Source organism: Anomaloglossus baeobatrachus, chromosome 4 (genome assembly GCF_048569485.1).
Source record: "Anomaloglossus baeobatrachus isolate aAnoBae1 chromosome 4, aAnoBae1.hap1, whole genome shotgun sequence".
Lineage (NCBI taxonomy): Eukaryota > Metazoa > Chordata > Amphibia > Anura > Aromobatidae > Anomaloglossus > Anomaloglossus baeobatrachus.
Window position 1 is genome coordinate 627656927 of NC_134356.1, and position 127449 is coordinate 627784375.

General features: G+C 47.5%; 2 protein-coding genes across 2 annotated transcripts; both read left to right on the plus strand.

Moving 5' to 3' along the window:
* Positions 1 to 9260: 9260 nt before the first annotated feature.
* Positions 9261 to 60056, plus strand: LOC142301946 (C-type lectin lectoxin-Phi2-like). The gene is made up of 8 exons (XM_075343007.1): positions 9261 to 9291; positions 9387 to 9464; positions 25411 to 25515; positions 43533 to 43574; positions 43756 to 43827; positions 44190 to 44341; positions 57743 to 57855; positions 59816 to 60056. Exons 1-8 carry the CDS (start codon positions 9267 to 9269, stop codon positions 59946 to 59948), a joined length of 720 nt encoding a protein of 239 aa, XP_075199122.1. The 5' UTR covers positions 9261 to 9266; the 3' UTR covers positions 59949 to 60056.
* A 20314-nt stretch (positions 60057 to 80370) lies between these two features.
* On the plus strand, positions 80371 to 114109 carry LOC142302710 (CD209 antigen-like protein 2). Its single transcript, XM_075343827.1, has 8 exons — positions 80371 to 80489; positions 81909 to 82009; positions 86133 to 86237; positions 88255 to 88296; positions 88481 to 88552; positions 89407 to 89558; positions 107044 to 107156; positions 113741 to 114109. The coding sequence occupies exons 1-8, from the start codon at positions 80371 to 80373 to the stop codon at positions 113874 to 113876; spliced, it is 840 nt and encodes a 279-aa protein (XP_075199942.1). The 3' UTR covers positions 113877 to 114109.
* Positions 114110 to 127449: the final 13340 nt, after the last annotated feature.

Genomic DNA, 127449 nt, shown 5'->3' on the forward strand with positions numbered 1-127449 from the left:
CCTCCTCCCAGCCTCCCTTAGCATCAGCCTCCCTCTCCCAGCCTCCCCAAGCATCAGCCTCCACCAGCATCAGCCTCTCTCCTTCCAGCCTTCCCCAGCATCAGCCTCCGCCAGCATCAGCCTCTCTCCTTCCAGCCTCCTCCAGCATCAGCCTCCCTCTCCCAGCCTTCCCCAGGATCAGCCTCTCTCCTCCCAGCCTCCGTCCTCCCAGCCTTCCCCAGCATCAGCTTTCCCCTCCCAGCCTCCCTCAGCATCAGCCTTCCCCAGCATCAGCCTCTCTCCTCCCAGCCTCAGCCTCTCTCCTTCCAGCCTCCCCCAGCATCAGTCTCTCTCCTTCCAGCCTCCCTCAGCATCAGCCTCCCCTTCCCAGCCTTCCCCAGGATCAGCCTCTCTCCTCCCAGCCTCCTTCCTCCCAGCCTCCCGCTCCCAGCCTCCCTCAGCATCAGCCTCCCCAAGCATCAGCCTCCACCAGCATCAGCCTCTCTCCTTCCAGCCTCCCCCAGCATCAGCCTCTCTCCTTCCAGCCTCCCCCAGCATCAGCCTCTCTCCTCCCAGCCTCCCCCTCCCAGCCTCCCTCAGCATCAGCCTTCCCCTCCCAGTCTCCCCCAGCATCAGCCTCCCCAAGCATCAGCCTCCACCAGCATCAGCCTCCACCAGCATCAGCCTCTCTCCTTCCAGCCTCCCCCAGCATCAGCCTCCCCAAGCATCAGCCTCCCCAAGCATCAGCCTCCATCAGCATCAGCCTCCCTCGTCCCAGCCTCCCCCAGCATCAGCCTCCCCCTCCCAGCCTCCCCCAGCATCAGCCTCTCTCCTCGCAGCATCAGCCTCTCTCATCCCAGCATCAGCCTCTCTCATCCCAGCATCAGCCTCTCTCATCCCAGCATCAGCCTCTCCTCTCTGTCCCCAGCATCAGCCTCTCTCATGCCAGCCTTCCCCAGCATCAGCCTCTCTCCTCCCAGCCTCCCCCAGCATCAGCCTCTCTTCTTCCAGCCTCCCCCAGCATCAGCCTCTCTCCTTCCAGCCTCCCCCAGCATCAGCCTCTCTCCTTCCAGCCTCCCCCAGCATCAGCCTCTCTCCTTCCAGCCTCCCCCAGCATCAGCCTCCCTCTCCCAGCCTTCCCCAGGATCAGCCTCTCTCCTCCCAGCCTCCGTCCTCCCAGCCTTCCCCAGCATCAGCTTTCCCCTCCCAGCCTCCCTTAGCATCAGCCTTCCCCAGCATCAGCCTCTCTCCTCCCAGCCTCAGCCTCTCTCCTTTCAGCCTCCCCCAGCATCAGCCTCTCTCCTTCCAGCCTCCCTCAGCATCAGCCTCCCGTTCCCAGCCTTCCCCAGGATCAGCCTCTCTCCTCCCAGCCTCCTTCCTCCCAGCCTCCCGCTCCCAGCCTCCCTCAGCATCAGCCTTCCGCTCCCAGTCTCCCCCAGCATCAGCCTCCCCAAGCATCAGACTCCACCAGCATCAGCCTCTCTCCTTCCAGCCTCCCCCAGCATCAGCCTCCCCAAGCATCAGCCTCCACCAGCATCAGCCTCCCTCGTCCCAGCCTCCCCCAGCATCAGCCTCCCCCTCCCAGCCTCCCCCAGCATCAGCCTCTCTCCTCCCAGCATCAGCCTCTCTCATCCCAGCATCAGCCTCTCTCCTCCCAGCATCAGCCTCTCTCCTCCCAGCATCAGCCTCTCCTCTCTGTCCCCAGCATCAGCCTCTCTCCTCCCAGCCTTCCCCAGCATCAGCCTCTCTCCTCCCAGCCTCCCCCAGCATCAGCCTCTCTCCTCCCAGCCTCCCCCAGCATCAGCCTCCCCCAGCATCAGCCTCTCTTCTTCCAGCCTCCCCCAGCATCAGCCTCTCTCCTTCCAGCCTCCTCCAGCATCAGCCTCCCTCTCCCAGCCTTCCCCAGGATCAGCCTCTCTCCTCCCAGCCTCCGTCCTCCCAGCCTTCCCCAGCATCAGCTTTCCCCTCCCAGCCTCAGCCTCTCTCCTTTCAGCCTCCCCCAGCATCAGCCTCTCTCCTTCCAGCCTCCCTCAGCATCAGCCTCCCCTTCCCAGCCTTCCCCAGGATCAGCCTCTCTCCTCCCAGCCTCCTTCCTCCCAGCCTCCCCCTCCCAGCCTCCTTCAGCATCAGCCTTCCCCTCCCAGTCTCCCCCAGCATCAGCCTCCCTCTCCCAGCCTTCCCCATGATCAGCCTCTCTGCTCCCAGCCTCCTCCAGCACGCCGTGCTCCTCTGCCGACACTCACACACCCGATCGCATCCACTCACACACACCCGATCGCATCCACTCACACACACTCGATCGCATCCACTCACACACACCCGATCGCATCCACTCACACACACCCGATCGCATCCACTCACACACACCCGATCGCATACACTCACACACACAGACACTGACGATATCGCACATACGCGCTCACACTCGCAACATCCGGAGATACCACATGCCTCTGGCCATGTGATCCTCCGTCAGGTCCTGGAAGGTCACAACAGCACAGTATCGAGGCCGAGAAGCAAGCGATATCGCCGGATGCTGTGAGTGTGTGGATGCGATGTGAGGTGTGTGTGAGGTGTGTGTGAGAGTGAGTGTGAGAGTGAGTGTGATCTGATGTGTGTGTATGTTTGTGTGTGTGCTGTTATGTGTGTGCGTGTGGATCTTCCGCCGCAGCAGGACCTTGATGCGCTTGTAACCATGCGAGCATGGTTACCAACGTATCCACACCACTCCCGTGCGAGCGGGGGCCGGAGTACAGTACTCACCTCCGTGACAGTCGTGTCAGTTCGGGGAATGCGCGGGGGGGAGGGAGTACAGTACTTACCTCCGTGACAGCCGTGTCAGTTCGGGGAGGGGGCGGGGCCAGAGCTAGCGTGCATTGCGTGAGGGGGGCGGGGCGTGGCGTGGCCGAATTGCCAATGCCTGCAGGGTGCCGGGGCGAGAGGCCAATCTGTGGGGGGGCGGAGCCTCGGCGAGCGGCTGGCCAATCCGTGTGGGGGCGCAGCCTGGGCGAGCGGCCAATCCGTGTGGGGGGGCGGGGCCATGGCGAGCCCAGCGGCCAATCAGCTTTGTGTCACCGTAAGGACACAATTTTGGAGCATGACAGACAGACAGACAGACAGACAGAATAAGGCAATTATATATATATATATATATATATATATGCCACTCTATGAATTTAAGCTCCACTGAGCTGAGAGCAATGAAAGATCTACAAAATAATGATACACTAATCACTAAGGGGTCAGACAAAGGAAGAAATATTGTGATGATGGATATGTGTCACACAGTGACTACCGGGGTTTCGCAAGGTACACGGGAACCCCTGGTGTGCGCTGCAACACACAGGGTACAAATTACAATGGTGGGTTCTTGCGCTAGGAAAAGGGTCACCTCCTAAACTCACCTGAGGCTGAACCCTGCACTCCCTATCATCCCTTTATGGGTTCTTTCACCCCATTGCCGATCACAATCCTATCCCTGTCTTTCCCTGGACTCAGCCATGTATAGTGTGCAAGGCAGTGGGAACACTAGTCCCACTCTAGGTTAAAGACACAGAGAGGATTAGAGAGACAGGGATAAAATTAAACAGCAATCATACAAAGAAAGCCAAACATCAAGAGGTAATAATGAGGAATAGACAAGAGGGAAAACCAAAAACAAAAAAAACTAAGGAAGGGAAAAACTCAACACAACCTTCACACAGCAAATGTTCTCTGAATGGCTTCCTAATCTGCAGCTCACAGGTTCCCTCTAGAGGCAAGTATAGCACAAACTATCACTAGCCTGTTACCTGGACTAGGAGGGAAGTCTTTATAGCAGAGCTAATTAGCAACAGATAACAGCTGGCTATTGCTTACATTCAGAGTTTCAGGAGACCAGAGAATCTACTTAACTCTTGCAGCGCTGGACAAAGGAGAATTTGCACAGCCAGCAGTATTAACCACAGCAAGTGTGTATTAGGTCCTGTGCTGTAGTCTCCTGACACCAGAAAAAGGAGGGATCACTCTCAGTCATGGTACCCTCATGACAATATGAAGGACTATCTAAGGATTTTGATGGATCTACTAGGAGAAAAAAAACATACAAAGTGTTACTATGTGACCTAACTGAAAAACATCTTTCTGAACTACAAGGACAAATATAAAGCTCTTAAATCCTCACCCTACCTTGACTACATTTGTCGCGGGCGGAGGGGACGCCGTGCTCGCTAACGCTCAGGTCCGGCGCTGCTGCTGCTCGGTGGCTCGAGCGGTGGGCCGGATCCGGGGACTCGAGCGGCGCTCCTCGTCTGTGAGTGAAAAGAGTGGTTGGGTTAGGGGATTTAGTCCGTGACGCCACCCACGGGTCGTGGTGAAGATGGGCACCACCGCTGCTGGTGACGGGGATCCCGGGAGCGATGGTAGGGAGCAGCTGGGATATTGTTTTCCCCCTCTGTGGGTAGGGGTCAGTGGTCCCGGGGCCCGGTGATGAGTCGGGGAGACAGGGTAGGTGAGGTGAGGTGCAGGGACAGCGCTGCGCGGTGCCGGATGGCACGGGTGTACTCACTCAGCAAGAGATGCACAAAGTCTCCGGTAAACCAAACGGCTGGATGGACAGGTCCCGCAGCCGGCTGCTGTGTCTCTCCCCGGACAGGTGATGGCGGCTGTCTTTCCCTGCACCTTCGTGTACTGTTCTGACTACGATGGGTCCCCAACGGTAGTCCGCTCCCCGGTGTATGGATGCCGGAGGCGGTAGCTGTATACCCTCACGGTGCGGACGGTTGCCTTCTAAGGGGTCTTTGGCTGTTAGGAAACCCCTGGGGTTCCTGTCACACTCGGATTTGACAGTTGACGACGACTCCAAGCCTACTCGGGGTCCAATGGCCCTGCCTGTGTGTGCTGGCTTCACTTCGCTCCCCGGTCGGTACCGGCGGGCCACCGCCCGACCCCGGTCCTACGGTTCAGCGTCGATTCGCCACTCCTGCAGACGGCCACCACCGTCTGCCAACCTTGTTGTCAGTGCCTGGGCCACCAACCCAGACACTTTCCACTTCACTCCTCTCCCTTCAACCTCCAAGACTGAACTCTAACTTCGAACTGACACTTTTCCCACCTCCAGGCCTGTGAACTCCTCGGTGGGTGGAGCCAACCGCTTGGCTCCGCCCCACCTGGTGTGGACATCAGACCCTGGAGGGAGGTATCAAGGGTTTTGTGTTTGGCTAATGTTACTGTCTAGTGGGGGTGTGTGTGTGTGTGTGTTGCCTGTGATGACCTGGCTAGTCCAGGGCGCCACACATTCTATGCTCTAGCCAAGGTGCATAACAATGTCACGACAATCCCTGGAAGATCGATTGCCTCAGCCAATGATTCCCTGAAAGAGTATGCCAGCAAATACAGTATGTAGATGAGTTACTCTTCCCCTTCGTTCAAGCACTACCATCATTTACAAGAGACACTAAAGCAGGCTTTACACGCAACGACATCGCTAACGAGATGTCATTGGGGTCACGGAATTCGTGACACACATCCGGCCTCGTTAGCAACGTCGTTGCGCGTGAAATGCACGAACGACCGTTAACGATCAAAATTACTCACCTAATCGTTGATCGTTGACCAGTCGTTGTAATCCCGATTATCGTTGCTGTTTCAGGAAGCAGGTTGTTTGTCGTTCCTGTGGCAGCACACATCGCTATGTGTGACACCGCAGGAACAAGAAAAATCACCGTACCTGCGGCCGCCCGCAATGATGAGGGAAGGAGGTGAGCGGGATGTTCCGCCCGCTCATCTCCACCCCTCCGCTTCTATTGGGCGGCCGCTTAGTTACGCCGCTGTGACGCTGAACGAACCATATATATACAGTTAGGTCCAGAAATATTTGGACAGTGACACAAGTTTTGTTATTTTAGCTGTTTACAAAAACATGTTCAGAAATACAATTATATATATAATATGGGCTGAAAGTGCACACTCCCAGCTGCAATATGAGAGTTTTCACATCCAAATCGGAGAAAGGGTTTAGGAATCATAGCTCTGTAATGCATAGCCTCCTCTTTTTCAAGGGACCAAAAGTAATTGGACAAAGGACTCTAAGGGCTGCAATTAACTCTGAAGGCGTCTCCCTCGTTAACCTGTAATCAATGAAGTAGTTAAAAGGTCTGGGGTTGATTACAGGTGTGTGGTTTTGCATTTGGAAGCTGTTGCTGTGACCAGACAACATGCGGTCTAAGGAACTCTCAATTGAGGTGAAGCAGAACATCCTGAGGCTGAAAAAAAAAGAAAAAATCCATCAGAGAGATAGCAGACATGCTTGGAGTAGCAAAATCAACAGTTGGGTACACTCTGAGAAAAAAGGAATTGACTGGTGAGCTTGGGAACTCAAAAAGGCCTGGGCGTCCACGGATGACAACAGTGGTGGATGATCGCCGCATACTTTCTTTGGTGAAGAAGAACCCGTTCACAACATCAACTGAAGTCCAGAACACTCAGTGAAGTAGGTGTATCTGTCTCTAAGTCAACAGTAAAGAGAAGACTCCATGAAAGTAAATACAAAGGGTTCACATCTAGATGCAAACCATTCATCAATTCCAAAAATAGACAGGCCAGAGTTAAATTTGCTGAAAAACACCTCATGAAGCCAGCTCAGTTCTGGAAACGTATTCTATGGACAGATGAGACAAAGATCAACCTGTACCAGAATGATGGGAAGAAAAAAGTTTGGAGAAGAAAGGGAACGGCACATGATCCAAGGCACACCACATCCTCTGTAAAACATGGTGGAGGCAACGTGATGGCATGGGCATGCATGGCTTTCAATGGCACTGGGTCACTTGTGTTTATTGATGACATAACAGCAGACAAGAGTAGTCGGATGAATTCTGAAGTGTACCGGGATATACTTTCAGCCCAGAGTCAGCCAAATGCCGCAAAGTTGATCGGACGGCGCTTCATAGTACAGATGGACAATGACCCCAAGCATACAGCCAAAGCTACCCAGGAGTTCATGAGGGCAAAAAATGGAACATTCTGCAATGGCCAAGTCAATCACCAGATCTTAACCCAATTGAGCATGCATTTCACTTGCTCAAATCCAGACTTAAGACGGAAAGACCCACAAACAAGCAAGACCTGAAGGCTGCGGCTGTAAAGGCCTGGCAAAGCATTAAGAAAGAGGAAACCCAGCGTTTGGTGATGTCCATGGGTTCCAGACTTAAGGCAGTGATTGCCTCCAAAGGATTCGCAACAAAATATTGAAAATAAAAATATTTTGTTTGGGTTTGGTTTATTTGTCCAATTACTTTTGACCTCCTAAAATGTGGAGTGTTTGTAAAGAAATGTGTACAATTCCTACAATTTCTATCAGATATTTTTGTTCAAACCTTCAAATTAAACGTTACAATCTGCACTTGAATTCTGTTGTAGAGGTTTCATTTCAAATCCAATGTGGTGGCATGCAGAGCCCAACTCGCGAAAATTGTGTCACTGTCCAAATATTTCTGGACCTAACTGTAAGTACGTGTGACGGGTGTAAGCGATGTTGTGCATCACGGGCAGCGATTTGCCCATGACGCACAATCGAGGGGGGCGGGTGCTTTCACCAGTGACATCGCTAGCGATGTCGCTGTGTGTAAAGCCTGCTTAAGACTCTTGTCCTTATGTAATTGTGGCATCCCTGAGGCTTCAGTCACCACAGGGTACAGCACCTCACCAGAGGTGCAGTATTCATTTCGGATACGGAGGAGGTCATCGCCGGAAAACCACCACAATTCACCAAAACATACAGTTAGTTACCCTCTCACTGGGACTGGGCTAGGGTAGGCACTTGGAAGGTGGCCATCACTAATTTAGTGGACCTTCTGCTCACTAGTTTAGGAACCTTGGGGGAGGGGCGAGCAGCACAGAGAGAGAGGGAAGTGGTGAGTCAGCAGACTTACACACAGACAGTCTGAGGAGGCAGAAGGAAGCAGAGCAGCAGGAGAGAGGTCCTGGGGACGGGAGGCTGGAGGAATTTGTTCCAGGACCCGGAGTAAGTACAGACTGGGGAGCAAGGCAACACACACTCACACAGCATTCAGTTAACTCCGGGCGCAGCAAGCGCCAGTCAGAAGTGACAAGGACAGACAGGGGCCCATGGTCCAGAGCTGGAGTCTCGACCCGGGTTATTAGGAAGAAGGGGGATCCCAGGGTTCACGGGGAGTGCTGCAGGTACCCTGTGACCCATTCCATGGCCCAGGAGCTGGGGTGGAGGGAAGACCATTGGAAAGGACACACAGAAGGAAACATTGGCCTTAACCTCTGAACTGTCCGGGATTGGCTGGAGCCCATCACAGCAGAACACGGCACTCCAAAGGCGTGTGTGACTTCAGTGAGTAAAGAACTTGAACTGCACCCTCTGTGTCGTCACATCACTGCCGGCACTCCCATCCTCGCGCCCCTGTACCATCGGCGACTACTACCACCAACATCCTCCCTGGGGCCTAGCTCTACCTGTGGAGAGCTGTAACACCTGAGCTGCGTCACCATCTGCCCCAGAAGAGAGAGACTTCCGCAGCGGCGGCTAATAACTGGCCGCATACCACAGGTGGCGTCACGTATAACTACTCCCCTCATCCCCATCCCTATCTTTATTGACACCGCCGGGGTCACGGAACCGGACCAGGCCGCTGTAACATCCCAAACCGACACCGGCCCGGTGACGAGTAACCCCCAAGACCCCGTGGGCACGTCATAATGTCACTATATCTAAACCCACAATTCTCACCAGTCTGGGTGCGGAAGCTCTCTACAGTAACATCGACCACGAGGTGGATTTAAGTGCGGTTTCACACTTTTAGACAACCAAAGGTTGACTCTAGACAAGACGGTGAACAATCTATTCAAAGTGTAGCGGCCACTGCTTGATTTTACAAAACAGACCTTATTCCTGGGAACCATGCGATGTCAAAAAAACGCCCAGAGTAAAGGAACCACATTTACACAGTTTATTTCTGTTGTCAATAATATTTCAATTGCACCTTTTTATTTGGTATTTTCTGAAATGTCCTTTGAATTTTACAAAACGATACAAGCAAAATCAAGAGCAAAAGATGAATGAAAAACCGCACCAAAACTCGTTGTGTTAGAATATTTTTAGAGTTCATTTATATAAACAATCCTACTTAATGATAGACCAGGATAGGTGTGGAGTGTACATTCCCAAATAAAAAAAAAATCCCCTTCTTTACAGTCACCTTCCTCCTCCCTGTCTGGAGGATTAAGAGAGATATAAACTCATACAGATCATTATTACAGAAACTTCATCAGAGAAGAGAATGGACGGGAAAAGTGATGGTGCTGGTAAGAAGGAACAATATCATTAAGATGGAACTGGTAAGACAATAAGAATAGAATGAAGGAAATAAGAAACTAAACTCCTGCGATTTGTTCGACAGGACAGTGGGAAAAGGACACTGGAGTCATTACTGATGATGTATTTCGGACAGTAGAAAACAACACAATAAGGGGAAAATGTAAAGTATAAAAATATCTGTCTATCTATCTACCTCGATCAACATTTCCAGATCTTGTAAAGTATTTGAGGTGTTGCTTTATATTTAAAATATTAATTCACAAGAACAATGTATAATCTGCCTATTGTGCCTGGTGGGACAGTGGTATAGTTATTATTCTGCACATTATCCAGTGTCTCATGATCATACTATAGACTCTGGTATTCACAGTGATGCAGTCCTGGTGGCTAGTGGTACAACCAATGGTCAAACCTCTAGTGGACCTGAAGCCTAGTAATTGTGGTTGTCTAGGGGAATAAAAATCCAAGAAAATCAGATTTCGGACCTGTCTTGCCCTAGGTTTTATTATAGGCTTGTTATCCACTGGTGCACACAGACAGAAAAGAAGCCCTTTGCACAGGGCTATCATCAGGGCAATACAACTTTGCCGTCCCCACGTCAGCAGCCGGCCTGCTCGGAGATCCAGATTCGCAGTGGCTCGAGGGGCGTTCGGACCCGGGGGTCGTGCGACCACTCAAATAAAGGGGGTATTTACAGGGGATTTTGTATTTAAAGTTCGTGACGCCACCCATGGTGTGTGGTAAGGTGGAGTACCACTGCTGCAGCTGCGAGTACCCGGTGGCGATGGAGTGGGTAGCCAGGTGTTTAACCCCTCCACGGGTAGGGGGTATGCCCCGGGACTCGGTGATGGTGGCGGGACGTGCCATTGGGGAGGTAAGGATTACTTGCATACTCACTCACTCCATAAAGCTGACACCGACAACTTAGTAAACCAAAGTTCTAGACACCGCTGCCGCTGAGGGTGAGCATGTCTGGGTCCCATTTCTGCTGGTGTTGCCTGATGATCTGTGACCTTTCCCTTGGCACCTTGTTCTCTTCTAGTTGGCCCCTATGGCTTGAAACTAATCGGGTCCCGCTCCCCAGTGTGGCTAACTGAGGGAGCTTGCTCTCAGAGTTCATGCTTGGGATTTCCTGGACCATTTTAGTGGAAAGTCCTACCCCCCTCGATGCGCTAGTACCCCGATTTTGGAGCGGGTGGAGAGCGGATCTTGAAGGCTCCGTTCTCATCGGGTGAATTGTCAGGTTGCCTGAAGCTACTCCTTGACCTAGGATCCACGTACCCCGTTGTGCCCTGATCCCAGCCCGGTGATGGTACAAGGCCGCCGGCTGTCCTCCACGACAATACCGTGTCCCTTGTCGCGATCCCCTGTGACCGGGAGTCCAGCTCCTACCAGTCCCAGACCACCGTCTGCTACCTAGTCACACAACCATGACTAGTGTATGGGGCCCGGTGAAGAGGGGAGCCCGGGGTAATTCCTTAGCTTTATTAAGCCTCGGTCAGGCCGGGCCTCCTCTTTACCGGGCCCCAGTCACAGCCACAGCTTTGGCTAATATACATGGCTAATTTGCATGCAAAGGGACGGAGCATGAAAATTAGCCATGTGCTGGAGTGGAGGCAGGGTCAATGGAGCAGAGCAGGGCGTCGGCACGTCATCGCTGGGCCATGCAGCAGTGTGGTGAGGTCATCACTCTACGACCTCATTACACTCCTGCAAGTAACAGCAGCTGAGGTGGCGACAATGCGGCAGCCAGTGGGACAGGTGAGTTGAAGACGATTGCCTGGGATGGTGGTGTGGCCCACCCGCCAACCCCAGAATGCCCCCCCGCCCGCTGACCCCAGCCCCTGCCTTGCTTCATCTAGATGCACTGCTCAGAGAGGATGCCGTGCGACATGGGATCTGGGGAGGGTGAGGAAAATGTTTGTTTGGTTTTTTTTTGCAGCACACAAATACGCAAGGGGGCCAGCAGAATGGGACATATATACCAGGAGGAGGACATATACACCAGGAAGGGGACAGAAACCAGGATGGGGACATATATACCAGAATGTGCCCAGGAGGGAGATATATATATATACCAGGAGGCCTCCACTATGAGGACATATACACCAGGAAGGGGCAGAAACAAGGCTGGGAACATATATACCAGAATGTTCCCAGGAGGGGGATATATATATATATATATATATATATATATATATATATATATATATATATATATATATATATATATATATCAGCAGTAGAAGAGAGCAACTGTTTATTTAGGATAACCTAGAAAATGGACATATATACCAGAAAAGGGACAAATAAACATGAATGGGGACATATATACCAGGAATGGCCAAGGAAGGAGACATATTTACCAGGAGGATGGCATATATACCAAGAAGGGAACAGAAACCAAAATGGGGACATATGTACTGTTAGGGCCAGGTGGACGGGCGGACCCAGGAGGTGGATCCACTGGGCCGAACACCTTACTGAAGGCAAGGGGTCCGGTAGCCAGAGCACTACAGGTAGCAGGACAGTCCGTTAGAAAGAGTGGAATGTAGAAGTCCCTGGGACCACGGAGTCACTGATGGTAGTCCGGGTGACGGAGCTCAGGTTCGGAGGCCGAGATGTTGTCAGGCGGAGTCCGGAACCGATGGAGCGGGAGGACGGGTCACCACAGGGATCAGAGATGGTACGGACTGACGGGATGGCAGACAGTCAGCGTTCGGGGTTCGGGAATCGGCAGGACCGGATGGCGAGGCAGGAGCAGCTCTAGAAGAGAGATAGGTAAGTATACCAGCAGAGACAAGGTGACCTGACTCCTAGCTTAGGAAACACGAAGAACAGGCCCCGCCCACTTGGACATTAAACCCCTTTATACCCTGTACCTGTGTGTTCAATATCCTGTCCGTGGACGCTGGCCCTTTAAGAAAGGGTCAATGACCGCGCGCGCGCCCTAATGCGCATGCGCGCGGCCCTGGTGCCAGAAGCCAGGGCAGGGAGCGGCGAACAGGAGGCAGGGGAGCCGGGCTGGAGCGAAGCTGTCGGCGGACGCTGGGAGCGGGGACCGGGACGCCTGGGGATCATAGGTGAGGAGGCCTGGAGGCTGTGGAGCGGGGGACGCCGGACACAGGAGCCGGGAGGCGAGCCAGGGAAGCCGGGGAGCGTGGCAGGGGAGCCGGGGAGCTGGGCAGGGGACCCGGAGAGCGTGACAGTACCCCCCCACGCCTCCCCCCCCGCAAGCGGGACAGGAAGGCACGAATCAGAGGAGTACCCACATTTTCCCGAGGTTCCCAGGACCTATCCTCAGGACCATACCCCGCCCAGTCCACCAAGAAGAACTGTCGGCCTCGTACAGTTTTCATGGCCACGATATCCCTTACCGCATAGATGTCATCATCAGCAATAGGAGGAGGAGCAGAACTGGCAGCAGCGGAGAAGGGACCAAGGACAACCGGCTTGAGCAGGGAGACGTGGAAGGAGTTGGGTATCCTCATCGTGGCCGGGAGCTGCAGCTTGTAGGAGACCTCATTGATCTTGCTAAGGACTTTAAACGGCCCGATGTAGCGAGGACCCAGCTTGTATGACGGTAGCTTCAATCGGACGTACTTGGAAGCAAGCCAGACGAGATCTCCTGGAGAGAAACACGGGGGATCCAGACGCCTCTTGTCTGCGTGTCTCTTCATCCGCAGGGAAGCACGTCCAAGGGACATCTTGACAGAGTCCCAAATTGTTGCAAAGTCACGGGCTACAGCATCAGCAGCAGGGACATCCGAGGAAGAGGATACAGGTAATGGGACGGAAGGCTGAAGTCCGTAAACGACATGGAAGGGAGAGCTGGAGGAGGACTCACTGACGTGGTGGTTATGGGAGAATTCAGCCCAAGGAAGAAGCGTGGACCAGTCGTCATGATGGGCGTTGACGTAGTGACGTAAGAAGGAGGTCAAGATCTGATTGACTCGTTCCACTTGGCCATTCGACTGAGGATGGTAGGCTGAAGAAAAGTCCAGAGTCACTCCCAGATGTCTGCAGAGAGCCCTCCAGAAGCGGGAGGTGAACTGAGTTCCTCTGTCGGACACAATGTGTGATGGAAAGCCATGCAACCGGAAGATGTGCTGTATGTAGGCGTCAGCGAGTTCCTGGGCAGAGGGCAGTCCAGCCATAGGGACGAAATGAGCCATTTTGGAGAACCGATCCACCACGACCCATATGACTGTGTGTCCGGAGGACAGGGGCAAGTCCGTAATAAAGTCCATTGCAATGTGTTGCCACGGAACGGAGGGTATAGGCAGAGGCAGAAGACGACCATATGGCAGGTGTTTGGGCGTCTTGTTCCTGGCACAAGAGGAGCAGGCTGAGACAAAAGAAGCGACGTCCGTGCGGAGGGATGGCCACCAGTAGTGACGTATAATTGTACTCCATGTTCTCTTCTGACGAGCATGGCCGGCTGTTTTCGAGGCATGGCCCCAGTGCAGCACTTTTTGCCTGTCGGTCTCAGAGACATAGGTCTTCCCAGGCGGTATCTGGGCCAGGGTGACAGGGGCCACCGGAATGATTTTACTAGGACAGATGATGGGTTGGGATGTCTCCTCCTCCTGTTCCATGGGCAGGAACGACCTGGACAAGGCATCTGCTCGCACATTCTTGTCCGCGGGTCGGAAATGGAGCTGGAAATCGAACCTGGCAAAGAACAAGGACCACCTGGCTTGCTGTGGGTTCAGTCGCTGAGCGGACCGCAGGTATTCCAGGTTCTTGTGGTCCGTATAAATGATCACGGGGTACACTGCTCCCTCCAGAAGGTAGCGCCATTCCTCCAGAGCCAGTTTGACTGCCAATAGCTCTCGGTCACCGATGGTGTAGTTGCGTTCAGGCGCTGAGAAGCTCTTGGAGAAGAAACCGCAAGTCACCATCTTCCCGGAGGAGGACTTCTGCATGAGCACTGCTCCGGCTCCTGAGGAGGAGGCATCCACCTCCAAGGTGAACTGTCGGTTTAACTCCGGACGGTGGAGCACAGGGGAGGAAGCAAATGCCCGCTTCAGGGAGCCAAACGCGGCGTCGGCCGCAGGTGACCAGTCCTTTGGATTAGCCCCCTTCTTGGTCAAGGCGGAGAGAGGTGCAGTCAGAGCAGAGAAGTGAGGGATGAACTGACGGTAATAGTTTGCGAATCCCAGAAAGCGTTGGATTGCCTTCAGTCCAGAAGGAGGGGGCCAGTTGATAATGGAAGAGACCTTCTCCGGATCCATCTGCAGGCCGGTATCGGAGATCACGTAACCCAGGAAGGGAAGAGAAGACTGCTCGAAGACACACTTCTCGTACTTGGCGTACAGACGATTCTCCCTCAGTCTTTGTAGAACCAGCTGCACGTTCTCTCTGTGGGTCTGGAGGTCCGGAGAAAAGACCAGGATGTCATCAAGATACACCACCACACAGACGTAGAGAAGATCCCGGAACACGTCGTTCACCAATTCCTGAAAGACTGCTGGTGCGTTACACAGGCCGAAGGGCATCACACAGTATTCATAGTGCCCATCGCGAGTATTGAACGCGGTGTTCCATTCGTCCCCAGAGCGGATGCGGACCAGGTTGTAGGCACCCCGGAGATCCAACTTGGTAAACACACGAGCTCCTCTTAGCCGATCAAACAATTCGGGGATGAGCGGCAGGGGGTATTTATTTTTCACGGTGATTTGGTTCAATCCCCGGTAGTCAATGCATGGGCGTAAGTCGCCCTCTTTCTTCTTAACGAAGAAGAAACCTGCTCCAGCAGGAGAGGAGGATCTCCGAATGAATCCCCTTGCCAGGTTCTCTGTGATGTAGGTAGACATGGCCCTTGTTTCGGCAGGAGACAGCGGATATATCCGTCCTCGAGGTGGTGTAGTTCCCGGGAGCAGGTCGATGGCACAATCGTAAGGACGATGTGGCGGCAGTACCTCTGACTCCTTTTTATCAAAGACGTCCACGAAGGACCAATAGGCCGAGGGCAGTCCCGGTAGGGACTCAGGAACCGGAGGTCGTCGGATGGGCTGTATAGTCTTCAGACAGTTCTCGTCGCAAGAGGAGCCCCATCGGGTGATTTCACCAGTACCCCAGCTGACTGACGGTTCGTGTGTCCGTAACCAGGGAAGTCCCAGCAGGATTTGGTGAGACATGTGTGGGAGGACATAGAGAGCGATGTTCTCGGTGTGCAGGGCCCCGATACGCAGTTCCACCGGCTTGGTGATCCACGAGATGGTGTCAGAGAGGGGTCTCCCATCCACAGAGGCAATCACGAGGGGTTTGTCGAGTGGAGCAACAGGCACCTGGTACTTATCCACCGTGGCCTGCTGGATGAAATTGCCTGCTGCCCCGGAATCGAGGTACGCCTCGGCCGTGAACCGCGTCTCTCCCGTTGTCACTTGAACAGTCCACGTAACCGGGTCAGAGAGAGTCCCAGCACCTAGGGTGGCCTCTCCTACCAACCCTAGGCTTTGGAGTTTCCCGGCCTCTCTGGACAGGAGCGTAGCAGGTGTGTGCCCTCTCCGCAGTAGAAGCAGAGACCCTTGGCGAGCCGTTCTGCTCGGCGTTGTTCGGACTGCCGCAAACGGTCGATCTTCATGGGCTCGTGGACGGAGACACCAGATGACGTTGACTGAAGTACGGCGGGCTTCTGCGGAGGAGATGAATGCCGTATCGGACGTCTCTCACGGGACACCTCTTTGGATCGTTCCTGAAAGCGAAGATCTACTCGAGTCGCTAGGGCAATCAGGGCATCCAGGGTGGTCGGCACGTCACGACCAGCCAGCTCATCTTTAATTTGACCCGAGAGACCTTCCCAGAAGGCGGCGGTTAGAGCCTCATTGTTCCATCCGAGTTCCGAAGCCAAGGTGCGAAAACGGATGGCATATTGGCCCACCGTCAGAGTCCCCTGACGTAGCCGGAGGAGAGACGAGGCAGACGCGGAGGCGCGTCCGGGCTCGTCAAAGGTGCCACGAAATGCCTGCAGGAAGTCCTGGATATTAGTGGTCACAGGGTCCTCCTTCTCCCACAAGGGGTTCATCCAGGCCAGTGCCTCACCCTCTAGATGGGACATCATGAACGCGACCTTGGCTTGGTCGGAGGCAAACAAGTGCGTCAGTAGCTTGAAATGGAGAGAGCACTGATTGATGAAACCCCTGCAGGTCTTGGGATCTCCGGCGTACCGGGGTGGTGAGGCCAAACGAAGTCTGGAGGCATCCGAGGAGGCTGCCACGGGAGCTGTGGCCGTGGATTGTACAGTGGAAGCTCGAGATGTGACCGACGCTTGTAGCGTGTTCAGGCGGGCGTCCACAGAAGACATGAAGTTCAGCATGCGGGTCTGGGTCTCATGCTGGCGTGTGAGTTCCTCCTGCAAGGCTGCTAGTGCTTCGGCGGGATCCATGGCCTGTTCTTACTGTTAGGGCCAGGTGGACGGGCGGACCCAGGAGGTGGATCCACTGGGCCGAACACCTTACTGAAGGCAAGGGGTCCGGTAGCCGGAGCACTACAGGTAGCAGGACAGTCCGTTAGAAAGAGTGGAATGTAGAAGTCCCTGGGACCACGGAGTCACTGATGGTAGTCCGGGTGACGGAGCTCAGGTTCGGAGGCCGAGATGTTGTCAGGCGGAGTCCAGAACCGATGGAGCGGGAGGACGGGTCACCACAGGGATCAGAGATGGTACGGACTGACGGGATGGCAAACAGTCAGCGTTCGGGGTTCGGGAATCGGCAGGACCGGATGGCGAGGCAGGAGCGTCTCTAGAAGAGAGATAGGTAAGTATACCAGCAGAGACAAGGAGACCTGACTCCTAGCTTAGGAAACACGAAGAACAGGCCCCGCCCACTTGGACATTAAACCCCTTTATACCCTGTACCTGTGTGTTCAATATCCTGTCCGTGGACCCTGGCCCTTTAAGAAAGGGTCAATGACCGCGCGCGCGCCCTAATGCGCATGCGCGCGGCCCGGGTGCCAGAAGCCAGGTCAGGGAGCGGCGAACAGGAGGCAGGGGAGCCGGGCTGGAGCGAAGCTGCCGGCGGACGCTGGGAGCGGGGACCGGGACGCCTGGGGATCATAGGTGAGGAGGCCTGGAGGCTGTGGAGCGGGGGACGCCGGACAGAGGAGCCGGGAGGCGAGCCAGGGAAGCCGGGGAGCGTGGCAGGGGAGCCGGGGAGCTGGGCAGGGGACCCGGAGAGCGTGACATGTACCAGAATGTGCCAGGAGAGGCCCAGGAGGAGACATATATACCTGAATGGGGACCTATATACAAAGAACATGTATATGTATATGCACACCGGCTCCATATCAATGGTGGATATCATACCTTTAAAGAGGCCTGAGAACTAACAACTGATCACTCCTGGACGAAGCACGTTAAGGTGCGAAACGCGCGTCAGTGTGTCTGTGGGAGGCCGTGGCACCATCACGTACTTGGATTATTGGTAATATTATTTATAGATGATGATATTGTAGATGCAATCCCTTTATAATTACGTGTATACAACTCTTATTTATTACAGATAGGGATTGTTGATACATTTGACCTGAGGTTGGTTTTCCAGATGAGAATAATATAACTTATTACCAATACATATAAGTTTAGATATACTAATTACAAGTGCCAGGTATTCCCCATTTATTTCATCCGTCAATTGGGTTGACCCATTCAATTTTATGTATTTTTATGTATAATAAAGATGTTGGTAATTGAATTATATAAATTGGCTTGCATATATTTTTTGGTGTGCATCAGTACATATGTTAATTATTGGGTTGTTCTTTTCATTGCCATATATAATACCCCATTTGGATTAAGCTGTTATATAATCATAATTAATTTTTTTTGTACCAATTGGTGTATTGATTATTGCACAGTTTCAGGAGCAATTAATTATAAAATCATAGAGGTCGTTGTTAGAATTATTGTCTTTTAAATGATTTTATTAATGTCTGTGTGTGTTTTCTATGGATCTAATAAAATTTTCAAAACTTTTTGAAATATATTTTTGATGTGTGCCTTGGTTATGTGTGATCTCTTCTCTTGTTCCTATATACAAAGAAAAAAAAAAAAAATATATATATATATATATGTCTCCCTCCCAGGAGGGAGACATATATATACCGTACTTGGCTTTTATTGATACAAAATATGTAAGGCTGACAAAAACAAAAGTTGAAAACCTACCCTCTATTGATTTACTGCCACATTACCTTTTAAGGTGAGGCTCTACAGCCAAGTATAAGTGCCATGTTTATATACTTATTGTGCATTCTATTATCCGCGCCCTGATACTTCATTGGGGATAAGTACAGGATTATTATGTCCATCCCCTTATTTCATCCATTCTTTTTCTCTTGTCAATCATGTTTTTAACCTTTTGTTTTTGTCAGCCTTATATGTTTTGTATCAATAAAAGCTATGTTTATATATAAATAGTTGGGTGTGCAAATTTTTACTGTGCAGTTTTTTACCTCTCATGTTACAATCCATTTTTTTTTATAGTTTTTGTTAGCACCCCACTCTTTATTAATATTTATTACATTGTGGTGCCCATTACTTCTTTCTTAACAAAGTGTTGCAAGTAGCAGTGTGTGTGAGGGGGAGAGGGGTATTATACAGAGGTGCAGTGTGTGTTTGGGGATATTATACATAGAGGCAGTGTGGGAGAGATATTATGAAGAGGGATGGTGTAAAGGGTGTATTATTAATTTTCTGAGAGAAAGACTTCATTTTCTGGAACAACTTCAAGGGTGCTAACGTTTTTGGTTGTGTATATACAGTATATGTATATATATATATATATATATATATATATATATATTGTGAGGTAGCACGGTCGGCTGCGCTGCAGAAGACACGGGATCCAGGCATTAAGGTTCACAGCACACGGTTTTAATGTCCAAACAAAAAAATGTCCACAACAATATATACATGTGCCTCTCCAGCAGAGAACTCAGGGAGTTGTGTTCACTCCCTCACACCCGGCACACCTGCCCTCGTTCCTGTTTCCATTTAACCCTTCCTTCAGCCTGTAGGGAAACAGGATTAACCCTAGAGTGGATTTACTTTCTATCATGGAGTGAGCACAACCGGGGCGAGACATACCGGCCGTCATAGATAACCCCGGTCACAGTCTCACATACCCCCCCCCCTCAGTTCAAGCGTGCGGGGTTGAACTCCCGCCATCAAACACGGGCCGCGGGACAAGGCATCGGCGTTGCCCTGCAACCTACCGGCCCTATGTTCAACCGTAAACCGGAAGTTCTGCAGAGAAAGGAACCACCGGGTAACCCGGGCATTCCGTTCCTTGGCGGACCTCATCCAGACCAGTGGAGAGTGATCCGTCACCAAGCGAAACTGCCGTCCCAGCAGGTAATAGCGTAGGGACTCCAAGGCCCACTTGATCGCCAGGCACTCCTTCTCCACTACGCTATAATTCCGCTCGGGAGGGGTGAGCTTCCTACTTAAGAAGGTGACGGGGTGTTCCTCCCCCTGAACCACCTGAGACAGCACTGCCCCCAGGCCGACCTCTGAGGCGTCAGTCTGTACTATGAACTCCTTCCGGAAATCAGGGTGTACAAGAACGGGCTGTCCGCACAGGACCCCCTTCAGGGCCCGGAAGGAGTCCTCGGCCTGCGGAGTCCAGCGCACCATGACGGACTTCTTGCCTTTGAGAAGGTCCGTCAAAGGGGCTGATAGTCCCGCAAAATCCTTTACAAACCTCCTGTAGTATCCCACGATACCCAGGAAGGCCCTAACCTGCTTCGTGGTCAGGGGTCTAGGCCACTTCTGGATCGCCTCAACCTTGTTAATTTGGGGCTTAATCACTCCTTGGCCTATCACGTAGCCCAAGTAGCGGGCTTCCGTGAGACCCAACGCACATTTCTTGGGATTGGCTGTCAATCCGGCTGTTCGAAGCGCGTCCACCACCGCTTGTACCTGTTCCAAGTGGGTCTGCCAATCGGAGCTGTAAATAATGATGTCATCAAGGTACGCTGATGCATACGCCTGGTGGGGTTCCAGCACTAAGTCCATCAACCTCTGGAACGTGGCCGGAGCGCCATGTAACCCAAAAGGCAAGACAACATAGTGGAAGAGACCCTCCGGTGTAACAAAAGCGGTTTTCTCCTTGGCGGACTCCGTCAGTGGCACCTGCCAGTACCCCTTGGTCAGGTCGAGCGTGGTAAAATACCGCGCCTGTCCCAGCCTATCAATCAGCTCATCCACTCTGGGCATGGGGTAGAGATCGAACTTGGATATTTCGTTCAATCTCCTAAAGTCATTGCAGAACCTTAAGGAGCCATCGGGTTTTGGTATTAGGACAATCGGACTAGCCCATTCACTCCGGGATTTTTCGATGACCCCCAGGCGTAACATTGTCTTTACTTCCTCCGATATGCCTTGTCGTCGAGCCTCCGGTACCCGGTATGACTTCAGGCGTACCTTCAGGTGGGGCTCGGTGACAATATCATGTCGTATCAGACTGGTCCTACCGGGCAGCTCGGAGAAGACATCGGGGTTCTGCTGAACCAACCGTCTGGCCTCTCGCCTCTGAGTCTTGGTGAGGGCTTCTCCAATCCTTACTTCCGGTTCGTCCTCTCCGGAGGTCGCTGGAGCCGGAGGTGAACAACCCGAAGAGGAGGGAGATGGGGAAAAAACAGCCATCAGGCTTTCCCGTTCCTGCCAGGGTTTTAATAGGTTGACATGGTATATTTGTTCAGGTTTCCGCCTACCGGGCTGCAATACTTTATAGTTAACCACCCCGACTCTTTCCTTTATCTCGTAGGGGCCTTGCCACTGAGCCAGGAATTTACTCTCCGCCGTGGGGATTAATACCAACACCCGATCCCCGGGTTTAAAAGTCCGCACGGTGGCTTGTCTATTGTAGCGGCCGCTTTGCGCGGCCTGAGCCTCCTGTAAATGCTCCTTCACAATTGGCATGACCGCGCTTATGCGGTTCTGCATACCCAAAATGTGTTCAATCACACTTTTATGGGGGGTGGGCTCTTGCTCCCATGTTTCCTTTGCCAGGTCCAACAATCCCCGGGGATGTCGCCCGTATAACAACTCAAAAGGCGAAAACCCCGTGGATGCCTGTGGCACCTCACGGATGGCAAACATCAAATAGGGAAGCATCATATCCCAGTCTTTCCCGTCTTTTGAAATCACCCTTTTTAGCATGGTTTTCAGGGTTTTATTGAAACGCTCGACTAAACCGTCCGTTTGAGGATGATACACAGACGTACGCAACTGCTTGATCTGGAGTAGCCGGCATAGCTCTTTGGTCACTTTAGACATGAATGGGGTCCCCTGATCCGTAAGGATCTCCTTGGGCAACCCCACCCGGCAGAACACAGCAAACAACTCCCGAGCTATAAGCTTTGCTGCAGTATGTCTGAGAGGTATCGCCTCGGGATACCGGGTGGCATAGTCAACGATCACTAGGATGTGTTGGTGCCCTCGAGCGGACTTTACGAGGGGCCCCACCAGATCCATCCCTATCCGTTCAAAAGGGACTTCTATAATGGGTAACGGTACCAACGGACTGCGAAAATGGGTCAGGGGTGCGGTAAGCTGACACTCCGGGCAGGTTTCGCAGAACCGTTTTACCTCCCCAAAGACTCCGGGCCAATAGAACCTTTGCAATATTCACTCCTGCGTTTTCTTGACCCCTAGGTGGCCACTCATCAGGTGTTTATGAGCCAAGTCGAGGACCCGCCGACGATGCGGCTGGGGCACCACCAACTGCTCTACCCCCACGCCCCGTATTTCATCTACCCGGTAGAGTAAATCCTGCTTAAGAGCGAAATGGGGGTACCTTACCTGGGCACCGGGCAGCTGTGCCACCCCGTCAATTACTGTCACCCGACTCCGGGCATGTATTAATGTAGGGTCCTGGAGTTGGGCAGTCCCAAACGTATCCGGGGACGCCTCCAACTCCGGGATGGGTTCGACCGTCTCAGCCTCTCCTGCCAATACCTCTAGGGGCGACCTATCAGGTTCACATTCTGTCCCTATCATGGGGACCCCTACGGCAGGTGTCCCGGATTCAGGATTGTAGGGCTCAGGTCCCGGACTGACCAATATCTGAGGAGACTTAGGGGGTCCCTTCCATAAAGTCCAAAAATAGGGCAGATCCCTTCCTAGGATCACGTCATAAGGAAGAGTGTTAAGAAGTCCCACCTCATGTTGCACCTGACCGCAAGGTGCTGTGATGGTGACAATCCCCGTGGGATAGTCTCGGCGGTCCCCATGTATGCAAACCACCCCCACGGTACGTCCTGTGGCCTTTACTTTAGCCCTCAAGGTGGATCGCACAAGGGTCACTAAGCTTCCGGAATCCAACAATCCTGTAACCGGACATCCATTCACCTGTATTTGGCACAAGTGGGGCTCCGTCTCTGGGGAGAGCAGGTCAGCGGTACACACCACCTGAGCATACATTGAACCCCGCCGGGTAATCCCACAATCCATGGGCTCCGTGGTGAGTGGACACTGGGCTTCCATATGTCCCACCCGCTGGCACCGCCAACATCTAATGGGGACGGAAACCCCCTTGACGGGTTGTCGTTTAGGGTACAGAACCTTCCGGACCTCAGGATTGGCGGCCGCGGCCTCAGGCGGGACGGTAGGGGACTCCTGCACCGTTGTCGGCAGTGGGTCCTTGGCCCTAGGCTTGGAGGGGCCGGACCGACGGGCGGTACGCAAAGTCTCAGTGTCCCGTATCAAGTCCTGCGTAGCCACATGCCGCTCTACCAGGGACACTAACTGGTCCAGGGTACTCTTATCACCCTGTCCTACCCACCGTTGAACGGTGACGGGTAAAGTGCGCACAAAACGATCCACTACTACCCTTTCCACCATCTGCGCCGGGCTCAGAGTGTCAGGCTGCAACCATTTTTTTACAAGATGCAACAAGTCATAGGCCTGGGAGCGTACGGGTTTGGCTTCCTCATAGAACCACTGATTTACCCGCTGAGCCCGTACATAGGTATTCACCCCCAACCGTGCCAGTATTTCGGCTTTTAGGGTCACATAGTCAATGGCGTCCTCGGTACAGAGGTCCAGGTACGCTTTTTGGGGTTCCCCCGTCAGATAGGGCGACAATACCTCAGCCCACTGGGGGGTCGGCAGCTTTTCCCGCTCGGCCACTCGCTCAAACACCGCCAGGAACGCTTCCACCTCATCCCCCGGGGTCATCTTTTGCAACGCTTGTCTCACCGCTGTCCGGACGCTGCCGTCATCACCCGGTCCCGGGGTTGTTGCTGCCGGTCCGGCACGGATCGACTTGGCCAGGAGAACCATCTGTTCTTGGTGCCTTTTTTCCTGCGCTTGCAAGGATTGCTGCTGACGTTCCAACGCCCGGAGCAGGTGTGCATTGGTCTGTTGCTGCTGTGCATTAGCCTCTTGTAGCTGTGCATTAGTCTGTTGCTGCTGCCTTAGTATGTCCTCCATGGTGTCGCCGGGTTTGGGCTGTAGTATAGCCGCTCGGATCCAGGACATGTGCTGCTGGGTCACCAGGGATGATGCTACACCTCACCGGCTGTCATGCCCGCCGATTCTCCACCATATGTGAGGTAGCACGGTCGGCTGCGCTGCAGAAGACACGGGATCCAGGCATTAAGGTTCACAGCACACGGTTTTAATGTCCAAACAAAAAAAAAGTCCACAACAATATATACATGTGCCTCTCCAGCAGAGAACTCAGGGAGTTGTGTTCACTCCCTCACACCTGGCACACCTGCCCTCGTTCCTGTTTCCATTTAACCCTTCCTTCAGCCTGTAGGGAAACAGGATTAACCCTAGAGTGGATTTACTTTCTATCATGGAGTGAGCACAACCGGGGCGAGACATACCGGCCGTCATAGATAACCCCGGTCACAGTCTCACAATATATATATATATATATATTGTGAGATGCCGAGGGGAGAAGTACTAGAGAACAGCTATGTTTCCCCTCGGTTCATTTCATTTGTCTCCATGTACTGACTGTGGAGCAGTCAGCCCATGCAAATGGGCTGGGAAAGGCTGGGAAAGTTATATCTGGCTCAGCAATAACTTAGTCACTGAAGCCTGTTTATTTCAGTGTAATTTTGGGCTCTGTTTTTCCTGGAGCAATCAGTAGGAATGGCAGTGGGACTGGTTGCTCCCTTCTCCACATTCAATCCAGGTTTTGATTCCTTACTGGATCAGCTGAAATAATCAGAAGGCATTCAGAACAAAGAGCCTGCTGAGGAGAGCAGTGCAGGCTCATGGCTGCTGGTGCTGAGACTCCATACCTCCGCTTGCTGTGCTGAGGAACCGACACAGTAAGAGAGTACTGTTTTGTTTGTTACATAGGTTTATTTTGTAGTTAGCATTCTGTTGTTAGTTAGTGGCCAGACGGCCTTAGACATTTATTTTCCTGTTTTTGAATGTGTAACACTGAGCGATAAGTGTACACAATAAACACGGCAGTGGCCGCATCTGTGTGGAACCTGCCAGTCTGCCGCTGTCATCTGTGAATCCATAGCCACTCGCTTGGACCAAAGCAAAGATCCCAGCTGAGCTACATCCCCTGTCTCGCAATAAATATATATATACATATATATATTCATATATATATGAATCCAAAAAGCTGTATCCTATGGGCCAATAAAGGCTACTTTTTTTCAATTTGTTGCTGAGTGCTGCCTTCATTTTTGCTCTACATATATATATATATATGTATATATATATATATATATATATATATATATATATATATGTGGAGCCTGAGCAAAGTTTCAAAGGGCCTGAAAATGTTGCCAGTACGGGGCTCTGAAATTCCTAGCAGTGGCCCCGCCCGTGCAAGAACAATATATGGGTTCTTTGCTGCCCAAGCATTAAAAATGCAAAATTGCACCTGCTCTGGAGGTAGACATGGGCCCCTTTACTTATTGGGCCCCTGTGCAATCGCATAAGTTGCACAAATGATATGTCCACCCCTGTTGTGATCCCTGGCGGAAATGTGTAAACCTTGTTAGTTTAGTGTGCATATTTGTAATCCATGTCGCCATCATTAAAGGCTTTATATTATTAGTACATATTGGAGTAACTTGTCTTAAATGTTATTAATAAAACAAGCATATTTCTTTTCTAGTTCAATCTTGTTTTGGGAGGAAGAGGTCTCTAGTATTCAGAATAACTCTCCTTGCCATAATCTTTCTGATCAGTATACTCCTGATAATCGTTGTATACGTATTCAGTAAGTATAAGAAGTGTTGGGAGAGTGCTCTTGCTTTTCTCCTTAGTCTCTTACTTTTTATTCCTGTGAGCAGTTGTGATGTTAACCCTTGTTGTCTTTTTGTTGCTGCCTTCCTGCTATTGCTTTTCTCCTTAATCTCTTACTGTTTATTCTTGTGAGTTTGCAGTGTGTCTGAGTCTGAGTTTTCGTTTTCCCCTGTCTGTCTTAATCTGTGTTTCCATCACACTCCTGCCCCTTCCTTTCCTATGAGGGGGTAATAGATTAAATCTGGTCAGGATACTAATAAGGCATGGTACTAAAGGTTCTCCAAATAATAACCAGATGATCAAAATTGTTTATTAAAAAAATTGTCCAGGATTAAAAAAACATGGCTGCTTTCGTCTGAAAACAGCATCTTGTGTCTACAAACAGTTCTAAAATGGATAGGTGATAAGTGGATGATCTTTGGTAGTTTCACCTCTGGAGCATCCAACAATCAAGAGAATTGAGTTCTAGTGTGCCCAATTAAAAAGGAATGATGATTACGTAACTACACTCCATGGAAAGTCAATAGGACTGACATTGAAAGTGTCACAAAGAGTTTTTTGCAGGTATCGACAATTATCATGGTGGTGTCAGGATTTGTGGAAACTACAGATTCTGATGTGTCGCCAGGGGTTAAGGGGATACCCAGAACCGGGCCAAGGGGTTGCTTCTGGAAAGGGGATCACGGTGTCGTGGCCCGGTCCGTGCTCCCTGGTTCCACAATAAAAAGGGGGGTTATGTTCGTGACGCCACCCGTGGAATGTGATCAGAGATGACCACCGCTGCTGCAGAACCTCCGGGGTGATGGAAGGCAGCTTGAGATGGGACGGCTCCCCACGGGTAGAGCCTTTTCCCCGGGGCAGTGTGTTAGTCTATGGGGGGAGTGCAGGACACGAGCACAATAAACAGGCAGACTCACGGTTTTGCAGTTTCTTTGTCCTTTACTGTAGATGGCATTCAGCAGAGTACTGTCCACGGAGTCTGTGAGGGGTTCAGGGCTTCTCCCACCCAGCCGGGCCGTTTTGGCTTCCTTGCCTGCACTGTGTGTCTGTGGCCCCGCTGCTGAGTGAACTATGCAGCTGGCTCTGCTCTGCTCTGCTCCTAGGTACCGACCTGACAGGCAACTCGAGTCCTTACTAGTATGTTCCTGAACTCTGCGTTTGTTGCTTGTGTCTGTGGTACAGGTGAAAGATCTGGAATCTTCACTTCTCTGGTGGTAACTGTGCAGCATGTAACCTGCAGTCTCGGATCCAGCATCCGTTCTGTGTGCTCCACTGGGGATGAGCTCAGCAATGCTCTGCCTCCCAGGAATGTTCTCTGTGTAATCTGTCTCCTTTCCTCAGACCCTCAGCTAGGCCTGGAATTGGTCAGTGGATCCTGAGGTGAGCTAAAGCCAGCTTCCAACCTGCAGAGATCTTGTCTCCTCAGTGCTCTGCACTGAACTTCCAAACTGAAACTACTCCTGACCATTTCCTCCCTCCCAGCAGAATGTACAGGGAAGCAGCTTGGTCTCCCCCTTCTGGCCAGGAGGTCTTGGTGTTGTGTGTGGGGAGTTAACCCTTTGTGTTGTTACTGTGGCAACCCTGGGGTGCCACATTCCCCCTTAGTGAAGAACAGTACTCCGGGACTGTGAAACAAACAAACAAGTTATCACAACAATTATATATATACAGAGTCTCAAAAGGAAAAAATACAAAAACCTTAAAGTTCAAAAAGAGTCCAAAATGTTCAAAAATATATAAGTGTTCATACAGTATAGTCTCTGTAGGTACTGGGCTTTTGGTCTTAACGTTGCAATTAAATAAACATTTCAATCAACAAACACTTATTAAAGGTGTCTCTACTCTGGTCATAAGTGCAGTAGGCCTCACGGCCCTCGGGCCACCAACAATGTGATCAAGTTGTAACTCTCCGTGCTGCCACCTTACACCACTCTTCTCTCACCTTTTCTGTACAATAAACTGTTACGGTTTTTCATATAAACATTATAACATATGTACATTTTATATGCAATTCCACATTAGTCTTTATATCTTGCTGGTATCTGACCCTGAGTACTACGCTGTGACCTGCGTACTGCTGGTGTACTGGGTGTACTTAGCATAATGGTGTGGGTGGAAGTGTACCTATTTGGTGTTTCTGGTACTTGTGAGGATGGGGGGCTGACTGTAGGACTGGCAAGCTCACTGGGACCAGGAATCTGTTCTTCCTCTACGGTTTCAACTTCCAGTTCTTCATGTATTGGGACTTCTTGTGGTATGGATTCTGATGTTGGTTCCGCCACTTGAGGGAAGGCGATCATTGGGACTACTACTGCTCCATAGTAATTTGGCCATGTTTTTGGGAAATCTCCTAAGACTGTATGGAATACGTCTTCTTCCTCCTTGACAGGTTGTACCTGTATGGGTAAGGTGACTTCTGGTGTCTTCAGGGTTTCAGGACACGGTTTGAGTTGATCTCTTGACACGACAGCTGATGTCCTTCCTTCATCCTTACTGATGAGACACACTTTGGGATTATCCATACTGGATGGTAAGACTGTATATGGGGTGGTTTCCCACTGATTATCCAATTTGTTTGTGCGCCGTTTCCTCTTGAGAACTTGGTCACCAGGTTGCAATGGGGTTGCTAGAGCATGCTGGTTGAAGGTTCTCTCCTGTCTTCCCCTAGCTTGTTGGAGACTTTTCTCTACGCACTCTTGTACTTGGCGATACTGCTGCTGACGTAGGGTATCCCAATTGGATTCTTGAAGTTCCGCATCTGGCTTCAGAATTCCCATATCTAAATCAATTGGCAGTTTACCGGGCCTTGCACGCATAAGGTAAGCGGGGGTGCAGTTTGTAGAACTCACCGGGACATGATTGTACAAGTCCACTAGGTCTGGCAACTTCTCTGGCCATTGATTTCTTTCTGACTCTGGTAAGGTCTTCAACAGGTCAATCACAATATGGTTCATCTTCTCACATAAGCCATTTGTTTGGGGATGGTATGCTGTTGTGCGGATCTTTTTACAGCCATACATGTTGCAGAATTCTTGGAAAATCTGTGATTCAAAAGCTGGACCTTGATCTGCAAGGACTTGTTCTGGGTAACCATGGGGTCTGCAAAAGTATGTCTGGAATGCTTTAGCTGCTGTTCTAGCTGTAAGGTCTTTCACGGGTACCACCACTAAGAAGCGTGAGTAATGGTCCACGATGGTTAAGGCATAGACATAGCCGGACCGGCTTGGTGACAACTTGACGTGGTCTAATGCGACTAGCTCGAGTGGTTGCTTGGTTACTATGGACTGGAGTGGAGCTCTCTGGTTCTGTTGATCCTTTCTTCTGAGGTTGCATGGTCCGCATTTTCTACACCAATCTTCAATTGATTTTCTCATGCCAACCCAGTAGAATCTTTCTCTTAAGAGCACTTCCAACTTTTTCCAACCAAAATGACCAGCACCGTTGTGGTAAGCTTCCAGAACCATCTTGACGTCTCTCTTGGGCACAATGATCTGCCAGACCAACTCATGTGTTTTTGGATTGGTGTGCCTTCTACAGAGCTTCCCTTGGTACAGGAACAATTTACCTCTCTCCTTCCAGAGATGTTGCGTCTCAGCTGGGGCATTCTGATTAGGGTAAGCACCTTGTTGTGTAAGCAGTTCTTTCACTAGCTTCACAGCTGGATCGCTGTCTTGTGTGTCAGCCCATCCGTGGTGTGCTAATGGGTTGAGAGTTGCCTGCTGTTGTTTTTGGTAGACACTCGGTTGATACTGCCCAATCTTAGGACGGTGAAAGGCCGGCAGCTCAATTTCTTCCAGTCCCTCCGGTTCCTCTTCCACGTTCCCCGAGTGTGGCATCCGGGATAAGGCATCTGCATTCCCATTCTTGTGGCCTGCCCTGTACTTGATGACAAAGTTGTAGTTTGACAGTCGGGCTATCCATCGCTGTTCCAGCGCACCTAATTTTGCAGAGTCCAGGTGGGTCAACGGATTGTTGTCAGTAAAGATGGTAAATTCTGCAGCTGCCAAGTAGTGTTTGAAACGCTCTGTTACAGCCCAAACTACTGCCAGTAGTTCTAACTTGAAGGAGCTGTAATTCTCAGGGTTTCTTTCTGTAGGCCGGAGCTTCCTGCTTGCAAAGGCAATAACTTTCTCCTTGCCTTCCTGCTTTTGAGACAATACTGCTCCCAGTCCTACGTTGCTGGCATCCGTGTACAAAATGAAGGGTTGATGGTAATCTGGATATGCCAGGATCTCTTCTCCTGTCAGTGCCCACTTCAACTTCTTAAAGGACTCTTCCCTCTCATCACTCCACTGGAAAGGAGGATTTCGGGCTGCAGACTTCTTTGACTGTCCTACCAGGATGTCTTGTAGGGGAGCTGCTAGCTTCGTGAACCCTTTTATAAATCTTCTATAGTAGCCTACCAGTCCCAGGAATTGCCTCACCTCTTTCACGCTGGTGGGTCTCGGCCAATCTCTGATCACGGTAACTTTTTCAGGATCTGGTGCTACCCCTTCTGAGCTCACGACATGTCCCAGGTACTGTACCCTTGGCTTTAGAAGGTGACACTTGGATGGCTTGATTTTCATGCCGTATCCGGATAAGGCTTCAAACACTTCCGCCAGGTCTTGTAGATGCTGTTCATAGGTCTTGGAGTAGACTATGACGTCATCCAGGTACAGGAGGACAGTTTCAAAGTTCTTATGTCCTAGGCAGCACTCCATCATTCGCTGGAAGGTACCAGGCGCGTTGCAGAGTCCAAACGGCATACAATTGAACTCACAGAGGCCCATCGGCGTGGTGAACGCTGTCTTCTCCTTATCAGCCTCTGCCACAGGAACTTGCCAATACCCACTAGTCAGATCTAGGGTGGAAAAGTAAGTAGCGGATTTTAATGCAGCCAATGACTCTTCTATCCTAGGTAATGGGTATGCATCCTTGTGTGTAATGCGGTTGATCCGTCTGTAGTCTACACACATCCTCATGGTCCCATCTTTTTTCTTAACTAGCACTAGTGGGGCTGCCCAGGGGCTACAACTGTCTCTTATTACCCCTGCCTCTTTCATTTCTTTGAGCATGTCTTTGGCGCATTGGTAGTGAGCCGGTGGTACTGGTCTATACCTCTCCTTTATTGGTGGATGGTTACCAGTGGGTATAGTGTGCTCTACCCCTTTGATCTGCCCAAAGTCTAAGGGGTGTTTGCTGAATATTTGTTCATATTCTTTCACTACCCTGTATACTCCATGCTTTTGATGGGAGGGTGTAGAATTGGTACCTACATGTAGCTTTTGGCACCAATCCTCCAGCTTTCCCTCTGAGCCATTGTCCTCCGCCTGATTTGACGGCTTCAAGGGCTCAACGGTGGTGATGGCGTTGTTATCAACCGTATATAGCTTAGCCATGGTAGCATACTTTGGTAGGGTGACCTCATCTTCCCCACAATTTAGAAGGCGTATTGGCACTCTTCCCCGATGTACCTCAACTATTCCTCTGGCCGTCAGTACAGTGGGCCTACTGTCTGAGTACACGGGTTCTACCAGGGCCTGATAGTCTCGCCCTCTGATGCCTATTGCGGCTCTACACCAGACCAGCATTTCAGTTTTGGGAGGAATTACAATAGGTATTGGGTCACTTACCCTTGCACTGCCAATTTCACCTCCTGACATTTCTACCTGCTGCTTCAGCATCAAGGCTTTAATTTCCTTCTGCAGGAGTCTCTGTTGCCCAGGTTTGGCAGTCTCGACGATCTGCTGCAAGACAGTAATTACCTCTGCAAAACAATTTTCAATTACATTCATTCCTAGCAGCATAGTTGGTTCACGTTCTCGTCGGTCAACATCAACAATGATAATACCCTGATTCTGCAATTCTACTCTCCCAATCTTAATGGTCATTTCTCTGAAACCAACCTGTGGTACTAATTCACCATTGCTAGCCCATATATTCAATGCAACATTAGATGGACCACTGCTAACGTCTGAATCAGCCCAATACCTCTTATAAAGGACATGCGGAATTGATGATATTTGGGAACCAGTGTCCAGCAAGGCGTTGAGCGGAATGCCATCCAGCACGATGGGGATGACTGGACGTCCTCCCACATACTTGTCGTGCCAGGGTGAAGGGCCTTGAGAGTTCATTCCTGAGGAGCGGCCCGCCTCCCCAGGGGATCCCCATTTAAAGCACATTCACGGGCAAAGTGACCTGGCTCATTGCAACGGCGGCAAATGGGCTGTCCATCCGGCTGGTAGCGGTCGCTGGGTCGTCCTCTCGTCACTTGGTATCTCCTAGGCCTCATCCATGGGACATCCTCCTTGCTGGTCGCCAGCTCAATCTTGGGTGCAGACTTGGATCCACGCAGCTCCTGGACGATTCTAGCCATGGAAGCAACAGTGTCTGTAAGGGCTTCAAGCTTTTGATGTAGAGCCTCATTAGTGATCGGCTCCAGGTGGTTAGCAGCAGCCGCTGACATGGCCGATGTCACCGGCACTACTGGCTGCTGGGGTGCCACTGTAAGGTGTTGAACAGAGTCTATATCCTGCGGCTCCTCCACCTGCTGGAGGCGGATGGCTCTATCCTTTAGCTGGGCAAATGTTAGTCCTGGATCCTGGATCACCATCATGCTCAGTTGTCCCCGGTGGGAAGGGGATGAGAGTCCATCCAGGAATTGGTCTATCAGCAGCTTATCTGCTCCAGGGGCTAAGGCAGGTTCTGCTAATTTAAGTGCTCTGAGCGCCTCCTGCAAGTTTAAGGCAAAGTCTCTTGCGCTCTCTCTAGGTTTTTGCTTGCATCCAAAGAACCTCATTTTAGCCCGGCTGCCAGCAGTGGATTCAAAAGCTGCTTTTAGTCCAGCTATTATATGCTCTACAGTGTCCTTTGCATCATCCGGCCAGGATGTAGCCTCCCGCTGGGCATTGCCAGTTAACTGTCCCATAAGCATACCAACACGCTGAGCTTCTGTCAGGGGGTACATGCTGTAGTAGATTTTTAGCTTTCCGATAAAGTCATTAAATGTGTTGGGCTCACCTGAGTACTGCGGCAGCCACACTGCACCCGGGGTGTACGGCATCAGGAACGGCATGATAGGTGCCGCTGCACCGCCGGGTACAACAGCATCTCCCTGCTGCGACATCTTTGCGCCCCCTTAGTTAATTTCACCAGTCTTCTTGACAGCAAGCCTGGGACACTTTTCTGCGTTTTCGTTCGGGTCGCAGCACCGAGCGCACCTCCTCCGCAAGCAGTGGGCGGAGTCTTAGTTTAGGCGCGCTGTTCTCCCGCGCGTAGCAGCTAATGGCGTGATTAAAGATGGCGCCTGGAAAATTTTACCAATGATGTTTTTGGATTTTTCCAGGTATCTTTGCAAAGTTTAAAGTCCGTTCTTTGTTGCAACAATTCACAGTGCAAGTCTTTTATGCGATGCAATAAGTCTTTACAGGCGCACGTCACCCGGGTTGCAGCCGGGTCCAGTCCGCATCCTGTTCGTGACGCCAAAGTTGTGTCGCCAGGGGTTAAGGGGATACCCAGAACCGGGCCAAGGGGTTGCTTCTGGAAAGGGGATCACGGTGTCGTGGCCCGGTCCGTGCTCCCTGGTTCCACAATAAAAAGGGGGGTTATGTTCGTGACGCCACCCGTGGAATGTGATCAGAGATGACCACCGCTGCTGCAGAACCTCCGGGGTGATGGAAGGCAGCTTGAGATGGGACGGCTCCCCACGGGTAGAGCCTTTTCCCCGGGGCAGTGTGTTAGTCTATGGGGGGAGTGCAGGACACGAGCACAATAAACAGGCAGACTCACGGTTTTGCAGTTTCTTTGTCCTTTACTGTAGATGGCATTCAGCAGAGTACTGTCCACGGAGTCTGTGAGGGGTTCAGGGCTTCTCCCACCCAGCCGGGCCGTTTTGGCTTCCTTGCCTGCACTGTGTGTCTGTGGCCCCGCTGCTGAGTGAACTATGCAGCTGGCTCTGCTCTGCTCTGCTCCTAGGTACCGACCTGACAGGCAACTCGAGTCCTTCCTAGTATGTTCCTGAACTCTCCTATGTTGCTTGTGTCTGTGGTACAGGTGAAAGATCTGGAATCTTCACTTCTCTGGTGGTAACTATGCAGTATGTAACCTGCAGTCTCGGATCCAGCATCCGTTCTGTGTGCTCCACTGGGGATGAGCTCTGCAATGCTCTGTCTCCCAGGAATGTTCCTCTGTGTACGCTTTCTCCTTTCCTCAGACCCTCAGCTAGGCCTGGAATTGGTCAGTGGATCCTGAGGTGAGCTAAAGCCAGCTTCCAACCTGCAGATCCTTTCTCCTCAGTGCTCTGCACTGAACTTCCAAACTGAAACTACTGACCATTTCCTCCCCCCCAGCAGAATGTACAGGGAAGCAGCTTGGTCTCCCCCTTCTGGCCAGGAGGTCTTGGTGTTGTATGTGGGGAGTTAACCCTTTGTGTTGTTACTGTGGCAACCCTGGGGTGCCACACTGACACTTGCCTGCTAACTTCTCTGATATCTGTGATCAGCGCAGGGAGCAGTGGTATCAACTCATAGACTTAGGCAGGCTATAAAGAATTAATCTCTTCTGTACTGCTTGTTACTCTCTTTGATCACATCCTGTGGGGAAGCTAGTCACATTTGCTCCCCTCATATATATATATTGGCTGTACTATTTCATTAATGCCAGCTATAGCTTAGCTATACTGGTCTGGTGCGGTGTTGTGATCCAGACTTACTAGTGGTTGTTCTGCATTATTGCTGTGAGCAGTTGTGGTGTTAACCCTTTTTGTCACTGCCTTCTTGTTTTTTTCCTTACTCTATACTGTTTATTCCTATGAGTTTTGTTTTCTACTGTCTGTCTTAGTCTGTGTTTCCATCGCACTCCTGCCCCTTTCTTTCCCAGGGGGAATGATAACAGATTAGGTCTGATCAGGGCAATAGTAAGGCACTTGACTCTGGCATCTCTACCTTCAGGGGTATCCAGAGGTCAGGGGTAGCCTAGGGTACCCTAGCTGGTGAGTTCACTTCCTCTTGATTGTTCATTTGGTCTCAAGGCAGGGAAAATGAAGCCAACACTGATTAGAAGCGGGGCCCACATGACGTCACAACTAGTGATAGGCAGACCTGGACTCTAAAAGTAGAAATATGCATGGTTTCAAAGGTGATCGGGAGCCAAACACGGGCTCGGGATTCCAGGTATTGATCCGGATCCGACACTCAGGAAATTAAAAAAAAAAAAGACAAAATAGAGAAAATAATAATGAAGCGAGCGCTTTATACATACCAAGGCTCCGTCACGGCTGTACGTTGCTCCTGCAGCCTCTCCATCACTTCCTGGGCTGCTTATCATTGCTCATCCATATGCATTGCTTTTCCCACCCACCAGCCTGGTGTCTGTGATTGGTTGCAGTCATACGCGTCCCTAGCCTGTGTGACATCATCTGACTGCAACCAATCAAAGGCTCCAGGACGGCTGATGGGCAGAGAAAGCAGTGCCATTGTCTGCGGGTCAGTATCGTGGTATAAAAGTAAATAAGTAAAACAATTTTTGTAAGGTCCCCCATACTATGATACCCAGCACAGATAAAGCATATGGCTACAGGCTGCAGCCCCCAGCCCTGCGCCTCTTGGTAGTGTATAATACAGTCAGGGCCAGAAATATTTGGACAGTGACACAAGTTTTGTTATTTTAGCTGTTTACAAAAACATGATCATAAATACAATTATATATATAATATGGGCTGAAAGTGCACACTCCCAGCTGCAATATGAGAGTTTTCACATCCAAATCGGAGAAAGGGTTTAGGAATCATAGCTCTGTAATGCATAGCCTCCTCTTTTTCAAGGGACCAAAAGTAATTGGACAAGGGACTCTAAGGGCTGCAATTAACTCTGAAGGCGTCTCCCTCGTTAACCTGTAATCAATGAAGTAGTTAAAAGGTCTGGGGTTGATTACAGGTGTGTGGTTTTGCATTTGGAAGCTGTTGCTGTGACCAGACAACATGCAGTCTAAGGAACTCTCAATTGAGGTGAAGCAGAACATCCTGAGGCTGAAAAAAAAGAAAAAATCCATCAGAGAGATAGCAGACATGCTTGGAGTAGCAAAATCAACAGTCGGGTACATTCTGAGAAAAAAGGAATTGACTGGTGAGCTTGGGAACTCAAAAAGGCCTGGGCGTCCACGGATGACAACAGTGGTGGATGATCGCCGCATACTTTATTTGGTGAAGAAGAACCCGTTCACAACATCAACTGAAGTCCAGAACACTCTCAGTGAAGTAGGTGTATCTGTCTCTAAGTCAACAGTAAATAGAAGACTCCATGAAAGTAAATACAAAGGGTTCACATCTAGATGCAAACCATTCATCAATTCCAAAAATAGACAGGCCAGAGTTAAATTTGCTGAAAAACACCTCATGAAGCCAGCTCAGTTCTGGAAAAGTATTCTATGGACAGATGAGACAAAGATCAACCTGTACCAGAATGATGGGAAGAAAAAAGTTTGGAGAAGAAAGGGAACGGCACATGATCCAAGGCACACCACATCCTCTGTAAAACATGGTGGAGGCAACATGATGGCATGGGCATGCATGGCTTTCAATGGCACTGGGTCACTTGTGTTTATTGATGACATAACAGCAGACAAGAGTAGCCGGATGAATTCTGAAGTGTACCGGGATATACTTTCAGCCCAGATTCAGCCAAATGCCGCAAAGTTGATCGGACGGCGCTTCATAGTACAGATGGACAATGACCCCAAGCATACAGCCAAAGCCATGAGTGCAAAAAAGTGGAACATTCTGCAATGGCCAAGTCAATCACCAGATCTTAACCCAATTGAGCATGCATTTCACTTGCTCAAATCCAGACTTAAGACGGAAAGACCCACAAACAAGCAAGACCTGAAGGCTGCGGCTGTAAAGGCCTGGCAAAGCATGAAGAAGGAGGAAACCCAGCGTTTGGTGATGTCCATGGGTTCCAGACTTAAGGTAGTGATTGCCTCCAAAGGATTCGCAACAAAATATTGAAAATAAAAATATTTCGTTTGGGTTTGGTTTATTTGTCCAATTACTTTTGACCTCCTAAAATGTGGAGTGTTTGTAAAGAAATGTGTACAATTCCTACAATTTCTATCAGATATTTTTGTTCAAACCTTCAAATTAAACGTTACAATCTGCACTTGAATTCTGTTGTAGAGGTTTCATTTCAAATCCAATGTGGTGGCATGCAGAGCCCAACTCGCGAAAATTGTGTCACTGTCCAAATATTTCTGGCCCTAACTGTATAATAAGAAGAACAACGTGCTTTTTTTTTTTTTTTTTTTTAAATTATTTAAATAAATAATTTAAAAAAACAGCGTGCAGTCCCCCACCCCCAATTTTGATACCCAGCCATGATGAATCCCAACAGATGAGGGCTGGAATTCACAGTCTGGGACCCCCCCCAGGTTAAGAATAGCAGCCTACAGCTGCCCCAAAATTGCTGCATCAATTAGATGCGACAATCCCAGCTCTTTACCCAGCTTTTCCCAATTGCCCTGGTGTGGTGGCAATCGGGATAATAAGGGTTAAAGACAGTACACAACTGTCATCAAGCCCAGAATTAGTGATGGGTAGGGGTCTATGAGACTAATCCGATAATTAAAAAAAAATAAGCATAAATAAAGAGAAAAATCCTTTATCTAATATATAAAGCTGAGTGTATGTGTGTATGTGTGTATGTATGTATGTATGTATGTATGCGTGTGTGTATGTCCGCTAAAGGAATCCGCACCATTGCATGTACATTCACAAAATTTTGCACAGACACCCCATGTGATTCAGGGAACGTCATAGACTATGTTTTGACAAGAAAATTTAACCCCACGCTTTACAGTTACTCTCAAAAAAACATGCCTCCATTAAAGTGAATGCAGCTGCGAGCTACAGGCTATTAATAGGAGCTATGATTGCTTGCTATAGGAACAAAGGACACTCATAGTATAAAAAGCTTATGTGTGAGGTAATATGATGTTGGTGGAGAGATAGACACAGACAGACACAGATTGAGAGACAGACAGAGACAGACAGAGAAAGAGGCACACAGAGAAAGGGACAGAGACAAACAGAGACACACACAGAGACAGATAGGGAAAAAAAAGCCAGACATAGACAGGGGAAGAAATAGAGAGAGAAAGACAAGGAAAGAGACAGAGAGACAGACAAACACAGACGGGGAAAGAGACAGACGGGGAAAGAGACAGATGGGGAAAGAGACAAAAGGGTTCTTTACATGCTGTGATATCGGTACCGATATCGCTAGCGAGCGTACCCGCCCCCGTCGGTTGTGCGACACGTGCAAATCGCTGCCCGTGGTGCACAACATCGCTTACACCCGTCACACGGACTTACCTTCCCTGCGACGTCGCTGTGGCGGGCGAACTGCCTCCTTTCTAAGGGGGCGGTTTGTGCGGCGTCACAGCGACATCACACGGCAGCCATCCAATAGCAGAGGAGGGGCGGAGATGAGCGGCCGGAACATGCCGCCCACCTCCTTCCTTCCTCATTGCCGGTGGATGGAGATGATCGTCATTCCTGCGGTGTCACACATAGCGATGTGTGCTGCCACAGGAACGAGGAAGAACCTCTCTACGACTGAGACAACGATTTTTGGTAAATGAACAACCTCTCATACCAACGATTTTTGTCTCTTTTGCGATCATTTAAGGTCGCTCCTGCCTGTCACGCGCTGCGATGTCACTAACGGCGCCGGATGTGCGTCACAAACACCGTGACCCTGACGATATATCGTTAGAAATGTCTAGAAAAAAACCAAAGAGAAAAATTGCATGAAAAATACCCTGACTATAAATAAATAAATTGCAAGTGCTTAATAACAGGGTACTTAGTGTATACATTTTTGCAAAAAGGTAAAAAGCTGTCTCACCTCGTCAAGGTGTACCCATCTGAGACAGTCCCTAACCTACTGAAGTTAAAAACATTATCCATACCTGACTAGTGTCATGTCAAACTCCAATATGGATGGTGGCAAGTGGTCAGCTGTGTCCCAGATTAAATACACAGTGAAGTGAGACGCAATTAGTTGTTCAGTCTCAGTATTAGGAGGGCTGCGCCCCCAACTTGCAAAAAAGCAAGACACAGCTGACACAGCTTTTTACCTTTTTGCAAAAATGTACACACTAAGTACCCTGTTATTAAGCACTTGCAATTTATTTATTTATAGTCAGGGTATTTTTCATGCAATTTTTCTCTTTGGTTTTTTTCTAGTCTTAAGGCTGCAATTCACATGCTTAATGTTGCATGTTTACTGAACATTGTTTCAGCTCAGGTTTTTTGTGTTTTTGTATGTTATCTTGCTTTTTTGCAAGTTGGGGGCGCAGCCCTCCTAATACTGAGACTGAACAACTAATTGCGTCTCACTTCACTGTGTATTTAATCTGGGACACAGCTGACCACTTGCCACCATCCATATTGGAGTTTGACATGACACTAGTCAGGTATGGATAATGTTTTTAACTTCAGTAGGTTAGGGACTGTCTCAGATGGGTACACCTTGACGAGGTGAGACAGCTTTTTACCTTTTTGCAAAAATGTATACACTAAGTACCCTGTTATTAAGCACTTGCAATTTATTTATTTATAGTCAGGGTATTTTTCATGCAATTTTTCTCTTTGGTTTTTTTCTAGTCTTAAGGCTGCAATTCACATGCTTAATGTTGCATGTTTACTGAACATTGTTTCAGCTCAGGTTTTTTGTGTTTTTATCGTTAGAAATGTCGCAGCGTGTAAATGGCCCTAAAGACAGACAGGGAAAGACGGGGAAAGAGACAAAGACAGACAGGGACGGGGAAAGAGACAGACACAGAGAGAGAGAGGGACAAAAACAGAGATAGAGAGAGAGCGACAGACACAGAGATACAGACAGACTCAGAGATAGAGACAGACACAGAGACACAAAGATAGAGAGAGACAGAGAGACTGATACACAGACAGAGACAGACAGAGACAGACAGACACAGACACAGACAGACAGACAGAGACAGACACAGACCGACAGAGACTGGGAGAGACTGGGAGAGAGACAGAGAGACAGTTACTATCCCTGGCAACGCCCGGGTACTACAGCAAGTTTGAAGTAAAATACAGCACCCTCTTTCCCCTCCTTATTAACCCCAAAAAGACCCTTGAAGTTCCGTCGTAATCCACACGATGTCCCACGATGGTCCTCGCTCTGCTACATCTGAGCCTGGAGAGACCGAAAACATGTCTGATTTCTCCAGGCTCTGGGAAACACTGACAAGGGGGACCTGGCTGGCAGCATTGACGTCACTCAGTTTACCGAAGGTCATACTCGGGTTCCCACAGTATGACCTCTGGTGACCTAAAGCACTCTGGCTTAAAGTGCGGTGCATGCCCTGCACATCGCCAGCCTTTTAACACTGACAGTGCCAGTCAGAGGTCAGGGAATGCAAGACAGTCCTGCACCCTCTGCCTCCGGCAGGCACCATCACTGATAAAGTGCGGGGCCATGCCCTGCAATTTAACACTGATCAAGTGACGTCACCGCTGATCGTTGTGACTCATTCATTGTCTGCAGCTCACAGTGGGCAGTCATATTCCATGATTGCGTGCTGTGATGTTCAGATGTAGCAGAGCTGAATTGTCGTAGGACCTCATGTGGATTGAATCAGACCTGCAGAGATGTTTTGGGGTTAATAAAGTGGCGAAAGAGGGTCTTTATTTGTCTTTTATTCCAAATAAATGATTTTTTCGGTGTTTATGGTAATTTACTTCCACTTACAGATTAGTGATGAGGGGTCTTATATATGCCTACCATTACCAATCTAGAGCTTAGTGGGAGCTGTGGGCTGTTATTAACCTCTTGTATTACCTCGATTACCACCCCACCAGGGCAATCTAATGGATGTGACAATTCCGGGGCGGCTTTAGGCTGCTATTCTTAGTTTGGGGGATCCCAATAACCATGGGACTCCCCAGGCTAAGAATACCAGCCCCAAGCTGTTGGGATTTATCAAGGCTGGTATCAAAATAGAGAGGGACTGCACACCATTTTTTAAAATTATTTATTTAAATAATTAAAAAAAAAAGCCGGCTCCTTTTATTGTAATGTACCGCCCCGCACTCGGCTGCAGCCGAGCCGCTCGGGTCCGGGCTCGTTTGGTGGGTGGCTCGAGCGCCACCGGACCCGGGGGTCACATTGCTCTGCAAGGGGATGCTGGCGATCTCGATAGGGTTGGTTAGGTAGGTGTACGGCCGGAGCCGTGTTTGAGTTCGTGACGCCATCCACGGGACGTGGTGAAGGTGTAGACACCACCGCTGCAGTTACGGGGCACCCAGGGGAGATGGTAGTGCAGCAAGATGTTAACCCCTCCGTGGGCAGGGATGGTGGCCCCAGGACCCATTTGGGGATAGTGGTAGTTGGGCGGTGCAGGGCGGTGCGCAGCCGGATGGTACTGTTGTACTCACATTTACTGACACACTCAAGTCTCTGATGAACAAAGTTGATGGTGGTCGGTGCTCGCAGCCGGCTGCGTCTTGTCCCCCACCCGGGTTGGTGGTCTTGGCCTTTTTCCTGCACCTCTTTATGTTTGTGTAGACTGCCTGTGCCTTAGCAGCGGCTGTGTATGTACCGGTGGAGTCCGTTTGCCCGCAGGCGCTGGCCCGTGGGATCTCTCTGCCTGTGCGGTGGCTTTCTATCCCCCTCGGTGGGCTGTTGCCTTCTTTCAGGTCTTGAGATGGGAATGGACCTAAAGTCCAGACCTCAATCAGTAAATTCGACGTGGTCCAGTGGCTTCTGGGCCTCTTTCTGGGTCTGAGTACCCCCTTGTGCTCCAGTTTCCAGTCGGTTCCCCGGTTCGGTACCGGCAGGCCACTACCCTGTACCGGTCCCTTACGGTTCCACCTGGCCGTCTTCCCGGCTCCTGCAGGCCAGGCCACCGCCTGCCTCCTATCCTAGGTACCAGGGCTACGACCCAGGCACCTGTCAGTTTCCGCTGCAGACCTGGGTACAGGTCTGCCGCACTCTACTCCACTTGACTACTCACTGACTGACTGAACTTAACTGAACTGCAGTTTCCTGCCTCAGGCCCTCTGGATTCCTCGGTGGGCATGGCCAACTGCCTGGCTCCACCCCCTGGTGTGACCATCAAGCTCTGAGGGAGGTGACTAGATTTTAGTGTGGTTGGCTGCTGTTACCTTATTAGGGGGACGGGTGTTATGCAAGGGCCTACCTGTGACTACCTGGCTAGTCCAGGGCGTCACACTAATACACATCCAAGATGAGCGCACAGCTGAGGGCTGCAGCCTGTAGCTGTATGCTTTATCGGTGCTGGGTATCATAATATGGGGGACCCTATGCGAAATATTTTAATTATTTATTTTTATTCCACGATACTGACCCGCAGACAGTTGCACTGCTTTCCCCACCCACCGGCCATCCTGACACCTGTGATTGGTTGCACTCAGCTGACACGCTGACACTCAGGGTGCGGGTTCATCTGACTGCAACAAATCAGAGGCTGGTGGGCAGAGAAAGCAGTGCATATGGATGTGCAGTAATTAGCACCCCAAAAAGTGAATGCGAGGCCTGGGAGCAGCGTACAGCCACGGGGGAGCCTTGGTAAGTACAGCATACCTGCTCCCACCCCCCTATCTCTTTTACCACCATTTTTAATTGTCAGATTCTCGTTCCTATAAAGTTATATGGGGACCGGAATCCGGCCTGGAACCGGATTTTAAAATGGATTTTATTTTTTTACCTGGGGGAAGTGTCGCGGGCGGGGAGGACGCCGCCGGATGCGCTCGCTAACGCTCGGGTCCGGCGCTGCTGCGGCTGCTGCTCCGTGGCTCAAGCGGTGGGCCGGATCTGGGGACTCGAGCGGCGCTCCTCGCCCGTGAGTGAAAAGGGGTGGTTGGTTTGGGGGATTTAGTCCGTGACGCCACCCACGGGTTGTGGTGAAGATGGGCATCACCGCTGCTGGTGACGGGCATCGATGGTGGGGAGCAGCTGGGATGTTGTTTTCCCCTTCCGTGGGTAGGGGTCGGTGGTCTCGAGGCCCGGTGGTATGACGGGGAGGCAGGGTTGGTGAGGTGCAGGGTTGCAGGGGCAGCGCGGCGCAGTGCCGGATGGCACGGGTGTACTCACTCAGCAAGAGATGCACAAAGTCCTCGGTAAACCAAACGGCTGGATGGACGAGTCCCGCAGCCGGCTGCTGTGTCTCTCCCCGGACAGGTGATGGAGGCTGTCTTTCCCTGCACCTTTGTGTACTGTTTCGACTACGATGGGTCCCCAATGGTAGTCCGCTCCACGGTGTATGGGTGCCGGAGGAGCCCGTTTGCCCGCAGGCGCTGGCCCTTGGGTCTCTAGCCTTAGGCGGTAGCAGTTTACCCTCACGGTGCGGACGGTTGCCTTCTAACGGGTCTTTGGCTGTTAGGAAACCCCAAGGGTTCCTGTCACACTCAGATTTGACTGTTGACGGAGACTCCAAGCCTACTCGGGGTCCGATTGCCCTGCCTGTGTGTGCTGGCTTCACTTCGCTCCCCGGTCGGTACCGGCGGGCCACCGCCCGACCCCGGCCCTACGGTTCCGCGTTGATTCACCACTCCTGCAGACGGCCACCACCGTCTGCCAACCTTGTTGTCAGCGCCTGGGCCACCAACCCAGACACTCTCACTTCAACCTCCTGAACTTCACTGCACAACTCGACTGTCACTTTTCCCGCCTCCAGGCCTGTGAACTCCTCGGTGGGTGGGGCCAACCGCTTGGCTCCTCCCCACCTGGTGTGGACATCAGACCCTGGAGGGAGGCAACATGGGTTTTGTGTTTGGCTAATGTTACTGTCTAGTGGGGGTGGGGGTGTGTGTGTGTTACCTGTGACGACCTGGCTAGTCCACGGCGCCACAGAAACATGTGGAGTCAGAAGGGCTTGTCCTAGTAGTGGACAACCACTTTAGGAGCATTGTTTTATCCGCTTGTGTTAAATTATCTTGATCAAGCCTTTTTGTTTCTGCAGATTCATCTATCACTAAACAACTGAAGACAATAAAAGATCAAGGTAACTCAACAAATAGAGAAGGGAAACCTAGATACCGCTCTATTCTATCTTCTATCTCACCTCTTTCCAGAATAATTGTATATGACCTACAAGAATTCAGAGTATTTGGATACATATCATTATAAGATGAAAATAAATGTGGGATTGAATTTTTCTATGTATCTGACATTAATATCTACAGCTTCCCAGAAGCCGGGTGTAGAGGAGCTGGACAACCTGAAGACAAAAGTGACAGACCTCAGTGAATCGATAGGTAAGGAAGGAGATATCAAGAGGGTTCTTCTCTTGGAAGTCAATCAGCGTCTAAGCCTTGGCCAGAGCACTTAGTAGACGAAGAAAGTTCCCATGTTTTTGAGTGAAGGAAAACCTAGCTACTAATCTAGTACTTCTCATATCATATGGAACCTGCGAATGGGGTCCATGGTCTACATGTAGGAGGAGTCCAGAGCTCCTCAGTATGACATTCTCACCATAGTTCAGTGACCCTTTTAGCCCCTTTTAGCCATGTACCCTATATCAGTGCCTCCATGGTTGGTACACTCCTGTTCACATCTCGTAGATATCAAAATCTGAAAGCTGCTTCTACTTCTGTCTCATTTTCTCTCTCATTCATAGGTAAGATGTGCACAATGTGCCCCGTTGGGTGGCGTACCATCGGTCCTTCTTGTTATTATATCTCCGAGGAAACGAGGACCTGGGATGAAGCCCGAGATGAATGCTACAAAGTTAACTCTTTTCTGGCCATGATAAAGGACAGGAATGAGTCAGTGAGTGACGTCTGCAAGAAGCAGCCTTGTTACCTTCTATTTATTCTGCCTTTTGCAATAGGACGATTCAGGGGATAATCAGCATGTAATGGGGTCTATTAGAAAATTAATCTTCTCTTCAAGAAACAGTATCATTCTTACCAACGAGCTGTATGAGGTATTTCAGTACAGACCGAACAATTAAGCAAAATATTTCTGTTTCTTGCTCATTGACATACCGTGAGGGGCCCCTAAATTTTGGCTCCCTCCCCTGCGTACTGTAACATAAAACAATACTCCACTGCATTGAGCCACTTCTTGGTGCAGCAAGTGGGTGCCTGGAGGCTGTAAAGATGGCGACACTTCTCAATATAATGAAGGGAGCTTTGTCATCTCAGTCGCTGCCTATGCAGAGCAAAGCAGCCCGAAATTTCCAGCGTTAGCGGCGGAGAGGTGAGTGAGATCTTCCTCTGATGCTTCACATTCAATAGCATTAGTAAACCCACAGGGGCGTACCAACATGCTAATGGTTCTGACTGGCATGGGGAAGTAACGCCCAGGGGACTAGTCCCTGCGCTCATTAGCATACTGTGGCGCCCCTGACCTGGTCAGGCACCACTGAGTACTGCACCCATGCTGGGGGCAGTACAAAACAGGTAAACCAGAAGGCTGACCGAGGTGTGGTTACACAGGCGCATAGTAATCAGGTCTCCCACATGGACCTTTGAGTGGACCCCTGGGGAATCCAGGAGGGGGGCGTGGCCTCCATCTCCACTCAAGGGGTGTGGTAGAGACTCTGGTTGCTAGGTGGTGTAGGCAGGCAGAGAGGGGAGGGAGTAGTGAGCCAGTGAGTTAGTGCAGCTCAGGGAGAGCAGTCGCAAGAAGCAGACCCTGCAGGCTGTCATGATCCTGACAACGCACGTGCAGTGCTTACTGACAGGGGAGAACGGTCACCTGGTAGTGCCACCTGAAAACCACCCGAGGCTGGAGGCAAAGCGGTGGCTGAGTACAGTGACTACCAGGGAGGTACCAGGCCCGCACGGGTTACAGGTTCCCAAAGCAGGGGCCCATTCAGTTGGCCTGCTCAACCTGCCGGTGGGGATACTTCATACCCTCCACCAAACACCACAGAGTCCGCAGCCACGTAGCAAAGAGAGGGCCCATAGCTCACAAGAGGCAAGCAGCCGGAGTGACCTGGTCCAGGCTACAAGCAGACGGGCCGAAGAAGGGGAGAACAGGCAGCAGCATCTTCCCTGGGTGATCCCAGCAGGATTTCAAGTCGGGGTCACCCCAAAAACACAAGGGCTAGGAAGGCGAGTCAATAGCCACCCTCACAAGTCAGCCTGAAGGAGCCTGGTTCCCTACTGGTGCATCACAGCTACGCCCGGGTTACTCACCCTGCCACCTGACGTGAGTAAAAACCCTGAAAGACATTCTGGTCCCCCTGACCACAATACCGAGAGTGGCGTCACGAATCCCAATACAAATCAACTTACCCGTGACCAGAAGAAATCTCCAACACGTGCCGCTCCTGAGGTCCCTGAGGTGACCTGCACCTGAAGTTAATAGGACTTGGCAGCGGGCGACACAATCTAATATATAAAGCTGAATGTGTGTATGTGTGTGTGTATGTATGTATGTCCGGGATTGGCATCTGCACCGTCGCAGCTACAGCCACAAATTTTGCACACTCACACTTCTGGACCCCAAGAGCGTCATAGTCTATGTTTTGAGGGGAAATTTTAACCCCGAGCTTTACAGTTATTCGCCAAAAACCTGCCTCCATTAAAGTGAATGGAGCTGGGAGCCACAGTGCAGCCAGAACTTCAGAAGAATGCGCAGCCACGCCCTTAAATGGAATGTTGGCGTGTCACAATGCAGCCAGGGAAAGAGACAGACACAGACAGGGAAAGAGGCAGACACAGACAGGGTAAGAAACAGACATAGACAGGGTAAGAGACAGACACAAATAGACAGACACAGACAAAGACAGAATGACAGGGAAAGAGACAGACAGGGAAAGAGAGAGAAAGAGAGAGACAGGTTAAGAGACAGACACAGACAGGTAAAGAGACAGACACAGACAAAGAGACAGAGACAGACACAGGGAAACAGACAGATAGGGAAAGAGAGGGAAAAAGACAGACAGGGTAAGAGACAGACAAAGACAGGTAAAGAGACAGACAAAGAGACAGATACAGGAAAAGAGACAGAGGGAAAGAGACAGACAGGGAAAGAGAGGGAAAGAGACACAGAAAGAGAGAGGGAAAGAGAGGGAAAGAGAGAGACAGGGAAAGAGACAGACAGGGAAAGTGACAGAGATAGATAGACAGACAGGGAAAGAGATAGATAGACAGACAGGGCAAGAGATTGAGACAGACGGAGAAAAAGACAGAGACAGTCAGAGACAGACAGACAAAGAGAGAGAGAGAGACAGAGAGAGAGAGACAGAGGGGGAGACAGACATAATTACATTTATATCTATTTGTTTTGTGGTTTTTGTGTGCAGAATACATTTTTGGTAATACATTCTATTTTGTTAACAGCAGTTATTAACCCGGGCAAAGCCGGGTAGTATGACTAGTACGATATAAGATGTTTAGAAATACTTTTTCTAAAGATCTCTTTATCTATGCTAGCGTATACAGGGACGGTTAGGCAGGGATTAGCAATATTCATCCAGAACTGCTCGTGGCTCTGGGGGCATATTGCACCTGACAGGTTCTCTTTAAGGTCCCTCATACAGTCATGGCCAAAAGTTTTGAGAATGTTACAAATATTAATTTTTACAAAGTCTACTGCTTAAGTTTTTCTAATGGCAATTTGCATATACTCCAGAATGTCATAAAGAGGGATCAGCTTAACAGCAATTACTTGCAAAGTCAATATTGGCTAAGAAAATGAACTTCAACCCCCAAAACACATTTCAACATCATTGCATTCCTGCCTTAAAATGAGCAGCTAGACTTCCGGTTCCTGTCCTGGCTGAGGTGGAAGCTTAGAGGAGAAGCTCCTGCCACCCCTCACAGAAACCGACTAAAAACAGACCCCCCCGGACGAGCCACCAAACAGAGAGCAGCACAGGAGGTTACCTAAAGCAGACAGCTATGGAACGGTACCTCCTGAGAAGTGCTGGGAGCGGTGAGGCAGCCTGGAGAAGCTTTGATATGGACAGGGGAGAAGATAAGATAATGGCGCCGAGCCTGATGGGGGAGGAGCCTGAACGCATGGCGCGAGACACAGAAAAGCAAACACAGAGCTGGAAGGGGAGAGATAAGGGAGATATGAGCGAGGAGACAGGAGATAAGGAAGATATGAGCGAGGAGTCACAGGAGGACACAGCAGGAGAGAGGTGGATGCAGGGGACTGATGACGGTGGATCGCAATGGGAGGATGAAGGGGATATGGAGGCAGAGGGGAGAGAGGATGCAGACAAAGCAGGGCAGCTCAGAGACACAGCAGTGTTGGAGGATGAAACTGACAAACAGCACAGGGAGATTAATCCCACTCAGACTCACAGGAAGTCAAATGCAAGAATTCATAGTACCCCTTCCAAAGGAAACAAAAAGCAGCCTACTACACCAACATCACAAGCCTGCAAGTTATTTGGGGATGGAGGTGGTGGCCCAGTCCAGACAAAGAGAACTAAGAAAACAGCACCACCTGCAGGCCAAGACAAGTACACACAAAAGCTTAATGTGGACTATAAAAAACTGGCTGAAGAAGTGACATCACACTTGTCAAAAGAGGTTAAAGTGGCTATTGAGGCAGCCATACAAACATCATTAGCTAATATGCAAAAACAGATAAATGCCCATGCCTCTAGACTGGCAGAATCAGAGCAGAGAATATCTGACTCCGAGGAGACAATACTGGCTATGCAAGCACAAATAGCAGCTCTAGCAAAATCTAATGAATACTTGAAGGATAAAGCGGACGATTTGGAAAACAGATCGAGACGAAACAACCTACGTATAGTCGGGTTGCCAGAGTCTGTGTCGATTGGACAGTTGGATAATATATGCGAGTTGGAGCTACCGCAGGCCCTGGGCATAAAGGCGAAATTCAGAGTTGAAAGAGCCCACAGAGTGGGTCCACTGAGACACCAGGAGGCGAATAAGGGAGAGGGCCAAAACTCAAACAAGAATACCCCGATAAGAGCCAGGCAGGTGATTGTCAAGTACCTTGATTATAAGCATAAGGAGGAAATATTGAGGGCCTTTAGAGAACGAAAGCGTCCACTACAATATCAAGGCAACAGACTGCTAATTTTTGGGGATTATTCAGCGGAAGTATCCAGAAGGAGAAAAGAATTTACCAAAATTTGCTCATTTCTGTACAACAAAAAAGTAAAGTGCCAGCTATTATACCCTGCTACACTGAAAGTTAGAAACCCCAATGGCTCGTTTGTATACTACAAGGACTACAAAGAAGCAGAAAACATTCTCATGGCAGAGCTCAACAAGACTAGGTCAGAAAGGCAAGAAAAAGGAGCTAGTGGAGAAGGGAATAATAGAAGAGGATCCCCCACAAGCTCAGGAAGAGATGTGGGACGTCTTGGGGGACAAAAGCAAGTCGAGACCAGGGAGGAAAGGAGGCCAAGCCCGGGTCGACAGCATAATTCTCGCCTGGAACACAGGAACCAACCCTTGGAGAGAAACCATGATACCTGAACTGGAACTCGCTCATTGTTTTTCCTTTTTTTGCCTGTTTTTTTTTTTTTTTTTTTTCTCTTCCCAAACAGGGAGAGGCGTTGAGGAGGATGCATTACGGAGAGAGGGTTGGGGAGGTGAGAGGAGGAGGGGGAAGGGAGAAAAGAGAGGAAAACATCCCAAAGTCTGGGTCCTCTTCCCCCCCCCTCTCTTTTTTTTTTTTTTTGTTCTTCTTCTTTCTTTCTCCATCTTCTCTCCCCTTGGTCTTTTTTTCTTTTTCTCCTTTGTCCAGGAACATCATCCAAATTCAAATGAAGTGGGCCTGTTCTGGGCGGACTGATGGCTACCTGGAGTCAGAGATAAGTAGGACTGGAGAATCTTGCTGAGGTTTTGACATACTGTGCTAATTTTTGCATAATTTTCAAAGGCTTATTCAAGTTAGTCCGGGGATAGAACATATATTTTTTGGGGGGTGATTAGGGAGCTACATATTTTGGCTAGGAATAGGGGAGCTCACCAACGTGGCGGGAAGTGCCGTGGATTTCTCGGAAGGGAAAATATGTTTTACAGTTACATGCTTTTTGTTGTATTTGTTATATTTGCAAGGTGGGGAAAGGGAGTGTCGATTTTGTGGTACCAACTGTGATTCTAGTGTCGAACATCTCGTCTTCCTTGATGCAGGGGCCCATAGGGGAGGGAGTAGTAAAAGCAGAATACACAGGTAAACATGATACAGATAACTACGTGGAATGTTAAAGGGCTGAGATCACCTAACAAACGAGCAATGATATTGAGACATCTGAAAAGACTAAAGACAGACATTGCCTTATTACAGGAAACCCACTTGGGGGGGAGGACTTTTTCCGCATGAAGAAACATTGGGTGGGCACCGTTTACGGGGCAGCGGCACAAGGTAGAAAAGCGGGCACTATGATCCTAATAAATAAACAATTCAGTCATGAGGTAGTGGCACATGAGGCAGACGACCATGGAAGGTGGCAGCACTTAACAATCGTTAGTCCAGCGGGTAAACTCAGTATTTATAATGTCTATGGCCAAAATTCACAACAAATCACATTTCATGATGACATAAAGGCCACCATATTAGCAGATGGGGAGGCTAACATTATAGTGGGAGGCGATTTTAACACCGTCCCAGACTCAGCTGAAGATAGGAGGAGGGGCGAGGAGGGGACAGCTAATGTGGGCAGGAGTTTAGACAATAGGGATGTAACATTAGAAGACGTAGGACTGAAAGACATCTGGAGACTAACTCACCCACATGACAGAGAGTATACACACTTCTCTCACCCTCATGATAGCTGGTCACGTATTGATCAGTTCTGGATCTCGCAAGACTTACTGAGTGGAACACAAGATTGTGTGATAGAGAATATGGTGATCTCTGATCATAGTCCGGTGAGATTGGGCATTAGAGAGAAATTCAGGAGAGGTACAGATATCATATGGAGATTCCCATCGTTCCTTCTCAGGCAAGATAATTTCCATAAGGTGCTACAGGAGTGGTGGGGAGAATTTGCAGAGGACAATAAGGAACATAGAGAGTCCCCAGTGATATTTTGGGAAACGGCAAAAGCGGTCCTAAGGGGCCGTCTGGTGGGGTACGCAGCCATGATCAAACGGAAAACCAATGAGAATTATAATTTCCATAGTGAAGCAGTACGGGTAGCATATACAAATTATGTGACAAATAGATCTCCCATGACAAAAGGCAGATGGCTGGAGGCAAAAGAGGGATTTGACGAATGGGCCAAAAAAAAGGAACAACTATTCTGGTCGCACAAGGAGGTTGACTTACATAGGTTTGGCAACAAGGCGGGAAGGATGTTGGCCAATTTGGAAAGGGGCAGCAGAAAGATGACGGTGATCTCTAAACTGAAAACAAAGGGGGGAGAGGTGACTACGGATCCTAAGGACATTAATAAACTGTTGGGAGATTACTATAGAAAACTATATGGGTCAGGGAATAACGACATGACTGATGAGGCAGAGTGGCTAAGACAAGCCCAAATGCCTAGCTTGACGGAGGAAGATTTGAGTGCCTTAAACGCAGATATCACAGTAGAGGAGGTGACGAGAACAATTGGGGAGCTTAACACCAACAAGGCACCGGGACCTGACGGTTTCAATAGTGAATTCTATAAGGCTCTGAAGGATCTGATCTCGCCGGATCTAACCTCAGTCTTTAATGCTTTCCTGGGAGGGGCGGAAATACCCAAAAATTCCAACATAGCATATATTAAATTACTCCCCAAGGGAACCAAGGACCTGGATGATCCCTCTAGTTATAGACCTATATCGCTCATAAATCAGGATTTAAAAATTATGTCCAAGATCATGGCTAATAGACTGGCCGAGATCTTACCTAGGATCATTACGAATCACCAGGTGGGGTTTATTAAGGGGAGAAATGCCGTTACCAATATCCGAAAGACAATTCTAGTGGTAGACGCGGTTAGACTGGGTCTCACTGAGGGAGGGGCTAGACCTGCCCTAGTTACACTTGACGCAGAAAAAGCGTTTGATAATGTAAATTGGGGGTGGTTAGACAGGGTAATGGAGGCCATAGGGATTGTAGGCAAGATGAGACTTTACATTAGAAACCTTTATGCCAACTCGGGAGCTAGGGTACACACTCCGGGCTTTCTATCAGACGTGTTCCCTTTGATGAAGGGAACAAGACAGGGCTGCCCATTATCTCCTCTTTTATTCAACCTGGCAATCGAGCCGTTGTCAAGAATACTACAGGGACAAAATAGCTTTAAAGGAATCAAGATAAGGGGTTCAGAAGTAAAGACAGCGCTTTTTGCTGATGACATCATACTTTATATGGGGGACCCCGGTGCGGATTTGCCACAGACTCTTGCCTTGATTGAAAAATTTGGCTCATTCTCCAGTTTCAAACTGAACAAAAAAAAATGCGAGATCATGTTCCTAAAGGGGCATCATGGGACAATGGGGGGACAAATAAGGGATGGCTGTCTATGTGGAATTCCTATAGCACAATCTTCAATTAAATACCTGGGAGTGCATATAGGAAGATCGGTGGAAACAATCTATAACTTGAATTATGGACCGCTAATCAGGAAAATTATAGTTCAATTAAAGGGATGGAAAGGTCTGCCACTTCCATTACTGGCAAGATGTCACCTGATAAAAATGATGAGCTTTCCTAGGCTGCTGTATCCCTTCCAGACAATCCCGCTATTGCTAAAACTAAAGGATGTGAATAAGCTCAACTCCGCGTATACAGAATTTCTGTGGAGGGGAAGGAAACCCCGAATAAAGCTGCGTACGCTGATGAAGTCAGCAGAGGAGGGAGGTCTAAACTTTCCAGATGTCCAAGGGTATAATCTTGTATGTATCATGAGGCATGTAATTGATTGGGTGAGAGGAACGAGTAGGCACTCAGATCATGCGATGGAAACTAAATATGCGTCACCGTGGGATCTGACGTCCATTCTGCACTCCCCACTATCCAGGGTTGAAGGGCACATAAGGAACTCAATTATATTCCGAGACACCATGCTAACATGGAAGTCGGTAAGGAAAAAACTGGGGCTCTCATGGAAAGTGTCCAAGTACTTGAACCCCTGGGCATTCCCAAATTTTCCCCTGGGACGAGAAAACAAGCTATTTACTAGATGGAAAGAGAGGGGAGTCAGGAGAATGATAGATGTTATGAATGTGGAGGACAGGAGGTGGATGACAGGTCGGGAAGTGTTGGATAAGTACAACCTTAATAGCTCACATGTCATCCAGTATGAACAATTGAAACATGGAATAATAGGAGACCTGGGTGTGGTTGGAAGAGAGCTGAACAGAAGTTCGATTGATGAGTTACTGGAATGTGATGTAACAATTATAAATGTCTCTAAAATTTATCGATCGCTAAGGGGGGTGCTTATCTCACGGGAGGATAGTCGGACTTTAAAAGCGTGGGGGAAACAATTGGGAAGGGAAGAAGTGGTGGATGATATACTGAGAGGATGGGTACAAGTGCGGAAACATATTACCAATGAGAGATGGAGAGACACTCAATTCAGAATTCTACATAGGGCCATTATAGGTTTCAACATACCAGGTAGGGATAGGTGGTGTCCTAAGTGTCAAAAAGAAAAAACGGATATGCTGCATGGGCTATGGGAATGTGAGACAATCGCTAGGTTCTGGAACCAAGTCAGACTATTTGCCCAGTCAACATGGGGAATTTTCAGCAAACTAGACTTAATGGTGTGGATTTTCCACTCCTTTGAGGGAGGAGTAGGAGGAGGACCGAGCACGCAGGAAAAGAGGAAATACGCAATAACGCATGACATAGCCATGATAGCTAAGCGTTGCATCTTAAAACACTGGATTCAAAGGGAGGGCCCATCCATAAAGGAGGTTGTGGGCGAACTACACAACCTTCTGAAGTGGGAAAAACTAGAAGCGGAGAGGGATAAAGATGGGTTGACAGCCAAGTTTTTTGTGAGATGGAGACATTTTATTGAAAGCCAATTCACACAGGGAGAAATAATTAACCTGATGGCACCTTTTGTTCACTCGGAGTGGTATATCCTGAGCGATATCCAGGACAGCCTGGGTAAACTGAGAATCACCTAGGAGGGGGCTCTGGCGGGAGGGGGAGACGAGACGGTTGGGAATACCAAGACACGCTAGCAAAATTGAAATCATTCAGGGACGACACAGAGATTTAACGAATTGTATTGCATATGTTATATTATATTTCATTACCTCTGTTTTGGTTTAATGTTACTGTATACTATCTTAAATCGAACAGCAACATGGAACTCCAAATTGGGGTATCACCCACCTCTATGTCACATTTTGTCAGACGAATGTTCTTCTTTTGCAATGATACTTGTTATGTTTTTACAAATTTGAAAAATCAATAAAAAACGTTTTGGAAAAAAAAAAAAAAAGGAGCAGCTAACATAGTTTTAGTGATTGTTCCATTAACACAGGTGTGGGTGTTGATGAGGACAGGGCTGGCGATCAATCAGTCATGATTAAGTAAGAATGACACCACTGGACACTTTAAAAGGAGGCTGGTGCTTGGTATTATTGTTTCTCTTCAGTTAACCATGGTTATCTCTAAAGAAACACGTGCAGCCATCATTGCTCTGCACAAAAATGGCCTAACAGGGAAGAGTATCGCAGCTACAAAGATTGCACCTCAGTCAACAATCTATCGCATCATCAAGAACTTCAAGGAGAGAGCTTCCATTGTTGCCAAAAAAGCTCCAGGGCGCCCAAGAAGGACCAGCAAACGCCAGGACCGTATCTTAAAACTGTTTCAGCTGCGGGATCGGACTACCAGCAGTGCCGAGCTAGCTCAGCAATGGCAGCAGGCTGGTGTGAGTGCTTCTGCACGCACTGTGAGGCGGAGACTGCTTGAGCAAGGCCTGGTTTCAAGGAGGGCAGCAAAGAAGCCACTTCTCTCCAGAAAAAACATCAGGGACCGACTGATATGCTGCAAAAGGTACAGGGAGTGGACTGCTGAGGACTGGGGTAAAGTCATTTTCTCAGATGAATCCCCTTTTCGATTGTTTGGGACATCTGGAAAACAGCTTATTAGGAGAAGAAGAGGTGAGCGCTACCACCCGTCTTGTCTCATGCCAACTGTTAAGCATCCTGAAACGATTCATGTGTGGGGTTGCTTCTCAGCCAAGGGAATCGGCTCACTCACAGTCTTGCCTAAAAACACAGCCATGAATAAAGAATGGTACCAGAATGTCCTCCAAGAGCAACTTGTCCCAACTGTCCAAGAGCAGTTTGGCGCCCAACAATGCCTTTTCCAGCATGATGGAGCACCTTGCCATAAAGCAAAGGTGATCACTAAATGGCTCATGGAACAAAACATAGAGATTTTGGGTCCATGGCCTGGAAACTCCCCAGATCTTAATCAAATGGAGAACTTGTGGGCAATCATCAAGAGACGGGTGGACAAACAAAAACCAACAAATTCTGGCAAAATGCAAGCATTGCTTATGCAAGAATGGACAGCTATCAGTCAGGATTTGGTCCAGAAATTGATTGAGAGCATGCCAGGGAGAATTGCAGAGGTCCTGAAGAAGAAGGTTCAACACTGCAAATATTGACTTGCTGCATTAACTCATTTTAACGGTCAATATAACCTTTTGGTCTCATAATATGATTGCAATTATATTTCTGTATGTGATGTAAACATCAGACAAACACAATTAAAAACCAGAGGGCAACAGATCATGTGAAAATATAATTTTGGTGTCATTCTCAAAACTTTTGACCATGACTGTACAAAACAATAAAAATCCTCACCCTGTTAACCCACAAGCTCCCGCCCTAACAAGGGCAGTCCACAACTGTCCCTGCAGCCATGACCCTTAAGGGTACTTTACACGCTGCAACATCGCTAACGATATATCGTTGGATCACGATGTTTGTGCCGTACATCCGGCGTCGTTAGCGACATCGCAGCGTGTGACGCCTAGGAGCGACGGTCAATGATCGCAAAAACGGCAAAAATCGTTGATCTTTGACACGTCGCTCCTAATCATAATGTCGGTGTTTCATTCAGCAGGTTGTTCGTCATTCCTGCGGCACCAGACATCGCTGTGTGTGACACCGTAGGAACGATGAACATCATCATACCTGCATCCACCGGAAAGGAGGAAGGAAGGAGGTGGGCGGCATGTTCCGGCCGCTCATCTCCTCCCCTCCTCTTCTATTGGGCGGCCGTTTTGTGACGCCGCTGTGACGTCGCAGTGACGCCGAACGCACCTACCCCTTGAAGGAGGGATTTTTCGGTGGTCACAGCGACGTCACTGAACAGGTATGTGCGTGTGACGCTGCCATAGCGATATTGTTTGCTACGGCAGCGATCACCACATGTCATACGAATGACGGGGCGGGTGCTATCGCTCGCAACATCGCTAGCAATCAGTAGCGATGTCGCAGCGTGTAAAGCACCCTTTATATAATGCATATGTACCGCCCTCGTGTCAGCAGCCAGGCTGCTCGGATCAGGATCCGCGGTGTCTCGAGGGGCGTCCGGACCCGGGGATCTCGCGGCCACTCGAATAGAAAAAGGGGGTATTTACAGGGGGTATTGTATGGAATAGTTTGTGACGCCACCCATGGTGTGTGATAAGGTGGAGTACCACCGCTGCGGCTGGGAGTACCCGGGGGCGATGGAGTGGGCAGCCAGGTGTTTAACCCCTCCACGGGTTGCGGGGATGGCCCAAGGCTCGGTGATGATGACAGGGAGATGCCGTTGGGGAATTATGGGTCACTTGCGTACTCACTCAGTCCAATAACGCTGACACCGACAACTGTAGTAAACCAAAGTTCTGGACACCGCTGCCACTGAGGGGGAGCATGCCTGGGTCCTGTTGCCGTTGGTGTTGCCTGTGGATCTGTGACCTTTCCCTTGGCACCTTGTTTTTCTCTGGTTGGTCCCTGTAGCCTGAAACTAGTCGGGTCCTGCTCCCCAGTATGGCTAACTGGGGCAGCTTGCTCTCAGGGTTCACGCTTGGAATTTCTTGGACCATATTGTGGAAAGTCCTATCCCTCTCGTTGCGCTAGTACCCCGATTTTGGAGTGGGTGGAGAGCGGATCTTGAAGGCTCCGTTCTCGTTGGGTAAATTGTCAGGTTGCCTGAAGCTACTCCCTGACCTAGGGTCCACGTGCCCCGTCGTGCTCTGGTCACAGCCCGGTGATGGTACAAGGCCGCTGGCTGTCCTCCACGACAATGCCGTGCCCCTTGTCACGATCCCCTGCGACCGGGGGTCCAGCTCCTACCAGGCCCAGATCAACGTCTGCTACCTAGTACTTCACGGAGCCCAGCTCCTGACCTCCTCTCACTTCCACCTCCAACTTCAACTGAACTACTCATGACACTCCTGACCTCCCCTTAACCAACCCCCCAAGTAGGCGACCCTATTCCACTCAGGCTGTCCAATGGTGTGTCTGGTGGGTGTGGTGCAGAGTGTTCCTAGGATTTTGATTCGCTGGTCTTTGGCAACACCATTTGGTTAGGGACCCATAACCAAGGAAGAGGTGGATATTGCACAGAAGGGCAGATTGCACAATACCATGTGACGACCTGATAGGCCAGGGCGTCACACATGCATATCTCCTGACGCATTTCCTCCTTTCTCATGAGATTCAACAGGGGAAGCAAATTATGCAAAGAGCTAAGAGCCTAACCTCAGATGGCCAGTCTGGCCAATATTCCATGGGTCAGACGCTGAGTCATCACATTCCTCCCCCTTAAAGGGGTTTTCCCACGAACAAAATTAATTTCAAAGTTGATTTTAATCAATAGATCTTGGAACTGGCAACACAAACCCGATTTTTTTTTTTTTTTTTTGCAAGCGTATCAATTTTTTTTTCACCACTTAAATAAAAAAAACTATGCAATTTCTTACCACACAATAAATATCATAGAAAGAAAACCAAAAAATTAATCAATAGTAGAATTGATATTTTTTACCACTTCAGTCCATTTGTAATATTTTTTTTGTTCCTCTTTTCCAGAACATTTTATGATAAATATAAATGTTGTCATTAAAAACTGCACCCCCCAAAAAAAACTATGACTCTTGGAAGAAATCAGGAAAAAAAAAAACTAATGTGCAAAACTGAAAACTTGCCTGGTCCTGAAAGGGATAATAATGAAATAAACTGGAAATGTAGTTCCTTAAATGATGACAGAAACCAAAACCAAATTCATCTTCACATATTTAATGACGTTCGGTTGTAGGATTCTTTGAATACTGTTTTTGAAAGCTCCATTGGTTACTGGATAGGACTGAGACGAGACGCAAGGGATCTTCACATTTGGAAATGGATAGATGGAACAGAAGTGACCTTCACGTGAGTACAGCTACTGCATCTACCTCTGATAGATCGTTATCTCACAATTATATCTATTTTCCATAAATTTCATATCTATCAATCTAGTTTCTTTCTTTTTTTTTATTTGATATTTATCTGCCTATTATATATCTACTAGCTGTAGCACCCGGCATTGCCCAAGATAGTAACTGTCTCTCTGTCTATCTCCTAGTCTCTGTCTGTCTGCCACTATGTCTCTCTCTCCCTGTCTATCTGTCTGTCTCTTTCCCTGTCTATCTCTTTCTCTGTCTGTCACTGTCTCTCTCTTTCCCTGTCTTCCTCAGTCTGTCTCTTTCCTTGTCTGTCTCTTTCACTGTCTTTCCCTATTTTCCTCTTTTCCTGTCTGTCCCTGTCTGTCTCTTTCCCTGTCTGTCTCTTTTCCTCTGTCTGTCTGTGTCTGTCTGTGCCTGTCTGTCCCTGTCTGACTCTCTCTTTCCTGGCTGCAATGTGGCACACCAACATTCTTCTGAAGTTCTGGCTGTACTGTGGCTCCCAGCTCCATTGACTTTAATGGAGGCAGCTTTTTGGGCAAATAACTGTGGGTTAAATTTTCCTGAGTCAAATGGGGTGTCTGTGCAAAATTTTGTGATTATACATGCGACAGTGCGGATTCCTTTAGCGGACACACATACACACACACACACACACACACACACACACATACACTCAGCTTTATATATTAGATCTATCTAACTTATATCTATTTATCTATCTATCTACCTATAACAATCTATTTCTATGTATCTTCCAATACTATCATATCTGTTTCAGTATCTATTATATTTCATATTTCTTTATATGAACTGTATATATCTGTTTCGTATCCATCTATTTTTTTCTATGTCTTTATTTTCCCAGAAAGATTAAAGGGTTATTCCTGACTCTAAGATCCTATCCCAATAGTTAGTAGGTATAATAATAATATTAGCAAATATCTCCAATTAGAAATGTAGTATAGTTCTCCTGATTAGCTACTGTATGTCTCTTACCTCATGTGCAGGGCATTACTGTAGCGTAGGCATCCATGGTCACTACCACTAGCCACTAACTAACTACAAGTGCATCTCAATAAATTAGAATATCATCAAAAAGAGAATTTATTTTGGTTATTCAATACAAAAAGGGAAACACATATTATATAGAGTCATCACACACAGAGGGATCTATTTCTATATATTATATAGAGTCATTACACATAGAGGGATCTATTCCTATATATTATATAGCATCATTACACAGAGGGATCTATTCCTATATATTATATAAAGTCATTACACACAGAGGAATCTATTCCTATATATTATATAGAGTCCTTACAAATAGAGGGATCTATTCCTATATATTATATAGAGTCATTACACAGAGGGATCTATTCCGATATACTATATAGAGTCATTACACACAGAGGGATCTCTTTCTATATATTATATAGAGTCATTACACACAGTGATCTATTCCTATATATTATATAGAGCCATTACACACAGAGTGATCTATTCCTATATATTATATAGAGCCATTACACACAGAGTGATCTATCTCTATATATTATATAGAGTCATTACACACAGAGGGATCTATTTCTATATATTATATAGTTATTACACACCGGGGGAATCTATTCCTATAAACGCACCAAAACGCATGCTTTTTTGGTGCATTTTTTGGTCAGAAGGTGCAGATTTGCTGCAGAAAATTTCTGCAGCAAATCTGCAGCGTACGCACACAGCCTTACGAGCAGAACTTTTTGTTCTATTTAAAAAGTAAATAAACAAATGGAACCCAAACAGACGAGAGAGAAATGAATGGGGCACCTCTGCTTCAATTGGTAACAGAAATGTACAAGATACTGATTCTAAATATCTGTTCTAAACGGAATGTGAAGTGTGAACAAGGTCATAAAGATAGAAAGTTTTTATTTTTTTTCATTTATTTGTAGAAACTGGGGAGTGAATGAGCCCAACTATTTAGGCAGGGATGAACGCTGCGGAGAAGTCACATCAAGAGCCTGGAATGATGTAAACTGTGGTTACAAACAGCGATATCTCTGTGAAAAAAATCGATTATGCTAAGTTGTACAAAAATCAAGTATGTTCCTATTGCTATAACTGATCATTATGCTCTTGTGACTTCTTAGGAAAAGTTTGAACCTTTCAGGGGAACTCATAGACACTTTTGTGAATAAAGGATATTTAGCAAAATCATCAATTTGTGTCTCCCATTCTTTTACTAAAAAAAAAAAAAAAAGAAAAAAAGGGCACCCCCGACTGGTGATGGATACTATCTAAGTTTAATGACAGAACTTCTTGAAAGGAATGTATCACTTATCCTATTTTTTAACAATTAAAAATATTGTGAAAAATATTCTTGTTTATTAACCTGTTTCTAATAATTATTTCTATAGCACCAACACATTCCGCAGCACTTTACAATTAAGCAGGGACATGTACAGACAATGAACACAATACTTAGTGTTGCGGGAGACCTGTAGGGGGTCTTCAGGGTCATAGAGGAGAATTCCAAATCAAATCTGCGCAGATGTATGTATGAGGAAGAATGACTACACAGAGACGTGTCTCTATCCGAGAGAAGCGCAATGCACTTCTAACCCTTATATTATAAAACACACACAGTTATTCAGTTCAACATTGCCCTTGATTGGTTAGAGATAAACGATAAGGCTATGTAGTACGTCATCAGCCTGCTACTGGCTTTCTAATACCAGTTTGAACCAGCTACTGAATACTTGCATTGTTCAGCCTAGGATAATTTGTTTCAATAACATATTCCAAAGGCGCATCCTAGTATGCACATCAGCATCTGAGCAATAATCATACAAACACAGATGATCTTACTATATTGGACAATTGATTCATAGCTAGGCCCTCACAGTCGCCCCTTTATAAGATTATTTGCCTACCTTCATTTTAAATCTAGGGGTTTCCCAGGGATCTATACGTCCCACGCTACAATATATAGGTACGTGCTAGTCACGCTCTCGGGCCTTATACTCGTCTGGGACCCCCCTTGGGACTCCAATTACATCTATATATATATATGTGGGGGTCTTCCGATAGGTCATTATTTGGCACAGCTCTACGGGCTCTGGCTCCACCCTTGGATACCTATTTTATCTGTTTGAGGGTAACTCCATGATTTACAGGGGCTATTAGTATCGGCATTAACACTTTCATTAAGGCACATTGTCCTGACCAAGGAAAATTGAGTCTAGATCTTGTCTTGAGGTCAGCACATAACCAAAAAAAAATATGCTACAGATTGTCTGTGGTTCTTTTTCGGATGTTAAACCAGAAGGAGGATGCTTAAGGGTGCTTTACACACTGCGACATTGCTATCTATAGCTGCCCATGGCGCACAACCTCGTTAGGCCCCGTCACATGTACTTACCTGCCTAGCGACGTCGCTGTTGCCAGTGAACTGCCTCCTTTCTAAGGGGGCAGTTCGTTCGGCGTCACAGCGGCGTCACTAAGCGACCGCCCAATAGAAGCGGAGGGGCGGAGATGAGTGGCCGGAACATGCCGCCCACCTCCTTCCTTCCACATTGCCAGTGGACGCAGGTAAGGAGATGTTCGTCGTTCCTGCGGTATCACACGTAGCGATGTGTGGTGCCGCAGGAACGACGAACAACCAGCGGCATGCTCCACCAACGACATTATGAAAAGGATCGACGTGTCAACGATCAACGATTTTTAACGTTTTTGCAATCGATCGTCGCTCCTAGCTGTCACACGCTGCGATGTCGCTAACGACCCCGGATCTGCGTCACAAACGACGTGACCCCGACGATATATCATTAGCGATGTCGCAGCGTGTAAAGCACCCTTTAGTCGGTGCTAGTCCATCCAGGTCCAACTCGTGAACCTTGGTGATCTGCTCTTGATAAAGAGCCAAGCGTGATGAGGCTTCATGTGAACAGTTTGTGGTGCTGACTCAGAGAAGCCTTTTGAGATAACGGGTGGAATGGCAGCCGCTCTCTGCTTCAGTTGTTTCAGGTTCATCGGTTTCTGAGGCAAGACATTAACTCGCGTGTCACTGCCAGTGCTCAGCAGACTAGGCCGGGGAGACATCAGCTTGGTGTGATGGGCTCTTCCAAAACTTTTCCCGGGATTAGAGGGTTTACAGCTGGCATTTTGCATTAAGGAAAATAACTGAATATATTCATATATGAGTTAGGAAACAAAATGATTCATAAAGATGTTAGGCTACATCAACTAAACCACATATTTGGGTCTGTGAAATGGCTGAATTAAGTATTTCAGGTTACTCAATTCGTACCCTCAACAGTCCTCCCTAAAGACTCACTTCTGCCATTTCCGAATACTAAGGGTACTGTGTTCCCTTAGGAAGAGAGGAAGAAAGATATGTTGGGAAAACTGACTGAACGTCGAGGCATGGGCGGAGAGGGGAAACTGTTTTCTTCACCGGTTTGAGACCAAGGACTACTAGGCGAGTCCTTACCCTTTGTAGTTGGACTTTCCCATGTTTCAAGGCTCTCTAAGTCATCTCTTCTAACTGTTTTGGCAATGATGGTCTGAGACTGTACAGGTCTTTTGAAAATGATAAATACAAGCAAGATGCTCAGTGCAGCTCCGGTGGGTCGACCATTCTGCAATGCGAGGAATAAATCCATGTTGTCCTGCCATTTAGCTTCATTGAAATCTCTGTGGTTGGGAGAAGCTGGATCAGCTCATCTAGTCTTGACTCATGGCTCTTTATTGCTTGTCCTTTTATGATCAATCAGTCCCATGACTGAAGACTATATGCTAGTAGCTCTGATTTAGGATCTGGAATTGGAGAATACACCTGTTTATTACACTATTTAATCAATCATATAAAAATTGTACATGCCTCTGCTAAACCAAAAAACATCCCACAAATAGACCTGTTCATTACTAAAAGGACACAAAACACGCATTTGGTTCATGACATGCCAGTCTCCACCTTTCCATAAAATATACACCTTTTTTTCCCTCTGTAAACACAATTCCCACATACCACCTTCATCATGTAATCTCCAGCAATAACGTCGTTTTCTGCACTGGAATGCCTCTGACCAAACCTGGAAAGAAATTTACACAACACGCACAAACTTGCATAAAACCTGCCCATGATATACATCTATAATTAGTCTGCAGTCTCTGAAATAGGTAGAGCAGGTGCAGGGTGTGTTTCTGAGGACTCTTTACAGTTTTTCTCACATTGTTTTAAGGACATGTTTTACAAGACTGGGTGAGTCTACCCACCTGAGTACTGAACCCTGGTGTCACCAAAGCACACACTGATAACTGTCTTTCACAGATGTTAGTCCATAGGTTACCTGAGCCATCAATGAGAATAGAGCTCATGGCAGAGAAAGCTTACCGCCCTTTATCCACAGACCTTCCTCAGTCAGCTGGCTCACTGCATCTCACACTCCATTCCTTGTTGAATCGCTTGTTCCTATAGGGATTTAAGAACACAAGGAGTGACAAATGTCATGGACATGACAGGTGCCACCGAGGTATGGTACCGGTCTGCATTGGTAAAGGACTCCCCAACTCTAGGCCCGCTCACTGCTTCTTTGTCAGCTCCACCTGTGCGGGAATGTCTTCTGGTTCAGTCAGCTCAGATCTAGACTTTATCTTCAGCATACCTAGCTCATTTGACAACAGGAAAGATCTACAACCTACATACAAATTTGACCATCTTACCCACCTCTGTTCTACCCAGCCAAAAAAGATATCAATACATCACTGCCTCCTGTACCGATAGGAGGGGAGGGAGTGGTTCAAATTTTGATTACCTCATGTTGTGTAAACCGTAGCATATCCAGTGCAGAATCGACCAACATCTTGTTCCATCTATGAAAACAAAAACTAAAAATATACATTAGATCATTCTTATAACAGACATGTTTCATAGTAGTCCAGTAAATATGACTGTTGCGAGGGAAGAGCCAGCTTCAGAGTTTGTATAACATGTCTGCTGCGCCCTCTACTGCTGGAGAAATATAATAGATTTCTTCCCCTTTTTTTTGTTCTGAGTACCAATTTAGCAAAATTCACAGTTTTATACTGTTACTCTTTAAAAGAAAATTAAGACAGCAGACAATAAATTACTATCAAATGCAATCAAAACAAACACTGGATATAACCCATGTCTCTGCAACAATATACACTGCTGGGTAATTTTGAGACCTTACGATAGATAACACGGTTCGTATATACTGTATTCATGTATTTGTGTATACTAATATCCATGAAAGAAAGGAAAACCAAAATATTAATAAAATACTGGCAGTCTGTATGCAAAAACACAAAATAAAAAAATCACTATAAAAACAAAAAAAATAATTCGTATAGCTCAAGAAATCTTATTTCCCCTGCAAAATTAATTTAATTATCCAGGTATTAGCAGGAAAATAAAAACCAACCCACTACTAATTTTATTTGTGAAATCCTGAACTCTAAGGGGTACTTTGCACTTTGCGACATTGCTACTGCGATATCGTCGGGGTCAAATCGAAAGTGACGCACATCCGGCGCCAGTAACGATGTCGAAACGTGTAAAGCCTAGATGCGCCGATTTATGATCGCAAAAGCGTTGTAAATCGGCGATCTGTGTAGTGTCGGACATTTTCATAATGTCGGGACAACCGCTGTTACGATGTTGTTCCTCGTTCCTGCGACAGCACACATCACTGTGTGTGAAGCCGCAGGTGCGAGGAACATCTCCTTACCTGCGTCCCGCCGGCTATGCGGAAGGAAGGAGGTGGGCGGGATGTTTACGTCCCGCTCATCTCCGCCCCTCCGCTTCTATTGGCTGCCTGCCGTGTAACGTCGCTATGACGCCGCACGACCCGTAAAGAGGTGGGTTGCCGGCCAGAGCGACGTCGCAGGGCAGGTAAGTGCATGTGAAGCTGCCGTAGTGATAATGTTCGCTACGGCAGCTATCACCAGATATTTCATGTGCAATGGGGGAGGGTACTATCACGCTCGGCATCGCTAGCATCGGCTAGCGATGTCGCAGCATGCAAAGTACCCCTAAGGGTTAAACAAAGCTTGCTTCACCAGTTGGAAGGGGCCACATGCAACTCATCAGTACAGAGTGAGACACAAACAGCTTTGTAAATTTTACTCTCCATAATTCACATCTCTGTAGGATCTATATTTTTTTTTATTTTATTTGGAACTCCTCATGAGCTGCCTAGCCCCCACCTTTCCAGCTATTGGGGCAGTGATGCCTGTCTTTGCTCCATTCTTCACATATATTTTTTCTTTTTCCTACCCTTCTACTGACTAGAGTGACAGCGCTTTCGGCACAGACTGTCACTCCCACTCCTCGCTGCGGGCAGCTGCCCCCTCCTTCTCACTCCTCACTCTATTAACATTGTAAGATCATTTGCCGAGCCAGTCATCTAGCATAATGTAGGTTTGAATTAGCCGGGTTAACATACACCCGTCTCTGTGTCAATAAATCTCCCGTACCTATCCTGAACAAAACCTGAGCCCTCTCTGGCATAGTGAGTATCTGGGCATATCATGAACTGAAAACCTCTGGACAGGTCCGGGATCATTCGGAATGGGGTTCACTATATGTCATAGAGGGAGAAAGGGAATACGGGGACAGGGAATTGGCAACCAAGGGGAGAAAATCCAGAGGCGGGGAGCATGGCGTCAGAATGGTTGGTGGGGAGAGGGACGGAATTACAGGTGCGGGAGGGGCCATGGGCAAAGGTGGGGGCGGCAGCTTCTGAATCTGCTCAACTGTTCTCTGTTGTATGGGAGGTACATAGTGACCTCCATCTGTGTTCAGGACAGGGAAAATAGGTGCGGACTTATGGCTGTGGCTCGGATCTGGGCAGTGAACTGCACAGTTATTACAAGCATCTCTCCAGCCCGGGTTTTGATAACCACACCGGTAACAGATCCAACTTACTGGGTCATATGGGGGTGGCTGCTCAGTTGGGACCAGTTGGGGATAGATAAAAGCCGGAACCGGAGTGGGCTGTACTGAAGGATCTAGAGAATCTTGGCCAGTGGGCGGGACAGCAACATCCATGAGCAGCTCCAGGACAGGGGGAATAGAATGGGGATCAGGTTGTGGGGTAACAATAAAACAACCTGCCGGAGTACCCTCAGATCTGTCTTCAGACTTGGGTAACATATAGTAAAACACAACATGTCCCTCCGAGTCTTCATCCTCTAATTCCACGCATCCTTTCGGATAGCAATGTCTGCGCTACTTTGCTAAACAACTCAACATCATCCAACAACCTTCTGTCTTTCAACTTGCCCATTTTTGCTTTCAGTGCTGCTGCTCACTGAGACGGCTGTCGCCGACCTCCTTTCAGTAATCCTAACACTTTGAAAATCTCCAGGGCATGATGCACAGCTCTCGTTCCCTCTCTCTGTTACTTAAGGTGGCTTTACACGCTACGATATTGCTAAAGTGATCTCGTTGGGGTCACGGAATTTGTGACGCACATCCGGCCGCGTTAGCGTTGTCGTTGTGTGTGACACCTATGAGCGATTTTGAATCGTCGCAAAAATGTTCAAAATCGCTCATCGGTGACATGCCCCCCTCTTCCCAATTATTGTTGCTGCTGCAGTAATGATGTAGTTCACCATTCCTGCGGCAACACACATCGCTACGTATGACACCGCTGAAACGAAGAACCTCACCTTACCTGCGGCTGCCTGCAATGAGGAAGGAAGGAGGTGGGCAGGATGTTATGTCCCGCTCATCTCCGCCCCTCTGCTTCTATTGGGCGGCCGCTTAGGGACGTCGCTGTGACGCCGAACGAACCGCCCCATTAGAAAGGAGGCGGTTCGCCGGTCACAGCGACGTCGCTAGGCAGGTAAGTAGTGTGACAGGTGCGGGCGATGTTGTGCGCCACGGGCAGCGATTTGCCCGTGTCGCACAACCGATGGGGGCAGGTACCCACGCTAGCGATATCGGTAACGATATCGCAGCATGTATAGCAGCCTTAACTCCAACACATTCTGTGAATCCTCAGGCTTCTCAACTTCCTTTCTTCCCCATCTGAACATCATTGCTATCTTGGTGGTGATCAGATTACACTAATTTATGACTATATAGTGCGCGCTACAGTCCGGCCGGCACTGAACGCTCCACCCTATACTAGCTGCTCCGTCAGCTACTATAGAAACAAGGGTGTCCTGTGAGAGGAGGAGGACATACAAAAATGCTTTAAGATCCCAACAAGAATGTCCATACAAAAATGCAGTATATTACCAACAGGAATGTCCCGCCCTCCGAACTTGATCAGCTGCACCAATTTGTTGTCTCAATCCCTATCTTCGATCATGGGTATGTATCCCATGAAAGGAGGACGTACAAAAATATTATATACACATACAAGAATGTCCCGGCCTCCGGACTTGGTCAGCTGTACCAATTTAATGTCCTAATCCCTATCTTCGATCACGGGTATGCATCCCATGAAAGGAGGACGTACAAAAAAAAATTATATACACATACAAGAATGTCCTGGCCTCCGGACTTGGTCAGCTGTACCAATTTAATGTCCTAATCCCTATCTTCGGTCACAGGTAAGCCCCCCCCCCCCGCGTCTTCTATTACAGACCGGGTCAGTCTAAATAGCCATATCCAGCCACCACCATCTTCCCTACCCTAACATCCATCCTCTGGATCCCATGTGACACTACCGATCCACACCTCAGGGTTGGGATCGTGCTATCGGACCCCAGTGGGCACAACCCCTGAGTCACAATCAGGTACCTTTAACACCAATAAGGACACACAGCCCGTTGTCCCCTCATCTCCTCATCTCCAAGAACAACCGCATCAGTAGTGAATACACAATATGTAACGCTTACTGGGGTTGTAAGTTGATCAGGCCTGGTTGGAGCTGTGACACCCTAGCCTATCAGGTTGTCACAAGGGTGCCGTGCAACCTGCCCTTCTGCATGGTACCTGCTCCTCCTTGGTGACGGGTCCTGTCCATTTGGTGTTGCTAAGAACAGGTATACATAAATCCTGAGGAACACTCTGCACCACACCCACCAAACACCCATTGGGCAGCCTGAGAGGAATAGGGCCACCCAGATGGAGGGATGGTAGAAGGAGGGCCAGAAGTGTCAGTCAGTACTCAGTTTTGAGTACAGCGGTGACAGGACAAGGTCACGCTGCAGAGCTGGGCTCCTGTACCCGTCCCAGGTGCCAGATGTTGGCCTGGCCTGGAAGGAGCTGGAACCCCGGTCGCAGGGGGTAGTGAAAGGGGGCACGGTACTGCCACGGAGGGCAGACCAGTGGCCTTGTGCTACAACCGGGCAGGGACCAGGCCACGACGGGGTATGTGGACCCTAGGCTGGGAAAGAGCTTTATGCAGCCCAGTAATTCACCCGACGGGAACGGAATCTTCACGAACCGTTCCCCACCCGCTCAAGAATCGGGGTACTAGCGCAACGAGGGGAATAGGACTTCCCACATTTGTCCAGAAAATCCCAAGCGTGAACCCTGAGAGCAAGCTCACCCTGCTAGCCACGCAGGAGAGCAGGACATTAGGCAGAAGGGATCCACACAGAGTAAACACAGTGCCAAGGGACAAGGCTTCAGACCAACCAGCAACGCCAAAAGGGCACGGACCCAGCGTGCTCACCCAAGAAAAGCAAGGCATTCAAGACTTTGGTTTACCTGGTGTCAGTGTTCCTGGACTGTGTGAGTACGTGGTGCCCCTTTACTCCCGACGGGTCCTCAGCCAACCATCACCGAGCCCCGGGACAACATTCCCCTGCCCACGGAGGGGTTAACACCTCAAGCTGCCGTTCCATCGCTCCCGGGCGCTCTCCTCCCCTAAATGCAGCAGCGGTGGTATCTCGCCTTACCACAACCTGTGGGTGGCGTCACGAGCACTATCTAATCCACCCCACTAATTCCCCCTTTTTATTCCCCTGCAATGATCGAGCTCGAGTACTGCAGTAGATCATATCAGACGCATGAAAAAAACACAGAAAGAATTGACATGCTGCTTCTTTTTTCTGCACCAAAATCTGCAAATAAAAAAATAAGCACCGTTTGCACAGAAAGTCAGGATTCTCATAGACTTTGCTGGGATGCATTTTTCCTTGTAGTATTGACTAAAATCTGCAAGAAAAAGCGCAGCAAAAATGCAACATGGGCACAAAACGTTACAGAAAGACTGAGGTCTGCTCGCAATATTACAATCTATAAGAAAATAGGGGGAACCCATCAGTAAAAAAATGTTTGTATGGTTCAGCCATCATTATACAAAATAGGGCTGCATGGTCAGGTCATAAGCCAGTATCTGTACAGTCACCACGTTCTATTGGGTTCATGGAGGATGTGGACACAGTAAGATGGAGCAGTTTCTAATTAAAATTTAGCTGAGATATGTTTGTCTAAAGAGATATGTTTTTAAAGAACAGTTAATAATGTAGGGGGTCCCAGGCTTAGCCACCCCTACAGAAGTGTCCTAATGCACTTCTTCCTGTATTTGTGTTAATAAAGTTAATTATTGTGTGTGGTGTGGCCACTAGGTGGCAGTGTGACCCAGGTGACTGCTCCCCTGGACTCCTGGTCAGGAAGGGGTTAGGACCAGAGAGGGCTATAGGTTATAAAAGGAACAGGAGAGAGGAAGAGTTCAGGAGAGTCCCACAGAAACAGCAAACAGTAATAGCCCAAAACAGAGAAAATCGTGCTGACCCTCAGGGTCCCTCCGATCTGAGGTACAAGTGTGGTGCCCGCTAAGGAAAAATCCAGACAGTGGGATCGGCAGCTGTTCCTTGGAGAAGCTAATCCACAATTCCCCTTGCTGAAAGATACCATGGTGTAACCAAAGGTCTCTTAATTGCAGGAGTCTAAAGCCGAAGAGGAGACAGGCTGATGTGTGTGTGTGTGTGTGTGTGTGTGTGTGTATGTGTGTATAGATAGACAGATATGGCGCCCCTGAGGCTTCAGTCGCCACAGAGGTACTGCATTTCATCCAGAGGTGTGGTGCTCCATCCTGGGTAAGGAAAAGGTCATCCACCGGTATGTACACAAAACACGCAACACTCCAAATTAGCAGCTCCCAACCGGGTCAGGGTTAGGGCTTGGTTCCATTAATTCTATGTATAGCCACCACTGGTGATGGTACCTCCCTCCCGCTAATCCGATCGAGCCTGGCGGTGGAGTCTAGTTAGTGAGAGGACACTGTAGTGTCAGGGAGTCGAGAAGGAGCAGTGGAGGAGTGAAGACCTGTGGTCTGGAGCTGGTGCAGCTCGACAAGGCACAAAACAGAAAGGGTCCTAGAGCCCACAGGAAGTGTGCCATACTCCCATGGCCTTGTTCTACATATGACATATTGGAGTGGAGGGACTTGGCCACAGAACGGGGACTGGTCCCTAGACTAGAGGAGAAGAACCAACGTGCTCCGCTAGTAAAACCAGAGGCTAAGGACACATCTCATATCCAAAGCCAACTCCGCACACAAATCCACTGGAAGGTGACCACATAGGGCCAAGAGAAGATAGAGCTTAGAGCCACCTGACAGGGACCACGGACACCAGCTCAGGGCACTGTGTGCGTAGGTGCGGGACAGGCAGGTGAGAAGTCAGCGCAGGAAGATGACCAGGGAAGGAACACTAGAAGGGTGCATTGGTCTTGACCTAAGAACTACCCAGGATCAACTTGAGCCCATCATAGTGGAACCCAACACTCCAAAGGCGGTCACTGACTAGTCGTGTTATCTTGGAACCTGCTACAGTGAGTAAAAACCTTGAGACTGCATCCCTGTGTTGCTCCGTCATTCGCCTGTGCCTCCGGACCTTCAACCCCCGCCATCACCTACTACTACTCCCATCCACCCTGGGGCCTAGCTCTACCTGTGTAGAGCTATACGAACCAAGCTGCATCACCATTTGCCCCAGAGGCCTCATCCCTTTTAACTGACACCGCCAGGGTCACGGAACCGGGCCTTGCCGCCACCGCAGGGTCCTAGAAACAGAACTGCGGCCTGGTAACGAGTGCCCCATGGCCCTGGTGCAGGTGTGTCATTTTGGCGTCACAAATAGGATTTTGTGCCCGTTACAATGGGTACTGTGCGCCTTAAAGACTGTGCAGATAGCGTCCAACAACCGCCAAAACCCACGCGGCGTGGGAAGAAAGGGGGCGTGCTATCATGGGAGGAACTCAGAAAAGGCGCAAAGAGAAGCCCCGCTGTAGGAGCAGCTGAAAGTTAAACCTAGATTCCCCAAGAGAGACACGGAGCCTAGCTGAGGTTCACTAGGGAGGCACTAAGATGTTGAACGAGGAGGAAAACCTGGCTGCTACCACAGTGGCAGCTGCCGCACCGGTAATCAGTAATACCATTCTCGATGCCATATTTCCCTGGAGCAGCATGGTTACCACAGTACTCGGGAGAGTGGCACACCCTGGTCGACTTCAAGGAGAGATTGAGTAGCTTGTTCAGGGTATACCCTCTGGCTGAGGCCCAGAAAGCGAAAATCCTAATCGGCCAGTTAACGGGTGCAGCCCAACGGGAGGTAAAATTCTGGCCAGAGGCTGACAAGAGGACTGTGAGGCAAATCCTGACCAAACTAAAAGCCACCTTCGACACCCGCACGGCAGCCGAGATAAAGATGAGGTTCTTTGGATGCAAACAGAGGGTACAGGACAGTGTTCCGGGCTACGCTCTGAACCTATAGGAGGCAATGCGGGCTGTTAAGCAGATTGACCCCGACAGTGTGCGCGACGAGTTTATTGAGGGGCTCTTGTCTGATGCCTACCGGACCCAGCTGCGCATAATCGCTCTACAAGACCCCGAGCTCGACTTTACACCATATCACCAGCCACAGCGCTGCTGCACTGGCTAACCCCAGGACCTTTATCCTCAAGGTATTCTCTACCAAAAGCTATTAACCCACTCAAATTTCCATATCCCAGGCACCCATCTTGAAGCGACTCTTGACTAAGACCCAGGCGGGGTCGAAACGTCGGAATGACTTCACAGTTGCCTCAATAAATTTGGAAAATTGTTTGCATCACAATCTATGAGTGCAGTGAATTTATTTATTATCTTGGATTGGACCCATTTTTCACTTGCACCACCATCCACTAGTCAGAGTGCAGACCAATTTTTTTGATCTATACCGGACCCAGCTGCGCATAATCGCTCTACAAGACTCCAACCTCGACTTTGCACAGTTAAAGGATCGGGCCATCCGGGTGCTGCGAGAACCAACTCCAAGCAATGCTATGCCCCTTCGGTCCCTTGCAGCCCCATGCATGGAGGTGTCGTCCTCCACCCGGACGACAGTGGGAGCTATCGAGCAGACCCTGGGTGGTGACTCCCTTGCTGATCTCCGGCTCCAGATCCAGGAGCTGACCAAAGGTATGGTGGCCTTAGCCAAGATCATGCAAACCTCCCAGGTGGCCCCGCGGCCACTCGGCCACGCTGCTGCGACAAAGCGTAGCACTATGTCCAAAGCTGTCCACTGAGCGGGCAGAATAATCTGGGGCCAGGAGCCAGCTCTCAGACAGAGAACAAGAAATAAGCTGTAACCAAGCACTTGAAATAATGTAAAAGTTAACCGGTGTTGATAGTATTGATAACGTTGATATGTTTGTAAATAATGTTTTTCTTTTGTGTGTGAGTATTTGAAAATGGACAACTGGGCCACTGGACTATGTGTGGCCAGGACTGCTTTTGTACATAGTTTGCACTGGTTACAGTGCTCTCTAGCAGAATTCATGGACCACAGGAGGTAAAACCCGTTTGGCATGCTTTAGTAATGAAGCGTGGTGAGGAATGCACGCCCAGAGCCTATGTTGGGGGTTTGTTTGTGGCGGGTCCCCCACATTGTTCTATCTGTGGTTGCTGATGTTGCACAAAACAGGAGCCATGCAAAAGGCTTTGGCATCATGGGCTCCTCAACAGAGTTAATCGTGTGAAGTAATATTTTATGCTGCAGAGGTTTTACATTGTATTGCAAAAAGTTTGTATTGAAGAAGTTTATCATGTTGGTAACGTTCAAGAGATAATGCCTCCCATAAAGGGAAGAAAATGTTTACCCTGTTTAAAGCATTCAAAAATTTGCATGTCATAACACCACTGTATTTTTGTTTCTGTTCAAGCGCAAGGACGTGCTGGGATTTACTGTGGGGGACTGTGGCACCCCTGAGGCTTCAGTCACCACAAAGGTACTGCACCTCATCCAGAGGAGTGGTCCTCCATTCTGGGTAAGGAAGAGTTCATCCACCAGTATGCACACAAAACACACAACACTCCAAATTAGCAGCTTCCCACCGGGTCAGGGTTAGGGCTTGGTTACATTAATGCTATGCATAGCCACCACTGGTGATGGTACCTCCCTCCTCCTAATCCAAAAAAGCCTGAGAGTGGAATCTAGTTAGTGAGGGGACACTGCAGTGTCAGGGAGTCAAGAAGGAGCAGTGGAGGAGTGAAGGCCTGTGGTCTGGAATGGTGCAACTCGACCCAGGCCCAAGACAGAAAGTGTCCTAGGGCCCACGGGAAGTGCACCATACTCCCGTGGCCTCATTCCATATATGACATATTGGAGTGGAGGGACTTGGCCGCAGAACGGGGACTGGTCCCTAGACTAGAGGAGAAGAACCAACGAGCTCCACTACTAAAAACAGAAGCTAAGGACACATCTAGTTCCAAAGACAACTCCACACACAAATCCGCTGGAAGGTGACCTCATAGGGCCAAGAAATAGAGCTTCGAGCCACCCGAAGGGCCTGCGGACAATGGCTCATTGCACTGTTTGCGTAGGCGCAGGACAGGCGGGCGAGAAGTCAGCTCAGGAAGACGACCAGGGAAAGAACACTAGAAGGGTGCATCAGTCTTGACCTCCGAACTACCCGGGATCGACTGGAGCCCATCACAGTGGAAATCAGCACTCCAAATGTGGTCACTGACTAGCTGTGTTATCTTGGAACCTGCTACAGTGAGACTGCATCCCTGTGTCGCTCCGTTATTCGCCTGTATCTCCAGAGCTATACCAACCAAGCTGCATCACCATCTGCCTCAGAGGCCCTATCCCGCAGCAGAAGCTCCTATCTTGCCGCATACCATAGGTGGCGTCACAAACTATTATCTCCCTTTTAACTGATACTGCCGGGGTCACGGAACCAGGCCTTGCCACCTCAGCATCTCAGAAACAGAACCGCAGCCCGGTAACGAGTGCCCCAAGGCCCCGGTGCGGGCGTGTCACAGACAGACACACACATGTGTTACATACAGGGTTTGGAGAGTTATGTTGATGTTCCAGATTGCAATATGACTATATTTGAATAAATGTTGATTTTTTTGTTTTGTTCAAAATTAAATGTGGATTGTTGTTCATAGAGAAAAAAATAAGACATCCCCTGAAAATAAGCCCTAAGCCATCTTTTGGAGCAAAATATAATATAAGACCCTGAATTATTTTCGAGGGAAACATTGTATTTGGCTTACTCATAGGGTGCGCTCACACTAGCGTATATGTCAGATGAACACTATCCAATAGTTTATCAGATCACCATAGTTGATTGACCTGGATATGGACACAATCAACACACAGAGCCGCCCAGGTACGGGTCGGAATATATTGCAGAGAGGGAAAAAAAATTCTCCAGCATTGCAAACAAAATGAATATAAGTAAATAAAACTTTGCCTTTATTTACAGTGTGTACGGAAAGTATTCAGACCCATTTACATTTTTCACTCTTTGTTTCATTGCAACCATTTGGTAAATTCATTTTTTTCTCATTAATGTACACTCTGCACCCCATCTTGACAGAAAAAAAACAGAATTGTAGACATTTTTGCAAATTTTTTAAACAACAAATACTGAAATATCACATGGTCATGAGTATTCAGACCCTTTGCTCAGACATTCATATTTATGTCACATGCTGTCAATTTCCTTGTGATTCTCCTTGAGATGGTTCTACTCCTTCATTAGAGTCCAGCTGTGTTTAATTATACTGATAGGACTTGATTTGGAAAGGCGCACACCTGTCTATATAAGACCTCACATCTCACAGTGCATGTCAGACCAAATGAGAATCATGAGATCAAAGGAACTGCCCAAGGAGCTCAGAGACAGAATTGTGGCAAGGCACAGATCTGGCTAAGATTACAAAATCATTTCTGCAGTACTCAAGGTTCCTAAGAGCACAGTGGCCTCCATAATCCTTAAATGAAAGAAGTTTGGAACCACCAGAACTCTTCCTAGACCTGACCGTCCAGCCAATCTAAGCAATTGTGGGAGAAGAGCCTTGGTGAGAGGTAAAGCTGAACCCCAAGATCACTGTGGCTGAGCTCCAGAGATGCAGTAGGGAGATGGGAGAAAGTTTCACAACGTTTCACTTTCACCAGTTGGGCCATTATGGCAGTGGCCTGACGGAAGCCTCTCCTTAGTGCAAGACTATGAAAGCCCACATAGAGTTTGCAAAAAAAAAATACGTGAAGGACTCCCAGACTATGAGAAATAAGATTCTCTGGTCTGATGAGATGAAGATAGAACTTTTGGTGATAATTCTCAGCGGTATGTGTGGAGAAAACCAGGCACTGCTCATCACCTGCCCAATACAATCACACAACAGTGAAACATGGTGGTGGCAGCATCATGCTATGGGGGTGTTTTCAGCTGCAGGGACAGGACAACTGGTTGCAACTGAAGGAAAGATGAATGTGGTCAAGTACAGAGATATCCTGGAAGAAAACCTCTGGACCTCAGACTTGGCCGAAGGTTCACCTTCCAACAAGACAATGACCCTAAGCACACAACCAAAACAACAAAGGAGTGGCTTCACAACATCTCTCTGACCATTCTTGACTGGCCCAGCCAGAGCCCTGACCTAAACCCAATTGAGCACTCTGGAGAGACCTAAAGATGGCTGTCCACCAACGTTCACCATCCAACCTGACGGAACTGGAGAGGATCTGCAAGGAAGAATGGCAGAGGATCCCAAAATCCAGGGTTGAAAAACTTGTTGCATCATTCCCAAGAAGACTCATGGCTGTACTAGCTCAAAAGGGCGCTTCTACTCAATACTGAGCAAAGGGGCTGAATAGTTTTTCTTGTTTAATACATTTGCAAAAATGTCTACATTTCTGTTTTCTTTTCTGTCAAGATGTGGTGCAGAGTGTACATTAATGGGAAAATAAATTAACTTTTTTTGAATTTACCAAATGGCTGCAATGAAACAAAGAGTGAAAAATTTAAAGGGGTCTGAATACTTTCGTACCCATCTGTATTCAATTGAAAAAACTTAATAGCTTGTAAACAACATAGAACTGGTCAAACCAACAAGTTTCAGATGTCAAGCCTTAATGATGATACAAATGTTTCAATATAAATTAGAATATCCTCAAAAGTTAACTAACTCAATACAAAAAGGGAAACACATATATTATATAGAGTCATTACACACAGAGTGATCTATTCCGATATATTATTTAGAGCAATTACACACAAAAGGATCTATTTCAAGTGTTTATTTCTGTTAATGTTGATGATTATGGTTACAGCCAATGAAAACTCAAAAGTCATTATCGCAGAAAGTTAGAATATTATATAAGACCAACTGAAAATGATTTTACACTCAGAAATGTTGGCGCCTACTGAAAAGTCTGTACAGTAAATGCCTCAATATTTGATCGGGGCTCCTTTTGCATGAATAACTGTATCAATGCGGCATGGCATGGAGGCGATCAGCCTGTGGCACTGCTGAGGTGTTATGGAAACCCAGGTTGCTTTGATAGCAGCCTTCAGCTCATCTCTATTGTTGGGTCTGGTGTCTCTCATCTTCCTCTTGACAATATCCCATAGATTCTCTATGGGGTTTAGGTCAGGCGAGTTTTCTGGCTAATCAAGCACAGTGATACTGTGGTTAGTAAACAAGGTATTGGTCCTTATGGCAGTGTGGACAGGTGCCAAGTCCTGCTGGTTAATTAAATGTCCATCTCTAAAAAGCTTGTCGGCAGAGGGAAGCATAAAGTGCTCTAAAATTTCCTGTTAGACAGCAGCACTGACTTTGGTTTTGATAAAACACAGTGGAGCTACACCAGCAGATGACATGGCTCCCCAAACCATCACTGATTGTGGAGACTTCACACTAGACCTCAGCAGCTTGGATTGTGGCCTCTCCACTCTTCCTCCAGACTTTGGGACCGCGATTTCCAAATGAAATTCAAAATTTACTGAAAACAACACCTTGGACCACTGAGCAGCAGTCCAGTTCTTTTTCTCCTTGGCCCAGGTAAGATGCTTCTGGCATTGTCTATTGGTCATGAGTGGCTTGACAGAAGGAATGCGACAGTTGTAGTGTAGCACCCCTGAAGCCATCAGGAGCTACAGGAAACTGCATCTTGTCAAAAATGCAGGACCTACCACCAGGGACCCAGAAGACCAGTGCCGGTAACACCAAAACATTCATATAATCCCTGTTTTTCCCTTCTCCAAGAACTGGTGAAGGCTAGGGTTGGACCCAATGGATAGCCACATAGGGGTGGAACCGATCCAGTCCACTAGACGACAACCAGGGAGGAGGGGCCAGACAGTCAGTAAGTGGAAGTGAAAGTAGTCGGACGTAACGGTACTGACGGGAGAGTGTAACAGTGACCTGTCAGGCTCAGGCGTGTGGTTGCCGAAGGAGTATGGTGGAGTACTATTGGAACCATAGCACCAATGGGGTGCAGAGCCCTAGGTCAGGAAAAAGCTCCAGGCAGACCTGATAAAATCTACACGGTGAGGGGATTGTCCAGGACCTCACCGACCGTAAAGTTCGGGGCACAAGCAGTGACCGGAGAACCAGGGACCGGAACAGAGAACCGACCCTACAGGGTTCAAACTGCGCACCTTACGGACTAAGACTGAAAGACGACCAGGAGGGGACCCCCAGACGCTCCAAGCCACAGGGACCCACCAACCAGAGACGGGTGCAGGGGAAAGAAGCCACCAGGTCACCACACCGGCACTGGAACTAAGGGGGCCAGTGGTGAGGACCAACCTCCATTGGGTTGCAAGCATCACCGTGAGTAAAGAACCAGTTACACTGCAATCCCTTGTGTGGTCTACCTTCTTTCCGCGCCCTGGTACTGTTAATGGACTTAAACATCAAACACCATCATTTATACCCTGGGGCTTAGCCCTACTTGCGGAGGGCCACAACATCCAGGCTGCCATTAACATCAGCCCCAGTGGTGAGAGGCTGCACAGTGGTGGCTCCATCTAAAATAGCTGCAACCCGCAAGTGGCGTCACTGCAAAAACTTTATTATAATCCCTGTAAATAAACCCCTTTTAAAAGCGACCCCCCCCTCAGGGTCACGGCAGCGGACACTGGCCATTACACCCGTGACACTTCCCAGTGAAACCAGGCCCGGGACTGAGTACCCCATAGACCTGGGGTGTGACAGTAGCCCATGTCCTGGATACATCTGTGTGTGGTGGCTCTTGAAGCACTGACTCCAGCAGCGTCCACTCCTTGCGAATCTCCCCAAATTTTTGAATGGTCTTTTCTTAACAATCCTATCAAGGCTGCGGTTATCCCGGTTGCTTATGCACCTTTTTCTACCACATTTTTTACTTCCACTCAACTTTCCATTAATATGCTTAGATACAGCACTCTGTGAATAGCCAGCTTCTTTAGCAATGACCTTTTGTGGCTTATCCTCCTTGTGGAGTGTGTCAATGACTTCCTTCTGGATATCTGTCAAGTCAGCAGTCTTTCCCATGATTGTGTAGCCTACTGAACCTGACTAAAGCTGGGTTTACACACTGCAACATCTCAAACGACATCGCTGTAACGTCACCGGTTTTGTGACGCAATAGCGATGTTGTTTGCGATGTTGCAGTGTGTGAAACCTATCAGCGACCCGGCCCCTGCTGTGAAGTTGTAATCGTTACAAATCGTTCAGGACCATTCCTAGGTCCTTTGTTTCCAGCTGTGCAGCAAGCATCGCTGGAAAGTTTCAGTGTGTGAAAGACTTTGCAGAGACTTTGTTACCAACTTCCCTTTCAAAAGGCTGCTTATCAACGTCCCCAACAACCAGCTAGGTCGCTCTGCAGGTCCGGATCGCTGTTGAGTTGTTGGCCAGGTTTGCCTGTTTGACAGCTCACCAGAGACTTAGCAGAGACTTAGGGAGGTCGCTGTTACGTCACAAAACCGGTGACGTTACAGCGATGTCCTTTGCGATGTTGCAGTGTGTAAACCCAGCTTAAGGGACCATTTTAAATGCTTAGGAAGCCTTTGTAGGTGTTTTGTGGTAAATATCCAAATTTTCTGAGATAAAGACTTTTGGGTTTTCATTGGCTGTAAGCCATAAACATCAACATTAACAGAAATAAACACACAAAATAGATCCCTCTGTGTGTAATGACTCTATATAATATATATATCCCTCTGTGTGTAATGACTCTATATAATATATGATTTTTCCCTTTTTGTATTGAATTACTGAAATAAATTAACTTTTTGATGATATTCTAATTTACTGAGATGCGCTTGTATATAGCATGTGGGTTAGCAGTGTTCTTAAATATTCTGCACCATCTTAGTTACATGTGAATTGAACATATCACAAGTGGTTCCTAATTATCTAATACACCCTTGTACCCAGCCTAAAAGGAACCGCAAATAAGGGCTTAATAAAATACCTGTAATAAAGATGCAATCAAAAATACAATACTATAGATATTGTAGGATGTGATTCTGTCTTATGATCATGCCATTCAGTGTTCTAGTATGTAGTTTAAAAAATCCAGAAAGATTCTCAGTTGAGGATTTTCTTTCATAAATTGCCACCTCTTATTGGTTTAAAAACTCTAGATGCTAATGCGTTTTAGGGCTGTAATATCTCCTTTTTGAGCTTGAACATTTTTAGAAAAGGCTAAGATATTTAGTGCTGTGGGATTGACCGCATCTGACATATATCTCCTGATTCTTTTTTTTAGGGGTCCTATAGTACACCCAACATATTGGGTCTTACATAGAGAGCATTCTATTAAATATATGACTCCAGTGATGTTACAATTAGTGATGTGCGAACGTACTCGATCGAGCATTTTGCTGCTCGGACTCCATGCCCAAGTCCCCGTCCTTCATGTTTCCCAGCTTTTTATCAGCCAGTAAACATGCATGGAATGCCTGCCAATCATGGTAATGCCGTAACCATCATTGCTACTGACATTACTATGATTTGTTGACCACATAGCATCATTGGGTCTATATATGAACCAGATACGCCATGTTTGCCGCTCTGTACCTGAACATAGTGTAAGGGACTGGGGAGAGATTCTGCTGGAGAAGGGACATTGTGTTTATGTCTTCTTATGGCCTCTTAATGTGTACGGTTCAAGAGGCACATGAGAAGATCAGAAATATTGCCCAAATATTTCAGCAGCCACGGTCAGTAGAAAGCAACAGTGGTGAACAGGAATTCCTGTCTCAAGAGGTGGATGGTAATGAGACATACAGTAGTTGTCAGCAAGGCAGATGAAGTCTAGAAGTCAGGAGGAGGAACAGAATGTGGAAATGGAAGACGAGGTGGTGGACGACGAAGTCACTGACCCAACATGGCAAAGTGGCTTGCAGAGCAAGGACAGCAGCTCAGAGTGAGGGAAATCTGCAGCACCGCAACAGGCAGCAAGAAGTAGTGGGGGTGGGGGATAGAGGAAGAAGACAGACAACTGTTCTCCAGAAAACCTACATGCGGCAAGATCCCAGGCCAATGGTTGGGTGATCCCCAATCTCTTTTTCCCTCTTTTTTACAGAGGGAAAGAAAATGGTAATTTACAAACCTGTGCCGTATGAAGCTCAGTATGGGCCAGACCACTACCAGTCTGACCACCACCAGCATGCTCAGGCACATGCGATTGAAACACCCAACTAGATATGCCGAACGCCTGAGTCCGCAATCATTGTCTGTTGGTAAACCCACTGCCTCTTCCCCTCTGTTTGTGCTGGTCAGTTCCCATCCCGGTTTCTGTCTCCTTTCTGGTATATATGTCCCCTTCCTGGGCTCCTCCTGGTATATTTGTGTGCTGCAAAAAGAAATAAAAAAGAAAAAAACATTTTACTCACCCTCCCCAGCTCCCACATCGCACGCCATCCTCTCTGAACCATGAAGCAATTCAGCTAGATGTGTGCCCTCCGAAGCACATCCAGCTGAAGCGAGGCGGGTACTGGGGTCGGCAGGCCTTCCCACCACCCTTGGTGATTGTCCCACTCCTGTCTTCAGCTCACAGAGCCCTTACCTTTCCAGATGACGCATCCTCACCACCTCCGTGGCTCTGCATTGCCTGAAGCAGGGTGATGAGGTTGTAGAGTGATGACCTCATCACACTGCTGTACACTTGGCCATGAGATGACGTGCTGGCACCCTGCTCTCCCTCACTGACCTTGTCTTCAGCACATGGCTAATTTGGGTGCGCTGTTCTTTCACATGCAGATTAGTCAGTGTAGTGGCAAAAGCTACACGGCCGAGCCCATCTGCTGCAGGTATGACTGGGGGCCCGGCTGGACCAGGGGCTTAATAAAGCTAAGTAATGATCCAGGGCCCAGCAGGGCGCCCCTCTTCACCGTGCCCTAAACACCGGTCATGGTTGTCATGCCCTGACAGCGGCCCTGCCTGGCACCCCCACTGATCAGCTGTTATTTGCTCCAGCAGCCATTGGATAAGTTGTTGAACCCAGCTGTATTCAAAGTATAGCGGCCGCTGCTTGATTACAAAACATATCTTATTCCTGGGAATCATGAGATATATTAAAAAAAAAAAAAACAAAGTAAAGGAACCACGTTGTTTATTTCTTTTGTTAATCTTCTATGTCAATAATATTTTAATTGCATCTTTTATTTTGTCATTTTCTGAAATGCCCCTTGAATTCTAGAAAAAGATACAAGCGAAAGCAAAAATGAATGAAAATGCAAACCAAAACTCGTTGTGTTAGAATTTACATAAACAATCCTACTTAATGATAGACCAGGATAGGTGTGGAGTATAGAACCACAAATAAAAATCCCCTTATTTACAGTCACCTTCCTCCTCCCTGTGAAGAGATATATAAAGTCATACAGATCATTAAGACAGAAACTTCATCAGAGAAGAGAATGGACGGAAAAAGTGATGGCGCTGGTAAGAAGGAACAATGTCATTAAGTTGGAAATGGTGAGACAGTGACAATACAAGGAAAAGGACAATGGAGTCCTTACTGATGATGTATTTCGGACAGTAGAAAACAACTGTTACATCGCCACCGGAGTCTGCTCCAGCGACTTCTGCTCCGATCGCCAGGTGACGCCGTGTTCCTGCCGTGGATGGTGCTGGTGATGGGAGAGGAGTCGATGGCAGCGGCACTGGTGGGCGCAGGCTCCGATCATCCACTGGGCTGGGTTATCTTGGGATCTGCAGTACCACTGGATGACTGTGGGTGACGTGTGTCTTCCAGCTGCAGTTTCCAGCGTTCAGCTACAGCCAATGGGAAGACACCGCGCCCTTCTTAGTTCCCCTCCTGTCTGCTGACCACTGCCAGAGATAGTTCTGATTTTCCTGGCTCTTGTTTCGTCCGATTCTGTTTGGTGATTCCTGTGTGCTGACTTCTGCGTGTTTTCTGACTACCCTTCTGCCTACTGTTTTTGTACCTCGCTGCCCTATCTGGATTTGACCTCTGCTACGTTTGCTGACTATGCCATTGCCTGCCGATTCTGTCCCTGTTCCGCAATTCCTGGTTTGACCCTGCCTGACGACTACTCTCATCGGACTGTAGCCTTCCACAGGTAGTGATCACCAGGGCCCTGTGTAATTCCCTGTGTAATTCCAAATCCCTGTATAGGGGTTAAAGGGTTTCAGGGTTCTGGGGGTCCTGCTTGGTGAGCGGCTTCCCTCAAGCCTCCCCATTACAGCCCATCTGAGTCTGTGGATCCAGGCAGGCGTTACAACAACACAATAAGGGGAAAATGTAAAGTATAAAAATATCTGTCTATCTATCTATCTATCTGTCTATCAATCTACCTACCTCAGTCACCATTTCCAGATTATAAGTTACAGTGTAAAGTATTTGAGGTGGTGCTTTATATTGAAAATATTTATTCACACACAATATGTATAATCTGCCTATGGTCCCTGGTGGGACAGTGGTATAGTTATTATTTTGCACATTATCTAGTATCTCATAGTCATACTATAGACTCTGGTAGGTACAGTGATGCAGTCCAGGTGGATAATAGTGCAACAAGTGGCCAAATCTGTTGTGGACTTAAAAGCCTAGTAGTGATGAGCGAGTACTAAAAAGCTCGGGTGCTCGAAGCTCGGGCCGAGCCTCCCAAGATACTCGTGTACTCGGCCCGAGCACCGAGCCCAATGTTATCCTATGGGAGACCCGAGTATTTTTGTGAAATGACCCCCCGGCAGCATGGAGAAACCCTAAAAATGTCACAAAAGTCTCAGAAGAGTGCTCAAATGACATGGCATCAGCATGGGGAAGACCCCTTGAAGCATTTATCACTCAAAAGTCACAGCTGTGAACAATTTTGTCCAAGTTTTACGCCATTTTTACGGACTCACCAGAAAACCTTCCAAAATGACCCCAAAATGAATTTTCATGGCGGAAATGTTAAGGGCACATACCCAATAGTGAGATAGAGCTGGTGTATGTTACTTTTTGAGATTAATACATGAAAGATTTTACATGAAAACCTTGTGTGGCACTCCGATGTCCAAAACGCACGTTTTGTGCTTTTTACTAGCGATGTCGGTCATTTTTTTTTTCATTCTATCTCCCGTCGGTCGGTCTCGCTCTGTCTGTCTCTCTCTGTCTTATCTGTCCCTCTCACAGTATGTCGGTCATTCTCCCCCCTCTCTCTTACTTACCGTTCCCCGATCACTGCCGCGGCGCTGCACAGCTGTTCGCTAAACTCCGGTGGCTTTTCCTCTTTTGAAAAAGCCGGCCGCTCATTAATCAATCTCGTATTCTCTGCTTTCCTGCTTTTCGGCGCCTATGATTGGTTGCAGTGAGACACGCTCCCACATTGAGTGACAGGTGTCTCACTGCACCCAATCACAGCAGCCGGTGGGCGGGTCTATACTGTGCAGTGAAATAAATAATTAAATAATTAAAAAAAACGGCGTGCGGTCCCCCCAATTTTAATACCAGCCAGATAAAGCCATACGGCTGAAGGCTGGTATTCTCAGGATGGGGAGCTCCACGTTATGGGGAGCCCCCCACCCTAACAATATCAGTCAGCAGCCGCCCAGAATTGCCGCATACATTAGATGCAACAGTTCTGGGGCTGTACCCGGCTCTTCCCGATTTACCCTGGTGCGTTGGCAAATCGGGGTAATAAGGAGTTAATGGCAGCCCATAGCTGCCACTAAATCCTAGATTAATCATGTCAGGTGTCTCCCCGAGATTCCTTCCATGATTAATCTGTAAATTACAGTTAAAAAACACACACACCCGAAAAATCCTTTATTAGAAATAAAAAACACTAACAAAGTCCCTCATTACCAATTTATTAACCCCGACAAACCCTCCATGTCCGGCGTACTCCACAGTCCTCCAGCGTCGCGTCCAGCTCTGCTGCATGGAAGTGACAGGAGCTGCAGAATACACCGCCGCTCCGGTCACCTCCACGCAGCTAATGAGATGAGTATAGCGATCAGCTGAGCTGTCACTGAGGTTACCTGGATCCAGCGGTGGATGCAGCGGTGGCCGCGGGTAACCTCAGTGACAGCTCAGCTGATCGCGCTACTCACTGCCGCTCCAGTCAGCTCCATGCACCAACTGAGGTGAGTATAGCGATCAGCTGCTGTTACTGAGGTTAATCGCGGCCACCGCTGGATCCAGCGGTGGCCGGGAGTTACCTGACTGACAGCAGCTGATCGCGCTATTCCCTTCATTAGCTGCGTGGAGGTGACCGGAGCGGCGGTGTCTTCTGCAGCTCCTGTCACTTCCATGCAGCAGAGCTGGACGCGACGCCGGAGTCCGTGGAGTACGCCGGACATGGAGGGTTTGTCGGGGTTAATAAATTGGTAATGAGGGACTTTGTTAGTGTTTTTTATTTCTAATAAAGGATTTTTCGGGTGTGTGTGTTTTTTAACTGTAATTTACAGATTAATCATGGAAGGAATCTCGGGGAGACGCCTGACATGATTAATCTAGGATTTAGTGGCAGCTATGGGCTGCCATTAACTCCTTATTACCCCGATTTGCCAACGCACTAGGGTAAATCGGGAAGAGCCGGGTACAGCCCCAGAACTGTCGCATATAATGTATGCAGCAATTCTGGGCAGCTGCTGACTGATATTGTTAGGGTGGGGGGCTCCCCATAACGTGGAGCTCCCCATCCTGAGAATACCAGCCTTCAGCTGTATGGCTTTATCTGGCTGGTATTAAAATTGGGGGGACCGCACGCCGTTTTTTTAAATTATTTATTTATTTATTTTACTGCACAGTATAGACCCGCCCACCGGCTGCTGTGATTGGGTGCAGTGTGACACCAGTCACTCAGCGTGGGGGCGTGTCTCACTGCAACCAATCATAGGCGCCTGTGGGCGTGGAAAGCAGGGAATATGAGATGGCTGTGTACAGAGCACAGCGCGCCGGCCGGTATAAAGGCTCGGTCACGCTGTGCAGGCCGGCCAATCACTGCAATTCCACAACTAACAGGGCTGTGGCATTGCAGTGGTCTGCCAGCCAATCCCTGCATGAGGGCTGGCTCTCAAAAGAGCGCCAACATGCAGGGATGAAGACCACGAGTAAAGCACGAGTATTGCAAAATTACTCGGTACCCGCCGAGTAGCCCGAGTACAGTGATACTCGTGCGAGTACCGAGTAGTAACAAGCATGCTCGCTCATCACTAAAGCCTAGTAATTGTGGTTGTCTAAGGGGAATGAAAATCCAGGAAAATCAGATTCAGATCTTGTATTCCCTTATATTTCATTACAGGCTTGTGATCCACAGACAGAAAAGGGCCCCTGTGCAAGAACATATATGGGTCCATTGCAGCCCAAGAGCTCCTAAAAATGCAAAAGTACACCTACGTTGGAGGTAGAAATGGGCCGCTTTACTTATTGGTCCCCTGTATGGTCACACAGATTGTATAAATGATAAGCCCGCGGCTGCCCCTGATGTGATCTCTGGTGGCAATGTGTAAACCTAGTTAGTTTAGTGTGGATTCTTGTAACCTATGCTGCCGTCATTACAGGAGTAACTTGTAATAAATGTTATTAATAACACAAGCATATTTATTTTTCTAGTTCAGTCCTGTTTTGGGAGGAAGAGGTCTCTAGTATTCAGAATAACTCTCCTTGCCATAATATTTCTGATCAGTATAATCCTGCTAATCATTGTATGCGCATTCAGTAAGTATAAGAAGTGTTGGGAGAGTGCTCTTGCTTTTTCTCCCTAGTCTCTTACTGTTTATTCCTGTGAGCAATTGTGGAGTTAAGCCTTGTTGTCTTTTTTGTTGCTGCCTTCCTGCTCGTGCTTTTCTCTTTTGTCTCTTACTGTTTATTCTTGTGAGTTTGCGGTGTGTCTGAGTTTTGGGTTTCCCCTGTCTGTCTTAATCTGTGTTTCCATCACACTCCCGCCCCTGTGTGCCACTCCTGCAGCAGATCGAACCGCTTGGATCCGGGGGTGGTGATTACTCGTGGCTCGAGGGTCTCTGGACCCGGGGGCTAGGGGCTACACTCAAATTGAATGGGGGTATGTACAGGGGAGATATGGTTAGTTCGTGACACCACCCATGGTGTGCGGTAATTGGGAGTACCGCCGCTGCCCTTGGGAGTACCCAGGATGATAGAAAGGGGCAGCCAGGTGTCATTGCCCTCCATGGGTAGGGGGAGGCCCCGGGACTCTGGATGGTGCTGTGGGATGCAGGGGGGAGCGCAGGCTTGCTGGTTGCAGGGGTTAACTGGGTACTCACTCAGCAATGAAGCAGACGCTGACAACTGGGTAAATCAAGTCTCTGGGTACCACTGCCCTCTTGGGGGAGCTCGTCCGGGTCCCGTCCCCTGCAGCACTGCCTGGTGGTCCGTGACCTGCCTCCTGGCACAAATTTAGAATGTCCGTTGTGGCCCGGTAGTTTGGAGCTTTCCGGGCTTCGCTCCACTGTGGCTAAGTGAGGGAGCCTGCTCTCAGGAGCTCACGCTTGGAATTTCAGTGGGCCGCTGGTTAAGAAAGCCCTATCCCCCTCGTTGCACTAGTGCCCGCGATCTCTGAGCTTCATGGGAACAGTCCATAAAGGCCCTGTCCTCCGCAGGTTAATTACCGGGTCGCCTGAAGCTTGTCTCCGACCTAGGGTCTGTGTGCCCCGACGTGCCTTCGGTCCCAGACCAGTGATAGGACCAGGCTGCTGACCGTCCTCCTTGATGGGTTTCAGGCACCTGGCCTCAATCCTCTGCGACCGGGGGTCAGACTCCTCTAGGTCCAGACCACCGTCTGCAACCTAGTCTGCTTCTCCCCTGGGGGCTCCAACTCCCAGCTTCCTCAGAGCTCCTCACAGCTCGAGGGTTTCCACTTCACTGACTCAACACCTCCCACCTCCCTGCCTGACCCCTAGGTGGGTGGCCCTATTCCTGCTTAAGCAGCCCACTGGTGTGCCTGACAGATGTGGTGCAAAGTGTTATCTAGGATTTGTGAATGCTGGTGGAGGCAGTACTGCAGGTTAGGGTCCCAGAACCATGGGGGTTGAATACTGCACGGGGATGGCAGTTTGTGCAGTACCCTGTGACGACCCGAATAGTCCAGGGCATCACATTCCTCCAACTGAACTCGACACCTCCCACCTCTCTGCCTGACCCCTAGGTGGGTGGCCCTATTACTGCTTATGCAGCCCACTGGTGTGCCTGACAGGTGTAGTGCAAGATGTATCTAGGATTTGTGAATGCTTTTGGAGGCAGTACTGCAGGATAGAGATCCAGAACCATGGGGGGTTTGAGTCCTGCACGGGGAGGGCAGATTGTGCAGAACCCTGTGACGACCCGAATAGTCCAGGCCGTCACACCTGTCTTTCCTGGGGGGTAGTAACAAATTAGCTCTGGTCAAGAGAACAGTAAGGCACAGGACTCTGGCATCTCCACCTTCAGGAGTAATCTGGAGGTTAGGGATAGCCTAGGGTCTCCTAGCCACTGCACTCATTTTGCTGGGGAGAAGGAAGATGACACTGATTAGAATCAGGGCTCGCATCACGTCACAGTCATGGGCACCACTGGAATGGGGCTGGTATGGGAGGTGAATATAGGCTTTTTTATTATTTTACCTGGGGGAAGCATGTGGAGTCAGAAGAGCTTGTCCTAGTAGTGGATAACCACTTTAAGAACATTGTTTTATCCGGTTGTGTTAAATGATCTTGATCAAACCATTTTATTGTTTCTGCAGATTCATCTATCGCTAAACAACTGAAGACAAGAAATGATCAAGGTAACTCAACAAATAGAGAAGGGAAACCTAGATACCGCTCTATTCTATCTTCTATCTCACCTCTTTCCAGAATAATTGTATGTGACCTACAAGAATTCACAGTATATGGATACATATCATTATGGGATGAAAACAAATTTGGTATTGATTTTTTTTTTTATGTGTATGAAATTCATACCTACAGCTTCCCAGAAGCCGGGTGTAGAGGAGCTGGACAACCTGAAGACAAAAGTGGCAGACCTCAGTGAATCGATAGGTAAGGAGATATCTAGAGGGTTCTTCTCTTGGAAGTCAATAAGCATCTCTGCCTTGTCCAGAGCACTTAGTAGACTAAAGGGGGCTTTACACGCAACGATATCGCTAACGATATGTCGTCGGGGTCACGGAATTCGTGAAGCACATCCAGCGTCGTTAGCGACATCGTTGCGTGTGAAATCTATGAGCGAGTGTTAACGATCAAAAATACTCACCTAATCGTTGATCATTGACACGTCGCTCATTTTCAAAAAATCGTTGCTGGTGCAGGATGCAGGTTGTTCGTCATTCCTGAGACAACACACATCGCTACGTGTGACACCCCAGGAACGACGAACAACACCGTACCTGCGTCCTCCGGCAACGAGGTGGACGTGACTTTCATGCAGCTGCTCTCCGCCCCTCCACTTCTATTGGACGCCTGCCGTGTGACGTCGCTGTGACGCCGCATGAACCGCCCCCCTTAGAAAAGAGGCTGTTCGCCGGCCACAGCGACGTCGTTATAAAGGTAAGTATGGGTGACGGGTCCTAGCGATATTGTGCGCCACAGGCTAGCGATGTCACTGCGTGTAAAGCAGCCTTAAGGAAGTTTCCATGTTTCCCTGAGTGAAGGAAAGCCTAGCTTCTAATCTACTACTCTTCATGTTATATGGACCATGCGTATTGGGGTCCATGGTCTAAATGTAGGAGGAGTCTAGAGCTCCCCCAGTATAACATGTTTGCCATAGTTCAGTGCCCCTTTTAGCCATGTACCCTATATTAGTGCCTCCATGGTTGGTACATCATTGTTCACAACTAGATATCACAATCTGAAAGCTGCTTTTACTTCTGTCTCATTTTCTCTCTCATTCATAGGTAAGATGTGCACAATGTGCCCCGTTGGGTGGCGTACCATCGGTTCTTCATGTTATTATCTCTCTGAGGAAACGAGAACCTGGGATGAAGCCCGAGATGAATGCTACAAAGTTAACTCTTTTCTAGCCATGATAAAGGACAGGAATGAGTCGGTAAGTGACGTCTGCAAGAAGTAGCCTTGTTACCTTGTATTTATTATGACTTTTGCAATATGACGATTTAGGAAATAGCATATAAGGGGTCATATTAGCAAATTAGTCTTCCCTTCAAGAAACAGTATCATTCTTACCAACGAGCTGTGTGAGGTATTTCAGTACAGACCCAACAATTATAGGGAGCCTGTTACCAGGTTTTTCCCTTATGAGCTGCAGCCACCACCAGTGAGCCCTTACATACAGCATTCCATAATACTGTATATAAGAGCGCAGTGCGCTCTGTACAACGTAATAAACAGCTTTATATACTCACCTAGGGTCAGTCCGAACCAATGGGTGTCACTGCTCTCGGTCCGGCGCCTCCTCCATCTTGTGGGATTGCCGTCCTCCTGACCAGCCCAGTGTGCATGACACATGCTGTGTCATTCACAGAGAGGCCTCCATTTTACTCCTGTGCAAGCACACTTTGATCTGTCAGACTGAACGCAGAGCAATGCACTATACTGCACAGGCGCAAGAAAAGGTCAGAGACCACCGGAACAAGCGCACTGCAGTACTGCTCTCTTTCATGCCCTGTCACCGCTCTCTTTCATGCCCTGTCACCGCTCTTTCATGCCCTGTCACCGCTCTCTTTCATGCCCTGTCACCGCTCTCTTTCATGCCCTGTCACCGCTCTCTTTCAGGCCCTGTCACCGCTCTCTTTCAGGCCCTGTCACCGCTCTCTTTCAGGCCCTGTCACCGCTCTCTTTCAGGCCCTGTCACCGCTCTCTTTCAGGCCCTGTCACCACTCTCTTTCAGGCCCTGTCACCGCTCTCTTTCAGGCCCTGTCACCGCTCTCTTTCAGGCCCTGTCACCGCTCTTCTTCAGGCCCTGTCACCGCTCTCTTTCAGGCCCTGTCACCGCTCTTCTTCAGGCCCTGTCACCGCTCTTCTTCAGGCCCTGTCACCGCTCTTCTTCAGGCCCCGTCACCGCTCTTCTTCAGGCCCCGTCACCGCTCTTCTTCAGGCCCCGTCACCGCTCTTCTTCAGGCCCCGTCACCGCTCTTCTTCAGGCCCCGTCACCGCTCTTCTTCAGGCCCCGTCACCGCTCTTCTTCAGGCCCCGTCACCGCTCTCCTTCAGGCCCCGTCACCGCTCTCCTTCAGGCCCTGTCACCGCTCTCCTTCAGGCCCTGTCACCGCTCTCCTTCAGGCCCTGTCACCGCTCTCCTTCAGGCCCTGTCACGGCTCTCCTTCATTCCCTCTCACCGCTCTCCTTCATTCCCTCTCACCGCTCTCCTTCATTCCCTCTCACCGCTCTCCTTCATTCCCTCTCACCGCTCTCCTTCATTCCCTCTCACCGCTCTCCTTCACCTGCCTTCCATTTATATTATTCTAGTTCAATCTCTTTTCAACACCAATACCTGGCTCACACCCAGTGCCCCTCACATTGCCCTCCAGCACTATCTTTACTCTCCTATTGCACCGCCCCCCCACGTCAGCAGCCGGGCTGCTCGGATCGGGACCTGCGGTGGCTCGAGGGGCGTCCGGACCTGGGGGTTGTGCGGTCACCCAGATAAAGGGGGAGTATTTACAGGGGATTGTAACGCCACCCATGGTGTGTGCTAAGGCGGAGTACCACCGCTGCAGTTGAGGGAGTGCCCGGTGGCGATGGAGGGGGCAGCCAGCTGTTTAACCCCTCCACGGGTAGGGGTATGCCCCGGGACTTGGTGATGGTGACAGGGATGTGCCGTTGGGGAGGTAGGGGTCACTTGCGTACTCGATCAGTCCAATAACGCTGACACTGACAACTTAGTAAACCAAAGTTCTGGACACCGCTGCCACTGAGGGGGAGCACGTTTGGGTCCCGTTTCTGCTGGTGTTGCCTGTTGATCTGTGACCTTTCCCTTGGCACCTTGTTCTCTTCTTCGTTGGCCCATATAGCTTGAAACTAATTGGGTCCCACTCCCCAGTATGGCTAACTGAGGGAGCTTGCTCTCAGGGTTCACGCTTGGGATTTCCTGGACCATTTTAGTGGAAAGTCCTATCCCCCACGTTGCGCTAGTACCCCAATTTTGGAGCGGGTGGAGAGCGGATCTTGAAAACTCCGTTCTCGTCGGGTGAAGTGTCAGGTTGCCTGAAGTTACTCCCTGACTTAAGGTCCACGTACCCCGTCGTACCCTGGCCCCAGCCCGGTGATGGTACAAGGCCGCTGGCTGTCCTCCACGACAAGGCCGTGCCCCTTGTCACGATCCCCTATGACCTGGGGTCCAGCTCCTACCAGGCCCAGACCAACGTCTGCTACCTAGTACTTCCACGGAGCCCAGCTCCTGACCTCCCCTTTCATCGGAGCTACTTCTGTTCTCTCCTGAAACTTCTGACTCCCCCTTAACCAACCCCCCAAGTGGGCGACCCTATTCCACTCAGGCTGTCCACTGGTGTGTCTGGTGGGTGTGGTGCAGAGTGTTCTAAGGATTTTGATTAGCTGGTTTTGGCAACACCATTGGTTAGGGACCCTTAACCAAGGAGGTGGATATTGCACAGAAGGGCAGATTGCACAATACCCAGTGACAACCTGGGCATCACATTCCCCCTTGGTTAAACGTAGCTCGTCCCCGAGCTACAGGACATCAGAGGTTTTTTGTTGTTTTTTTTTTTTCAAACTGTGAAAAATAGAAAAAAGGAAAATATTTTTATTGAAACAATACGTCCCTCATTTGGCAGGCTGGCACTTAAACATTACTAAAACTTTACGAGTTCATCTTTCCAACGATGGAACAATACCGGTTTCAGTAGCAGCGGAGGCTCAACCTGCTCCGTTGCAGCCCCTTCCTGCAAAAGTCCAGTCCCAATGTCCCGGATCCCATTAACCCGCCACCCAAACAAACCTACTCTCAGAATACCTATCCACGGGTCCGTGACCAGGTTAAGGTCCTGGGTGTTGCAATAGACGATTCTGTAACAGTCCTGAGCAACCTGGTAGCCGTTGCCCATTGCGCCGACCCCCACCGGGGCCTCCTGGTGCTATCTACCAGCACTGCCCCGTCCAAGGCCCTGATGACCTTTTCCCTGGATCAAAGGGTGGAATAAGGTTCAACAAGGAGAGCACAGTCTATTTGTAGCATAACTTTCCTGTCACCTTCCATCAGGAACCCTTCAGCCGGTCCCCGACAGCCTCCTCCATTTGAACACTGGAGAACGTTCAACAAAGGTGACAGTCCATATAAAACTTTAAAACTTGCAGGTTCCGGTCCCTTTAGCATTGGGCACCTCCTGGACACACTCTTGCAAAGTGTCCTGGTAAACCACATCGACGGCGAATAGGCACTACTTCCTTGGTATCAACTGAGATCTCCTCATCCAAAGTGGACTCTGCTTCCATCTCCATGATCTCCAATGCCATCAGTGCCTGTGACGACAGTATCATCCTACGGCCGTTTCCTCCAAAACGTGGCACCCATGCAGCTTCTGGGGTACTGGAACCTGAATCGCCTTCTTCCACCTCCTCTGGTTCTGAGTCCACGGTAACCGGGTCAATCTGGTCAGAAGCCGCGGACTGGTCATCTCTTTCAGGGGTTGCGGAATCCGCTGCCGGTGTTGCAGGCAGCGTCTCAGGATCAACCATGGCAGGGGGCGGAGGTGACGGCGGACGAGTGCTTGCCGTGGGAGGGGGCGGCCCGGATCCCACAGCCGCATCAGCCGGATTAGTCAAATCAACTGGGACTGGGTGACCGCTTACCCGCTCCTCGCGTGGGGTTTTGTTCTCACGAGTCTGCACCACCGCTGCCGCTCTCTGCATTTCCCTCCAGTGGCTCAAGGAGTGTCCGGACCCAGGGGTCGTGCAGCCACCCAGATAAAGGGGGGGGGTATTTACAGGGGATTGTGATGCCACCTGTGGTGTGTGGTAAGGTGGAGTACCACCGCGGCAGTTGGGGAAGTACCCAGTGGCGAAGAAGTGGGCAGACTGGTGTTTAACCCCTCCATGGGTAGGGGGGATGCCCAGAGACTTGGTGATGGTGACAGGGATGTGCCGTTGGGGAGGTAAGGGTCACTTGCGTACTCACTCAGTCCAATAACGCTGACACCGACAACTTAGTAAACCAAAGTTCTGGACACCGCTGCCGCTGAGGGGAGCTCATTTGGGTCCCGTTTCTGCTGGTGTTGCGTGTTGATCTGTGACCTTTTCCTTGGCACCTTGTTCTCTTAGTTGGCCCCTATAGCTTGAAACTAAATCGGGTCCCGCTCCCCAGTGTGGCTAACTGAGGGAGCTTGCTCTCAGGGTTCACGCTTGGCATTTCCTGGACCGTTTTAGTGGAAAGTCCTATCCTCCTCGTTGCGCTAGTACCCCAATTTTGGAGCGGGTGGAGAGCGGATCTTGAAGGTTCCATTCTCGTCGGGTGAATTCTCAGGTTGCCTGAAGCTACTCCCTGACCTAGGGTCCACGTACCCCGTCGTACCCTGGCCCCAGCCCAGTGATGGTACAAGGCCGCCGGCTGTCCTCCACGACAATGCCGTGCCCCTTGTCACGATCCCCTGCGACCGGGGGTCCAGCTCCTACCAGGCCCAGACCAACGTCTGCTACCTAGTACTTCCACGGAGCCCAGCTCCTGACCTCCTCTCTCCTCGGGAGCTACTTCTGTTCTCTCCTGACACTCCTGACCCCCCCTTAACCAACCCCCCAAGTGGGCGACCCTATTCCACTCAGGCCGTCCACTGGTGTGTCTGGTGGGTGTGGTGCAGAGTGTTCCTAGGATTTTGATTAGCTGGTTTTGGCAACACCATTGGTTAGTGACCCTTAACCAAGGAGGAGATGGATATTGCACAGAAGGGCAGATTGCACAATACCCTGTGACGACCTGATAGGCCAGGGCATAACACTATTACTATTAACCCATCACTTAGAAGCCACTTATCTTCTAAACCCATTACTACACTTTAAATTACTCCTAGACATCCATAGGTCACAAAGACCCCCTTCATAGCTCCTCTTTTTAACCCCTTTAGACCCATAAACTCATCATTCTTTTCCACTGCTGAAGAATAAAATCCATAAAATGTACCATTAGAATAAAAAGAATGTAAATCCAGCGCAATCACATAAATTTTAAAAAAGTTATCTTCTTTATTGTTGGTTTTCCATAAAATCCAAGCAGGTACATGCAGCATAAAAGTATAGATGTGCCCAGGTCAGAGCGACGCGTTTCAACAAACTGTCTTAATCATGGTCTGAACCAAGACTGACCAAATCCTTCCTTAAGAAGGCAATCCACTCAAAGTTAATTGCTCACCTGTGAGGTTAACTATAAGGGGGTTGATACAAAGAGGTATACATACATAATTAAAAACACATATACAAATATATAGAATACCATATTTAAACATTGTGAATAATATTAGGAATCATGGTAATTATATCCCAGGTAGAGGGAGATGACACCTTATCAATTTTATAAATATAGACATCATAATTCATTTTTTATTTTCCAATTTTCTAGATGTCAAATTTCATCACAAAAGGTTCCATAGTGAAGAGTAGTCCAGAAATTAGTTTAATAAGATAGATCAATAATGCAAAATCAAATCCTGTCTACTGTTTAAGCCATGGGGATATCTACTTTCCAGGGTGAAGATCCAGAAGGTTTCTCGGTTGAGAAGTTTCCTTCTGTGATCTCCACCCCGCAGCGGTTTTGTTACATTTTCTATCCCCATGACTTCCATGCTATTTAAATTGCCTCCATGTATATCGCTGAAATGCTTTGAAACCGCAGATGCGGCTAATGCATTCGGATTCCCAGCATCTAAAATATGTCTCCTGATTCTCACCTTTAAAGGGCCACTTGTACATCCTATATATTGAGTAACACACAAAGTACAAACTATTGAATACACTACATACTCTGTGTTACAATTAATATAGTTTTTAATCGAATATTCTTTTTTATTGTGGCTTGAAGTAAAGTTTTTATCATTTTTAACAGATCTACAAGTTTTGCATCGGTTCGCACCGCATTTATAAAAGCCATCCGCATTCAACCAAGTTTTCTTTAACCTGTTAGTACCCTCTCCCAAGTACAGACTTGGTGAAAGCAGATTAGCCAATGTAGGCGCTTTTTTTGCAATGCAGTGTGCACCGTTACTTAAAATTCTTTTCAGTTTCAGGTCCTCATTTAGAACTGGTAAATATTTCTTTATTATTTCAGCGATTTTATTATATTGCAGGCTATAGTTAGTGGTAAAAACTAAATTTCTATTATTAATATTCTTACTTTTATTTTTATTTTTATCAGCAAACAGGAGTCTATTACAATCAGTTTCCCCCATTATAGATTTTGCTCTATTTAGAGACCAAGCTGGATAACCCCTCTAACAATCTTTCACATGTCATTTTTTCATGTTTTTTTATAATCCTCAATGTCCGTACAATTACGTTTAATGCGAGTAAGTTCACCTACTGGGATGTTTTTTATGGTGTGTGGCATATGGCAGGAGGAGGCTTTTAGAATGGAATTTGTCGCAGTGGATTTCCTAAATGGTGTAATATTAACTTTATCATTTTTTATTTTCAAGGATATATCCAAAAAATTAATATCCCTAGGATTTGAATATGATGTAAATTTGAGATTAAAATCATTAGGAGGAAGATATGCTTTATAATGAAGAAAATCCTTTTTGTAAAAATCTATTATGGTATGGGAGATACCTGGACGACCTTTTGATCGTCTGGGTAGGCTCAGATGCTGAGATTGCAGATTTCATATGTTATATTAACAATAATGATTTTAATCTCAAATTTACATCATATTCAAATCCTAGGGATATTAATTTTTTGGATATATCCTTGAAAATAAAAAATGATAAAGTTAATATTACACCATTTAGGAAATCCACTGCGACAAACTCCATTCTAAAAGCCTCCTCCTGCCATATGCCACACACCATAAAAAACATCCCAGTAGGTGAACTTACTCGCATTAAACGTAATTGTACGGACATTGAGGATTATAAAAAAACATGAAAAAATGACATGTGAAAGATTGTCATATAGGGGTTATCCAGCTTGGTCTCTAAATAGAGCGAAATCTATAATGGGGGAAACTGATCGTAATAGACTCCTGTTTGCTGATAAAAATGAAAATAAAAATAAAAGTAAGAATATTAATAATAGAAATTTAGTTTTTACCACTAACTATAGCCTGCAATATAATAAAATCGCTGAAATAATAAAGAAATATTTACCAGTTCTAAATGAGGACCTGAAACTGAAAAGAATTTTAAGCAACGGTGCACACTGCATTGCAAAAAAAGCGCCTACATTGGCTAATCTGCTTTCACCAAGTCTGTACTTGGGAGAGGGTACTAACAGGTTAAAGAAAACTTGGTTGAATGCGGATGGCTTTTATAAATGCGGTGCGAACCGATGCAAAACTTGTAGATCTGTTAAAAATGATAAAAACTTTACTTCAAGCCACAATAAAAAAGAATATTCGATTAAAAACTATATTAATTGTAACACAGAGTATGTAGTGTATTCAATAGTTTGTACTTTGTGTGTTACTCAATATATAGGATGTACAAGTGGCCCTTTCAAGGTGAGAATCAGGAGACATATTTTAGATGCTGGGAATCCGAATGCATTAGCCGCATCTGCGGTTTCAAAGCATTTCAGCGATATACATGGAGGCAATTTAAATAGCATGGAAGTCATGGGGATAGAAAAGGTAATAAAACCGCTGCGGGGTGGAGATCACAGAAGGAAACTTCTCAACCGAGAAACCTTCTGGATCTTCACCCTGGAAAGTAGATATCCCCATGGCTTAAACAGTAGACAGGATTTGATTTTGCATTATTGATCTATCTTATTAAACTAATTTCTGGACTACTCTTCACTATGGAACCTTTTGTGATGAAATTTGACATCTAGAAAATTGGAAAATAAAAAATGAATTATGATGTCTATATTTATAAAATTGATAAGGTGTCATCTCCCTCTACCTGGGATATAATTACCATGATTCCTAATATTATTCACAATGTTTAAATATGGTATTCTATATATTTGTATATGTGTTTTTAATTATGTATGTATACCTCTTTGTATCAACCCCCTTATAGTTAACCTCACAGGTGAGCAATTAACTTTGAGTGGATTGCCTTCTTAAGGAAGGATTTGGTCAGTCTTGGTTCAGACCATGATTAACCCTTTCACGACCGGCCGATTTTTCGCTTTCCGTTTTTTTTTTCGCCATTCTTTTTCTGAGAGACGTAACTTTTTTATTTTTCAGTCAATATGGTCATGTGAGGGCTCATTTTTTGCGGAACGAGCTGTACTTTTAAATGAAACCATCAGTTTTACCATATTGTGTACTAGAAAATGGCAAAAAAATTCCAAATGCTGAAAAATTGCAAAAAAAGTGCGATAGCACTATGGTTTTTGAGATATTTTATTCACTGTGTTCACTATATGGTAAAACTGATGTGTGGGTGTGATGCCTCAGGTCAGTGCGAGTTCGTAGACACCAAACATGTATAGGTTTACTTTTATATAAAGGGTTAAAAAAAATCGGAAGTTTGTGGCGCACGTTTTCCGCCATATTCCGTGACCCGTAGCGTTCTCATTTTTCGGGATCTTAGGCTCAATGACGGCTTATTTTTTGCGTCTCGAGCTGACGTTTTTAACGGTACCATTTTTGCGCAGATGCTACGTTTTGATCGCCTCTTATTGCATTTTGCGCAAAAGTTGTGGCGACAAAAAAAGTCGTTTTGGCGTTTGGAATTTTTTTGCCGCTACGCCGTTTACTGATCAGATTAATTGATTTTATATTTTGATAGATCGGGCGTTTCTGAACGCGGCGATACCAAATGTGTGTATATTTTTTATTTTTTTAACCCTTTAATTTTCAATGGGGCGAATGGGGGGTGATTTGAACTTTTAGGTTTTTTTGTTTTTTTTTAATTTTTTAAAACTTATTTTTTTACTTTTTTTTATTTTACTAGTCCCCCTAGGGGGCTATTGCGATCAGCATTCCGATCGCTCTGCAGTATCTGCTGATCACAGCTGGAAGGCTGTAAACAGCAGATACGCTGTCTTTCTCTTTTGCTGTGCCCCGGGCACAGCGAAAGTGAAACCAATTCATGTGTAGTACAGGAGTCATCACATGACCCTGTGCTACCATGACAACTATCGGGAGTCACGTGATCGCGTCACGTGACTTCCGGTTTCGGCGGTAAGTAAAACTTTACCGCGATCGCGCTTATAATGGCGCTGTCATGTATTGACAGCGCCATATAAGGGGTTAATCGGCACGAGCAGATAACGATTCTGCTCGTGCCTAGCAGGCACACATCTCAGCTGTGAAAATCAGCTGAGATGTGTGCCGATCGCGGCATGCTGCCGCCGGAGGACCGCGGGCAGTAAGATTATGTCATTTAGGACGTAATTTTACGGCCCGCGGTCGTTAAGGGGTTAAGACAGTTTGTTGAAACGCGTCGCTCTGACCTGGGCACATCTATACTTTTATGCTGCATGTACCTGCTTGGATTTTATGGAAAACCAACAATAAAGAAGATAACTTTTTTAAAATTTGTGATTGCGCTAGATTTACATTCTATTTCTACTTGGTGACTTCTGACCATCCGTGCGCTGATCATCCTCCACAGGATTACTATAGGTTTGCAGCAAGCTTGGTGAGCTGATAATATATATTTTGATTAGAATAAAAAGGGGATTATTGGGTAATTTCTGTACATATGGAATCAAATAGTAAGATGGTAAGGGGGAGCGGGGATAAACAATGTGCTCATGGGCACTTTGTATAGTGAAAGGAGGAAAAGATGTAGCTCTTTATAACTAAAGCGTGCTTTACACACTGCGATATCGATCCCGATATCGCTAGTGTGGGTATCCGCCCCCATCTGTTGCGCGACACTGGCAAATCGCTGCCCGTGCCGCACAACATCGCCCAGACCCGTCACACATACTTACCTGCCCGGCGACGTCGCTGTGACCGGCGAACTGCCTCCTTTTTAAGGAAGCGGTCCGTGCGGCGTCACAGCGACGTCACTGAGCGGCCGCCCAATAGCAGCGGAGGGGCGGAGCTGAGCGGAACGTAACATCCCGCCCACCTCCTTCCTTCCGCATAGCGGCCGGAAGGCAGGTAAGGAGAGCTTCCTCGTTCCTGCGGTGTCACACGGAGCGATGTGTGCTGCCGCAGGAACGAGGAACAACCTCGTTACTGCTGCAGTAACTATTTTTGAGAATGGACCCCCATGTCACCGATGAGCGATTTTGCACGTTTTTGCAACGATGCAAAATCGCTCATCTGTGTCACACACAACGGCATCGCTAATGCGGTCGGATATGCGTCACCAATTCCGTGACCCCAACGAGTTCGCATTAGCGATGTCGTAGCATGTAAAGCCCCCTTTAGTCTCAAATGTCACAATTTCTAGAAAATTCCTTTCATTGAGGGATTTGCTGTTGGATGTGTAAACTCTTTCTCAAACGGGTAGGAGTGTAAAATATGGGCCAGTATGAAAATTGTAAAACACTAATTTTGTTTTTTATTAAATAACATGATGTGAAAAAAAATTGGCAAAAATATTTTAAAAAATAAATGAAACATAAATTAGTCACAAATAGTAGAGACTTACAGTATATTGTTATTTTGAGGAATTGTTGGATTGTCCTTGGTAAGAGTATTAGCATAGCTTTGCTGGGGTGCCAAAATAATTTTCCACTTTTTTTCTGTGTTGTGCCTACCATTGTACATGAGATTACCAAATCAGATATCAAAATAAATGGAAGCTGATCTGCAGTACCGCAGAATGCCCACTAGACAGTGTTAGGCATTTGTGACGTTCCAGCTCCATACAATCTTTACATCAAACTCTTGCTGCAGTTATTTTCATCTGAGCGGTGGGGGTATAGAGTGTCGGACAACCATCGATTTTATATTGATGACAGATCCAGTTATTTTTAATGCCTCTGCTCATATTGGGGTATCTGTATGTCCTGCGCTGGGGTCTATATGTGTAAAACGAGCTCAAGAGCTGAGCTCCCTCGAAATATGTCTCTAACAGGAGAAGCTTGAGCTGAACTACAATCACTGCTGTTAACCATTTAGATGCCATTGTAAAACTTATCCAACAGCATTTAAATTAACATTACTGACTCCCATAGGCCAAAGGCCCCCATCCCTGTCATCTTAGCAATCCTGTAAAGCTCAGACTCAGATACCTTACATACAAAGGCAAAACTCCAGCTGACACCTATCAGTAATTATGAAGCAATTCTGCCACTTAGTGAAACATAATATCAGCTGGTTGAGTTGATGGCCTATAAAAGGTGTCTCATTACCAAGATGCCACACAAGAAACATCTCATGATGGGTAAAACAAGTGAGCTGTCTCAAGTCCTTTGCAACCTTTTTGTTGCAAAATATACTAATGGCATTGGTTACAGAAGAATTTCTAAACTACTGAAAGTCCCAGTGATCACTATTGGGGTTATAACCTGTAAGTAGAAAGAGCACCATTTCACCATAAACCAGCAACTACCAGGTACTCTTTGCAAGATTTCAGACAGGAGTGAAAATAATTCAGAAGAGTTGTCCAAGAGGACCACCTGTGGTGAGCTACAGAAAGACCTGGAATCAGCAAGTACAATTGTTTAAAAAAAATAAAACCAATAAGCAATGTATTCAATCTCCATGGCCTGTATGCATGCTCATCCTGCAAGAATCCATTGCTGAGCAAAAGCATGTTCAAATGCATTTAAAGTTTTCTCAACAACATTTAGTCAAGTCTGTGAAATACTGGGAGAATATAGTCAGGTAAGATGAGATCAAATTGAACTCTCTGGATGCCATAATACACACCATGCTTGGGGGCCAAAAGGCGCTACCTATCACCCTAAAAACACCATACCTACAGTGAAGTTTGGAGGTGGGGATATCATTGATATCATTGTGTGCGGCTGTTTTTCAGCATACAGCACTGACAAACTTCATATAATTGAAGGAAAGATGAATAGACAAATGCCCCAAGACAGTCTTGATAAAAATCTTCTGCCATCTACCAGGATGATGAAGATGAATCGAATGTGGAAATTTCAGCAAGACACCAACACACAGCCAAGGAAACTCTCAATTGGGTTCAGAGAAAGAAAATACAGCTGCTAGAATGGCTGAGCCGATCACCTAACCTGAAGCAAGTAGAAAATTTATGGAAGGAACTAAAGCTCAGAGTTCATAGAAGGAGCCCACAGAACTTTCAGGATTTGAGGGTTTGTGTGGAAGTGTGGCGCCCCTGACTGTCAGGTGCCATAGGGTACTGCATCCAACCATGGATTCCTGGAAGACCAGTGCTGGTAAACACCACAAGACACACACAAAACCCAGCTCTTTTTCCCCAGACTGAGTAACAGGCTAGAGATGCACCTGACGGGTGGTCACCTATAGGCTGGGACACATCCAATCCACTAGTCAGAAACCTGGGAAGAGGAGGGGCTAGTCAGTGAAGTGGATGGACAAAGGACATCTAGTTAGTTAGTAAAAAGACACACAGTTAGTCAGAAGTTGACGTGCTGACGGTAAAATGTGCAGTGACCTACTGAGTAAAAAGAAGTACGGTTGCCAGGGAGAGTACGGTGAAGTACTCACTGGACCGAGTACCGATGGAGTACAGTTCCCTAGTTCAGGAGGATCCTTTAGGCTCGCCTGATAATAATCTGCCCAGTGAGGTGACCATCAAGGACCTCACCAACGTTAGTGTCTGGAGAACAGCAGCAGAGAAGGAACCTGGGAACGGGGACAGAGGTCCAACCCAAGAGATGTCCAAGTTGCCTGCCGTACTGGCCAAGACGGAGACAACAGGAGGGGACCCCAAAAAATGCTCCAAGCCACGGGGACCCACCGACTACTACTACAGGGTGCATGGAGGTAAAGCTCACCAGTTCACTACATCGGCACTGGAACAAAGCGAATACCGGATTGGTAAAGACCAGCACAAACCGGGTGGCAGCAACTCCAAACCAGTGAGTAAAGCACATTTTAACCTGCAGCACCTGTGTTGTGCGAGTTCTTCCTACACGTCTGCACCCATATACTACAACCACCATCATCCTCCCCTGGGGCCTAGCTCTACTTGCGGAGAGCCATTATACCTAAGCTGCCCAATACCACCAGCCCAAGCAGTGAGAGACTTTGCAGCGGTGGCTTTCCCTATATAGCCGCATATCGCAAGTGGTGTCACGAAAAACTATTTTTATTTTATTATTTTTCCCTTGTACAAATTCCCCTTTTAAGCAGCCCCCAGGGTCACGGAATCGGGAAACGGCCACCCAGTGAACTGTCCCAGTAAATAGACTGCCCGGGACCGAGTACCCCAAACCCCTGGGGTGCGTCAGCTTCATTGGCCAAAATCACACCTGAGCAATGCATGCGACTAGTTTCTCCATACATTAGGCATTTTGAATCTTCATCACCAACAAAGGCTTATGTACGAAGTATTAAATAAGCTTGTTCAATACGTTTTTCCTGTGCCATTTCTCATTATTGCACATAATTTACCTTAATTTATGGACATCTATAGTTTCATTTCTTCACTTCTTTGCCTGTGTGGATTGGATGGGTTGCTACCAATATCTGGTGGGAAATTCATGTCAATGGCACCCTTAGCAATATATTTATTTAATTATGACTGTATGTCTGTGTCTGTCTCTGTCCCGGTCTGCCCCTGTCTGTCCCTGTCTGTTCCAGTCTCTGTCAGTCTCTCTATCTCGGTGTCTGTCCCTTTCCCCATCTGTCTCTTTCCCCATCTGTCTCTTTCCCCTTCTTTTTCCTTTTCTCTGTCTCTTTACCTGTCTTTTTCCTTGTCTCTGTCTCTTTCCCTGTCTTTGTCTCTTTCCCTGTCTTGATCTCTTTCTCTGTCTTTTTCCCTGTCTGTCTCTGTCTGTCTCTCTGTCTCTTTGTCTGTCTCTTTCCTTGTCTGTCTGTCTCTCTGTGTCTTTCCCAGTCTGCCTGTCTCTTTCCCTGTCTGTCTGTGTCTGTCTGTCTCTGTCTCTTTGACTGTCTGTCTCTCTCTGTCTCTTTCCCTGTCTGCATGTTTCTTTCCCTGTCTATCTCTGTCTGTGTCTTTGACTGTCTGTCTCTCTTTCTCTGTCTCTTTTCCTGTCTGTCTCTATCTGTATCCCCACTGATATCTTATTACCTCACACATAATCTTCTTATACTAACAATTTATTTTGTTCCCATAGCAACCAACTACAGCTGCTATTAATAAGCTAACACTCACAGCTCCATTGACTTTAATGGAGGCAGGTTTTTTGGAGAGTAAGTGTAAAGCGTGGGGTTAAAGTTTCCCTTCAAAACATAGTCTATGACATTCCCTAAGTCACATGGGATGTCTGTGCAAAATTTTGTGATTGTAAATGCGACTGTACAGATTCCTTTAGTGGACATACATATATACATACAGTTAGGTCCAGAAATATTTGGACAGTGACACAATTTTCGCGAGTTGGGCTCTGCATGCCATCACATTGGATTTGAAATGAAACCTCTACAACAGAATTCAAGTGCAGATTGTAACGTTTAATTTGAAGGTTTGAACAAAAATATCTGATAGAAATTGTAGGAATTGTACACATTTCTTTACAAACACTCCACATTTTAGGAGATCAAAAGTAATTGGACAAATAAACCAAACCCAAACAAAATATTTTTATTTTCAATATTTTGTTGCGAATCCTTTGGAGGCAATCTCTGCCTTAAGTCTGGAACCCATGGACATCACCAAACGTGTGCTTTCCTCCTTCTTAATGCTTTGCCAGGCCTTTACAGCCGCAGCCTTCAGGTCTTGCTTGTTTGTGGGTCTTTCCGTCTTAAGTCTGGATTTGAGCAAGTGAAATGCATGCTCAATTGGGTTAAGATCTGGTGATTGACTTGGCCATTGCAGAATGTTTCACTTTTTTGCACTCATGAACTCCTGGGTAGCTTTGGCTGTATGCTTGGGGTCATTGTCCATCTGTACTATGAAGCGCCGTCCGATCAACTTTGCGGCATTTGGCTGAATCTGGGCTGAAAGTATATCCCGGTACACTTCAGAATTCATCCGGCTACTCTTGTCTGCTGTTATGTCATCAATAAACACAAGTGACCCAGTGCCATTGAAAGCCATGCATGCCCATGCCATCATGTTGCCTCCACCATGTTTTACAGAGGATGTGGTGTGCCTTGGATCATGTGCCGTTCCCTTTCTTCTCCAAACTTTTTTCTTCCCATCATTCTGGTACAGGTTGATCTTTGTCTCATCTGTCCATAGAATACTTTTCCAGAACTGAGCTGGCTTCATGAGGTGTTTTTCAGCAAATTTAACTCTGGCCTGCCTATTTTTGGAGATTGATGAATGGTTTGCATCTAGATGTGAACCCTTTGTATTTACTTTCATGGAGTCTTCTCTTTACTGTTGACTTAGAGACAGATACACCTACTTCACTGAGAGTGTTCTGGACTTCAGTTGATGTTGTGAACGGGTTCTTCTTCACCAAAGAAAGTATGCGGCGATCATCCACCACTGTTGTCATCCGTGGACGCCCAGGCCTTTTTGAGTTCCCAAGCTCACCAGTCAATTCCTTTTTTCTCAGAATGTACCCGACTGTTGATTTTGCTACTCCAAGCATGTCTGCTATCTCTATGATGGATTTTTTCTTTTTTTTCAGCCTCAGGATGTTCTGCTTCACCTCAATTGAGAGTTCCTTAGACCGCATGTTGTCTGGTCACAGCAACAGCTTCCAAATGCAAAACCACACACCTGTAATCAACCCCAGACCTTTTAACTACTTCATTGATTACAGGTTAACGAGGGAGACGCCTTCAGAGTTAATTGCAGCCCTTAGAGTCCCTTGTCCAATTACTTTTGGTCCCTTGAAAAAGAGGAGGCTATGCATTACAGAGCTATGATTCCTAAACCCTTTCTCCGATTTGGATGTGAAAACTCTCATATTGCAGCTGGGAGTGTGCACTTTCATCCCATATTATATATATAGTTGTATTTCTGAACATGTTTTTGTAAACAGCTAAAATAACAAAACTTGTGTCACTGTCCAAATATTTCTGGACCTAACTGTACATACACACACATACAATCAGCTTTATATATATTATATACACAGTATATACGATTTAAATTAAAAAACTAAACAATTTCTTATCTCCATATTTGTACTGAGCTAATGTATCATGTTTGCAAGGTCTTAATTTTTACTACACAATAAATATCTAATATATAAAGCTGAATGTGTGTGTGTATATGTGTGTGTGTATGTCCGGGATTGGCATCTGCACCGTCGCAGCTACAGCCACAAAATTTTGCACACTCACACGTCTGGACCCCGAGAGCGTCATAGGCTATGTTTCGAGGGGAGATTTTAACCCCACGCTTTACAGTTATTCGCCAAAAAACCTGCCTCTATTAAAGCGAATGTAGCTGGGAGCCACAGTGCAGCCAGAACTTCAGAAGAATGCGCAGCCACGCCCTTATATGGAATGTTGGCGTGTCACAATGCAGCCAGGGAAAGAGACAGACACAGACAGGGAAAGAGGCAGACACAGACAGGGTAAGAAACAGATACAAAGAGACAGACACAGACAAAGAGACAGACTGACAGGGAAAGAGACAGACAGGGAAATAGAGGGAAAGAGAGAGACAGGTTAAGAGACAGACAAAGAGACAGAGACAGATACAGGGAAACAGACAGACAGGGAAAGAGAGGGAAAGAGACACAGGGTAAGAGACAGACAAAGACAGGTAAAGAGACAGAGACAGACACAGGGAAAGAGACAGTGTGAAAGAGACAGACAGGGAAAGAGAGGGAAAGAGACAGACAGGGAAAGAGAGGGAAAGAGACAGACAGGGAAAGAGTGTGAAAGAGAGGGAAAGAGACAGACAGGGAAAGAGATATACAGGGAAAGTGACAGAGATAGATAGACAGACAGGGAAAGAGATTGAGACAGACTGAGAAAGAGACAGAGACAGTCAGAGACAGACAGACAAAGAGAGAGAGAGAGACAGAGATATATACAGAGGGGGAGACAGACAGAGACATTTTTGTTAATACATTCAATTTGTTAACAGCAGTTATTAACCCGGGCAAAGCCAGGTAGTACAGCTAGTCATATAAATAAAAATGAAAAATGAACAATAATGGAATTGAAAATTTTCACAGTTTCATCCCATTTGCAATTTTTTTTCTTTTCGTTTTATAGTACATTTTATGATAAAATAAATGGTGTCATTAAAATTTCCAACTCATTCCATAAAAAAATCAAAACCTCCTTTGGTGATGTCAACATCAGAAAAAGGGGGAAAAACGAATGCGCAAAACTGAAAAATTGCCTGGTCCGGTGGGGGTCAATAATCAAGTTAACTGGAAAAGTAGTTACTGAAAGGATGACATAAAAACCAATAACAAATTTATCTTCACAAATTTAATGACATTCGGTTGTAGGATTCTTTGAATACATTATTTGGAAGGTCCAGTGATTACTGGATAGGACTGAGACGAGATGCAAGGGATCTTCACATCTGGAAATGGATAGATGGAACAGAAGTGACCTTTACGTGAGTACAGCTACTGCATCTACCTGTCATTTCACAACTATATCAATTTTACATAAATTTCATATCTGTTTTTTATTTGATCTATCTATCCAAATATCTTATATCTATCTATTGTCACACTACGATTGGTTCAAAACTCACTGAGTGTCATGGTGGTATCTGGCGCTGTTCACACCATAGACTTTGACACTCCACACCATGGTTTCTCTGGGGCTTTTGAGTTGCACAGGCAAGCTCGGGTGTAGACCAGCTATGTGTTTATTAGTGATCAGGTTAATCTCTCCTGCCCGCTGGTTACCTCTAGGATCATGTTATGAGAAGCCTATCACAGCTTCTCATCACCTATTTAAGATAGTACAAACTGACTTCCTGTGCCGATTATAGCGTTAAGCGATACCAGTCCATGGTCTGTTTTTATCTAGTTGCTGGTGAACTACTGAGTGCTGTTTGGTGTGTTGTTGGAATTCTCTTGTCATGTGTTTATTTTCTCCCTTATTTTTATTTCCCACTTATCACGTATTGTCTAATACCTCTGTGTGTGATTGCTGTGAGTTAGACACACGGGGAAAACAAAACTCTATTTGTGTGGGTTTAGCCACTCCTGTCCCCACCCTCCCCTGGGGTGGGGAAGAGGGAGTATTAGAGCAGGGCTGGCCAGGAGCAGGGCAAGGAAGGCAGTCCAGACCTCTTCACCATCAGAAGTAACTCTGGGATAGGGGACAGCTAGGGCCCCTAGCCTGAGGGCCAGACTAGGAGCCCCGGTCCCCGGTAATATCTTATTGTTTCAGTATCTCTTGTACTTTGTATCTTTCTTTATATCTACTGTATATATCTTTCATAACCATTTGTTTTTTCTATGTATTTGTTTGCCCAGAGAGATTAAAGAGGTTGTTCACAACTTTTACATATATAGTTACATAGTTACATAGTTACTTAGGTTGAAAAAAGACCTAGGTCCATCTAGTTCAACCTTCCTCCACCAACTCTACATTTAGTCACTAAGTCATTTATAACCAACAATGTTTTGTGTACTGAGGAAATCATCCAGCCCTTTTTTAAAAGCTGTTATAGTATCAGCCATTACTACCTCTTGTGGTAGGGCATTCCACAGTCTGACTGCTCTAACTGTAAAGAACCCTTTCCTATTTAGCTGTTGGAATCGCTTTTCTTCCACTCGCAGTGAGTGCCCCCTGGTCCTTAGCACTGTCTTTGGAAGAAATAAATCATGTGCCAGTCCTTTATATTGACCACACATGTATTTATACATATAAATGAGATCTCCTCTGAGACGTCTTTTTTCTAAGCTAAACATATCTAACTTTTTCAACCTGTCATCATATGGGAGGCCTTCCATTCCTTGTAATAGTCTAGTTGCCCGCCTTTGAACTGACTCTAACTTCTGAATGTCCTTTTTAAAATGTGGAGCCCAAAACTGGATCCCGTATTCCAGATGTGGCCTTACAAGTGATTTATAGAGGGGTAACAATACGTTGGGATCACGGGATCTAATCTCTCTTTTTATACACCCTAAAATCTTGTTTGCTTTAGCAGCTGCTGCTTGACATTGAGTGCTGCTGCTCAGCTTATTTGTAATGAGAATACCCAAGTCCTTCTCCTGTTCTGTAGTCCCGAGTTTACTTCCATTTAATGTATACGCAGCTATAGGATTACTCCGTCCTAGGTGCATTACTTTACATTTATCAACATTAAATCTCATTTGCCAAGTATCTGCCCATTCTGACATCTTATCCAGATCTTTTTGTAATATTGTACTATCCAGGTCAGTTTTTAATATCCTACATAGTTTGGTGTCATCGGCAAAGACTGACACTGTACTATCAATCCCATCCACAAGGTCATTAATAAAGAGATTAAAAAGAATTGGTCCAGGCACAGATCCCTGCGGCACCCCACTGCTGACTATAGCCCATTTAGAGAATGTACCATTTATGACTACTCTTTGTTTCCTATCTTTTAGCCAATTCCTTACCCAGTTGCATATAGTTTCCCCTAGTCCTTGCTTCTGGAGCTTTAGTATAAGGCTATTATGTGGTACAGTATCAAATGCCTTTGCAAAGTCCAAATAAATCACATCAGCTGCATTACCAATATCCAGGTTTGAACTTACCCCCTCATAGAACCCCAACAGGTTGTTTAGACACGACTTATCTTTCATGAATCCATGCTGTTTGTCAGTTATCATATTATTTTCTGCAATATATTTTTGCATGTCATCCCTTAAAATGCCCTCAAAAACTTTGCATACTACTGATGTCAGGCTTACTGGACGGTAGTTGCCTGGATCTACCCTCTTACCTTTCTTAAATATCGGTACCACATCAGCAATCCTCCAATCCTGAGGCACCAACCCTGTTACAAGTGAGTCTAAAAAGATGAGATACAGCGGTCTGTCGATTACGGAGCTCAATTCCCTCAATATTCGTGGATGAATGCCATCTGGCCCTGGGGATTTGTCAATGTATAATTTACTCAGACGTAGGCGTACTTCATCTTGTGTTAAATTAATTATATCTGGTGGTGAACTTTGATTTTTCACTTGTTGAATGATCCCTGGTACAGTCAGTTACTTGGGAAATACAGATGAGAAATGCCTATTTAATATCTCAGTCTTTTGTTTGTCCTCTATAACTAACTTGTTATTATATTTTAAGGGGCCAATACTATCCTTTGTTTTCCTTTTGGCATTAATGTATTTATAAAAGATTTTGGGATTTATTTTAATGTCATTGGCGATTTTTGTTTCAGTAGCTAATTTTGCTTGTTTGATTTCTTTTTTACATTTCCTATTGATATCTTTATACTTCTGAAATGCTATTTCTGTATTCTCAGCCTTTAAGATTTTAAATGCCCTTTGTTTTTGTTTTATTATACTTTGTACAGTCTTATTTATCCATAGTGGTTTCTTTTTATTCCTGGACATTTTATTACCAGAGGGTATACGTTTTTTACAGGACTCTAGTAGTATATCCTTAAACTTACCCCATTTATGTTCGGTATCCCCAGTTATTATGACTTTGTCCCAATCTACACATTTAAGCTCTTCCCTTAATTTGTTGAAATCAGCTTTCCTAAAATTCCAGGTTTTAGCATTCCCCCTTTGAAATGTTCTATTGAATATTATGTTGAAGCTTACCATATTATGATCGCTGGTGCCCAAGTGCTCCCGGACCTGTAGATCTGAAATTGTATCCGGTCTATTTGACAGGACCAGATCTAGCAAATTATCTCCCCTGGTCGGTTCACCTACCATCTGAGAGAGGAAATGGTCTTGAATAGTAGATAAGAACTTACAGCTTTTAGCAGAACCAGAAGATTCTATGTCCCACTGTATGTCTGGATAGTTGAAATCCCCCATAATAAGAACCCGATTATTATTATTAGCTGCCTTTTCAATTTGTTCCAGCATTTCACCCTCTATTTGTTGAGGTATGTTAGGAGGCTTATAGCAAACTCCAATTAGCATTTTTCCATTATTCCCCTCCCCATGTACATTTACCCATACTGACTCTACATTGTTGCTGTTCCCCTCAATGTCATCATACAACACAGGTTTTAGGTTAGATTTAATAAATATACACACCCCACCACCTTTTTGGCCTTTCCTGTCCTTCCTAAATGTACTATAACCCTGTATGTTTGTCACCCAGTCATGGCTTTCATCCAGCCAGGTTTCCGTAATGCCCACCACATCATAATCCATGGTTGACATAAGAGTCTCCAATTCATTCATTTTGTTTGCAAGACTTCTTGCATTTGCCAGTAGACATTTAATCCTATTAACACCTTTATTACTCCTAGCCTCCCTACATTCCTTGTATGTCCCATCCCCCCCTAATCCTTCATTGACCCCTACCGTCTCACTGTCTCTATCTGCTCTATCTCTCCCCTTATTTGCTCCACTACCCTCCCTCCCCCCCGATCCTAGTTTAAAAGCTCCTCCATCCGTCTGACCATTTTCTCCCCCAGCACAGCTGCACCTTCCCCATTGAGGTGCAGCCCGTCCCTACCGTAGAGCCTGTAGCCGACTGAGAAGTCGGCCCAGTTCTCCATGAACCCGAACCCTTCCTTCCTGCACCAATTTCTAAGCCCCATATTTATCTCCCTAACCTCCCGCTGTCTTTCTAGTGACGCTCGTGGCACCGGTAGTATTTCTGAAAACACCACCTTGGAGGTCCTGGACTTCAGCTTCTCTCCTAGTTCCCTGTAATTATTTTTAAGGACCTTCCACCTGCCTCTAACTTTGTCATTAGTACCAATGTGCACCATGACCGCTGGGTTTTCCCCAGCCCCACCCAGCAATCTGTCTATCCGATCCGCAATATGCCGAACCCGAGCACCCGGCAGACAACACACTGTTCGGCATTCACGGTCTCGGCGACAGATGACCCTGTCTGTCCGCCTAATTATAGAGTCCCCTACCACCAACATCTGTCTGGGCTTTGCTGTACTCCTATTTCCCTCCTTCCTACAGCAGTTGTTTTCCTGGTTGCTAGGAGCAACGTCCTGCTGTAGTGACCCTAGTCCAGGCCCTTCATTCCTAATATCAGCCAAACAGGCATATTTACTAGGTTGTGCCAGGTCTGGACTAGGCTCCCTGACACTTTTCCCCCTACCTCTTCTTCTAACTGTTACCCAGCTACCTACCTCTGGGTCCTGATCTTCCCCACCTCCACCCTCCTCCATATCACTGGCCCAAGCCAGAGAAAGCTCAGTGAGCTCTAAACTCCTCTCCAGGTTTGCAATGCCCCTTAGTGTTGCAAGCTGCTTATTTAGATCAGTTACCTTGGCTTCCAAATACGCAACATGCTTGCATTGAGTGCAGACATAGTCACCCTCAAACGGCTGCTCAAGGCATGCATACATCTGACAAGATACACACCTGGTAGCATTGTCCATGGAGCACCTATTAAATGGGGATAAACGTTAAAGTAGTAAAACAAAGAGAAAAAAAAAACAATGGAAAACGTATAAGGATAAATTCAAACTATGTTCTTGTGTCAAACTATGTAATTGTGTTGAAACTATGCACTTATCTTAAATTCAGCACTTTACTTCAGTTCAGCACCTCGCACATTGATGGCCTCTCCTTAAGATAGGTCATTAATGTCTGGCCAGGATCTGACACCGGACATCCCCACCGATCAGCTGTTGTCGGTGTCGAAAGTGGCAGCAGGCAGCCAGAAATGCTCAGATCCAGAGCTGCCCCGTCAACTGATAGTGGCCGCGGCAGGGTACTGCACATTAGCTTCCCGTTTAAATCAATAGGAGGCAAATGTGCAGTACCCAGCCGCGACCACTATCAGTTAATGGGCAGCTCTGGAACTGAGCATTTCTGGCAGTAAGAGCAGCAGATCGAGATGTCGGACACTGGCCGATCAGACATTGATGACTTATCCCAAGGATGGCTTTTAGGTTCTTTTCACGTCCATCTATGACGTTTGAGTCAATCGGTTAGAACTAACAGAAGAGTTCAGAATCCGCGTTCTGTGCATTCCAGTTTCAAATTGAAGCAGAGGGTCCCCATTGACTTTTATGGGGTCTACCTGTTTTTAGTTTGTTGCATAGTTTTAGAACGCAAAAAGAAATCAAATCTTATATTCAGAACTAGTGATGGGCGAATAGGGAAATATTCGAGTTCAGATTAGTCTAACCGAATACCAAGTATTATTCGCTCATCAGTATTCAGAACTTTTTGCTCTATTTCAAAAATAAAAAACAAATGGAAACCAGACGAGCTAGAAATAAATGGGGCCCCTCTGCTCAGTTGGTAACTGGAATGCACAGGATGCAGATTCCAATTACCGTATTTTTCAGATTATAAGATGCACTTTTCCACCCCAAAATTTGGGAGGAAAATGAGGGGTGCGTCTTATAATCCAAATGTAGCCTACCGGGGGTGGTGTAGAATAGTTATGGGAGGTAGGGAGATGTTGCGAGCCGTAGGCGCTGTGCTATGGGCTGTGAGACAGGGGCCGCCATTCTGAAAATGGCGGCAGTGCGGGCTTCAAATAATGGTGCTTGGAGTCGCCATGTGCGCAGATGGAGCTCTCAGCTCAAGATCTCTTCTGCGCACATGCCGCCTTCAGCCCATTGATCTCCCTGCAGCGGACTTAAGGAAAATGGCACCCGGAGGTGATGCATGTGTAGATGAGATCTCAGCTTGTCAGTGACCTGAGAGCTCCTTCTGTGCACGCATCGACTCCAGGCGCCATTTCTTTGAAGCCTGCACCGCCGAGAGTTTCTGGATGCTCCTCCTGCCTCACAACGCCCACAGTGAGCATCTGAGACACCTGCTGCACGGCCCGCAGCATCGCCCTACTCCACCACCGCCTCTGCCCCTATGACCGTGCTCCACCAATGCTCCCGCCCCACCTCCAGTAAGACAACACTGAATTATAAGACGGACCCCATATTTTTTTTCCTCTAAATTTGGGGTGCATCTTATAAACCAGTGCGTCTTATAAAACGAAAAGTACGGTATCTGTTCTAAACAAAGTGTGAACAAAGGCATAAAGACAGAAAGTTTTGATTTGCGGTGATTTGTTTCTTTCATTTATTTGTAGAAACTGGGGAGTGAATGAGCCCAACAACTATTTAAATAGCGATGAGCGCTGCGGAGAAATCACATCAAGAGCCTGGAATGATAAAAACTGTGATATCGAACAGCGATATCTCTGTGAAAAAAATCGATTATGCTGAAATGTACAAATACCAAATATGTTTCTGATTGCTATAACTGATCATTATGCTCTTGTGGCTTTTTAGGAAAAGTCGGGCCCTTCCAGGGGAAATCACAGACACTTCTAAGGGCTTTTGTGAATACATGGTATTTAGAAAAATCATCATTTTTTTTACTTCCACTCATTTATTAAATAAAGAGGGCACCCCCAACTGGTAATGGGTACTGTTTAAGTTTAATGGCAGAACTATTGGAAGGAATGCATCATTATTCTACTTTTTTAATAATTAAAAAGATTGTGAAAAATATTCTTGTTTTTAATGCTTGTTTCTAATAATAATTACTTCTATAGCGCCAACACATTCCACAGCACTTTATAATTAAGTAGTGACATATACAGACAGGGCCGTCATCAGAGCATAACAACCATGACTGATGTATGGGGCCAGGTGAATAGGGGTGCCCGGCTGGGCCCGGAGTAATTAGTTAGGTTTATTGAGCACCGGGCACGACCAAGCCTCCCTCTTCCTCTTCACTGGGCCCTAGTCACAGCCTCAGCAGAGGGGCCTGGCCATGTTGCTTCGGCCAGCATACTGGCTAATTTGCATGCGAAGCGCTTCAGAGGCATCACATGCAAATCAGCCATGTGGTTGAGGTAATGTCAATGGAGGAGAGCAGGGTGCCGATGCGTCATATCGCAGCCAAGAATGCAGCAGTGTGATGAGGTCATCACTCTGCGACCTCATCACACTGCTGCAGGGAGCAGGCATTGCAGAGCTGCGGAGATGGCGAGGACGCGTCCGCCAGCGGGAAAAAGTAAGCGTTCTGTGAGCTGAAGACAGGAGCGGGACGATAGCTGGGGGGACAACCAACCCCAGTCCCTGCCTTGATTCAGCTGGAAGTGCTCCCGGAGGTGCACATCTAGCTGAAATGCATTGCGGCTCAGAGAGGATGTCCAACAACGTGGTAGCCAGGGAGAGTGAGTAAAATGTATTTTTTTTCTTTTTAAGGCAAATATACCAAGAGGGGCCAAGAAACAGAGGACATACGAATATACCAAGAAGAGGACATATATACCAGTTAAGGGAAAAAATAAACAAGGATGGGGACATATAAACCAAGAGGGACCCAGGAAGTGGAGTTTAGACATATATACCAGGAGGAGGACATATATGCTAGGAAGGGGACAAATAAACCAGGATGAGGACATATATACCAGGATGGGCCCAGGAGTGGATATATATGCCAGAAGGTGGGCATACATACCAGGAAGGGTCCAGGATTGGGACATACTGTATATACCAGGAAGAAGACATATATACCAGAAGGGGCCCAGGATTTTGATATATACCTGAAGAGCCAGTCACACCTGGATTGTGCCCTTCTAGCCCAGTTTAATAGATGCATACTGTCATGTCCAGCCTCCAGTAAGTCTGAGATGTAGCGGTCACCATGTTCATAAAAGAGCCTCGCATGTGCACTCGTATCTCATAGAAGAAAAACTCCGGTCGCTGTAGAACTATTACTATCTTCTCTATTTTCTGACAATAGATCAACTCACAGCGCAGACAAGTGCAATAGTTATGTTTGGGATGCCGCAATTTGGCACTAACTACTTAAGTGTGTTGTATTGGTGGGTGAGTCATAATCACTTTTTGCACTTTATATGATATTACATATGCATATATATACACTACAGTTCAAAAGTTTAATGTCACTTAGATATTTCCTTATTTTTTAAATTAAAACAAATTTATTTAATTAACGCTAACATTAAATTAAACAGGAAAACACTCCATACATTGTTAATGTGGTAAATGACTATTCGAGCTGCAAACGTCTGGTTTTCAATGCAATATCTACATAGGTGTATAGAGGCCCATTTACAACAACCACCACTCCAGTGTTCTATTGGTTCATTGTGTTTGCTAACGGTGTTAGAAGGCTAATGGATGTTTAGAAATCTATTGAAAACCCTTGTGCAAGTATGCTAGCACAGCTGAGAACATTTTTGCTGATTAAAGAAACTATAAAACTGACCTTCCTTTGAGCTAGTTGAGAATCTGGAGCATTGCATTTGTTGGTTCCATTAAACTCTCACAATGGCCAGAAAAAGAGAACTTTCATGTGAAACTCGACAGTCTATTCTTGTTCTTAGAAATGAAGGATATTCCATGCGAGAAATTGTCAAGAAACTGAAGAGTTCCTACAATGGTGTGTACTACTCCCTTCAGAGGAGAGCACAAACAGGCTCTAACCAGAGTAGAAAGAGAAGTGGGAGGCCGCGCTGCACAACTGAGCAACAAGACAAGTACATTAGAGTCTTTCGTTTGAGAAATCAACGCCTCACAGGTCCTCAACTGGCAGCTTCATTAAATAGTACCCGCAAAACGCCAGTGTCAACGTCTACAGTGAAGTCTACAGTAGTGTAGCTTCATAACTTGGCAAGAGGTTGGTTGCAAAAAAGTCACTATCAGCACTATTGCACTTTATTGACAATCATACATATAATACAATGTATCAGTTGATTTGTACTGTAATTGTATGCCTTAATTTATTGATGTAACATCACTATATATACAGTTAGGTCCAGAAATATTTGGACAGTGACACAATTTTCGCGAGTTGGGCTCTGCATGCCACCACATTGGATTTGAAATGAAATCTCTACAACAGAATTCAAGTGCAGATTGTAACGTTTAATTTGAAGGTTTGAACAAAAATATCTGATAGAAATTGTAGGAATTGTACACATTTCTTTACAAACACTCCACATTTTAGGAGGTCAAAAGTAATTGGACAAATAAACCAAACCCAAACAAAATATTTGTATTTTCAATATTTTGTTGCGAATCCTTTGGAGGCAATCACTGCCTTAAGTCTGGAACCCATGGACATCACCAAACGCTGGGTTTCCTCCTTCTTAATGCTTTGCCAGGCCTTTACAGCCGCAGCCTTCAGGTCTTGCTTGTTTGTGGGTCTTTGCGTCTTAAGTCTGGATTTCAGCAAGTGAAATGCATGCTCAATTGGGTTAAGATCTGGTGATTGACTTGGCCATTGCAGAATGTTCCACTTTTTTGCACTCATGAACTCCTGGGTAGCTTTGGCTGTATGCTTGGGGTCATTGTCCATCTGTACTATGAAGCGCCGTCCGATCAACTTTGCGGCATTTGGCTGAATCTGGGCTGAAAGTATATCCCGGTACACTTCAGAATTCATCCGGCTACTCTTGTCTGCTGTTATGTCATCAATAAACACAAGTGACCCAGTGCCATTGAAAGCCATGCATGCCCATGCCATCACGTTGCCTCCACCATGTTTTACAGAGGATGTGGTGTGCCTTGGATCATGTGCCGTTCCCTTTCTTCTCCAAACTTTTTTCTTCCCATCATTCTGGTACAGGTTGATCTTTGTCTCATCTGTCCATAGAATACTTTTCCAGAACTGAGCTGGCTTCATGAGGTGTTTTTCAGCAAATTTAACTCTGGCCTGTCTATTTTTGGAATTGATGAATGGTTTGCATCTAGATGTGAACCCTTTGTATTTACTTTCATGGAGTCTTCTCTTTACAGTTGACTTAGAGACAGATACACCTACTTCACTGAGAGTGTTCTGGACTTCAGTTGATGTTGTGAACGGGTTCTTCTTCAGCAAAGAAAGTATGCGGCGATCATCCACCACTGTTGTCATCCGTGGACGCCCAGGCCTTTTTGAGTTCCCAAGCTCACCAGTCAATTCCTTTTTTCTCAGAATGTACCCGAGTGTTGATTTTGCTACTCCAAGCATGTCTGCTATCTCTCTGATGGAGTTTTTCTTTTTTTTCAGCCTCAGGATGTTCTGCTTCACCTCAATTGAGAGTTCCTTAGACCGCATGTTGTCTGGTCACAGCAACAGCTTCCAAATGCAAAACCACACACCTGTAATCAACCCCAGACCTTTTAACTACTTCATTGATTACAGGTTAACGAGGGAGACGCCTTCAGAGTTAATTGCAGCCCTTAGAGTCCCTTGTCCAATTACTTTTGGTCCCTTGAAAAAGAGGAGGCTATGCATTACAGAGCTATGATTCCTAAACCCTTTCTCCGATTTGGATGTGAAAACTCTCATATTGCAGCTGGGAGTGTGCACTTTCAGCCCATATTATATATATAATTGTATTTCTGAACATGTTTTTGTAACCAGCTAAAATAACAAAACTTGTGTCACTGTCCAAATATTTCTGGACCTAACTGTATATATATATACAGTTAGGTCCAGAAATATTTGGACAGTGACACAAGTTTTGTTATTTTAGCTGTTTACAAAAACATGTTCAGAAATACAATTATATATATAATATGGGCTAAAAGTGCACACTCCCAGCTGCAATATGAGAGTTTTCACATCCAAATCGGAGAAAGGGTTTAGGAATCATAGCTCTTTAATGCATAGCCTCCTCTTTTTCAAGGGACCAAAAGTAATTGGACAAGGGACTCTAAGGACTGCAATTAACTCTGAAGTCGTCTCCCTCGTTAACCTGTAATCAATGAAGTAGTTAAAAGGTCTGGGGTTGATTACAGGTGTGTGGTTTTGCATTTGGAAGCTGTTGCTGTGACCAGACAACATGCGGTCTAAGGAACTCTCAATTGAGGTGAAGCAGAACATCCTGAGGCTGAAAAAAAAGAAAAACTCCATCAGAGAGATAGCAGACATGCTTGGAGTAGCAAAATCAACACTCGGGTACATTCTGAGAAAAAAGGAATTGACTGGTGAGCTTGGGAACTCAAAAAGGCCTGGGCGTCCACGGATGACAACAGTGGTGGATGATCGCCGCATACTTTCTTTGCTGAAGAAGAACCCGTTCACAACATCAACTGAAGTCCAGAACACTCTCAGTGAAGTAGGTGTATCTGTCTCTAAGTCAACAGTAAAGAGAAGACTCCATGAAAGTAAATACAAAGGGTTCACATCTAGATGCAAACCATTCATCAATTCCAAAAATAGACAGGCCAGAGTTAAATTTGCTGAAAAACACCTCATGAAGCCAGCTCAGTTCTGGAAAAGTATTCTATGGACAGATGAGACAAAGATCAACCTGTACCAGAATGATGGGAAGAAAAAAGTTTGGAGAAGAAAGGGAACGGCACATGATCCAAGGCACACCACATCCTCTGTAAAACATGGTGGAGGCAACGTGATGGCATGGGCATGCATGGCTTTCAATGGCACTGGGTCACTTGTGTTTATTGATGACATAACAGCAGACAAGAGTAGCCGGATGAATTCTGAAGTGTACCGGGATATACTTTCAGTCCAGATTCAGCCAAATGCCGCAAAGTTGATCGGACGGCGCTTCATAGTACAGATGGACAATGACCCAAAGCATACAGCCAAAGCTACCCAGGAGTTCATGAGTGCAAAAAAATGGAACATTCTGCAATGGCCAAGTCAATCACCAGATCTTAACCCAATTGAGCATGCATTTCACTTGCTCAAATCCAGACTTAAGACGGAAAGACCCACAAACAAGCAAGACCTGAAGGCTGCGGCTGTAAAGGCCTGGCAAAGCATTAAGAAGGAGGAAACCCAGCGTTTGGTGATGTCTATGGGTTCCAGACTTAAGGCAGTGATTGCCTCCAAAGGATTCGCAACAAAATATTGAAAATAAAAATATTTTGTTTGGGTTTGGTTTATTTGTCCAATTAATTTTGACCTCCTAAAATGTGGAGTGTTTGTAAAGAAATGTGTACAATTCCTACAATTTCTATCAGATATTTTTGTTCAAACCTTCAAATTAAACGTTACAATCTGCACTTGAATTCTGTTGTAGAGGTTTCATTTCAAATCCAATGTGGTGGCATGCAGAGCCCAACTCGCGAAAATTGTGTCACTGTCCAAATATTTCTGGACCTAACTGTATATATATATATATATATATATATATATATATATATACTCTGTTGACTCACAATGTTGCTTGATGAAGGCTGGTCACAGCCGAAACGTCGCCACGCCATATGGGCTAACTTGATTTTTGGAATGCTGCTTCCATTTTTCTATAATATCATTACCAATAGGATTAAGGTTTGTTGGTAGCTCTGCACCCTTTAAAATAAATTATTTTTTTTTATGCTGTTCCAATTTTTTTACCCTATCTATCTATCTATCTATCTATCTATCTATCTATCTATCTATCTATCCATCCATCCATCCATCCACACACACACACACACACACACACACACACACACAAACATACCAGGCTGTCTTCTCTTCAGCTTTAGACTCCTGCAATTAAGAGACCTTTGGTGACATGTCACATGACGTGATGCCACAAAGGTCCTTAAACAGTCTTATCATCATTATATAAACACTGTGGACCCTAAGAGAATGGGGGTCATGTGAAATTGCCCAGTTTGCTCTACCTTATTCCTAATGCCAGTCCTGCTGTCTTCTGTCCAGTTATTTCAGACTCCTGCAATCAAGAGACCTTTGATTACATTGTGACAAATGACTGGGAAGTCACCAAAGGTCCTTAACCCCTTAACGACCGCGGGCAGTAATATTACATCCTAGCTGTCATAATGTTACTGCCCGCGGTCTGACGCCGGCAGCATGCCGCGATCGGCGCACATCTCAGCTGATTTTCACAGCTGAGATGTGTGCTTGCTAGGCACGAGCAGAATCGTTATCTGTTTGTGCCGTTTAACCCCTTAAATGGCGCTGTCAATATGTGACAGCGCCATTATAACGGCATCGGCGGGAAACATTTACTTAACGCCCGATACCGGAAGTCACGTGATGTTATCACGTGACTTCCAGTGGTTGCTATGGTAGCACAGGGTCATGTGATGACTCCTGTAGCTCACATGAACTACTTTTGGTTTCACTGGGCTCAGAGCTGAGTGAGGCAGAAAATTAGCATATCTGCTATTTACAGCTGTATAGCTGTGATCAGCAGATATGGCAGAGCGATGGGATTGTTGATCCATATAGCCCCCTAGGGGGACTAGTAAAATAAAAAAAAAGTTAAAAAAAAAGTTTTAAAAAATTAAAAAAAAAACCTAAACGTTCAAATCACCCCCCTTTCACCCCATTGAAAATTAAAGGGTTAAAAAAATATAAAAAATATACACATATTTGGTATCGCCGCGTTCAGAAACGCTCCATCTATCAAAATATAAAATCAATTCATCTGATCAGTAAATGGTGTAGCAGCAAAAAAAATCCAAACATCAAAATTAAGTTTTTTGGTCGCCACAAATTTTGCGAAAAATGCAATAACAGGCGATCAAAACGTAGCATCTGCGCAAAAATGATACAGTTAAAAAAGGCAGCCTGAGACGCAAAAAAAAAGCCGTCACTGAGCTATAGATCCCGAAAAATGAGAACGCTACGGGTCACGAAATATGGCGTAAAACGTGCGCCACTTTTTTCTTACAAACTTTGATTTTTTTTTAACCCCTTATATAAAAGTAAAGTTATACATGTTTGGTGTCTACGAACTCGTACTGACGTGAGGTATCACATCCATACATCAGTTTTACCATAAAGTGAACACAGTGAATAAACTATCTCAAAAACTATAGTGCTATTGCACTTTTTTTTTGCAATTTTTCCGCATTTGGAATCTTTTTGCCATTTTCCAGTACACTATATGGTACAACTTATGGTTTCATTTATTAGTACAGCTTGTTCCGCAAAAAATGAGCCCTCACATGACCATATTGACTGAAAAATAGAAATGTTACGTCTCTCGGAAGAAGAATGGCGGGAAAAAAAAACGGAAAGCGAAAAATCGGCCTGTCGTAAAGGGGTTAAACAATTTTAAAATCAGAATACAACTGTGGGAGTCACTAAGGGAGTGGGGGCAAAGAGAAATTGCAGAGTTTGACTCCCCCTCATGCCAGCCCTGACTGTAACTTGGACTTAGGTTTCAATCAAGTTCAAAAAATCCTGTAAAATCATGTTAGGGCTTATTTTCAGGGAAATATGGTAGTTGAACTTTTTCTTTATGTTGAGCTTAAGCAGTTTATCTTCACTCTCCTCATCTTCATCCACTCAGTCAAAGGTGTTGGGGTTCCAGCTCTCTGCTTAAAGGTTTTCTGTTCAGAACAGGAAGAATAAGTCTAATATTAAACTTAGTGACCTGTATGAAAATTTAAACTGTAATGTAAAAATGTAAAAACACATGTATAAATGTGACGCCCTGGACTAGCCAGGTAGTCACAGGTAGGCCCTTGCACAACACCCGTCCCCTAAAAAGGGTAACAACAGCCAACCTTTAAAACCCTAGTCACCTCCCTCAGGGTTTGAAGAGCACACCAGGGGGGCGTGGCCAGGCGGTTGGACACACCCACCGAGGAGTTCACAAGCCCTGAGGCAGGAAAACACAAGCAGATTGAGTTAGGGAGTCAAGGAGTGAAGGTCAAGTGCAGAGGCAGACCTGTGCCCATGTCTGCCACAGTCTACACCAGGTGCCTGGGTTGGAGCCCAGTCACCTCTGGCTAGGAGGCATATGGTGGCCTCAGCCTGCAGGAGCCGGGAACACGACAAGGTGGAACCGTAAGGGACTGGAACAGGGTAGTGGCCCGTCGGTACCAAACTGGGGAACCGACTGGAAACCGGAGCACAAGTGGGGGTACTCAGACCCTGAAGCTTGGTCCCGAAACTACCGGACTAAGTTAATTAACTGATTGAGGTCTGGACTTTAGGTCCTTTCCCACCCAAGTCCCGACTGAAGACAACAGCCCACCGAGAGGGAAAAACGCCACCGCCCAGGCTTAGAGATCCCACGGGCCAGCGTCTGCGGGCAAACGGGCTCTCCCGACACATACACGCCGGGAAGCGGGGCTCCCGTAGCTGAAGCACGGGTGTCCAACTACAAAGAAGGTGCAGGAGAAAGGCGGAGACCACCAACCCGGGTGGGGGACCAGACGCAGCCGGCTGCGGGCACCAACCACCATCTTTTTGGTTTACCAGTGACTCTCGTGCATCTGTAATAGTGAGTACAACTGGGCCCTCGGGCCACGCATCGCCCTGCACCACCAAGCACCGACACACCACACCAATCGGGTCCCGGGGCCACCACCCCTGCCCACGGAGGGGTTAACAGCAAAGCTGCATCCCATCAGCGGTGGTGTCCACATTCACCAAAACCCGCGGGTGGCGTCACGAACTCAAACCATACCACGGCCCCAGCCGTAAACCTAACCCCCCCTAAAAATGTGCCAGCCCCTTTCAGAACGAAGTGACCCCTGGTCCGGAGGCGCTCGAGCCACCGACAAATGAGCCCGGATCCGAGCGGCTCAGCTGCAGCCGAGCGTGGGGCGGTACATAAACATATCAAATAAAAACTTAACTTACTGTAGTTTCCAGATTATAAAATGCACTTACCCTCCCAAACATTTGGGAGGTAAATGAGGGGTGCGTCTTATAATGCAAATGTAGCTTATCAGGGGGGGTGGTGGCGAGGGGTCACAGGAGGCAGGGGCAATGTTGTGGGCTGTGAGCTGCTCTGTGCTGCAGGCGGGCGGTGCGCTGCCCTGTGCTGCGGGTGGTGCTCTGCTCTATACTGCAGGCGGTGCGCTGCGAGCTGTGGTGAGTCAAGGGCCATCCTGAAGATGGGCTTCGAACAATGGTGCCCAGAGTTGGTGCGTGCGCAGATGGAACTCTCGCCTCAAAATCTCATCTGCGCAAGCACTGCCTCCAGCCCATTGATCTCCCAGCAGCGGACTTAAGGAAAATGATACCCAGAGGTGGCGCTGAGATTTTAGCTGGCCATTGATCCGATAGGTCAATCTGCACATGCGCTGAATCCAGTCGCCATTTTTTGAAAACCGCATTTCCAACATCTTCAGGATGACTCCTGCCTCACCAAAGCTCACAGTGCAGCGCACCACCCACCTGCATTGCAGAGCAAAGCAGTGCCTGCCTGCAGCACAGAGCAGCGCATCACCCGCAGCACAGAGCAGATTACCAACCTGCCCACAGCACAGAGCAGCACACCCGCAGCATTGACCCTGCCACCTGCAACAGTACCTAGATGTTTTATCTGCCTCACAGCACCGCGAGCATCTGGGACACCCACCGCCCCTGTCTCCTGGGACCCCCGCTCCACCACTGTTGCTGGCCCCCCTGTATGACACCACCGGAATATAAGACGGACCCTATTTTTTTTTCTCTAAATTTGGGGTGTCTTATAAAAGGAAAAATACGGTATATAATAGGTAATTGTCTAATGATTGTTCCTCTTCACACTTTACTAACACAATATTGCTGCCTCACTTTTTCTATATCCTTTGAATTTCACAATTAGTTACTGGCAAAATCAAAAGTGGCTTCTCGAATTAGGATCAAAACATTTCGGCTGTCTATTTGCATACATTTATTTATTTACTAGCTGTACTACCCGGCTTTGCCCGGGTTAATAACTGTTGTTAACAAAATAGAATGTATTAACAAAAATGTATTCTGCACATAAAAACCACAAAACAAATAGATATAAATGTAATTATTAAAAGGCAAAAACTAAGCTAATGGAAGCATTTCACAACATATATTTCAACACCACAGATATTCCACACAGATTTAACTAAATTGGCCAAGTAATGTGCTCCGTCTGTCTCTTTCCAGGTCTGACTCTTTCCAGGTCTGTCTCTTTCCCAGTCTGTCTCTTTCCCAGTCTGCCTGTCTCTGTCTGTCTCTTTTTTTGTCTGTCTCTATCTCTCTGTTTCTGTGGCGCCCTGGACATGCCAGGACGTCACAGGTACTGCAACAACACACCCTACACCCCGGTTAGGAACATCAAGGTCAGACACAAATCCTTGTTGCCTTCCTTCAGGGGCTGATGTCCACACCAGGTGGGGCAGAGCCAGGCGGTTGGCTCCCCCCACCGAGGAGTTCACAGTCCTGGAGGCAGGAAAAGGAAGACAGAAGAACAGTTTGAGGAGTTGTAGAGTGAGGAAGTAGTAGTGGAGGAACTGACTGGCCGTGTCCGGGTACGTGGCCCGGGCACCTGACAGCAAGGTTGGCAGACGGTGGTGACCGTCTGCAGGAGAGGCCGATTGACGAACAACCGTGAGGACCGGGGACGGGCGGTGGCCCGCCGGTACCGAACCGGGGAGCGAATAGAAGCCAGCACCATCCGGCAGGGCCTACGGACCCCGACCAGGGTAGGAGTCGCTGTAAAACCGGTCAAATCCATCAACGACGGGAACCTCCGGGGTTTTCCAGCAGTAAAGACCCGACTGAAGGCAACCGTCCAAACCGTGAGTGAGATAAAGCTACCGCCAGAGCTAGAGCTCCCAGGGCCAGAGCCTGCAGGCAAAGGAAGGGCTCCCTTAGCCAACATACCGCTGGGGAGCGGGCTATCAGTGGGAAGCCATTGGGGCCGAGAACAGAACACCGGTGCAGGGAGAGACAGCTACCGCCAACCTACCGGGAGTGACCGCCGCAGCAGTCTGTGGGACTCATCCATCCAGCCGTTTGTTTTACCAGAGACTCCGTGTGCATTACTGGCTGAGTAAGTACCACCGTGCCGTCTGGCACTGCGCTGCCCCGCGACCCTGCACCCAGCCAGGCCCCGCAACACACCTTCCGACCTCCACCACCGGGCCCCGGGACCACCAAAAACCCCCTACCCACGGAGGGGAGAAAACATCTCAGCTGCTCCCTGTCAATGCTCCCGGGATCCCCGTACAGAGCAGCGGTGGTGTCCCAACCTCACCACAAACCGTGGGTGGCGTCACAGACAATATCCCTACACCAAGCCACCCCTTTCACTCACGGGCGAGGAGCACCGCTCGAGTCCCCGGGATCCGGCCAACCGCTCGAGCCACCGACCGAGCGAGCAGCAGCCAGACCCGAGCAGTGGGTGAGCGCAGCGTCCCCTCCCCGCCCGCGACAACTTGGCATCATGAACAGGATCTTACCGCTCTGCCGTCTGGTAGAGGTGTGCCTTGTGTCCCGCCGGAGGTGTCCGGCCGAAAATTTTCAGAAGCCGCCATATTGGGCGCGAAAAGTCCCTGCTCGAGCGTCTTCCCGAGCAGTGGAGGTGCGAAAGCCGAAGCTGCGCCCCTGAAGAGGAGGTGCCGGAAAGACACCAAGGGGGCACGGATGGCGTCTGGCTGAATGTAGACCCTGGCTCCTGGAAGGAACCGCTGCCGACATGTTCTTCCCGCCTGACCACGCAGCGGCCCCGGAGTTGGTGCCCGGAACAGCGGCATGGATCAGAGCCCGCGTGGCTGGGGTCTCCCGACATTACCAGGACCAGATATGTTGGTTGATGGAGCGGTGGACCGTGGAGGTGGAGGAACTCGCCGCGGTCGCTCGGGTGTACGGAATGGAGGCTGCGATGGAAGAGCGGGTGAATAACCCACGCCCCTACGTCCCGGAGGGACCGGCCACTGCGGCTGGGGGGCCCAGTTTGCCCCTGAACACCCCGCCCCCACTGGTCCATCCCGCTTGCTGCCCTTTGTAACGGCAGCAGAAGGAGCGGTGAGCCCGGAGACTGCGGCAGCTGGCGGCAACCCGGCTGGCGCAGGCACGGATGATAGCGACTCCGGGCCTGACACCGAACCTGTCTCGGAGGACGAGGGGGTCGTCGCCGTGTGTGACATGGAGGCCACTTACATCCCAAGGAACGGGAATAATGGATACCAGGCGGCCCTTCCCCGTCGCGCCTGCTATGCGCTGGAGGGGCTAGTGCCCGTGTTTTTCCACCCGGGACCGGGTGAAGAAGATGAAAACGATCAGTGATGGCAGCGGCCCCGCCGCAAGCGTCCCCGTTGGGACCCCCAGCACCGTTGTGATGTTCTTGTATGTTATTAAATGTTGTTGAATGATAAGATTGAATCAACCGAAGAGGTTTATCAGATTGACACCGTGATTGAACCGGCCGTTGCCGGCAACTAGTCCCCGTGGGAACTTTCTGCAACCGTTGCGTAAGGAACTTCTTACGGACAAGCCCGAGAACTTGCAGGGCAACCACAAACTTAGTGGAGTGTAAATATATCTGTTGGCTTGATACCATAACCGCCTCCGGAGAGGCTGATTTGGGAGGATGGGCCTGGAGGAAATGGATGGCCCAGGCCCGCCACTACCGTAACCGGTGGCGATCCTCCGAGGGTTCAGGGGTACCCCATGGACGTGGGTCCCCTGAAAGAGACCGTACCCGCTCAGGCAATTTGGTTCTGGACTGGGGCAAGGGGTGCTGCCCACTTCTTAGGGGCAGCATCAGGGCCAGGTTGTTTGGACGGGGGGAGAGCGGAAGCCGTTACCGTTTAATAAAAATTGACTACCGTTTAGTAACGTTAAAAGAAAGTGCCTCCCGTAAAGGGAAATTCATAAAGAATGCTTGTGTTTTATATGTTTTTTACCGTTTTCTATTTTTCTAGTTGTGAAAATAAAACCGGTGATGGACGAGCAGCCCGCGGACGGTCTGCGTTTAACCAAGGGGGAATATGGTGCCCTGGACAAGCCAGGACATCATAGGTACTGCAACAACACACCCTACACCCCGGTTAGGAACATCAAGGTCAGACACAAATCCTTGTTGCCTTCCTTCAGGGGCTGATGTCCACACCAGGTGGGGCAGAGCCAGGCGGTTGGCTT

Excerpts from the sequence above, each read along its gene's own strand:
- LOC142302710 (XM_075343827.1), top strand. The coding sequence starts at position 80,371 with ATGAAGTCTAGAAGTCAGGAGGAGGAACAGAATGTGGAAATGGAAGAC. Across the intron at positions 88,297-88,480 it reads GAAGACAAGAAATGATCAAG|CTTCCCAGAAGCCGGGTGTA; the intron begins GTAACTCAACAA and ends TCATACCTACAG. Across the intron at positions 89,559-107,043 it reads TAAAGGACAGGAATGAGTCG|GATTCTTTGAATACATTATT; the intron begins GTAAGTGACGTC and ends ATTCGGTTGTAG.
- LOC142301946 (XM_075343007.1), top strand. The coding sequence starts at position 9,267 with ATGGACGGGAAAAGTGATGGTGCTG. Across the intron at positions 9,292-9,386 it reads CGGGAAAAGTGATGGTGCTG|GACAGTGGGAAAAGGACACT; the intron begins GTAAGAAGGAAC and ends TTTGTTCGACAG. Across the intron at positions 57,856-59,815 it reads GGAACAGAAGTGACCTTCAC|AAACTGGGGAGTGAATGAGC; the intron begins GTGAGTACAGCT and ends ATTTATTTGTAG.